Source organism: Chelonoidis abingdonii, chromosome 7, assembly GCF_003597395.2.
Source record: "Chelonoidis abingdonii isolate Lonesome George chromosome 7, CheloAbing_2.0, whole genome shotgun sequence".
NCBI lineage: Eukaryota > Metazoa > Chordata > Testudines > Testudinidae > Chelonoidis > Chelonoidis abingdonii.
Genome location: NC_133775.1, coordinates 86511891 through 86656069, shown reverse-complemented (window position 1 = coordinate 86656069; position 144179 = coordinate 86511891). Strand labels below are relative to the sequence as shown.

At 39.0% G+C, this 144179-nt stretch overlaps 1 protein-coding gene across 2 annotated transcripts; it reads left to right on the top strand.

Moving 5' to 3' along the window:
* Window positions 1–41118: 41118 nt before the first annotated feature.
* GABRG2 (gamma-aminobutyric acid type A receptor subunit gamma2) lies at window positions 41119–135626 on the top strand. Of its 2 annotated transcripts, XM_075068085.1 has the most exons (10): window positions 41119–41897; window positions 72208–72356; window positions 74006–74073; window positions 75720–75940; window positions 77864–77946; window positions 78631–78768; window positions 125135–125287; window positions 129611–129816; window positions 131918–131941; window positions 133430–135626. In XM_075068085.1, the coding sequence occupies exons 1-10, from the start codon at window positions 41800–41802 to the stop codon at window positions 133703–133705; spliced, it is 1416 nt and encodes a 471-aa protein (XP_074924186.1). In that variant the 5' UTR covers window positions 41119–41799; the 3' UTR covers window positions 133706–135626. The 2 variants fall into 2 exon arrangements, with proteins under 2 accessions (XP_074924186.1, XP_074924187.1); XM_075068086.1 differs by lacking the exon at window positions 131918–131941.
* The last annotated feature ends 8553 nt before the right edge of the window (window positions 135627–144179 follow it).

Here is a 144179-nt window from a genome sequence, read left to right as displayed (position 1 = left end):
GAAAGTCTCACCTTGACTACGTGTCTTCCCTATGCTATGGGTCACCACAATTTACAGTTCTCCTCACTCTCTGGTTTGGATTCAGCCCAAGATTCCAAACCAGTTGACTTTGGAGTCAATGGGTGAATTCCTGGCCCAGTTGAAGTTAATGGCAAAACTCCCATTAATGAGAATGGCACTAAGATTTCACCACCCAGTGGTTGAATCCAAATACGCTTGACCCAAAAATTCACGCGCTGGGGTTTTAAATGATGGTTTTGGTTTTGGTCAACCTCTGACTGTGTCTGAAGTACCTTTGGACACAAGACATTTTTTCATAGTTTTTTTTTCTTTTTACATATGGTTTTTCCTTTTAACAATCTAGTTAAAGAGGGGATTAAATTGAAAAAAAAACAAAACAAAAAACCTAAAAAGAAACATACAGAACCTTCTGATCCTAAAGAGCTTATTTAAACACTCAAAAATAAGGATATTTATATTTAAAATGTTATCTTCAACCTTATCTACAGATATGGTAATGCTGTGGACTGAGAAACTCAGAAAGGACCTCAAATAAACTGATGCACTAACCAGGCTTAGCAAATAATGAGTTAAGTTACAACCCTAATGTTGAATTTATTTGCATTAGTTGGTTTATAGCAAATCTTTAATGGTACTTTAATACAAGTTTTTGTGGCTTAATGTCCATAAATAACCATATTGTTAATGACATGCTGATAGTCCACTGGTTTTAAAGACTCCAAATATAGTGGGTAGACATGATAAATTATAAATGTAATCCATCTTAATGTGATCATCATTTCTTGCATGACACGTTATGAAGAATGTGGATTGCCTACATGATATTTTTGTCTGCTAAATCCAGGGTAATTTTATGCCTGATAATATTTTTCATTGTCACCCTTTTCATTAATTAAATTAATGTTTCACAAAGGCTATTCTAATGAGAGATCATATCTTGTGAGACAAGTTAAAAGAATAGCGAACTCATTTCTGTAATCAGGACTATTTCTCTGAAAAGCCTTACCGTGCAATATAGTGTAATGTCATTGTAAAACACTAAGTGCCATGGAAGTAAGAATGCCCAGTTACTGGGGCATTCAAACAATTGTATTTACCTCTTTGATGTATCAAAGTATAATAAATGTCTGATAAATACTCTCAGCCCAAAGTGGACAGGAGACTGGTGTGCTTGTTCTTAGGGATAAACAAGCAGTTTGGCTACAGGATGATGAAAGACATATTCAGTAGAAGAAACCAAGTGCTATGAAAAAAAAAACAGTTTAGTAGACAATTAGAAGTGGTTAGGCCACTTAGCAGATAGCATGAAACGAACAATCATTAATAATCCTGCAGGTCATGGTGATACAAGTAGAAGTGAAGCTATATAAGCCTTTCAGAGTTTCATTCAAACCAGATTTGTATATTTCTATATCAGAACTGGGCTTCAGAAGTTCATAGGTCCCAAGGTTTGAAAAGCTTTGGAGTGTGTCTCTGAAGAGACTTCCATGGCCCATGCCAGGATGTTAAAGAGAATTGGTGACTGTGCAAGTTGTTTTCTGTCATAAGCCTATTGAGGTAGTATTGGTTATAAATCATAGTAAGACTTAGGGATGCCACTAGTGCCATAGTGCCTTTGCTGCCACATAACACTAAAATAAGGAACAACTCCATCTAGAAAATACAGAACTCCCAGAGACTTGGCAACTCATGAAGGGCACTCGTCTACCATGGCCTTCAAAATGAGCATTCTTGTGTTTAAATTTAGTTTCACTGAAGTCCCTGGGTAACATTTTTAAAAGCACCTAAATGACATAGAAGTCTAAGTAATGAGACTTAGAATCCTAAATGTCTGTCACTTGATTACAGACCTAAAAGTTGCAATATTACAACATAAAAAACTTCAAAAACAGACTCCAACAAGAGACTGCTGAATTGGAATTAATTTGCAAAATGGACACCGTTAAATTACACTTGAATAAAGACTGTGAGTGACTTTTGCGGATACAGATAACCAGGTGCTACTCTGAAACCTTTTCTACCCTGTGGGAACTATGCAGAGTTCTTGATAATGGCTCTCCCCTAATTGCTCTGTAACATACTGGCTACTTGATGTATTGCCAATACTTAATAGATGGATGTTGGGTCTGCTCAGTGCATGTTGTCATGTCATTAGTGGTCGGAGGGCTGCCCTAATTACTTACAATTACCCAGAGATTCTCTTTTAACTCACGATAGGAAATGGATGCATTTTTGCAGCAGAAGACCTTGAGTCCATCCTTGCTGTTCCCCTTGAAGGCTATGGCAGCCACAGAATCATTACAGCTGTAATGCAATTGGGGGAAGAGCTGCTCTTGCACCTTGGCTGAATTTTCAGTGGTAGCTTCAAACATGCTTAACAACTTGCAGGACACTTTCTCTTTAAAAACGGGTCCCTTCTCTTCCTCTACCGTTGTGGGAAATACAATTCTTCTGTGTGACTGACAACTTCAAATATACATGGCTCCATCAGCGCCATTTAAAAGAACTCTCCTGGCTATCAGGGAAATATCTACCCTCCACTAAGATGTGAGTCCAGCTGTAAATTCAAAGTCATCCTCTCATCATGTACTACCAATGTGGCACGTTGCAGAAGAAAAGAGGAGGTAGATTTAGGTGATACATTAGGGCCCCAAACCAGAATTCAAAGTCACAAAGGGATATTCCGTTGGAATAGGCAAGTTGGTTGCCTGTTCTGCAGACTTTGAGAGGACTCATTGAGGCCTTTACAGCTGAGTTGCCGTGGAGGTACTTTTCAGTTAAATTAGGAGCTCTTTTAGGGTACTATGTGTGTGAGAGAGAAATCAACAGTATTGATGAACATTGGTACTCATAGTAATATGACCAAATATATTTGACAATCCATGCACAAAAGGTAAGCAAGCATGTTTTATAGACAAGCATATAGGATCTACATTCAATATTTCAGCCCTTGTAGGGGCTGAAATATTGCTGTTTCTGTGTTTCAAAAAGAGAGTATGTGCATCACACTTTAGTGAGGGTAAATTCTCCTTTTTCTACACTGACACTCTACAGCATTGCACATTCCTTCTGACAAGCTGTTGAATTTATTTCTGCACTGCAAGTTTATTTCCTCCTCTTTTAAGACTATTAAAGTTACGACAAAGAGGCTATTATGGATTTTTCAACAATTAGCTAAGTACAGTTTAGTCAGGGGGTTGAATCTAAAATTATTATTAAAAATAGGCCACTTTAATTACGTGAATACATAAAAGCCTAAAATTTAGTAAATCAGATCTTCCTAAAGCTGTTTATAATTGGAATACTCTTATTCTAACCCTTTACAAATACCACTCCAATAGATATAGTAATAAAATTAGTTGAGTCTGTTTCTTCAAATTCACATTGCAAAGAGCACTTCAAAACCATTTCAGGAAAGTATTTCCTTCACTTTGATTCTACTTTATCATTAATGGCCTCCATCCAGACCTTAATTTTCTAACCTGTTTTAGCGTGCAGTTGTATCATGTTTTAACCCTTCTGTTGATGCTAGCCTTCCCACTGTAATAATGACACTGAGCACTTATAGCACTTTTCATGGGAGGCTGTTCATGTGCTTTCTAATTTACTCTGCCTCACATCGCCCCTGTGATAGAGATCTCTAAAGTGGCCAGAATAACAACTAAACTGAAGCACAGAATAGTTAAATAACTGTGCCAGAATGACCATGTGTCAGTGCCAGAACTGGAATAGAACCCAGGAGTCCTGTCTCCAGCCCCTGCACTACAACTGACAGTTACAACTCCAGGAAACATGCTGCTGTAATGAAACTTAACATATCTTATACGGATATTAGACAAATTTGAAATAGTTACATAGATTTACTTTAAAAGTGCAACTGTAAAAAGCTGGGTGCAGTGAAAGAGTTAAACAATTCAACACATCTTGGTGAGATACATGCTCTCAATTAAGTTACACTGGACAGTGCACACATAAATGGAAAGAGGAGTAGAAAAGGTATTGATTTCAAAGGAAGGATTTTTAGTTTCATCCACATGGCTTTACATTTAGAGTGACAGCCAAATTATTGAATGACTTTGATGTTCATACATTTAGATAGCTTCAAGTTAGCCAGTTATAACAGCAATATCTCTAGTGTATGACAGTTTGTATTAAGATGCTGTATGACTAAACTTCCTAAATCAATGGCCGATCTAGATTTGTAATTAACTTTTTATTGATTTTTCCAAACTAATTAAATTAGAGGATTTACTAAATGCCTAAAAAAGTGGAGAAAGAATGATAAAACCATAAATAAAGGGGTCTACGCTCAGAAGATGAAAATATTTCACAAAACTAAGGTATTCAAAGCTGCCTAAGGGACTTAGGTGCAGCTTTCCTAGTCATTTCAATGGAAACAGTGCTTCTAAATCTTCTATGCCGTCTTGAAAGTCTCAGCTAACATGTTATGTATATTTTCACATTTTTTATCAGCATTTCCTTCAGAGGAAAATGGTCTGATCAGCTTTATTCTCACAATAATGATTTGATTCATTATCTTTCCAATTCTGAGGTTAATTCTGTTTGATAATGCTGAGATTTGGAGATTGTCTTCTTTTACCGACCCTGCAGACCTCAAAGTAGGGAGATAATTATTTAAAGGGAATTAAAGAGGCTCTGATTCAGAAAAACACAAACATTTGCTTCAATGCTTTATTGAATAAAGATGGACTGAAACAGGCTTACATATTTTTGTTGAATCAAGGCCTTTGTTTATGAAAACAAAAAGGCAGGCAAAATTTGGAAAGTGCAAAGTGCTGCATCTTCTTATTAATCATAAATCCATATTTAAAAAAAATCTTTTCTGCAGTTTGTTGGTTCTTCCCTAAACAAATGTTCTAGTCCGCTGACACTTTTATACAGAAAAAGCATCTTTGTATGGGTGGATTTGAGCGGCCCCACTTTCCCTTTTGCTTCTCTTTATTATAATTGTATATATTTCTCATATGGCCTACTTTATTTATCTGGAACATCTGTGGTGCTTCATCCCCAAGAGAGGGCTGGATTATCTTCTGCTCCTCCATCATGACCATATTATTTTAGTAAAAACTTCCAATCCTGTTCACATCTGCACAGGTCATACTCAGTAATGCCTTGTCTTTACAATATAGACTGTGAGTAGATATAACAGCAGAGGGGCAGGCTAGGAAATATGTAACTCAGCCACTGCATTGCTTTGATACTCCACTTTTATTTGTTCCTTTTAATCTTGTGGCTGTGTGCAAAGTGATTATCTAGTGATTAACCTAGTGTGACTGAGATAGGCAGTATATGTAACTCTGCCCCTGTTTGCCTTGTACTGAAAGTATACCCTCACAATATTGTTCATCATCTCTGAGAGAAGCAGGGGGGTTAGGCATCAGGATCAGGGCCAACACTTCTGTGTGATTGCTATTAAAAATCCAGATTCCCATATTCTATGTACATAGTGTATAGTCCAGTGCCAAGGCTAATCTCCAGCACTTTCCTCTTCCCCATTATCAAAAGAATGTGACTCTGTACACTCTGTGAAATATGTCTCTCCAAGATGGTCTATTTCCGCCCAAGAGCAGTGGGAAGAAACTTTTTTGCGCTGTCTCATGGTGCAATGTAAAACAAAAAGTACTAATGGTCTCAAATTGAAGTCTAGGGAGTATGAAATCCCAAGATGTAGACTGGAGATACTTTTCTTGAGGAATTTCCGGGGCAGATGGGAAGGAGTTTCCAAGTTTCACATAGCTCTAATAGGCATATCAAAACTATTATAGATTTCATATTAGGTTAGGCTTCACCATACAAATCCATAAATGGTTTCCACATATAATAATGGCAAGTATCAGTGTGGAATTTTCTAAGTGTATCTAATCAAATACACTGATTTATTTCTCAGTTTTAGAAAGCACTTGTGATTTCCATTTAATCAACTTTATTTGCTCATACTTGCTCCTAGGAATTAATTTTGCCATAATTTAATATTGTGAATGTGTTTCCCAATTAAAAAATCAAACTTCTATTTTCACTTATTTCTGGGATTCAGGGCTAAAGTTTTTTCTAATACCTCCTGCCACAAGGGTTAAATTTTAGTCTCAGAGCAAATGCACTTGAGATTATTTTGCACAACTGCGTTCAAATGTTTTATATCATTTAAAAGAGGCTGGCAGCAGACATGTTCATGCCATATTTAAATAGTAATACTTAGACATGTTGCCTATAGAAGTCTTCTAAAAGTTTGTATGTGAAAAGCCTTCATGAGCAAAAAAGTTACTCAGATCTGTAAGATTAATATGGCATGATGAATTCTTGTGTTTGAAGGGTTGCGCTCTGCTGATAGAACCTGTTTTAGACAAGTATGGGAGGGCATCTAGGGGTAATAGGTAGATCCCAGCTATATGCATTAGTGTTCCTGATTCTCAATTTTCTGTATTTTAAAAATAAACTAACACTGAACTTCAAAAACAGGAACCCTAAACTTAAGTTTCTCTTAACCAAAGGTATCCTATGAAGAACTGCCAAGTAAGAGCTTATAGCATACTGCTTCTTTACAGAAACAAAAAGGAAGAAATACATGGATTGCACAGAACAGAAAAACACAAGACTTAAAGATGGCAGAAAAAAAACAACACCTTTTTAGGGAAGTCAGCTAGGAGAGTGGCAGCTAGGCCAGGATCTGAAAGTCAAACAAAAGACCTGCTGACAGCAGAACAGTTAAAGCCTCCATATGATTTTAAAATTAAGTCCCTTTACTCTAAACTCTTACTGCTTCTTTTTTAAGGCTAGCTTTTCTATGACTCCTACTACTACTAATGAAGGCTGGATGGTGAGGTAAATTAAAAGCTGAATTTTTTCCTTCTTCTTTACTTAACACTTCTAAGCAAACCCCAAGAAACTACTAACTACCTTAACCCCAAACAACCAAAAGCTGAGGTCTGCTGCTAAGCAACCATTGGCTAACCATTTGCCTCTGCAGCCAGATCTTTATAGCTCTTGGAGATTTGCTACCATTCCTGCACCTGAACACACTCTACCCCACCACTGGGGGATACAGTCAATCAGTTGCAAATGGTATCCTGCTCAGAGTCTTGATTACTTTCTTTTGCCCTTTCCTGCAAATGTTTCTACAAACTCTTCAGACATTAGTTTCCTTGAAAGGGAATCAGGCCCAATTTTCAAAGGTACTACGGTACCTAAAAATGCAGATAAGCACCTATTGGGATTTTTAAAAGTGCCTAAATGGGTTAGGTGCTTAACTCCCATTAAAATCTCTGCACCACTACTTCTTTATCAAAGTCATCAGACAGATTAGGCATGATTGGTGAACAGTCTGACTCCAGATGAGTGATGCTGATTACAGATGAGCCCTGCTCAGGTGTATCTCTAACTGTGATCAAAGAAGGAAAAAGAGCACATCTTGATTCCAGGCTGAGCTTTTGTTGTAGGCAGGAAGAAAAACCATTTTTTGAGCTGAGCAAATGATAAGAGAGAATGTTGAGAGAAAACTAGGAGCTAAAGTAAGGCAAAGTGGAATCACACTCAAGAGAGCTAAGAAATGCTCCTATGCATGTAAGTAATCATCAGCACAGATGCATTTGTCACTGTATCCACACAAACAGCCTCTTTGCCCCCAAACTTCAAATCAGCAACACAGAACAACATGAGTAATGTTGGAGTAAGTTACCAATTGATTTAATGAGTAATAGGCTGAAGGCCAGCCCTGATGCAAATTAGAGCAACTAATGACCTATACTAAATTGCACCTCTGTTCTAGAGCCTTAAATGAAACTTGAGACTGTATAGTTTTGATTTGTCAGTCCTACATCACACCCTTCCTACTCCTGACACTCTCTCCTCACTTAAAAATGACACAGCAGGCTTCAGACACAGGTCCGAGCTCCAGCATGCTTATATCCAGGAGGAGTCCCCACAAACAAGGTAATTCTCTTGTAGGCATTTGTGGCCAGATCATGGCTCATTTGTGCCACTCAATTGGCTCAACAGCATGTAGAGAATCTCTCCCATAATGCTCACGGCCAGAAATGAACATGTTTGGAAACTACTGGTATCAAGTTAATCCTCAACACAAAGTGTTCTACTGCCACAATTTTAACTGACTCATATTATTTTAAGTTGGCTTTTTAAAAAAATCCTATATATATCTGCCTAGGTGCTGGAAGTAGGGGTGCTGCTACACCGCCTGGCTTGAAATGGATTCCATCATATCCAGATTTGCAGTTTAGTTCAATGGCTCTCAGTATCCCCACTACAAAAATTGTTCCAGCATTTCTGTATATCTCTACATTTCTCCAAGGACTTAACCCTCCTGAACTTTTGTCTCATGTTTTATTTGAACCACTTGGGCCATATTGAGTTAGCAACTTTACTATATATAGAAAGCTCAGGTTCCAGTTATCTATTACACCCCAAAATTTAAGGAATTTTCAATTATTGAGGTGAGATTTATATTCATCATGGCAGGCTAAAGATATTTTGTTTTCCCAAGTCTTTTAATTGAGCTCAATGAACTGTTTTCTCTAATGTGTCTTAGAATAATTCTCACGTAGGTTAATCTATAAATAAGTATAGTTTTGTTGTTAATAATAACAACTCTTCATATAATTTTTCTATGTAACTGAAACAAAAATAGAAAAGAGAGAAAAAAATCCAGTATACATACTGTGTGTAGATGAAAATCAGATGTCTTTTTGGACTCCATAGTGATAAGTTTCAAAGGCAACCAAACCCCAATTTAAAAGTTTAAGTAAAGTGGATTAAAATTCAAAGAATTTCTCAGTGCCCAGATGTCTTTCATAGAATCTCAGGGTTGGAAAGGACTGCAGGAGGTCATCTAATCCAACCCCCTGCTCAAAGCAGGACCAATCCCCAACCAAATCAAATCCTTTCATCCATTCAACCACGTTTTGCAATTGGAATGAACAAATCAGCAGAGGTAGAAATCAAAATAATCTTCTGGATATCTGTTATTTAATATTGTTGAGTGTTCTGTCATCAAGGTCACCTACGTGGTATATATGGTTGCTGAAGGGGAACCTTGATTAAAATCACTGATGATGATTATTGCATCTGTAGACACTAATAAATCAACCAAATGCTTGTTTGAGTTTCCAGAAGTCAATCACAGTTATAAATTAAATATCATACTAAACAGCAGAATTTGGTAGTAAGTACTTTATTGAGACCAGTCGCAGAAAACAAATATGGCAGTAGGGTAAATTAATACACGATTAGGACTAGGCATTTCCAGATTCTCTTCTCCCCCGCCCCCCATTTCCTTCCAAAAGGGCTTTAATACCTTTTTCCTCTTCTGCACTAATTCCACCAGCCAGTCAGAAGTTTCTCATTAATCATATGCCTAATGAATGTTACCTCCCTGTTATCCTTAGGCACAGTATTGGAACATATGTTATCATATTGCTATCAAATATTGTACAGTTTTCCATTATGTCCTGTGTCCTTTAATTTTGAAATTACCCATTTTTCTCTTACGCCTACTCTATTTTCATTGAAGTCTGGAACACTGCAAGTTTTTTACATTACTTATTTTTTTTGCAAAGATATGACACACATTAGTTCATTATAATTCCTCCACTTCTTTCCCTTCAGTTCTGTAATCTATTAGGTAGAGAACAGGGCTCAATTTACCACAGTGTGTACAAATACAACCAAAATACAAGCTACATAGGCATGCCCTCAAGTAGGGGGTGATAGTGCTGCTGCTGTTGGTTAGAAGAGACCACCCCTCCATCTCCTCTCCCCCCTCAAAAAAAACCCAAGCAGATCTGGACAAGGCTAAGATTAAAACATTGCATCTGTACCCATAAGTAAGTAGCAGGCAGCAGTTTTCTTTCATGTTAGCATAATACCTCCCTCTATGGTGACAATGATGTTGCTAAGACTTTAAGGGAAAAGAATTGTGGTCCAATGGTTAGGACACTAGCTCAGAACTTGAGACACCTGGGTTCTACTTCCTGCTCTGCCACTGACTTCTTGTGTGACTTTAGGCAAGTCATTTAGAATCTTTATACCTCAGTTTCCCATCTGTAAAATGTGGGTAATAGTTGTTCACAGCAGGACTTTGGAGCAGAGCCCAGAGCTGGAGCATGGAGCAGCTCCGGAGCAGTGGAACAGCAGGTTTTTGCCTGAAGCTGGAGTGGAGTCGGAGCACAGCTCCAAAGCCCTGGTTCACAGAGATATTATGGAGTGTTGTGTACATTAAAAACTGATTATGAATTGCTCAGATACTACTGTAATGGGGGCCATATAAGTACCATGGACTCCCTTACTTATCAAAGTGCTACATCATAAAAGTAGAATGGAGGATCTTACATGTTCATCTTTCTAATGGCCTGAAGTTAGTAAAAACAAAGATTCCTCAATGTTTTGGAAGTTTGGATCTGGATCCAAATTTTCAGCTTAAGTTTATTTCTGTAACTCCACCAATGTGCTTATAGCTCCTGGTATGGACAGTGCTACTCCCAGCTCTTTAGAGGGTTATCATGCAGAAGTGAGAGGAAATGAGTTCCTAGCTCTTAAAGAGGCAGAGCTTGAGGGAAAGAAAAGAATGAAAAATGTCTGAATGCTGCACAGTAAGAGAAATGGAGAGATAGAGATTCAGATTTTAGGAGGGACCTACTTTGGTGTGACAAAGGGCTCAGGAATGCAAACGGAGGGCCAGGTTGATTCCAGACAAAACATGCCTTTCTGTGTGTAATAATCGCCTCTTTTGCATAGTCAATAAAGATCTCTGTCTTACAACTCTGCCTCTCTTATTGCTAATAACTTAGGGAGAATATTTTTTATTTTTCTCGGATGGACCATCTAATGCCTGTTTAAAAGATCCTCCCTTCTCCCCCTACCCTTCCCACCACTTATGTCTATCTTATTACTACAATCTTCCTTTCAATCAAAAAAAAAAAGCCAGCCATCTGGTTCTCCCTACAGAGTCAACTGACAATGCTTCTACATTGATTGGCAAGGACTTGAGATAGTAATGCAAGAGATTATGCCACTTCTTGCCTAGCCTCAGCAAACTCAGGAAGAACCTGAAAACAAAACATTAGTCCTGAGTACTTTGCACATCACACGGATCAGTAACCACAGGGCAGTTCCAAGAATAATTATTTGCTACTGGAGGATTGTCTGAAAGGAAGATTTTTCCCCCCCACTATGAGAGTGAGAATAAGAATAAACTTACACAGAGGCTACAACTCTATCTTTCAAAAAAAAAAAAGGAATAGTGATGCACACTTGATCAAAAGAACATAAAGGCAGAAATTTTTAATTACATATGGGTGTACAATTCCCAGTTGCATATACAAGTCAGTATTGCATATGTCTATAACTTGCTCACACATAAATCCACAAACTTATTTGTTGGGGTACGCTGTGCTCTCTGTATTCTTGGGGCCAAACTGGGGCAGGTGTAATTTACAGAAGCCTTCAGACTGCTCTCATATAGTCTGGGGGCCATATCAGCCCACAGATGGCCCCATGATCAGAGGCCACAAAGGTGGCTTAGGCTTCCTTTGCTTTACTTCCTGTCCTGTGATTTGCACTGCTTGATTGGACCAGAGACGCTTACCCAATGATATTTCTTGCATTTGTGCATATGTTCCATCTTGACTCAAGCAATTCTTCTAACCATTTCACTATTGTGAAATTCAGCAGAAAATCAGATCGGTGAGGCAAAGCTAAATTCCTGTCACTTATATGCACACAGATCTTCTAGTGAGTTACTCAAAAGGTTATTGTGCAAGTAAGATGCTTCTTGCCATGAACTAGGAGTTCCAGCTAATCACACAAGGACATGACATCCGCATCTGCTCATTTATTCAATCATTGTTGAGGAAAAAAAAGACAGAAGGATTCCTGAGTTGGAATATGATAGAAATAACTTAATTTGCAATAAATGATCTAATCCCTCAGTTAAGTCATTTGCCAAGTGCCAGACAGCCATATAACAACTCATTCAAATATTATGGAGAAGCTGTGGACTGAAAAGTATCAATTCTTTTATCTTTTTTCCTCCTCTACTGACTCAGAAGTCTGCATAGCTTATACATTCTACAACAACACATGTAATGACTCCTTTCCCTCCCCTCACCTGCTTCAGATCAGAATAATTTAATAAAATAGTGGGTCTTTTTTTTTTTTTTTTTTTTTGCCAATCCACACTGATATACTGTAGGTGGGATAATATCTTAGAATAACTTTTACACACCTTTGGTATTCATGCAACTTTTGAAATAGAAGACTGTAGGAGGGAATGCCCTTTTGCAGATCACAGACACTTTATTTACAGGCCATGCTGCATATCCCTCTGTTTAATTGCAAAATGACAACAATAACAGTGCTAAAATTAGGGATAACATTTTTGGGGACAAATCCACATAAGAAGTTTGGCAGTTTCTGCTTTTCAGCATGACAAGTATTTGACAGCTTGTCTCAAGAATACACCAGATTGTTATAAACATAATCTAAAAATTGAATTTGAGCTACAAAAAGAATAATGATGGACAATATGTGGAAATTTGAACAAAAATATTATGTTTCCAGTTAATGTAGCAGAATTCTTTAAAATTGTATTACTACTGTTTTAGGACTGGTGAAATAAGAAATTATGAGGTGTATTCTACAGTCATAAATTGGGCAGAACATCCATTGAAGTCAATGGTAGTTTTGTTTGAACTGTACCACAGAATCTGGCTATGATGAAAAAAACTTTGCTATGAGTTTTTCAACAATTTTTATTCTGAAATATTATTATTAAATATTCCAGTAAGGGAAACAATAGTCCTGAGACAAGAAAACAAAACAAGAAATTAATAAACAATAGAAATACAAAAAAAATCCAAAGAAAATGAAGTATTTACAGATGAAGTTTTGAGTTTGGTTCTCTGCCCTCAAACTTTCTTCCTCTGGCTCCCTACCACCTCTGATTAGTCTCCGCTGTTATACAAATAAATATCTACCAGTGTAGCAACTAAAGTTCTCTGTTCAGCGTACACACACAAATAGTTGGTCACACCACTCATTGGTCAAAAATTAAACAAAATACACCCACCCCTGAAGGTTCTAGCTATGCTAAGTTGTAGCCAGATCATTTTCATTTGGATCCTTATATAGTTACGAGAATAATGATAATAATTAATAAATTATAAATAATCTGAGTTTGATAAAATAGAGTCATATGGTTGAAATCAGGAGTATATTGATGAAGCTGAAACACTAAGTGACTCTTATTCTTCCCTTGTAGCTTCCAATACATATCGAACAGAAAGTGTCATGGGATGGAACTACTTCTCCTTGGAGATGATGGGTAGTTACCCAGCTTTATCCACCGGGGCCCATCTGAGGCATGAACACATGTTCTTGCAGGCAAGTCTAAGAATCTTTGGTATCAAATGTTTAGTCAACACTATTAAAATGTACTGAGAAGCCTAATAGAATCTGCATGGACGCTTTCCCCTTTCCCATTTCTATTAGGGATCACTAGCTGCCAATATCAGGATTTTCTCAGCTTCCAGGGATTAGAATGGGAAAGAGACCTAAGAGTTAGATACACAGGCAAAGGAAAAGAGAGTACAAAGGAAGGAGGCATTTAAGAAAAGAGTGAAAAAGAGAAAGACCTCTTTCCTGATTATTGATTTTCTGACACCTGGTCCAGATAAGTACCAAACTTCTGTTACTTTAGCTTGATTTTTGTACTCTGGGGAAGACAGAAAATAATGTACTTGAGAAGTACAGCTAATTTAATCATCAAGATTGCTTGTAAGTGTCAGTTAATAATGCTATCAATTTGGTAGAGGAAATGATGATTTGATTATAAGTAGCATATCTGCTTACAACAACTCTTATCATGATGTCATAAACTTATTAAGTGAATCCAACTTGATTTTGATCTAAATATAGCTATACCTGCTGTGATCCTATACACTGTGCGCTGAGGAAAGGATTGATTGATAGGTTCAAATTTCTTCAACATCCAAAATCATCTTTTGGTCTGAATTATGAATATTAATTATTTAGTTTATTGGCATTACATAGTGGCTAGAAGCCCCAGCTGAGATCAGAGCCCTGTAGTTACTGTAAAAACAAGCAGTAAGAGATGATCCCTTCCTTGGAGAATTTATAATATAAATAGATAACAAAGACAAATAAATAATTATTATCCCCATTTTACAAATGGGAAATTGAGACATATAAAATTAAGTGACATGCCAAGGTCACACAAGAAGCCTGTGGGATAAGACTTAAACCCAAACTTTTGAATCCCAGTCAGGGGCCTTAAACACAAGACTAACCTTCTCTAATTGCATTCAGAATACACTTGCTTAGCATATGTTCATGCTATTTGTAGCCTCTAACTCAGTGGTGGGCAACCTGTGGCTTGTCAAGGTAATTGGCTGGCAGGCCACCAGATGGCTTACATTTTCACAGGCCGCTGCTTCCCTCAGCTCCCATTGGCAGGGAATGGCAAACCGCAGCCACTGGGAGCTGCGGGGAGCCATGCAAATGTAAACAAATGGTCTGGTGGCCTGCCAGCAGATTACTTTGACAGGCCGCGTGCAGCCCACAGAGCAGTGGTGGTCAACCTGCAGCCTAACTGATGTGATATCTTCTGGACCAAGCAGTGAAAACCCTTCCTTCCATTTGATTTCCTTCTTGCAGAAAAATGTGGTTAAATACAATGAGTAATTATTTTCAAAAGAATAATATGCCTTCAACAGTATCTTACATTTATACTGTCTTCCATCCAGACAGACCTCAAAGTGCTTTACAAACTTAAATCAATACACTAATTATACACAAAAGATCACTTTATTCATCACTGAAATCATGTTTGCTCTGGAGTGAAACCCAAAAATAGTTTAAAAGGCAGAGCTATGCTATTAGGCAGGAAATGGAGAAAGTTCAAGCTGCTTAATAAGTTATAACTGAAAGGAAAAGGTTGCTGGTCAGAGGAGCTGAAGAACTATTTGCAATGAACCACTAATTTGAACGATTTAGCTATCTCTGTTCACATATTATTTATGAACAGACTTTGACTTACAACTATATTCATTGTTCAGTGAATGTTTTATGCAACCATGGATCTATCAAGGTGATTAGCTGGCTATACTGAAAGAAGGACAGGAGACACTTGATATGATTTTAATCAGGCCACAACTATATTATTAGATGTCTTGGATTACCTGGCATATAAATGTACAGGGCAGAAAACTCCATGTTTATTCAATTTCTCCCTGGGGAGCTTCCTCCATCCCCCCTCTTCTTCCATCCAGGTTCCCAGGGCAGCCCATTGCTGGGACCTTACCATCTTCCCCCCAAGTGAAGGCTGAAGTGGGCTATAAAAGAAAAGAGGATTGGCTCTCTGCCGTACTAGTCATAGGAGCTCCAAACACCCACCAAGTTCTGCTTCTTTACTCCTTTTTAAGTAATTTATAAAGCCATTTATCTGGTAATTGTAACCCTTCCCTACAGAGTACCTACCCTGGACATCTGCCCCTCACGTTTTTAATGATTCTGTGATACCACAGCCTAACTCCCTTCCCTACTCACTATAATAACACTCTCCCTGAATCTGCTGTGGAGAAGGCAACCACACACCACCTAGGCCAATCTGGTGTTAAGGAAAAAATTCCTTCCCAGCCCCCTTAGAAAGGAGCGATGTCTATAGCAGGTCCTCACCAAACCTGGTATTTTGCCACCCCAAGGAAAGGGAGAGTGGATGGGTGCTACTCAGCTTGATTCAGGGAAAAGGGCTTCTCCCACCAGGCTTGCCCTTCTTCAATTCCCCAGCCGTTCTGTTCCCTGGGGATGAGTCAGCGATGTCACACTGACCTACTCCCCATTTTGCAGCAGCTTTTGAGCCTCTCTCCTACTTCCCACTCGGAAAGTGCTATTCCCCCTCCCCTGGCAAACCAGACAACCCCCCCCACCAACCCACTTAAAGTGAAGTCCAGTCATTCACAAAAGAATTTAATATGACTATCGATTCAAGTAACCACTATTCATAATTTTCTTTTTGTGCTGAATAATTGGCCACTTAAGCTACATTACACTATTTCTGCTCCTGGGCTGGATGACTTCCAAACCCACACAGATCCTTTAAGATGGCCACCATATACTTCAGGAATTAATAAAGATTCACAGCTCTCTCTCTCTCTCTTTCTGGTCTTCTGTAAACAAAAATCTTTGTACAGATGTTCACAGAATAAAATGAGTTACAATGCCATCACAGCAAATTTGTGGATGCTATTAAAATAGACTTTGTGAATGACTTTTTGCGCTGCTACCTGGTAACAGTTCCAGGAATGTAATTGGCCAACTTGGAATTTGGACAGCACATAATGGGCAACACAACTGCCCTGTGTAAGATACCATGGATCTTTAGTGGAGATACATGCTTTATACTTTGGGTATTACCCCAGCCCAACCTCCTAATGTTATGAGAGGGGACATAATGAGTTTAGTACTGATACAGCAGGCAATGTATGGGGTCAGTAGGTTTGGAGGATGCAGTTTCTAACACTTGAGAACATGCAAGTTAGATGATTTTAAAAGTGCATGCAAGTGCTAGAATTTTAGCAGATATCAGCACCTTCAAATTTCAGATCCTAGCCTATGAACATGCAATTATGTGCACTGTAACAGGGTGCTGCCCTAAGAGGCACTGAACCAGCCCCTGTTAGCTCAGAACCTGCCAGTGCAGCTCCCATCAAGAGGAACTGATTGGAGCTGGCAGAGTGTGGCTCATTAAAGGAGCCTAAGAGCAATCACCTGTGAGCCTGCTGAGGAGAAGGCCTATAAAGCTGGTAGGAAGGAACAACTGGTCCTAGCTAGCAATAGGAACTACTGTCCCACAAGTGGCTACCTAACTCCTATTGAATTGTACAGAGTTGTATATAGATGGTGGTGGGAATGAACACAGGGAAATAAAAGGACACTGGGTTTTTGCAAAGTAATAGGTCTCTGGCTGATTTGTACCATGAGCGATGAAGGGCTCGTCTACATGCACACAGAATACAAGTAGAGTCTTGCTTGGAATGACCCACTTGGGGTTTAAACAATTTTAGTGTTATAAAGCAGTTATAAAAAATTACTTTCCCTTCATATTTATGACAAAAAAGGACAAGATAGTAACACAACATAAACCAAATATTAACCTTCCTCCTGCTGTGTAACAGATACAGGTCTTTGAAAAAGAGAAGAGGAAAACATTTATTTAATGTGCCTCCGGAAACTCACAGAGTCTGATTCTCAGGTCTGCTCCAGCTGCTTTTCATCGTTCTCTGGAGCCAAAGCTTGCTTCTCAGCCCCTGTTCAACCCAAACTTGGCTCCTCGGGCCTCTGACCAGAGCTGTGTGAATAACTGATTGTACAGTTCACTGGCAATTGTCAACATATGAGAAAAAATTGTTTGGGTTGGCCTGAAAATGAAATATTTGAAAATGTTCAGCAAACTGAAAAGTTAAAAAAGCCAAAACCAATACAAAACAAAAAACAACCTTCATTCAACTCATAACAATCTGTTTAATTTAGATTGACCCTTTTCCAATTTAAAACAAAATTGAGTAAATTTTGAAACAAAAAGTCATTTCCAATCAAACACTAAAACCACTTTCTTGTGAATATGTCAAAATGAAACATTTAGATTTGTTAAGAATTCCCCCCCCCGCACACACACCAAAATTCATCACAAATTTGTTAAATGTTTCAGTCAACCTGACGCTGTAACGTTCACCCAGAAAAAGCATTGGCAGAAAATGTTTACAAGCTCTACTCCTGACAAAATAGGCTAGTCAGCCTCCAAACCTGGTAAGGGACAAACCAACTGCTAAGGCTCAGATGGGCTTAAGTGAGGTCCCAAAGGAGTTGCCTCAGAACTGGGAGGAATAAAGGGGACCTCTGAAGATTCTCAGAAGAGTGGTGGAGGGAGTTTTGCTGAATCTCCTCCTCCAAACACTCTGCTTTCAGGAGTATTTCACCACTAAGGCATGTAGCCTCTGGTAGCCCTAACACAGAGGAAGCACAAACTTGGCATAAAGCCACCTTTTGTCTCACTCCCTTACTCTCTGTGCTGAGGTCAGCATTGGCACAGTGATGAATTCTGCTCTGTAATATGCTTCAGAAGGGCCAGTGCATGAACTTTCTGTTCACATCCTCTTCCCTGGTTTCTGAACAGAAGAATGGACCCCGACCCATCCCATAATTGTACGACCACTTACCAGATGGCAATTTGTGGCACGGATATTACTAAGAGGAAACTATTTACTGAATCCCATTAAACAGGGTATTTTAACCAGCTACAAAGTCACTCAGCTTTCACAGCGATAGAGTCTGATCAAGGACAAGATCTGACTTCAAACTTTAGACCATTTTATGACTTGACACTATTAGATAGCGATATAATCCCATTAAGAAGTGATTTTTTGAGCTAGGGACTATACTCTCTACATTCAGGCAAATTCTAACTTAATCCACAAGGATTATAAAATCTAGAAATCCTTTCCTGCTTTTGAAGCCCTTCAGTCAGGTTTGTTTACATGTGCATGCAGTTTTGCACATCCTAGATTTAGAAAGGATTTTGTGTTCCAGTTTCATGATTTGTGAATTTTCCCTCCACCATATACCACAGGCTATGTTCAATTGTTACCAATAGATTCATGCTTTGAATTGTAAATATCAGAAGTAAGCAATAAAACCATTTGGTGAATTTTGCCTCCCTCCCTCTGTTCCTGAATAGGTTATAAAATTCTCAGATGTATCTGAAATTCAAAACTGTTTATGAATTTATGTAGGGAACAGGTCTTGTTTTGCAGATAATGATTGAACAGTTAAATTTAAAATATTCACTATCTGAAAATTTTGTATTGGTCAGTTGCCTATAAGTGATGTGAAATTTGATGATTCGTGTAATGAAGGAATACAGCAAAAAAATGCCAGTGGGGAACTGTGTTCCCTGGTTGAATTCAAACATATTCGGTATGAGAATGTTAATGGAATTCTGTATTCTGAGAATCCAACCAGTGGGATTCCTACATGTGTCCATCTTAGTGGTGGGCAAAAGCAGGAAGGAGTCAGGACAAGGGCACCAAGAGTATCCAGCTGGTGGGCAGTCCCTTGGGGACCACTGCCACATGGTGTAGATTAAATCAGTTGTTAGGCTGTTCTACACTGTGCTGAGACAAGAGCCAGAGCCAGGGACAGTACAGATTAGTCAAAAGGATCAGGGATTCATAACAGGCTATCTGGTGGACTCCGTCCCTCTTCTGCATCAGAGAAAAAATCTAGTTCTTTATTAACTTTGTCTTCATATATATGCTTATTTTTTTAAAATGGCCACATATTTTTGATTCAGTATGGATATCACTGAATTACACTACCTGCTAAAATATATATATTGTTCCTACCTAACATATCAGTTTGTTTTTGTCAAACCCAGATACCCTGCTTTTAAAAGCGGTGCTTTCACAATGGTATCAAATCATCAGGTATTGGCTGACAATGTGTTGAAATTCCCAGATTCTTGCCATTTCTACAGCATCATTGTAATGTTTGTGATATTTCACCCCAGAGATGGCTGCATTTTGTTGGTTGGCAGGGACAGCTTTCTCTAATGTTAATAGCTTGAAAATGCTTTGAAGTTTGCAAAAGGAGGTTACATACTGAGAAAATGAATTAATAACAAAGAAAAACAAAAATTCTCACAAGGCAGTAGTCACAAGCCAGCCTGAGGAATAACAAATGTTAAAATAGGTACAAAAGGCATGTGGGTAGCCAATATTTTAATTCTATCACCTATTCTGTGCATAGCAGAGATTCTGGCAGTCAAAAATGAGCCTAAAGAAGCTAAATGTGATGTGATGGAGATTCTCACACCTGAGCCATCCTTTTATGTAACATATCAGAGGAACTGTCCCAGACTAACATGGCAATAGACGAGATTTTGGAACAAACTGACAAATTGAACAGTAAAAGGTCAACTGGACCAGATGGTATTCACCCAAGAGTTCTGGAGGAACTCAAATACAAAATTGCAGAACTACTAACTGGGGTATGTAATCTACTACTTAAATCAGCCTCTGTATATGATGACTGTCAGATAGCTAATGTAACACTGATTTTTTAAAAAGGCTCCAGAGGTGATCCTGGCAATTACAGACCGATTAACCTAACTTCAGTGCCACGCAAATTGGTTGAAACTATGGTAAATAACAGAATTATCAGACACATAGATTATTGCGATAAATTGGGGAAGAATCAACATGGCTATTTAAAAAGGGAAATCATGCCTAACCAATCTATTAGAGTTCTTTGAGGGTGTCAACAAACGTGTACAAGGGTGATCCAGTGGATATAGTGTACTTTCTGAAAGTCTTAGTCCCTCACCAAAGGCTCTTAAGCAAAGTAGGCAGTTTTGAGATAAGAAGGAAGGTGCTCTCATGGATCAGTAACTGGTTAAAAGATAGGAGCCGAAGGGTAGGAATAAATGGTCAGTTTTCACTGGGGAGAGGGGAAATTAGAGGATCTGTAGTGAAACCGGTGCTATTCCACATATTAATGAATTATCTGAAAAAAGGGGCATACTGAGGCAAAGTTTGTAGATGATAAAAAGATTACTCAAGATAGTTTTAAGTCCAAAGCTGACTGTGAAGAGTTACAAAGGGATTTCATAAAACTGGGTGACTAGAGAACAAAATGGCAGATGAAATTCAGTGTTGATAAATGCAAAGTAATGCACATTGGAAAACAACCCCAACTTTGCATACAAAATGATGAGGTCCAAATTAGCTGTTACCACTTAAGAAAGATCTTGGTGTCATCATGGATAGTTCTCTGAAAACATCTGCTCAGTATGCAGCCACAGTCAAAAAAGCTAATAGAATGTTAGGAACCATTAGGAAAGGGAAAGATGGGACAGAAAATCTAATGTCACTGTATAAATCCGTAGTACACCCACATCTTGAATACTGTGTGCACTTCTGGTCACCCCATCTCAAAAAAAAGATGTATTGGAAAAAATGTAGAGAGAGGCAACAAAATGATTAGTGATATGGAATAGCTTCCATAAGAGGAGATTTGAAAGATTGGGACTGTTCAGTTTAAAAAAAGAGATGACTAAAGGTAGAGGTCAATAAAATCATTAGTGGCATGGAAAAAGTGAGTAAGGAAGTGTTATTTACCCCTTCACATAACACGAGACCCAGGAGTAACCCAATGAAAATGAATAGCAGGTTTAAAACAAACATAGGGAAATATTACACACAGTCATTGCAAGGAATATGGAACTCATTGCAAGACCCTGACTGCCAGAACCTGGGACTGGAAAACAGGAGATATATCACTTGATAAATTGCACTGTTCTGTTCATTCACTCTGGCACCAGCCACAGTAGGAAGACAGGATCCTGGACTACATGGAAAAAATTATCTGACTCCGTGTCACCATTCTTATCTTCTTAAAATACTATGCAAAAAATTCTGATTGTTTCATAGAATATTGATATAATGATATAAAAATAATATCACACTGCAGCATTCTCTCCTTCACCAACAGGGCACAAAAATAATCTCCTCAGTAATTTAGATAGCTATCTGAAAGGTTTATCTAACATTACCAATTACAAACCCCATTTCCTCCCTTTTCCCAGTCTAATCAGTATGATCTGTACCTTACCATCAGTTGGCTCTACTCAAAAGAGAATAATGTGTTCCTACATCGAAATTTATTTTCTGTAAATATTGAAGCTAGTCTAGAACTATTGAGTTATGTTACCATGGTCTTCTAGTAGGTGGTGACAAATACATAAAAGAATAATTAATTATTGTATAGATTAGTTCCTTTGTCTTAAATTTGTTAGCTTTGCCCTTGTAGTGATATAAAGAATGAAATAAAAATGATATAAATATTAATGTCAGGTCAAACCTTTTAACAAGAATAACTAAGTCACACCCGAGTGAAACAAGGACGGTTCCCTGATAGACTGAAGCAAAATTTGAAGACAATTGCCAATTTGTGGTATATTCCTTGGCCTTAGAATTAGTCCTGGCCTTTTGGGACTAAAATTATATAAATAAGTACACCATATGGAAGAATTACTGCACCACCTCCTGAGGAATTAATCTGGCACATGACATCACTGCTGAAGACCAGATGTTGTAGTGCTAAGGCATACAGTATAATCAGGAGACGGCTTTACAAAGGCCAAATATAGAAGCTTTTCCACAAAAGAAAGGGAGTGGAATAAGCCTTTGATTATATCTAGAAAGTCAGGTTTGTGCTTTCTCTCTACACACTGCAGTCTTTCTTACTATTACTCCCTTGATGTGGCATAAGTCCAAACAAAACAAATGGTCTGACTACATGAAGGCTCCCATTTTTTACAAACACATTTTAAATTCTCATTTGACTTCAAAGCAATAAAATCTCCATAGCAAGATTTAGGATGAACCTTAGAATTTATTTCAGGAATAGAATCTCATGGAGGAAAGATACATCTTTAAATAGTTATGAATTTGAATGCATGGTTCTTACATTCAAAGTGCCAGCAGATCTATCAGTGCTCAGCCAACTAGCCCAATGAAAGGTCTAATGTGGAATCTGTGACAAATGTCATAAAACATCCTTAAATTCCCCAGATGTCCAGTATTACTATCTCTTAAGGCCTGTGAACAATATAACTGCAACTGTGTTAGGGGATCTGGTTCCAATCTAGTTGTCCCCTGAGCTGGGTACAATATGGTTTTATGTTGTAGTATACTGTGTTAACTGTGTATCCTAATGCATTTATTAAATGAGTCAGACAAGGAGCTAACTACCCTTTATTCAGCTCTTAAATCCTATACTTGTAGGATATCTCAGAATCATGCTTCTATCAATATTTGTTTATCTTAGGAATCAGATGGTGCTAGTACTAAAGGAACTGACTCAGTGTAAGTAGCAAGAGGAAATGTTTGCAAAATATTCCTAGTGTAGACAAAAGTTACCAGTAAGGGCAAGTTTTTTAATGTAGACAACAAATTTAATTCTAAACTTCATTTCACTTTAGCCTCTTTAAAATGATCTGAGTCGATGAAAAGGAGGAGAATAATAATTTAATAGTTCAGTTGCTAGAAAGATGGTGATAAATTGTAGAGGACTAAGAGAAGAGCCATGAGAATGATTAAAGGATTACAAAACCTGCCTTGTAGTGATAGACTCAGAGAGCTCAATCTATTTAGTTTACAAAGAAAAGATTAAAGGGCGACTTGATTACAGTCTATAAGTATCTACATAGGGAAAAAATATTTAATAATGGGCTCTTTAATCTAGCAGAGAAAGGTGTAATGTGATCTAATGGCTGGAAATTGAAACTAGACAAATTCAGACTGGAAATAAGGCCAAAATTTTTAATACTGAGTAATTAACCACTGGAACAATTTACCAAGGGTCATGGTGGATTCGCCATCACTGACAATTTTTAAATCAAGATTGGATTTTTTTTTCTAAAATACATGCTCTAAGAATTATTTGGGAGAAGTTCTATGGCCTTGGAATCTACAAATCTCATATTTCAAAAGCAAACAAGAAATGACAAAGTATAAAAAAATACTCTCATAATCATCTGAGCTGCCCAGTTGCACCTGATACTTCATAGCTGCCTGCAGGAGAATTTTCCTTCACATATAGTCACTTTCCTAAAGGTTCTTTAGACTTTAATACAAAAAAATCACTTCTTTGTTAGAATTTTTAAATTATGCATTTAAAGATATGGAAAGGAAAAGAGGAATAAGTGTACATAACAAAGAGGTTCTACCAGTTATGATACTCTCAGTTAAGATAATAAAGCCACTTGATTTTCCATCAGAGATAGGCTATCCATAAAAAGGCTGATGGATATCTTATGAACAAGTGCACAGAAGATCTTCTCATCTAATTGGAAAGAGTCAGTACAACTAACCTGCTTACATTTAACACACATGTGAAAGAGTTGCTTCGGATAGAGATAAAATGATAGAAACTTTAGATTTGACAATGCAGAGCAAGATCCTCAGCTAACATAAATTACCATAGCTGAACTGAAGTCAGAGCTATGCTGATTTACAGCAGCTGAGATCTAGCTCATATAGTGTTCTCAGATGTCATTGGATTCATGATAATGTTACAGACTTTGATGGATGGATGTAACTTTTCTAAATCATTTCCTCTTCCCTCTTTCTCACCCTTTTCTCTTACTTCATTTTATTTCTTATAGCCTTGATCCAGCAAAACGCTTAAACCCATACTTGACTTTAATTCCATGAGTAGTTTCATTGATTTCAGTTGCCTTCAAAGGATCTACTCACATGTTTAAGGGCTTTGCTGGATAGGGGACCATTATAATTAGTTTGTTTCATAAAAACATTATTATATTATGCTGTTGCATTAATACTTTATCTGGCTACTACAGTAAATATATAGGATGGGCTATAGCAACGGGAGCCTTTGAGGGACTTTGGTTCCCCCCCAAAAAATAGTGGCTCCATTTAGGGATTGCAATAATAAATAATGTGATTTCATTTTAGCACCTTGAAAATATATGCCTTGATTTTGTGCTCCACTCAGTCACTACTGAGGCAGAAAAGCATAGGATTGCAGATTTAAAAACCACAAAATACTCTCTGGCAAATTGAAATATATAGCTGACCTGTTGGCTTTATATAGTCACTGTATTCTTTATCAAACACTCTAAATGTGGTAGAGGGATGAAAAGGAACATCCTACAGTTGAACTGTTGTTTACACTGGAAAACAATTTATATTTTTCTTACATAACCACCTGGGTTCCTCTCTCACTGAGATACTCTGGCAAAGAAAAGACTATAAATAAAGTGTCAGTTGAAGGCTTCTTGATCCCTCAGCATGATGGGACAGGGGTCAGAGGCTGCAAACGGACAGCAAAAGTATCATGGGCCCCACGATGTCTGACCGCTCCCCTCCTTTTGTGAAAAGAACACCTGGAGTGTGGGCAAGGTGGAGGGAAGAAAAGGAGGAAAGCCAATCCAGAGGTTCTGGGAGTCAGCCCCAGAAGAAATCTTTGTGAGAGAATGAGGGAAAGCCATCCTAGTTGCAGAAATAGTGGGAGAAGCACAGAGAGATGAGCCTCATCCTGGCACACACAGTTCCCCTTCACAAGAAGAGAGACCCTGTTTGCTGAGCCATTTCTCAGCCAGGAAATAAAGGAGCCAGAACCTGCTGTAGGAGGGATCTTCAACCCAGCCCTCTAAATTAAGATTGGACTGATAGACCTATCAAGTAAAGCCCATCTTACTAAATGTTTGTTCAGTATTGGTATAGATAGTTTTCTATCTGAGGGAACATGTCAGAGGTGGAAGGTAAGCCAAAGAGAGATAGGAAGGGAGTCCGGGACATTTTGGGGAACAGGAGTTACAAAAAATTGAGTCCAGAAAAATCTAGAGACCATACTTATTTTAATCCCTTTACTAGCTCCCCTTCTTTATTGCATATACACAAGCTGCTTGTATTATTTTTCAAGGGCCTTCATAGTCAAACCCCATCCTTCTTATTGTCTCTTGTTTGCTATTGAGCTGACTGTGCTCACCTCCAATGAACCCATGATGCTGGCACTTCCTCTTATAAAATTTTCAAATAAGCACCTTTGTACTTTCTCCCAAGGTGCCCCATATGCTTTAGAAGCATTACCTGTGGCCATCTAAAATGCTACCTTATTATCCATCTTCAAACCCCTCCTCAAATCTGTCCTATGCTGTAACGCTACATAAAACTTGACAACAGCAAGGCTGCTAGTGTGCAGAGACCAGTGTCTATCATGCTGACCAATATTGTTTCATTGTCTGACTATCCATCTGTTGTATCTTCTCTTACATGTGAATTGCGAGCCACTTCGGGCAGGTACACCTGTTTTGTTTTGTATTTGTATAGTGCCTAGCACTGGTCATGATTAGGGCTTGTAATAATACCATAATTGCCAGGCTTTAGCAATAATGTAAGTCATGCCCAAAGTCACTCTAGTTTGGGTAAATGGATTATATTGAAATTACCTGCACACGTTCATTTTGAACCGAGTTGACTGTAATTGCAGAATAAACCAGCAAATATCATAGAAAGGGGAAGAAACACTGAAATAGTTAGTTCCAGCTGTAGTCCAGTTACGCACAATAATTTGTATGTGTCCAAAAGAGAATATTGATGATTACCTATCACTCTATCAATGCCCCTCTGCTATGTACATCGGCCAAACTGGACAGTGCTTACGGAAAAGGATAAATGGACACAAATCAGATATTAGGAATGGCAATATACAAAAACATGTAGGAGAACAGTTCAACCTCCCGGGACACACAATAGCAGATTTAAAGGTAGCCAACCTGCAGCAAAAAAACTTCAGGACCAGACATCAAAGAGAAACTGCTGAGCTTCAGTTATTGCAAATTGACACGCATCACTCAGGTAACAAAGCTGTGATGGCTAGCCACTAAATCAGTTTCTCCTCCCTTGGTTTTCACACCTCAACTGCTAGAAAAGGGCCTCATCCTCCCTGATTGAACTAAACTCGTTATCTCTAGCCTGCTTCTTGCTTGCATATATATACACCTGCCCCTGGATATTTCCACTACATGCATTCAACAAAGTGGATATTCACCCACGAAAGCTCATGCTCCAATATGTCTGTTAGTCTATAAGGTGCCACAGGACTCTTTGCTGCTTTTACAGATCCAGACTAACATGGCTACCCCTCTGATACTATCACTCTAAACTCACTCACAATTTATTGGTACAAATCTGCTTCCTCTAGGGTTTGAACATCAAATTTCACATATCTGGTTAGGAATTCAGGTCTGCTGCTCAAAAACAGGAAAGATTTGGTAGGGGAAGCAAAAGTGGATGGGAACCTGGGAGGCAGTGACCATGAGATGGTCGAGTTCAGGATCCTGACACAAGGAAGAAAGGAGAGCAGCAGAATATGGACCCTGGACTTCAGAAAAGCAGACTTTGACTCCCTCAGGGAACTGATGGGCAGGATCCCCTGAGAGAATAGCATGAAGAGGAAAGGAGTCAAGGAAAGCTGGCTGTATTTTAAAGAATCCTTATTGAGGTTGCAGGAACAAACCATCCCGACGTGTAGAAAGAATAGTAAATATGGCAGGCGACCAGATTGGCTGAACAGTGAAATCCTTGCTGATCTTAAATACAAAAAAAATGCTTACAAGAAGTGGAAGATTGGACAAATGACCAAGGAGGAATATCAAAATATTGCTCAGGCATGCAGGAGAGAAAGCAGGAATGCCAAATCACACTTGGAGTTGCAGCTAGCAAGGGATGTTAAGAGCAATAAGAAGGTTTTCTTCAGATATGTTAGCAACAAGAAGAAGGTCAAGGAAAGTATTTGCCCTTTACTGAGCGAGGAAGGCAACCTAGTGACAGAGGATGTGGAAAAAGCTAATGTACTCAATGCTTTTTTTGCCTCTGTCTTCACGAACAAGGTCAGCTCCCAGGCTACTGCACTGGGCACCACAGTATGGGAAGGAGGTGACCAGCCTTCTGTGGAGCAAGAAGTGGTTCAGGCTATTTAGAAAAGCTAGGTGAGCACATGTCCATGGGGCCGGATGTGCTGCACCTGAGGGTGCTAAAGGAGTTAGCAGATGTGATTTCACAGCCATTGACCATTATCTTTGAAAACTCATGGCGACTGGGGGAGGTCCCAGATGACTGGAAAAAGGCTAATGTGGTGCCCATCTTTAAAAAAGGGAAGAAGGAGGATCAGGGGAACTACAGGCCAGGCAGACTCACCTCAGTCCCTGGAAAAATCATGGAGCAGGTCCTCAAGGAATCAATTCTGAAGCACTTAGAGGAGACGAAAGTGGTCAGGAACAATCAGCATAGATTCACTAAGGGTAAGTCATGTCTGACTAACCTAATTGTTTTTTATGATGTGATAACTAGCTCATGGATGAGGGGAAAGCAGTGTATATGTTATTCCTTGACTTTAGCAAAGTTAAAGAAGTATGGGCTGAATGGACTATAAGGTGGATAGAAAGCTGGCTAGATCATCAGGCTCAATGGATAGTAATCAATGGCCCCATGTCTAATTGGAGCACATGACTTACGAGGAGAAGCTAAGGAAACTCCAGTCCCCCAAAATGTCCCGAATCCCCTTGCTGTCTCTCTTTGGCTTACCTTCCTCCTCAATATAGTAAGAATTGTTACCTGTATCCAACATATAGATCTGTGACCATACTGCAGAAGTCAGTGTAATAACAGTGCTCCTAAATCAGAGCAAGAGACATGACAGTGAGAGTTTACAGACAAAAATCATAGTAGGTGCTTTTTGTCTGGAAAGCCCCCTTGGTGATGATGGATGTTATTGTGACTGTATCAGACTCATAATTTGCAAATTAAGAGCAAGGTGCCCTATGTGAAATAATTAGGGTGTCATTAAATTCTCTCTCAAATGAATTCAAACAAAAGGTGAAATGGTCTAAAGACTCACAATGAATAGAAATGCATAATTACTGCTAGTGTCCCTGTGAATTAGATCTTAAGCTTAAATACCTGTTTAATATTGAAAGCACTTTATTTAGTAGTAAGACTTTCAGTTTTTATGTATCAGGACAGAGAATAACTACTGCATATTAAGGCTACAGAGCATACCTATTTGCTTCCACACTATAACTGAGCTTTGGTTATCAGAGCATCTGCTGAATAGTTCTATTACTTAAGATGTAAATAGCAACTTTGTTTTAAAAAACTGCCTCCTACCATCTTATGTAATATAATCTCTAAAGATACTAACTTGTGCCATCTGCTCTTATTCCTATTTCCAGCCTGCATTTTTTTTCTAAGAATAATGTTGCATTTCCTCAGTTTTCACTCAGAGACTAAGGAAATGTAAAACAATGTTTGTTATCAGACATTTTAACAGACCAATCAAGCAATGAGTGAGGAAGCTCTGGAAATGTTGAGACTTACTTAAAAGCTATCCTGAGCAGTGACACTGAGCTCATGAGCAGTAACCAGATACTACATACTGTGGACACATTTCTATGAAAGGCTATGTCCAGATCAGAAAACAGAATGTTAATAATAGGATTTAATATTACTAGAAAACAAAACAGTCCAGGAAGCTCTGGGGTGAGGAAATGCACTTGAGAAACAAGGGAGAATATTCATAGGTGCAGGGCTGGTGCAAGGATGTTTTGCGTCCTAGGTGAAACTTCCATTTTGCGCCCTCCCCCATCCCTGAGCCCCCTCCCTGATGGAACTTCCCCCCCTCTATCCTGAGGCGCCCCCCCTGCGGCAGCTCCCCATCCCCCACCTTCCTCCCTGAGGCACCCCCCCACTCCAGTTCACCCCTGCCCTGCCTTCTCCCCAAGTGGCTCCTTCACTTCTCCCGCCTCCCAGGCTTGCGGCGCCAGTTAGCTTATGTGCCGCAAGCCTGGGACACAGGATAAGTGAAGTAGCCATGACATGCTCAGGGAGGAGGCGGGGCAGGGGTGAGCTGGGGCAGGGAGTTCCCCTGCGTGTTGCCCCCCTCTTACTTGCTGCAGGCGGCCCTCCCCGCACTCCCCTGCTCCAGCTCCCTCCACCTAAATGCTGGCGGCAAACAGGGTGGCCGAAGATCCGGCCCCTGCGGTTGCTGCCGAAGAAAATGCTGCCCCTCAAATCCTAGTGCCGTCGCCTAAATGGTTGCACCGGCCGTATATAGGTGGTTTCCTATTTTCTGTTTCCCCAATCATAGATAGCGAGTGGGTCTGGTCAGATCCTGGAACAGAATAAAGCAGCCCTAGCACTTGTGTCAGCTTTGTAACAGCCTAGCATATAGCATATAGTGGATGCCAGTCTAATATTTTTATTCTGCTGCCCTGTTTACAACCATCCCATCAGCAGAGGGATGCAAATTACTATAAACCATAGCCAAGGTTTTCACACTTGGTTGCCTGAATTTAAGCATTGCACAATTCTATGAGTGCTTAATACCTCTGAAAACCTCGCTACTTTTTAGCAGCTTCAATAGGGAATTACCTTTATTCCTAGCTGAATCCTGACATCATTGTTTAATACAGGTGGCTGGGAAACCAAATTTTAGTTCTGCCCAAATTTGTAAGTTTTCAGAAATATTTTTGATCCTGAACCAGGATCAAAAGTCCTAACTTGAAAACTTATGGCAATATTTTGTTTTGGAAACACTGAAAAATGGTGCCATAGATCTCCAGCTGTAGACATAGTAAAGTGCTGTGGGGCTGGGAACCCTGGATGCCCTGACAGCTGCTGATTGAAACTGACAGGATTCTTGTTGTTTCACTGATGCCCACTACAAAACAGTAGTTGTGTAAGTGACCAGGTGCTTGTTGTTAACAAGTCATATTACTCATATTATGCACTACTACTACTCCTGACATGTCATAAAATAATATAAAATAAACGGAGAAATATAAAAATTAAAATGAAATTTCAATATTGTGAAACAAAATTTCTAAATTTTCAAACAATAAAAAGTTTCCAAAATGATTTTTTTTTATTTCAAAATATTTTTCTTTCTGCAGGAAAATCTAAGTGATTTCATGAAATCAATCTGTGTAATCAAAAAAAATGATTCTAGAAAAATTCTGACCAGCTCCCATAATGACACTTCTGACAAAAATGAAAATGCTCAATATATTAGTGTCTTGGCTTGTTTTTCTTAACCATTGAGAAAATAAAACCAATATCTGCCAAATGAAAAAGGTAAAAAAATGTCAGGAAAAGTGGCATTTTTTAAGAGAAAAAAAGGATAGGAAAAATAATAATTAAAAAGTACGTGATCATCTTTTTTAAAGATGTCTTGTAGTATCAGTTTATTAGCTGATATATATTCATCGGGGGACAACATTCTTCTCTTTCAAGTAGATGGATTTAATGAATTAATTAAAGTCTTTGCCATTTTTCACTCTTATGATCTTCTGTCAAAGAGAGTAAAACCATTTTCATTGGAGTTGTAGCCCTTTTGGTCCCAGGATACAAGGGAGGTGAGAGATAAGGAAGGCATTATATTTTATTGGACAAATTTCTGTTGGTGTAAAGAGACAAGCTTTCAAGCTCCAGAGAGCTCTTCTTCAGCTTGGGAAAGTAATCCGAGTGTCACAGCTACTACAAGATGGCACAGATTGTTAAGCGTAAGGAATTGACTACATGTTGTAAGAAACCATTCAAAATGAAGTGGGTAATAGACAACTCTGCAGTCATAGGACAAAGGAGAATTAGTGGGCTACTGATTGTTGTAATGAGACATTAAACCAGTTTCTCTATTGACTCCATGATTTTTCATGTCTAAAGCAGTTATGAGGTTAAGCTCCCAGGCTCATCTTTTGAAAGTGTTGTATAGGTTTACTTTGAGAATGAGGATTGAAAGGTCAGATATGGAATGGTTGTTGTGAGAAAAGTGTTTATACATTGGCGATAGGATATTTTTGTCATTTATCACTTATCTGTGTCGAGAGTGTAGTGATTGTCTAGTTTCACCCACAAAGTTATTGGTGGGGCATTTGATATTTTGAATGAGGCACACCACAAATTGGGATAGGCATGCATCTTGAACGGTGTGTGGTGTGGGGTAATGGTCATCATAGCAGTAGACATATGGCTTCAGGTTTTGCATCTGTTGTTATAGCAAGGGCTGGTGCCACTTAGAGTTCATGTGTGGAGCTTCCTTCTGGTGATGAGCTTTGCCAGGTAAGGGGTTGTTTGAAGCCCAGAAGAAGGGATACTTTCAGGATGTGGTTCCCCAGTAAGTATGAGTTTTAATTGTTTGATGGGTTCCAGTGTAAGGTGGTAGGTGACAACTAGGAGTGTGGAGTCAGTGGTATTTTCCTCTGTATTGCAGTAGGTTCCTTGGGGAATTAGGATGGTCCATTCCATCATGTGATCTACTTCTCTAATGGAGTGGTTTTTTTTTATGTATGTTAAGGAATGTATCCTGGACTTATTGTGGATGAGAAATACCTGACATAATTGGAACAAATAATGTTGTTTGGAAGATCTGCTTTGTATTTCATTATTTTATGGTCCACATGAACTTGTTATACTCATTCAGAGGCATAAAGGTGGATTGGAACTGAGGAAGATGCTTCTGTTGTTTAAAATAGAAAATAAAAGAAAAAGGAATAGGAATAGAAACATAAAAAGCTTTACAGGACTGTGAATCCTTCAATGTTGTCTATTTGAAGAGATTCCAAAAAACAGCCACAGGTCTGAAGCATATTTCATGTGGTACAAGACCAAAAATTATGAAATATAACAAGATGTAGGTTTATGTTTGGAACATTTTGCAAAAAATAGTTTAACTATGGACTTTAAAGCTTGAAAACTGAAAGAGACCTTCAGAGATACAGCTGAAAAGAAGTCGTAGACTTTTCATAAGGTCCTTGGTAATCACTTCTTTCTGTCCATTTTCTTTTGATCTGTTAAGCAATACTCCTAATGTCCCTTTGCCTCTAATATTTGCTTCTCATCCCATTATTTTTTCCCCTAAGATGGTCTAAAAAATTTAATCAGGCCTCTGAGTGTTTTTTAAGCAAATGTCTAAATTGTCATCAATTGTTTTCACTACCCTTTAATTTACTAAATGAGTGGGTATAAATTTTTGTCAGTCCTTTGAGATAACTAAAACAGGAATGAGAAGGTTTTTCTTAATGTTATTCCAAAAATTGTTTGATCATTATTTCATGTTATCCCAATATTGAAAGCAAGGTCTTAACTACTGCATACTAGAACACTTCATAATGACCAGGATTTCAGACACTTTATCACTGATCTCAGCTCTGTTTACATGCCTTACAGAGAATATGATCCTGTAAAATGCTGGAGGTTCTTTTTTGAGGTGTTGAACATCACAACTGTCATTGAAGAGGAAGTGTGGTTCAGTAATTGGGACTGGAATTTTGGACTATATCTCTGGCTTTATCACTTATCTGCTTTTTGTTTCGAAATGTAAACAGATTTTACTAAATAAATTAAAAATATGAAAAAAGTTATTTTTTAAATTATCAAATTGAAATATTTTCATTAACCTGAATCTATTAGAATTTTTTATCTTTTGTCCCAATATGAGACAGGATTTTTTTTTTGAAAATCCTGAACATTTTCCTGGAAAAAACAATTCAGCTCTATGAATTACCAACAAATAACCCAATTCTGCACTTTCTTGCATATCCCACTACTAGAAGCAGAAATGCCTGACAAACTCTTATTGCAGCCTACACATCCCATTACACACTATTTTAATTCGAACAGGTTGAGGGTTTTTTTGCATTTCAGTGAGGATTTTTGTCAACATTTCAAATTTCATTGAAACTTGCAATACGTTTTTACAAAATTATCATGAAATTCTATTCATCCTCTTCAACTGCTCTAATTTGGAATTAGCTTAATATCTTAAGATTTGCAAAAGATATTAAGCATTATAAATGATTGATTTCAATTAACAATAATGAACTTCTATTTATTTTTAATTTGATAGAGTTACAAGTAATTGCTCATTTAATTTTAATTGTATTTTATGCAGAAATTCATTATCTTTGTAAATTTTTATTTAAGTTGAGTTAAAAAGAACATATCTGGAGGCAACTTGTTCTCAGACAAATGTAAAACAAGAAATGTGAATCTGAGTGGTTATCCCTACAGTATTACGCTCTTAGGCACTAGAGGACAGATTCTCCGACAGTGTAAATTGTCAGAGCTCCATTAATGGCCCCAGGCCCCAAGCCTGTAAACACACGTGCTTCATTTTACTACTATTCATAGTCCTACTAATAGCAAAAGTAAAGCACATGTTTTCAGGATCAGAGTGCAATTTGTTTAGCTCTGGAATATAACATTATATGGGAAAGAGATGGAAAAAGAGTTGTCGTCAATACAGGAAATAATTCTTGCATTAGAAAATGTCCTGCTAAATAGGAAAGATTTTTCACAGTGAACCTCTTTTAATTCATTTCTGTTGTAAACATTTTTTTATTTATACAACAGAGACAGGGAGACAACTAAAATGTGCACATATCATGTAGAGGATAGAAGTGTACAAATGTATTGAATAAAAATTAATACAATTCAAATATCTTATTAAAATATTTCATAAAGAAGAAAAATGAACAGAAATAAACAAAGCCTACAGTTTCATGAGTGAATATGAGTGTAGCCAAAAGGCTCTGGATGATCATCCTTCAAATAACAGAACAAGTAAGATTTATCAAATTAATTCATAATGACCTTCCTTTCAAAAGTATTGAATTTTGCTGACTGAGTCCTGGGAATACAGATGAAAGGGACCCTGGAATTTATCTCCTTGGGGTTGAAAATATATGCAGACCTGATAATTGTCATCCTTTTTGTTTGTTTCAAGGCAGTATTCAAATAAGGTGACTAAAGTATGCTACTGCCTGTAAATCCATTGGGTTTTCAGAGCAACTTACTAAAAAGCTAATGAGAAACAAGCAATGAATGTATACAGTACGAATGTTCTATGTATCAAGATGGACCAGTGTTACAGAGTAATTATCTGTACAAACTTCAGTTAGGATTAGTATCAGCAGATTCTAATCTGTTATGTTTTGTATATTGTTACTGGCTCACTTGAAAGGTGGTAGATGCTCATAGCTGCAAATGTTCGCCACACATTTGTCCCACCCTGGCTCTGTCCTGCCCCAATCCTGCAAGTCTACCCCAAATAGGGCACCCACAGAGCAGAGTTCCATGGTGCATAGTAGGCACAGATCCTTGACATTTTAATCCTTCCTTCTAACTCAAAAAGTTAAATCATATTTAGTTTTCCTGGTGCAAGTGCTGGAGGAACCAACTAGGGACCATATTGCTCTTGACCAGCTACTCACAAGCAAGAAAGTATTGGTAGGGAAAGTAGAAGTGGGTGGCAACCTGGAAAGCAGTGACCATGAGATGGTAGAGTTCAGGATCCTGACAAAAGGAAGAAAGTAAAGCAGCAGAATACAGATCGTCGGGCTCAATGGCTAGTGATCAACGGCTCCATGTCTAGTTGGCAGCCAGTATCAAGTAGAGTGCCCCAGGGGTTGGTCCTGGAGCTGGTTTTGTTCAACATCTTCATTAATGATCCGGATGATGGGATGGATTACACCCTTAGCAAGTTCGTGGATGACACTAAGCGGGGGCAGGGCGGGGGGAAGATAGATACATTGGAGGGTAGGGAAAGGGTCCAGAGTGACCTAGGCAAATTGGAGGATTGGGCCAAAAGAAATCTGAGATTCAACAAAGACAAGTGAAGAGTCTTGCACTTAGGATGGAAGAATTCCATGCACTGCTATAGGCTGGGAACTGACTGGAGAAAAGGATCTGGGGATTACAGTGGATGAGAACCTGGATATGAGTCAACAGTGTTCCCTTGTTGCCAAGAAGGCTAACAGATTATCACTACAAAAGTTTTTTCTCATAATTAATTTGCTTCTTAGAGTTGGCAAGGGCAACTCCCACCTTTTCATGTTCTCTGTATGTGTATATATATCTCCTTATTATATGTTCCATTCTATGCAGCCGATGCAGTGGGCTGTAGCCATGAAAGCTTATGCTCAAATAAATTTGTTAGGCTCTAAGGTGCCACAAGTATTCTTGTTCTTTAAATGTAAGGGTGTACCTAAATGCTTTCCTGAACTGGAGTCTAAATTGGGAAATAACAAATTCTATTCTAGCTGGAAAGAAACAATGTTGTCTTTAAAGATGGTGAAAAGGTGATAAAATAATGCATTCTTCCTGAATTAAATAACAGCTTTCAGGATATTTGAGGCCATAATGTTTTTCTTGCATTTCTGCAGAAACTAAATATCTCATGATGCTGCTTTGCTTACTGTATGATAGACTAGAGAAGCAGAATAGAGATGCTAGTGACTAGAAAGTTTTCTTGGTTAATGTGAACTTGAATTTTTACTCTTCAATTGGGAATAAGACTAATATTACAGATATGTAGAATGGGCAGATTTTAGCATCCTCAAAAGGCCCCTTCCTCTAATAGTAAGCCATAAAAGTCCTTAAATATTTAATTTTCCAAAAGCATAAAAAGATTAAACACCACAATTCTACAAAGTAAATGAAAAGAATGAACTGAAAAAATAATGCATGAGTCTGTCCTCCACTTCCTAGCCAGCCTGACCTTTAATGTACGCTACAGAAAAAGTGAGTGGACTTAATACAGTAACAAACTTACCATTAGCTGGGTTAAGTAACTGACTGGAAAGATTGCATTCTTATATATATGGTGCTTTAAAACATTACTAAATCGTTTGAAGGCCAAATTGCCAGTGCTCACTTTGAGTAGAATATGTTGGCAGAGGTATCGCACCATAAGGAAGTGCTGATTCCTAAGTTACTTCAAGAATGATTAAATAATTTATTGGGGGTCATTGTAATGATCAAATACCATAAAATAATTTATTTAAAACAGTATTTCAAAGACGAAAACTTTCCATGGAAAGCTCTAAGAATTCAAGTTTTTTCATTCATTTTTAATTTCCTGAATTTGTTACTTTACACAATATTGTATTTCCCCGTTATTAACAATGTGCAACTTAGTTCAGGATGAGCTAAACTGTGATAAAATCATGCGTGGGTGTTCAAGGTTGAGATATTAGGGAGTGTGCATGGACCCTCAACCAGGGGCTTGCTCTCAGTGCAATTGCTGAACTACTCTAGTTCAAGTAAAGACACTAGCTACTCCAGATAAGACAGGGAAGAGCTGGAACTACTCCATCAGCCAGCAGAACCTTCCAGGTATAGAGATGAATGTACATTGCACTCTGTTAAAGGGTGGAATCATAATGTTGTTGCTAGTAGTGTCTAATATGTAGACATCATGCCTTTTAGAGCTCCCCCTGAGGTGTGGCAAATCATATTGATACACTTGCAGTCCTTAGCAGTAGGTGAAATTGGTTTAGAAATCACTCCATTATTTTTAGGCTGGAGCTGGCTGTTCCTGGTAGGGCATTCTGTGTGATGACCGCACCACTTTAGAATGTGCTTCTTCCTTTAGTCCCATAGAACCCAACCTTCCAGATATGTTGCAAAGCCCATCTTTTCTTCCAGGTGTTAGGAGCGTCTCTCAAGAGTCTTTATCCAGAGCCTTTTGGAATGGGAAGATGCTAGATGTTAATGGTAAAATCAGCAATTGTTGATAAGAGTATGTTTTTGTTAGGAGATTGTGAAGTTAATTCCTCTATCATCCTTGGAGTGCTCAAGTATTTTAGTCAACAATTAACATTTTTTATAATTTTACATCAAAATCAAAGTAAATGAATGCAATATTTTGTGGTTTTGTTTCAGTGTTCACTTACTTTATATATAAAATGCAATAATTTGCAATACATGACCCAGCAATCGGTATGAATGTAAATTTATAAATCCTGACAGTTGCAGTGGTCTTCAGGAAGAATTGACCTAGAGAGCTTTTTGCAAGATCTAGAAATCTTGTCCATTCAGAAGTGGATAATCATCTCAGAACTGAGATTTTAATGTCGCTCTACTGCGTATATTTTCTATTCAGTTCACATGTGTACTATAGCTCCTTTGAAAGCTAATCAGTGTTTTGAATATGGACTGAAAAGAGACTAGACCCATACATCTAATTGTGGGTTCCACTTTCCAGTCTCTTATTCTGACAAGTCCAATTCTGAAGTTTCTTCATGGGCAAACTCATCACAGCACACACACACACATATAATATATACACACAAACAGCCGTCTATCTATATTTTGTGTTTAAAAAAAGCCCTCTCTTCATTGCTTTGAATTTGTTTTTATAAAATATCATGTGATTTTAAGATGAGTTAGTTTAATTTCAATTATGTTGTTTCTGTATTTTGATATTAGTTTATCCCACTCATGAGCAGTGAATTTTACAGTTATCTAGGGAGAAACAAAAGTCGTGGATTCTATTCCCAATTTGGACACTGAGAAATGCTCTGTGTCATTTGGAAAATCATTTAACCCCTTTATGCCATTTTTCCCTATATAAAATAAGGTAATTATATCTTGCCCAACTGTTTCATTTGCTTTGAGATTCTTAGAGGAAAGTAATAAAATAATAATAATTAAACTTTCTTGGAAAATATCTGCAATTACCAGATATTCGTATAGGTTTACAAAATCTGGAAGGATTCTGACCGATTGGGAGTTAGGCACCTAACCTGCATGAGCACTTTGGAAAATGGAATTTAGGTTCGTAGGTCACTAAGGCACTTTCCAAAATTCTGTTTCTTGTCTAAGTCTGAATGAACAATTTTTTTAGCATAATTACCTACCTGTATAATTATTACATCTACATTTTCAGAAAGGCATGGTTATACATAAATGCAGTAATAAAAATTGTGCAGTCGTCATATGTTCAATTGAAAAGTTCAATGGCATGTTCATATGGGGGGCCGTTAATTTTCTCATACATACTACAAAAAAAACTCACACACAAAATTAGACTAAATCTCAGCCTGGCTGTGAATTTGGTCCTTCATGTTAATTTAATAAGATCTTATTAAAACTTCACAGTCTAATTCCAGCATATCTGCCAGCAAAACTAGAAGGCCACATTTCCTTTAGCAATATGTATATAAATGGCCAATAGCCTACTAGATTTAGCTAGCAGCAGATGTTACATGGAACAAATAAACAACCTGTTCGCAGCAAAAGTTGTCTATATAACCATAAACTAGAGCACTAAAAACACATGAAAGGCCAGGTACTCAATAGCTAGCGTCTCCATAACTGCAGGAACAGTGTTTCAATCATAACCATGTGCAGCCACATTTCCTACTGCTTTGATATCCAAATATTGATTAATGGTTGTGGTCAAGTATTTTCATGTCTGAGTGACCTCAGCTGAGGACTCCAGGAATGGGGAAGAGGGGGGAATTTGCTGCTAATTAGTTGTGGTTTCATGGACGCACGGGCACAAAACCAGGTGAACTTGGGCTAAAAAATTGTCACTAAAATCACTCAAAGTATATAGACACCCCAAAATTACAAATTTCTTTTACAGACTAGACTTGATGTATTTTAATGCATGTTATGCTGTTAGAGCCATCAAAGGTATTGTAATATTGTGCCATATGGGTGAAATGTAAAACTAATGTAATAGCCATTGGGGTAATAGCCATTGAAGGGTAAATTTCATTCAAGCAGTAGATGTTTGCTTGGTCAGGATAGAAGGTGGGGGAAGTGTCAGGGATACAGTTATACTTCCCTGATTATAAGGGCCAGTCCTGTCTCTGACCAAGACCGAGCTGCTGCCAGGCTGCTCTAAATTGTGCCACTTACACAGAGTCCTTAATGGACTGTAAGCCAGTGGAGGATTAGTGTAGCGCCCCTCCTAAATTGCCCAACATGACCTCTCTTCTGGAAAGGTGAGGCAGAGGTGCAGCAGGTCTTTTACACCAGCTGGGGTTTTGTTCTCCAACAGGGAAATTCTCTGCTGGCCTCACTATTTCCCATTGAACAGTCTGTTAATTGACACTGTGAGAAAAAGGTGATGGGTTCCTTATAAATATGATGGGCCACATTCATAGGTCTGGCTGCGATCTATTCAGCCTAGCACCCAATGGGTAGGACAATGGTGGCTGAACACCACCTTTATATCCCCTGGGTTCCTAAGCCAATCAGAGGCCAATGTGGCTCTCAGCCTAACAGCTGTTCTCAACTAATCTCGAAGACAAGAACTCCCAAAAGGCTGTTCTGAAAACTGAATAGATGGAATGCAGCTATGTTCTGGCCATGGCATACCAGAGATCCATTACAGCAGTTTAACAGCAGTCTGGGAATGCTTTAATGCTAGGAGTATTCCCCATGGGCCAGATCTGGCCAGTTTACAATCTTTTATTCTACCAGACAGGAATGAGAGCAATATGAATTGGGCCCCAAATATAAATATGTGTAAGTATTGAGATACTGACAGATTTGATAGCATTTCATCTCAGAACTGTCCACATGCCACTGGTGGGTGAAGTGATTCTTATATGTGTAGGGCCAAACATGATCTCACTTATTTTAGTATAAATAAGGAGTATTTCCACTGAAGTCCATCAAGTTACAGTGATTTTAGGAATCATGACCATAATTTGTAAATCAACGATAAACATAGGATCTAGGTGTTAGATATAAGTTTTTTGAGGCATCATAGCATGAGGCTACATCAGGGTCAGGATATTTTTAGGCACTCAGAGTGGCTAAGCTTACTCTCTTTTTAAGTGAGGGAATTAAAAGGAAAATTGGCTTCCAGGGGTTGGATCTGGGTTTTTGAGGCTTTGTTGCACCAAAATGTGTCAATGTCTGTAATTTTAGATACACTTGGATTAGCTAGATTTATTCTCTTTTTAGCAGTGGGATTTAGGGCGATGGGGCTAGAAATTGACATTTTCCAGCAGGATCCAGATGCCAAATCTAAGTATTTTGGCTAGTACTAAGATCCAGAAGATTTTGCTTAATGAGGAACATCTCAACTTGTTCTCCATTTAAGAAATGGAATTATCTTGATTTTTGTTGCTGTTGTGCATCCAATATGGGCATCTAGACTTGTTCTCTATTTAGGCAGTGGAATTTGGGGCCAAAACTTGGTAGGATCTGGCAGAATCCAGGTGCTAGATTGGGATTTGTATGGCATTTTTGCACTGGGATATGTTTTGGTCTCAATTTGTGTATATGTGTGTATGCATGTGGCAAAAAGCATCTACATTTATTGTCTCTTTGGGCAGTGGAATTTGGGAGGCTGGGGACACAAATTGGTAGGATCTGACAAGGTCAAGCTTTTACACACACTCATTGTTCTTCACCCTATCCATTTAGTCTTATTTTAGGGCATTTCCTGCATCTCTCTAGTCTGATTTTATTAGGGGGAGGGGAGATCAGATCCCTGCAAATTCTCCCTAATCCTATCACACACTAAACCACCTCATTCATAGCAACTCCACCAATGCTGCCTTCTCCATTTCCTGAGTTACTTAGCAACAACCATCCCTCCCCTCTTTCACTCCCCCCACTGTCCATCCTTTCTATTTTTTACCCTTTGCAATAACGACTTCCAGGCTGTTAAAAGCAATGAGGATGCTCTGCATTGTAGGAGAAGCTTTTTCTTTCAACCTTCCTTTCTGTACTTGCCAGATCCTTCTTGCCTCCAAAATGAAAACCTGGGCTGCCTGCATACGTGTAATCAAAGGTTAAAAAGCACCTCGGCTGACACCACGCATGTGTTAATCTGTGCTGCAGCAGTGTGCATCATTTCAACTTTGACCTCAGAGTTAATCTGCATTCAAGCAGAAGCTCCGTTGCTTTATTCTTTTCCCCTCTCTTTTTACCCTCCCTCTCCTTTCCCTTTCTCCTGTGCTGATGGATTGTGTTGTCTGTGTACTGGTGTCTGTGTGAGTATGTGCTTATGTGTGAGTGTGTTTCTCCTTACCTTGCCTGCTTTTCTTGTGTGTGTCCTCCCTCTCTCCCACCCTTTTCCTCCCAGTTATATTATTTATCTAGATTTGGAAGCTGCTGCCTAAGCTGACTTTTTTTTTTATTGTAGTTGCAAAAGGCTTGGGCAGATCTAATATCTGCCCCCTCTGAATATTAATTCCTGCAACTGGGTGCAATGTATCATCCCACTGACGGGACCTCGTAGGGGGGTGGGGTGGGAACCACCAACAAAATAAAAATAAAGAAGGAAAGGGACGGATCCATCTGCAACCAAGAGGAAAAGGGAGAGGGGGGGAGAAAAAGCGAGATGAGTCCTCCAAATCCAACAAGCCTGGGGAGCTCGAATCCTGCATTTTCTCTCAAAATGATGGTGTGGGCACTTGTGCTTCTCTCCCTCATCCAGTGGTAAGATGTGCTTTTCTGCTTGTTTGCTGGGGGGTGGGGGGGAACTAAGATACCGTTTGCAAATGCACAGAGCTGTTGTGAGAATGCTGAAGGTTTAGAGAGTAGCATTGCCTTCATCGATCTCTTTGCTGCTGGGATCTTGCTATGTTTTATTGGCTTTATAATTATTGCATTGAGAGGAATGGGGAAGCAAAGTGAAGGGTGGTACATGCGTGACTTTTGTGTGGAATTTGATCTCATGTTAAGAAAGCCTTTTCTCTCTGGTTTAAGGTTTGCTACAGTGCATGGAGTTATAATATAGCCGTGTTTTGTGGGCATATTTTCACTGTATTCATCCTTGCTTCCTCCTAAGCAGTCACATCATGGCTGTGCTTGGGCTTGTTTGTCTCCAAGACCCTGTATTTACAATTCTCAGTACCAGGATAACAAAACTAGTGCAAGGAATCAGGACCAAGGACAGAGATCCACTTTCGTATGCAAACCTCACTGGCTTGAGGAAGCCCGGACAGATCTGCATGTCTGTTATTGATGGTATTTGGAACAGAGGCAGTCAGCATTGGGATATAGTATCAGGATGTATAATAGCCATATAGTCACTCATGTTTGGCAAATGTTTACACTGGCATGATAAGCGGTGTATTCCTCACACATAGATAATGACGTGTACAGTACGGAAAACCTATGCTTGCTGTGTGTGTCTGTTGCATATATAAATAAAAAAAGAGGGATTGTGTGTATAGGGGGGATGTAAAGGGGTGAAGGTCAGTACTGCTGCATTGCAAAACATTATGCTGAACCAGGCATTCTTGTAAAAACTGTGGACTGTGCATTTAACAGGTTAGGTGACAAAGTATCATTGCATTGCAAAGTATCTAGCCATTCATGGCCTGAGAGAATATTAGCCACAGTCACACAAGGGTGCCTTTCTTTCATGTGTTATTACAAGTAGTATCCCTTCCTCTTTATATTTTTAATAATATTGAAAAACAGATGGGCTCCTGTTTCACATGTACTTTCTTTTTTCACTCCCCCTGCTCATGTGTACTGCCATATTGAAAGCAGGCTCTCATGATTTTAAATAGAAATCAGAATGAGCAGGTCCACTGGTTGGATTTTTCTTTCCCAGGAAGAAAAGCCATTGGTTTTCTCTGTGTAGGGAAACAACAAACATAATGTTATTCACTGTAAGAATGAGCTTCACACAATCCCAGGTGGAAAGTAAAATAACTAGAAATAGAGCAAAGGTGTAATAGTGATGTGAAGTGTGATGAGCCCATGAGGAAACACATTTTGTTTATTTGTAGGAAGGATGTGTAACATCTCTTTGATTTCTTAAATAGTGTTTTACTATTACTATGAATAAAGCAATGGAAAATGAACTTTTACAGCAATTAAAATTAAGAAACACCCTAAATAAATGTTGAGGCCTTCTTTTGAGGTGACCATATCTTTATTTATATCCTTCTATGTGTGTCTTTCTTTTTCTTTACTGGAAAATGTGCACAGTTTACATACACACAGGGTGCCAGACTATGTTGTCATCTTTCTTCAAGTAAAATAAAACCAGTCATTTTTTAACTCTCTTTTACCCATTCCTTTGCTCTTGCTGGTGGATTTTCTGAACACGTTATTGGAGATGAATTTCCTGATGAACTTTTAAAAGACTAAATAAAACTCTTTGAAATGTGAATTCATGATTTTAAATTACATCTGAAGACCCACCAAAAAGTGCTATGTTTTGCTGATAACCAGTTGGTATTCAAAATGGTCCTGTCCTCTCATTGAACTCATATTCTAGAGAGTAAATAACAGAGACATCTTAACTTTGATATTTTAGTACATTAGTATTTGAAAAATAAAGGTGATAATCACTTCATTAAAATCTGTCAGCATAAAAGAGTAACTTTAATTCTAAATGTAATTTAAGAAATTTCTTTACTTCTATTGTGGAGACAATGTTCCTATTAAAACATTAGTCTTGAAACACGTGGAGACATAGTCCTGAGTAGCAGTTATTCATAATAAGATGTGTGTAAGTATTTGTCTGGCATTCTAGTGACATTAACAACTCACCAGACATATTTATGTAGCTTTTGTTTTGAAACACTGAACCATTTGGAGATTATATCTCAGTTCAGATAAGAATTGAAATAAGTTCTGAATGTAAAGCACATGAACAGGCTTATTGACTTCAGTGGAACTGTAAAGTTAAATACGTGTAAGTATTTGCAGGATCTGCCCAAAATAATTAAGCACACAGAAAATATAGCAAAAAAAATTCTCATGAGGATATTTCTCACTACGAAGGCAAATAGCTGCACAGAACAACTTGTGTGAATTGAAATTTCATTTGTTGCACTTTGTGGGCATTTAAAAGCTTTAAGAGAGACTTTTAGAATAATAAAGTAAGTTAAAGTCACTGGGTGAAATTCCAGCCCCATTGACTTCAATGGGACCAGGAGTTCATTCATTGTCTCAAAACAAATGTGATACAACACAGGACTGCTTTACCACTGCAGTTTCACAACATCTATTAGTTTAGAATTTATTTTTTTTTGCACTGCCACAAAGCACATTCTTATGACCCTGCACACTAACGTGTTAAGATATGCTTGTATACAGTTTCATGATGTTCATAATTGTATTGCATATACAGTTTGCCCCCTCACATACACCTGTTCCACAGGAGTGGAACATCATTGACTTAAGTAGAGTTACTTTCCAGTAGTGAAAGCAAGACAAGAATCAGGCTCAGTGTTCATATTTCATATCATATTTGTGCATTAAAATATTTGTTTTTGTAAAAAATTTTAAAATGCTGATAGTTGATGTCAAATAGAACGGCTGTGGTTAACTGCACTGTAGCTCTGGAAAGTTAAATGGATTAACACTTATGACTTATTTGATGTTCCTACGATAATTACATATTTGTTCCAGAGGGACACTATACTGATGAGCACAAATGTTCAATTAAACTCCTTGCACATGCAACTACAAGCCAATGTACATCTAATTACTGCAGCTATTGTCTGTGAATAAGTTCGCTCACTAATTTAGGCCCTTATTCTGTTTGCATATTGTTCATAAGCAGCTTTTGAATTCTTTCAGTATTCTTAGTTGTTGTAGGAATTGTTCATCTGAACAAATCTTATAGTATTGGTCATTTGTGAAATGCTGGACTTTGACTATTCACTTTTTTTTATTTGTGGTGTCAGATCACTCACCTCATTACATGGTAATATTTCTGCTCTGTAACTGGTTAAAGCAGGAACATAACATGCTTCGTAGCAAATAATGAACAATGAACAACAAATATTCATCATGTGTTAGCACGGAAATACTCTTGTTCGCATGTGAATATGGATATTTATTTGAACATGTTTCTCAAACATTCATATAAACAAAGACACATGAAATGTGAGTATATAGCAAGTAAAAATGGGTGTGACTATTGTGGAACTGAACAGTCATTCAGAAACTGAGTAAATATTGCTGAACTTTGGTTTCACAGTATTCACAGAGCTCTTCTTATTATGTGTTAGATTCTGATACTCTCACAAATACCAGCTAGCACTTTATTAATTAAAGGTCCTACTGAAGTCAATGGGACCATTCATGGAATAAGGTGCTACTCAGCAAGAGCAGGATATCAAGCTATGGCCCTATGACAAGGCACAGGCTGAATCTTACTAACATAGAAAACTGCAGTGTAAGAAATGTCATGTTGTAAATGGCTACAGGAAAATGGAATTGATTTTTTTGTTAATAGCTTTTTAGTATTATAATTTTTTAGATTATTGTGAAGCTTGGGGTTCTGACTGTCTTGGATACTGAAGTGTTAGTGCCAACATAATTGGTACAGCACAGGGAGAGTAAGTGTGTGCTTCCCCGCCCAACAAGTATTCCAGAGTTCGGGGACCGTGGCATACCTGAATTAAAGTGTTGTTTAGCTCTTCATACCCATTCTTTCTTGGCCCTTCTGCTGAGACTTCTGGCAAGGGTTCTAGTTTGTATCAATTATGGTGTTAGTTTGTGATGTGGTTACGAGACCAATAGGAACTGGAACTAGGAACAGCCTGTATTTATCAAACTTAGACCACCAAACAGCCTGACATGAGCTGGATTTGACACATTAATAGGGAGGTGAACGTCCCACCAGGATGCCATTATCAATAACTTCATATATCTTAAAAGATAATAGATGACCCACGGAAAGACTCTAGCCTCCTGCTGGCAAGTGTATAAGGGATTTGAGAAACAACATAAGCCCTTTTAGTAACTTCCACTTTAGCAACTACATTACTTATCCATAACTTTCAAGCTAAATTGCTTTTAGTGTACTCCAAATTACATTGGTGAAAATGTAAAGCGATGCTGGAAAGTCTTTCACAGAGAGACTTTATCTCTCAACTCTGAGAGGGAAGAAATGTTTAATAAAAAAAGAAAAGTTTGAGCTTTGCTGTTTACACAGCAACAAATGGCATTTCCAGGATATTAGAATATAAACAAAACTACTCTTTTTATTGTTCTTATTAGGTGATGTTTCTTATATGGCTCATATTACATCTGTGCTCCACAGACTCCACAACCTTCCAGCTGTTGATTCTGGTGTAGAGGTACCTGTGTTACTTTGGTCCCTTTTCTGCTTTTATTCCACCCCAGCAGTTAAGACATACAGAGATATTCTTCTCACAATTCTCAGACTTGAATTCAGTGCTCAGAAGAGGGTTCTCAATGAAGTGGATAGAGGTAAGAATTCACATACTTCTGGGCAGAGAAAGCTCAACTCAAGTGTGTGAGTCCCACAGCAATTAAATCCTAGACAAGCCCCAGCTTATGCCTCTGTGTCCATCAAACAAGGGCTGGTGGCCTCCAGAGCTGATACAGCTTAAGCTAAAGATAGGGCTGTAACAAACTCATATCCTCCGCAGATTGGGCACAGAAGAGAACATGCAACACACCATCTACTGTAATATGTATGCACTCCTTGGGCTTTATTTATTTGCTTTTGTTTCATATTGCTACCATTTCATATCCCTACCTATGTGAACAGGTACTATGGTGATGAGAGTCATGAGTTCTTAGATAGACAGTGTATTGTGGTCCGTATTAAAGCAACAAGAGTTTGTATTTAACAGTCCAATTATTCCTTTAGTAAATATTATTTAACACAGTAACTAGAGTCTGCTGCAGTCTGAATTTCTCTGCTCTCTACCTGTAGTAAGAACCACTGTCTCACACAATAGAGAACTATCATAGGTCTCTGGAGATGCACCCAGGATTCTTACACAACAGCGGCTCCAAACAGACAGACAGACAGATAGGCAGGCCATGGTTAAAAGTGAGAGTGGTAGTAGAGAATGCCTGAGTAGCTATTCCTAGCAGGATGGGAGATGAGGGAGTGTGGAGTTGCGATTTGAAAATAAATACCGGATATAAAATCAATTGTTCACCTAGGCACTATTTAAGATCATTCAACTTTCATATCAGGTTGACTAGACAGTACAGCATATTTTATGGACATTTATAACATTACCAGTTCCTTTGAACATAGATAGTAGGAATTGATTGCCCAGTTCCCATTAATTTCTAATGAGAACTGGACATTCTTGTCCACTAGGTGACTGAAAATCTGCAATGGATACTATGGACCCAGTTCTCTCCTCACACTGGTGTTATACCCATTGAAGTCAGTGGGATCTCACAAGTATAACTGAGAGGAGAATTTGGACAATATAGTACAATTTCTTATAGATAAAGATGTTTTCATAAATAGGAACTTGGAAATAACATTAAGATACACTATAGATGGATGAAAATATGGAATCATAATACATTACATTGGACAAAGCATTTTCCTCAACCTTTTTTTTTTTTAAAAAAAAAACACTTATACTTAAATCTTTCTTTCTTTCTTTCTTTCACTCATTGTAGAAAGCTCTCGGTTTCTAGGCCAGAGAAATGATTTGTCAGATACAGGGCCTTCTTCTATAGTGAAATTCACTCTTGGACAGAGGGCCAGTCTAATGTCTATCATCTACTTAAATTCCACTTTTGCTAACAAAGCTGGTCTTAAATGGGACTTAAGTGATATATACATCTTGTTTTGCCCTCTGGAGATGAGAGTTTCTCCACTTAAGTGCAGAACTTGCATTCTCTGAGTGAAAGTTGCAAACATGGACTGTGAACAATGTGTGGTGTTAATAAAGAAAGAGTCGCATGCTTATTTCAAAACAAAATATTCAAACAACAGGTCCAGTCTTGCCCCCAAAGAAATTAGTGGGAAACCTCCCAGTGACTTTCCAGGGAACAGGATTTGTGCTCATTGACTCAGATTCAGAAGTGATTTGTAAAGTAGTATAAAATTGCTCCCTTAAACTTATTTATATTTACTTAGATCTAAATACATCCATTTGCTGAGGAGAGGAGGTTATAAGAGAGTCCAAGTTCTTGTAATTTGTATGCTGAAGACCCAGAAGAATGCACAAGAACTTGTAAGATAAAAATACTTCCAGCAACACTCTGTGACTTGCTTTTCTTACTATGCTCCTTTGTTTTGGCCCTTGGCACATGAGTTACAGCATGTCAGATTCACTGCGACAAATTCAGATGTGATAGAAGGTGTGAACTGGAGGAATAAGTTACAAGTCGTGCATGTGAATCTAAATGTAACTAAGAACCTGGTTCAGCAAAGCACTGGAACTCAGGGAACCTGGATTATGTTCCTAGTTCTGCCACTGACCTGTAAAATGAGGATAATGATACTGACCTCCTTCATAAAACTCTTTGCATATTACTATTTATTATTGCTATTATTTATTATATTCTTAATTATAAGTCAATGAGACTTTAAGTTAAGTGTATGTTTCCATGCTATACTGGATCAGTCCTTAGACACATTTAGAATCACACACACAATTTTAAAGTTAATGGGACAGATTCTGAAGTCAATGGGATTAATTACATGCTTAATGTGAGTGCGAGATTCCATTTTTTTGCTGTATCATGATACAAGTAACAAATTAAATATAAGAGAGTTTAAGTAACTCCAGAGGGGGAGTCTAAATTGGGGGTAACATGTACATTGGTGGTGTTAGAAGGTGTAAGTTACACCAATTTTAAATCCCTCTAAACTTAATTACTCATTTAGGTGAACTTCTGGCTCCACTGAAGTGAATAGGAGCTTTGCCAGTAGGTCCAAGATTTCACCAATGATGTCCAAAAGTAACTTGCCTCAGATTTATTGCTCAAATCAAAATATAATTAGCCAGAAGATGGAAGCTCCGTCTTCTTTGAAAATGAGAAAAGAATATTGTTGACTTTTCTGAACACTAGAGAAAGCAGTAAGATATTAAATCAGTAAGTGCAATCTTTTCCTTTGAAGGGGGAGTGATTATCTATATCTATCTATATAAAGCTTACCATGTTTTTGGCCAATTCTGAAAATATAGAAATATAAGTAATGCAGCATTTGAGGCCATTTGGGGCCATTTTTAAAAATCTCTGCACAAACACACAAGCATGTTCTAACTGGCGGAGAAAGTAAACAAAGAAAACAGGTGGTGTTGGTAGATTGTAAACCATTTGTCACTTGAGTCTATAACTTGGGAGTGTGGTAAAAATAGATGGATCATCATGTATCAGTGATCATTTATTTATTTGTTTGGTTTTTTAGAAAGCATAAGAAAAGAACATTTGGGCACCCTTGACTACCTTTTAAAAATGTACCAAATAAATAAACAGACTTGTCAATTTTCCAAGATTAAATCAAGTAAGACAGTGATAGGATAAGCATAATAGAAATTAACCAACCTCACAAAAACAGAGGTGATTAGCACACTTACCTGAGGTTTCACAGGAGTCTCTGTTGGAATTGCTTCTATTATGTGATGCGTATTTTCAAAGAGATGGCAAAGATGATTAGAACTTGAGATAGGCACCTTTTTATATCAAAATAATAAGTAAATTATGTATATGAGTAAATAGACAATGCATGTATGTGCAAATTTGATATTTCCATATGTACATAGCCACTTAGTTGTTTTAAAGGCATATATATATAGTGGCTATTTGGACATAAGTTAGGCATGTCCAAATGAAAATACATGCCTAACTGTGAAAATCTGGCCTTTATCTAAGAAAAGTAAATATTACTTTTAAATAAGGCATTATAATCTATTTTATATATGGACAATGTAAAACTAAGGACTCTATTTATACACATGGAAGGGAGGGGAAACCCCTAAGAATGACAAGGAGAACTGGGAACATTTGAAATGAATATTGGAGGGGGAAGATATAATTTTTACATTTGACTTAGGCCTGTTCATATTAAATTGCTAATCTTGTATGAAGTTGTGATTTTTTTATTGGACCTCTTCTTGGAATTCAGCGCAAATCCTTGAGTTGAAAGGCTGGTTATCTTCTTAACCTTTTATGAACTTTCCATGCTTTACAGAAGAAATATCTATGGTACTGTAAACCTATGTAGAGAAACACATTTTAAAGGGCATCTCATTTACCCTAAATAACCCCTCAGAAATAGTACAGTGTTTCTTAGGAATTAGTAGAAAATCAGAACATTAATGTTTTTTCTCAATAATGATTCAATGTTATATTTTTATAACATCAATAGCATGTTCTGGTCATATGAGGCTTTTGTTAATCTGCATCAGGATATCTTCAGAAATAAACGGATATCTGTGCACCCTGGCAGATTGAGGATTAACCACTAAATTGCATTTCCAGTTGACTGATCCTTTCACAAAATGTTCCTTATAAAATCTTGCAAACAATGAGAGAGAGACAGAACATAATTAATGGAGGGTTTTATATATATAAGAAAACCTCATTAAGACATAAGCAGCATTTTATAATAAACATGTACTGTTGTGCTTCTAGGGCCCTGATTCACTGTGCTGCATATCTGACAAAAAGATGTGTCAAAGTAAGTGTGTAAGTCAAAGTAAACATAAGTTATTTCCATTTTTATACTTCTGTGGGTTCCCATCATGAAAAAAAAAGAGAGGTAATTCATTTTTGAGAGCTCTTTAGAAAAAGAGGTGCTATCTTCCAAAAAGAAACAAATGATAAAGGCCCAAATCTCTTCCTGTGCATGGTAACTTGCAGAAGCAGTGCAACAAAACAGAGCGATAAGAGTATCTGGGTCAGGAGGAGATGTTGGTGCTGGTCGGAAGCAATTGTTCATTCTCTTCTCACCTTCCTTTTCCTCTAATCTTCTCCCCCTTTTCACTTCTCTCCTTAGCTCTCACTCTCCCTTTGCCACACTTATTACATCTCTCTATTAAATATACTCATAGTTTTCTCTCTCCACCTTGTTCTTTTTTGTCCCTCTCCAACTCTGACACAAACCAGTGTTCCCCTGTTCTACAAAAGAGGTGAGAATAAGCATGGCCATCAGCTGGTAGTCTAGGTCAGTAGCCACCTGCATATCATGGTGTTGCAGGGCTACAGCTTGTAGGCTCAGAACTTGCAGCAATGCCCAGTTGGATCTGATTCTATGTGGAGGGAAAGGCTGGTTAGAATGAGAAGAGGTTTCTTGAAGGGCAGGGTGGCAGCACTATTGTAAGATAACTCTGGGGTTGGGTGGGGGACTTAGATGCACATGTCACCAAGCTGAGTGTCAAGGTCAACACTCAATTTACCAGTGGAGCTTTCCAATGGCCACTGCTATTATTATTATTATTTATGTATTATTTTATTTATACAATGTGCTTTCTAAACAGTTAAGAAGGATAGTCCCCGCTTTAAGGAGCTCACAATCTAAAGACTAACAAGTAGACAGAGGTCAGGGGAAGGAGAATTACAACAGACAGTGTATATACAAGTCAACTTGCAGACAGTAGTAACAAGTCTTTAAGAGGGACTTAAATGTATACAAAGTAAGGCCTTGTGTATGAACCTGGGGATTCTGTGCCATGCATAGAGGGCTGCAAGGAAGAAGGAATGGAGGTGATCTGAGAAGGGAAGCATCATGTAGAGCTTTGTATTTGGTGACAAGAAGCCTACATTTGATACTTTATTGAATAAGAAGCCAATGAATGGATTCAGAGGGGGGAGTTATATGATCAGACCCGTGGGCAAGGAACACGAGGTTAGCAACAGCATTTTGTATGGATGGAAATGTGTGTGTGTGTTAGGCCAAAGAGCAGGACATTGCAGCAATCAAGGAGGATTATAACAATGCTTCAAATGAGAGATCTGTCTATGGGGATGGAGACAAAAGGATGCATCTTGGAGATGTTGAGGAGGAAGAAGTGGCAAGTTTAGAAATGACCTGGATCTCTGGGACTATGGAGAGGGAGGAATCAAAAATAAAATCCTAAGTGGGTCTGAGTGATGGGGAGGATGGTGATGTTTTAAGAGTGACAGAAGAGGAGGGAAGAAAAGAATGTTTGGGATGGAAGATAAGGCTTCTATGCTGGGTCTATGAAAAATAGAACAAAGCTGATTTCTGTTTAAAAATCCACACATGAACAGGCTGAGAATACATGACTACCATATTAATGTCTCTCTAAACATCAAAACCATGATTTTCATTCTGATTGACTGGAAGCATTGTGGACCAGAATCAGGGTGGGGTTGTGGGTTTTGTTTGTTTTTTTGTTTTTACTTTTTTTGTGAGGGATGGAACAGAAATCACTATTTTTTGGAGGAGATGGAGTTGTAGGAAGAAGGAAGGTTGTCAGCAGTAAAATGTTTTGCAGTCCTGGTGGGTGAAATATAATAAGGCTGCATTGGGTAGTGCCAAAAGTGGCTACGCTCAGCATGAAAACCCCATTGTGCTTTGTGCTGGACCAACACAGAGTTATGGTTCCTGCCTCAAAAAGCTGACAATGAACATTACCTTAACACAGATTTTTTTTCTTTTTCATTTCCCTTCTTTTTCAAGAAAAGGCTAAAATTCCTGACTATGCTGCTGTAAGGATTTTAGGCATTACTTGTGCCTAAAATGCCTTAAGGTCCACCTTAATAAATAAACCTTCCTTTGTAAGTCATTACTGCAGCACATCAGATTAAATCACTTTAAATCCTTAGGGACAAATATTCCTGCTCCACGCAAATCAAAACTAAATAGGCTCTATGCAGAGTATCAAAAAAAGGTTGATGGGGCAGAGGGAAATCCTCCTAACACCCTGATGGTTTGGCACAGAGCAGCTGTTCAGCCACAGTAGGACTTTCCAATCATAGAACCACCAAAGTGCCTCATTTCTCACTTGGGGACTATCATTATAGGAGAAGTCAGTGTAAAAATCTGATCAATCAATTGCTAAAATCGTTGGAAAGACTTCCACTGACTTCAGAGACAATTGAATCAAGACCCTAATGCCCATTCATTCCTTGGCCTCCCTGATGAGACTGTAAATGTGTCTGCCAGTTAATGAAGAATATGGCATTTTGTTATTTTGAATGGGAAAGCTTATGTTGAACTAATTCAAGATAGGCTAGTAGTATCAGCTGCTAACAACTCTTCATCACTACCTAGTCTAGATTTGAATCTATGACCATCCATGATTCATTTTTGTGGTAGCCATTTGTGGTGCCTAAAATGGGGGCTCTCCATGAGTTCTGTCATTAGCTGTATAACAGGGCCAGTCCCTCTGTGGCTGTCTAGGCAACCTGCCTTTTTCATGGTCACTGTGGATGATAAGTGAACATTTGTTCTGTATCTGAAGAAGGGAATTAACAATAAAATTATGTCTGACTGAGCTAGTATTAGGTTTGCATTCTTCTCTTCAATAATGAAGTGAGATCATTAGGAAAGTCTCCTTCATGGCTGTACTGTCATTAGGCCAAGGAGGGCAGTGTGAGGTCTTGCAAGCACTGCTTTCCACTCTACTTCTCGATCCTTCCTTCCCTTGCCACATTTCCCAATGGGAAAGACAGTTCAGCAGTGACTCAGATATCATGTTAGGTAGAACTACTGCACGCTTTAAAGGAGAACATCCAAATAGAACATTATTTGAAAATGTCGAAAAAATCCAAAAATATTTATAACAAATTTGACTTGGTATTCTATTTATTGTTTAACACTGCAATTAAAACTGTGATTAATTGTGACTATTTTTTAATCTAGTTAATTTGTTTGTATTCATTGCTTGAATTAATTGAGATTAGTTGAGAGTCCTACAGGAAAATCAATTCAACTTCCTTGCTGATTGGCTTGTAGAAAGGGTTTGTTAATATCAACCGGGGAGGGGGGGGAGGTATATTGAAGCTTAATTAATGAATGTTTGTGGACATGCTTTGATATCTCTATTGCAAGGTGCTCTACAAGTAGGAAGGCCTACTAAATAATATTTGTAAAGTTCAGTGACTAATTTTAAATGGGTCCACTGTATACTTTACTTGAAAAATGTAGTTCAACTGACCAAATACACAGGAAGTGGCACTGTAGATCTGTACCACCCTGAGGGGAACACTTGTATTTTGGAGGTAGAATGAGCATCTTGGAGCTCCCTCATTGCCCTGGTTTGTACAAGGGAGCACAGTCTGCTATACCACTTTGAGTCAAGCAGCTTTTTCTCAGCATGAAGATCTGCTCTCAGAAAGGGTTAAGCCATTGCTCTGCCTAGTCTCAGCCACTACCACTCTCCTTTGGGCAAGTTGCTCTCAATGCAGAGCATCCCAGTAGTAGATCTTGAGTTTCCCACTTGCAGGCTGACCCTTATGTATGCCAGGCAGGGGAAATGGGAAGGAAAGATGACTCCTTCCTTGCGTAGCCTTTCAAACTACTTGCAGAATAAGGTGCTACTTTGTGGGAATATAAGTGAGAGAATTGGGCCCTGAGTAACCATATCTGCATTTATGTAAAGTGCACTGATGGTCCTTATCCAGATGCCATAAAGGGCTTACTGCCCACACAGTCACAGCTCAGTGACTGACATCCTTTTCTATTAGGTCATCATGGATACCAAGCAACCAAGTACATCAGAGATCCATGATAACCACAACACAGGCAATGTTATTAGAGTAAACAAGAAACAAGTGTCTACACATGCCAATATTTGTAAAGCATATTTTCCCACTCATCAACACAAAGTCACTTAAATACCATTTGTCTTCTTAAAGTATCACACATCATCATTGTGATCAGGACTAAACTCCACATCCACCTCTGCACATTCTGTTTCCTCAAGCATGAGTGCAAACAGGGCTGTGCTGCACATGATATAAATTGGTTTATAGGTGCACGAGTTACTATATACTGTGCATTCAAAATATTGTGAAATCAAATGTATTTTAGAAAAGAATTCAAATAGCTCAGGCTTTGTTCATTTTAACTTCTGTGAACGATTTAACATCATTTAGATCCCTCCTCAAGACATCCTTCTGAGAAGTATTTCAATCAAAATCCTCCCATGAACTGAAAGGAACAAGAAATGAGACTAACATAAACAAACAAGTCCCCTCTGCACTGCTTTTTTTAATCATACCTCAAGATCCTTGCGTATCTGGAGCTTACTTGAACTTTTAGGCTCAGCCTTCAGTATGAGATGTTATATAGGAGCAACACTCAAGGAGGAGTTCTGGGATGGAATTGTGATTCATACTTGCAGACAATTATTCCTGTGCTCTGAAGTAAGTTACTTCTTCCCTTTTAAAGGTACTTCCCTCCTTGTACCTGGCCAGCTACACTGTCCGGTGTATAAGGAGGCTGTAGTCTTGGTTCCAACCCCACCAGTCCACTTTCCCATGGAGGCAGTGTTGGGTGTGCAGCCCCTGCTGTCCTCCTGTGGCACCCAAGCCACAGTTGGAACACCCAAATGCAACCATGTAAGGAGATGAGGAGACCTTGTCTCTTCTGACTCCTATGTGTTCTTTGTGTAGGGCTACAGAAAATCTAGTCCCTGGTTCCTATGTCTGCATTATATTATCATTCCAGTTTGGACTGTATGTTGCCTGGTGCAGTCAACTATCATGAGATCACCCAAGAAATATAAATAATCCTCAGTTTATAAGATTTTTAAAAAAACATTAATTTACACAGAATATGCAGAAAGTCTATTTTCCTCTGATGGAAAACTGTTTTTTGTTAACCTGCCAATACCTGAACCTCTTTCCACAGGGTTCTTGTCAAGGTTCTTAGCTGATCAGGGCCTTGCTAAACAGCTGATTGGAGGCACCGCCAAATCGCAGATTGGATGTACTGACAAACAGCTGTTTGGCAGCTGGGGAAGGTGCTTGGAGGAAGGCAGGAGCCTCAGGGAGGGGATGGAGCAGGGGCGGGAATAGGTGGAGTGTGAGTGGGGCCTCAGAAGAGGGGGTGGAGTGGGGGAGGGGCCTCAGAGCACAGCTGGGTTGCAACACCCTTGGTGAAAAGAAAAACTCAGCATCTATGTATTTGGCTAATCAATTGGGTAACTAATCCATTGTGAAGTCAGCAGCAGGAAGATTTTTCCTTCTCAGCTCTCCTTTCAATAATTTATAATATTTATCTCAGTGCTTCTCATCCACGGATTACAAAGCATTATAATACAGCAAACAAATGTAAGAGCCAGGGTAAGCACCCAGGTCTCCTGAGTCCCATTCCAGTACCCTATACTCTGGTCACTATTGCCAGCCGGTGAGGCATGGAAGATGAGCATGTATGAAATTCACACACAGAAGACATTTACATTTTAATATTTAGATTATTTTTTTAGTTTTACTCATTTTTAACATCACATTTACAGCTCCAAATGAGATTCTAAACATGAAAAACTGTTTGATTAGAGTCTATGCAACAAGTAGTGAATATCCCAGGAAGGGTCATAGTCCAGGCCTTGGAATGAGGCATGTTTGAGTATATCTATGCTGCAATAAAAAAACCCAGGCCACTGAGTGTCCCAGCCTGGGTTAACTGATTAGGGCTCATGGAACTCGGGCTGTAGGGCCAAAAAGTCCAATGTAGGCATTTGGGCTTGAGCTGGAGTCTGGGCTTTGAGATCCCCATGCCCTGGTCAGATTTCCAAGCCTGGACTCCAGACGAGCTCACATGTGTGCACTGCAATTTTAGCTCTGCTGGATCCCCCAATGGTTGGGGATCCACTGGGAAATTATTCAAAGGCAATAGGTATTTTATATTAGAAAGGGGATTTTATCTAATATGGAAATGTAAAACCTGAGGTTTTGTCATAGAGTGACCAGATGTCCCAATTTTATAGGACAGTCCTAATATTTGGGACTTTGTCTTATATAGGCGCCTATTACCCCCTACCCCATCCTGATTTTTCACAATTGCTATCTGGTCACCCTATTTCATTATTATATTTATTTTCTGGGTAACTTGTATATGCTGGCTTTCCCTTACTAGTTCATATTTGAATCTGATTTTTCTATTAAATAATATTATTTTTACACCAAGCAGGTCTCTTTTGTGCAAACTGTGTGGAGTATAGGGGACAGAGTAAGCTGGTATTTGGGTGACTGGTTTCACAACTTTTGGGGTGATGAACCAGAGGAGAAAAGTCCAAGTGTCTGGCAGGAAAGAACCCAAGAAGGCCAGATTTGGGGAGACTCAGGACCAGAAGAGCTGTTGGTGTTACCCTGCAAGGAATAACTAGGTTGGTGGAAGCCAGGGTGAGACCTTGTGCTTGTGGATAGGCTGGGTGTCAGGGATCTGAGCTATAGAAGCACTGTGTTAAGGCACCCCAAGGTTACAGGAAAGGTGGTGACAGAACCCATTCCTGTTCTGGATGATCTCCAAAATGTCACACCATGAAAGCTCAGCAATAGGAGCTATGACAGTCAGGCTGAAGGTATCACCAATTTGGCACACAGATTTAGGGGCATTCAAAATTAAACATCACTTCTGAAAGTTTTGATCTCAAAAACTGCAAATACCCATTTGAGGATCATAATTTTACTAGGGCCATGACTGTACTTAGCTATAGGCAAACAATTTGGAATAAAGTCAGAATTTAAAGTGAAAAGGTTACCCTCACTTATTTCTCCTCTTATGCATTTCCGTACATACATACATTCCATACATACCTCTATTTGGTTGTTGGGTTTAGTGTGCAGGTGAAGGTTGATAGCAGTGGCCTGTCATATCCAGGAGCTCAGACTTGATCAGGTATCGGCAACCTTTGGCACGTGGCCATCCGAGAAAGTCACTGGCAGTCCGGGACAGTTTGTTTACCTGCAGCATCCACAGGTTCGGGCGAGTGCAGCTCCCACTGCCTGCGATTCGCCTTTCCAAGCCAACAGGGGCTGTGGGAAGCGGCGCGGGCTGGGCCACCTTTTCCCGTGGGAGCTGCGATCAACCAAACCTGCAGACACCACAAGTAAACAAACCGTCCCAGCCCAACATTGGATTTCCCTGATGGGCCACTTGCCAAAGGTTACCAATTCCTGGACTAGATGATTTAGTGGTCTCTTCGGGCTTTAAACTCTATGACTCTATTCTTCCTTTTTTCTGGCCAAATGGGAATCAAACCTGGTGACATATTGCAAAAAAGGCTGCTTTTGTGTTTTTGCCACTTAAATAAGCACATTAGAAAAACAAAACAAAAAACCTGAGGAAAGTGGGTAAATTATGTAATTTCCAGGAAATAGAATATGAGAGAACTTTCTTACAAAATGTTCAGTTCAGTTTGAATCCTATGATAAATTGAAATAATCATCTGATATTGTGGGTGCTTGTATGAATCACTTGTTCACTTTTACGAATCCATTAGATTCTGTAAAGGTACAAATGTTGTTTTTGCAGTTTATTGAATATTTAAACCTCTCCTCACAGGTACCCTATTCCTTACTTGCTGTATGCATTTCTCACTGCTAGCATAGCTTTTATTGAAGCATCTCTGTCAGGGAGTCCTGCATAGCAAGATAATTCAACATTGGCTACATGTATAAGTTCATCTTGACAGAACTGGAGACTGAAAGCCCTTTATTTATCACAGTCCTCAGCATCAACTCCCTCAACCAGTGCACCTCAGCTTTTTACTGGTGCTACCTCTTTTGGGTGGGATGCTGCATTTCATGGTACATTCCCATTAACCTTTGACCTCTCTGCTGAGATTGCTGACAATGGTGTCCATTCCAGTAATTTGGCAACAATTGAGGAACTGGCAGAAGCCACAAGCCCATTTTACTATCAGTCATTACTTTCAGTCACTACCAGTCTGGACTAGATTTGAACCAATGGCATAGATATGAAAGACACCAAAGCCTAGTGCAGTCCTTTGAGCCATTCAGCTCTCTTTATGTATCCTTTCCATCTCAATGAATACACAACAAATCACAATAAAATGCAATATGCAAACACAGCACTTTTTACATGTATTCCCAAGGGAATTTATAAAAAGTAATCCCAGAACTATTTTAGAAAGCAAACAAAACTTTGAATTCTGCATTTTGAACCTCAGTTGAATCCACATATGTGGAGCATAGCTGGTTAAATCCCAGCTACTTAGGGACTTACATTTATCATGTGGTTAACAAGAAGTTGCTTATCTGAGAGAATGTCTTGGGGGTAGACACAGAAAGACTGAAAGATAAACCAGTCCTTGGTGAGTAACAGCTTTATAGTTACTAATAAAGTCTTGAATGTCATGCAGTATTTTAGCAGGAGTCACTGAAGAGATTTAACAACAGCCTGATTATGCTAAAGATGGCTGATTTCTGCCAGTGAGGCTGAATGACTGTCAGAAGACATGTAGAACCCAAAGCATGGTCTATGTTCATAGGCCGTGAGTTGACAAACATTGCCATATTCAGGAGAAATCCATAGGGATATTCACTGTAACCAAGTGAAGCTGCAAGTTTCAATATGTAAGTTGTGTCTTACAGTCCTCAACCATGTGTCTTAACCATGATTCTGTTATATTTGAAATCCAGGACCCATCTCTGAAGAGGCTTTCAGGCTCCTTCCTTGATTTAAGAGTCTTCTACTGTGACTAGCCCTCTGGGTTCTTCTAACTCTTGTTAATTTCAGGAAGATTATTCAGTGATTTTTGTGGGTTTGAACCCCATTTAATTGCAAATAATGTTCCTGTTCTCAGACTGTAAATAAGATGTAATTTTTTAACAGCAAGAGTAATTAACTATTGGAACAATTTACTAAGGGTGGTGGTGGATTCTCCATCACTGATCATTTTTAAATCAAGATAGGATTTTTTTAAAAAGATATTCTATAGGAATTATTTAGGGGAAGTTCTATGTCCTGTGTTGCACAGGAGGTCAGACCAGATGATCACAATGGCCCCTTCTGGCCTTAGAATCTATGTATCTATTATTAAATTGTGAGTCTTGCAATATTTGTTGTTTTCTATTTGAAGCTCCAGTGCCTCAAGCCATAGGATGACATAAATCATGAGTCATAAGTGAGTTTATAATCTTCATGGTAATGAAAAGTTATAATCTCCATGGTAGAGAAAAGCTTGAAAATGTGTGCCTCAAAAGCTTGGAAATCTCATGCATTTTAAGTCAATCTTGTGAGCTTTTGAGGGCATACTTTATCATTTTTGAACACTTTGGGTTGTCAATACTGTCTTAATCCGCCCCAGAAGAGTCACATTATTTATTAATATTAGTTCAATGATTTGACTAAAAGCTCCTTTGTCTTTTAACATAAGGAGAGAAATCATATTTAGGAGCCAAATAAAATCCATATCTAACAGAACAACCCTAGTTACTCAACTCTGAAGTTTAATTTCTCTTACTCTTGAACATGATTTTCTTAAAAGTATGAATTTATTAATTCAGATGAGGACAATGTAATACCAAGGACATACAATGTGGCTGCTTTAAGATCCCTGCAGACTATGGTAAAATTGCTATGTTAAATGTACTAAATCTTGCAGCAGTCAACATAATTAAATCAACTATTGCTTCATACGCTATAATCCTATAAATGTTAAATAAATGAAGTGAAACATTTTGATGCTTGTTGTGGATATCCAAATCTGAAGAAAGAGCAATGACAGGACCAACTAACAGCTCAGACACAACACTGATGAGCACAATTTAACAGACAGACAGACAAGATATATAGACAGACAGATAAGACAGAAATTCCCATCATTTTTGTTTCCCTTAGCATTTTTTTTCTAACAATTGTTCATAGTTCTTTGTATTGAACTACAATTGGGGGCATCTAGTAATTTATCTTTTGTCTGTTTCAACAGCATTTACTACTGTTAGACATCTTGAGTTTCAATCTGATTATTTAACTATAAATCTGAAAAGTTCAATAATATTTGTGTTGATTATCTAAATGATTTGAATGGTTCAGGCTATGACACTTTGCTCACTGGGTGTCATATCCCTGGAAAATATACCACAGAGAACAGTTGTACTTTGGGAGAGATGTTGAACTATATGCACCATCTTTTCCCTCTTTAATTTTTATGATTTTAGGATTCTATGAATCGATTTGCTCATCACCCTTTTATTTCGGCAGCAGTAAAGGAACATACATTAATTTCTTTCCCAATAATTACTTGCTAGATTTACAAGATTTGTGTTAATATTTTTTCCCCTCTGAGACAATAATGACTTGTTTGTTTTAAGTTCATATCCTGCTTTTCCTAGAAGAAACAATGCGGGTGACATATGTGTGTGTGTGTGTGTTACCTTGGAAATTAGCTTGTTGCTTCTGGAAAGATTCTGTGCTAGTGTGACTGATTGGTTGTTGGTTATAAATTCGTGGAATAAAGAAATTATTAGCTGTGTGTAGTGTAATGTGTTGTAATTGCAGGATGTCACATGCTTATGTGAGGAATGTGATCACAGCCCAAGCAATAATGAAAAAAAAAGCTATTCACAGATTCGTAGAGTTATTCTTCTAAAGTGGGGAAAATTAGAACAAATATATTTACTGTGTTTTGGGGGTCCAATTTTTATTTCAATGAAATTATACCACAGTAAAGCTAGAGTACTTGAGTAGTAAATCAGATCAGCTACTTCGATATACCCTTCCATGTTGCTGTCTAGATAAGTCTCATTTGCAGATAGACTATGATACCTTTACTGACAATCATTAGTACCTAAATCCTATATAGCTTTGCCAGCAAACTCTTCTAATATGGACACAGCTTGTACCAGAATAAAATGTGCTTCTGCTAGTATAGCTCATACCAGTTCCCTGAATAAAACAAGTTATGCTGGCGAAAGAACTTTTTTGCAGGTTTAACTGCTTCTACCTTGTGGCTTTTGCCAGAATAAAAATGCTGTAAAAAAAATCACACCCAAGACTAACATTACTACACCTTCAAAAGTTTTGAGCATTTGTCTGTTTGTATCCTGCAAGTAGTTCCATTGATTTCAGTGGAGCTACATACTGAGTTAGCTCTTTGGGACAGGGTCCATCCTTTAGTTACATGACTGTATAGTTCCAAATAACAACTGGGTTGGAATGTCAAGACACAACTGCAGAAATAGTGTTGGTATTAATAATAAAGAATTAAGGGTAGTGCAGGAAACATTGTCCAGTGGTTAAAGCACAAGCCTAGGACTTAAAGATTGTGGGAGACTCAGTGTGGAAGTGGTGGCTATCTATGTACCTAAAAGAGAAAGATAGAATTTTTTGACCCATAATTTTATGTAACCATATATTTCATTTTAATTGAGTTAGATTTACATAGAATATGATCTGCAATCAACCAGAAATTATATGACTGTGACTATATCTCCAGAGATACTGTAAACTCCTGCAAAAACTCCAGTCTCCACAGTGTCTCATGCCTTACTGTATCCGCAACGGGAACTTGGAAAACATCCTTCCCTCTGAATGAGCACATTATCATTATGAATAATGGATGACAGACAGATTGGGATAATTTTTTTTTTTTTATGTATCAGAGAATGAGTTTAGCTTGACTGTGTTTACTTAAATTAAATAGCATTACAAAGGAAGAGAGCAATCCTTCAGTGTGAGGGAGAAAACAGCAGTGCTTTTAGTGGAAGATTTACCGTATGCGTGAATAGTTTAACTGACTGCTGCAGGTTCTATGGCTTTTATGGCCTTTTTGGTATAAAAGATTGGATTGTGAACAAACAACCACCACCAGCAACCAAACAAAACATATTCTAGTAGATTTGAGCTTATTAGTCAATGACTGTCCAGGACTGTTGCAGGTTTTTTGTTCAGGCACAACATGACCACTCAGATTTCTTTTTGCAAGAATTAATGTATGTATCTGGCAGTTTCCTCAAGTGGAGATCAACTCCTGTTTGAAATTTATTTTAATGGGAAGCTTTGACATGGCCAAAGAATCAAGGGACAGAGCTACAGCTGGTCTAAATCAGTATATCTCAGCTGAAGACACTGAAGTTATGCAGATTTACACCAGCTGGGTATCTGGCCCCAGGTCTGAATGTTGAGGCTATGTGGGGGTCATTACAGCTGGAGAGAAGTGAGTGGCATTCTGTTCTACCTCCTGAAACACCAACCAAATTGTTTGCTAAATGCCAGATTGTGAACCTTTTACTCCCATCAGCGAACAGTTGTTTGCATAACTTCAGTGGGATTACCTGCATGATTAATTGATCACTAGTAGAAGTATGTGGTTAACAATCTGGCTCTAGATTTAGATTTCAAAAATACTATTGTTGATCATGATAATATAGAAATCAGAAAGAGTGCAGCTTGATTTTCATGTTAGGTGTAGCTGGCCAAGAAATTGTGAGTCTGATTCACCTCTCAATTACACTAAATTGTCTCTGATTTGGATAATTTTGACTTGATTAGAGTTACTCCAAATAAACTTCAAACTGGAGTTGATCTCCCCTTGAGGAAACTGCCAGCTACATGCATTACGCTTTGCAAACAGAAACCTGAATGGTCATGGATTAAATGAGGGTTAGCAAAAAAGCAATCCAAAAGCGTAATGATGGGCATTGTATAAGAAACTAAATAAATCATGATAGTATAGAAATAGATAATTAGGCCTGTTATGTTGAATTGTGAACCAAACAAACTCAACTCCAAAATCTCTAAGGAAGAATATATTTAAGACACTGAAATTTCATTTTTTGAGGTCACTTCTTGTACCTTAACCTCATTTAAAGTAGTGGCAAAATATTAGGAGCAGGAGCAGATACACAATGAAGATGCGCATTTCCATTCTTTGCATTTATTTAAAGAGTAGCATATGAGCACACTGGCCATGTCAATTAGTACTGGGTTGCACTACGGGTGTCTCCCTAGACAGCCCAGAGAAGAGGAGGAGGAAAGTATCCCCTCCCAAGAGCTGAGGAGCTGCTCTTCACAGGCTGCATCAGCCCACTGACTGAATAAAGTAACTCCTCATAGCACCAACACAACTCCACCATGGGAGCAGGATACTTGGGAAGGGATAATCCTTTAACCCTGCCATCCTCCACTCTTGTGCACTGAGGAAGAGCACATGTCAATGGAACTGGGCTTTGTGCTAGTTAAGGGCTGCAAACCTCATCTGCTAGCACAAGAGAACCATCTATACCGTCAAAGGGCTTCCATAACTAGGGATATAGAGACTACATTTGCCATCCTGAGAATAGTGATCACCAGAAGTGTGAACAGTTGGTATTGCAATAAATATAAAGGACTGGATCCTCAGCTGACATTACAAGCAGAATGCATAGGCGCAGGATCTAGGGGTGCGGGGAGTGCTGCAGCACCCCAGGTTTTATGTGTTGCTGCCAGCCCCGTGTCCAGGCCTCCACTCCCTAGCCCAGTGCTTGGGTCCCGGCCACCAGACCTGATCCCCAGCTGCTGGCCCTGTGACTGGGGCTCCTTGCCGGGGCCCCCCTCCTGGGACCCTGTGCCCAGGACTCTGGTCTCCGACCCTGCACCCAGGCTCGGGTCTGGCTTCCCAGTCGCTGGACCTGCGCCCAGGGACTCACTCTCAGGGCTCTGTTCCCAGGGTCCTGGCCGCTGGCCCTGCATCCGGGGCTCTGCTGCTGGCACTGCACACAGGGTCCTGGCTACGTGGCTCCACTTCTGGCCCCATGCCTGCCCCCAGACTTTGCCCTATTATCCCTGTCCAGCCCCAACTTTCAGCACCCCCAATATTAAAAGGGTTCCAGTGTCACTGGCAGGATGTCATAATATATGAAGAAAATTATGACTTAACTGTCATTACAGAGACTTAGTGAGACAATTCACCTGATTGGAGTACCAACATGGAGGAATACAGTTTGTTCCAGAAGGATAGATATGGGGAAAAAAGGAGGAAGTGTTGCGCTGTAAGTCAAGAATGTATACACTTGCTCTGCAGTCCAAGAGGAAGTGAGCAACGGACCTACAGAGTCTCTGGGTGAGGATAAAAAGGGAAAAGAGTAGTAGTGATGTTATGGTGGGAGTCTCTTGTAGATCATCAAATCAGGAAGAGGAAGTGGATAAGTCATTCTACAAGCAGGTAACAAGATTAGCTAACACATGAGGTAATATACCTACATAATATACCTGGACTTCAGCAAGGATTTTGACACAGTCCCGCATGACATTCTGATAAGTAACCTGGAGAAATGCAGGCTTGGAGGAAGTACCATTAAGTGGATATATAACTGGTTAAACAACCACAAAGAATAATTAATAATGGAATGAAGTCAGATTGGAGAGAGGTCTCAAGTGGGGCTCCACAGGGATCTGTTTTTGGTCCAATGTTGTTTAACTTCTATTATGCCGAACCTGATGTAGAAATAGAGAGTATACTGATCAAATTTGCAGATGGCACAAAGCTGGGGGGAGAGGGTTGCCGACACTTTGGAGGATACAAATAACATTCAAAGGGACCCTGATAAACTGGAGAAATGGGCTATAGAAACCAAAATGAAATTCAGCAAAGACAAATGTAAGATGCTACATTTAGGGAAGAAAAACCAAATGCACAAATACAAAATGAGGGCAAACTGGCTTGGCAGCAGCACTGCTGAGAAAGATCTGGGAGTTTGGGTAGGTCACAATCTCAACATGAGTCAGCAATGCAAAAGAGGGAAATGCAATTTTAGGTTGCATTAATAGAGGCATAACATGCAAGTCATAGGAGGTAATAGTACCATGATATTCAACACTGGTTAGGGCTCAGCTGGAGTACTGCATCCATTTTTGGTCAATGCATGTAGAGAAACTGGAAAGGATCCAGAGGCAAGTGACAAAGATAATCAAAGGGATGGAATGCAAGCCACATGGGAAAAGTCTGAAGGAAATGGGTATATTTAAGTTTGGAAAAGAGGAGATTAAGAGGGGGAAATGTTAGCGGTCTTCATATACTTGAAAAGCTGCCATAAAAAAGATGGAGAAAAGTTGTTCTCTTACAACAGAGGGCAGGACAAGAGGCAATGGATTCAAACTACATCATAGCAGATTTAAATTAAATCTCAGGAACTTCCTAATTGTAAGAGCAGTAGGACAATGGACCAGACTGTCTAGGGAGGTTGTGGTAGCTCCTTTACTGGAGATTTTGAAAAGGAGGTGGGATAGCCATCTGTCTTGGATGGTTAGCCACAACAAATCCTGCATCTTGGTAGGGGTTTAGATTAGATGACCCTTGCAGTCTCTTCTAACCCTGTGATTCTATGAAATCAGCATAGGACCTAAAGATCTGGCCCATAATAGTTAATAACTTGAATAAGACTTGCACTTCTATAATGCCACCCATCTGAAGAGTTTAATGAACATTACAAATTAAATGCTAAGTCCATTCTACAATAGGGCTGGTATTGCCATCCACATTTTAGAGTTGGGAAAGCTGAAACAAAAAAGGCTACATTACCCAAAGTCCATAATCTTTAACACTACTGGGAATTGACTCTTGGTTTTGTATGCATTTGTGAACTGATCCATGTGTGCCTTGAGCTTTAGACAGACACATTTAAATACACATACATTAAATACAATTAAAATCTCCTGATTCCCAGTCTTGTGATGTCACCACCAGATGAGGTGTCTTTGGATCTAAATTTACACATTCTCTGATTTAATTTAATAAATAATGATTAGTGTTTAGCAACTTTCATCTTCAACGTTTCATCTTGCAAACATGTACGTCAGTAGCTTGAGTCAAGTGAGGAGTTCCACTGAAATGCAAACAGAATCATGCAAACATGCACATAAGTAACTCTTCAAGCATGGCAGGTTATATAGGAACATAAGTGTTTTCAGGATCCGTATCTAAGGGCCTGATTATGACTCCTTTAGTCACACTAAATAGTACTTTACTGAAGAAGTAATCCCATTGAAATTGAAGTTCTATTAAATATTAAGGTAGGAGATCAGAGTCTAACCTATGATGGTATTACTATTATTTGATTTCTCAGATGGGAAAACGGAGGTAGAGACATTAAGTGACTTGTCCAAAACTAGAGAAAGAGTTGGCTTATAGCAGGGATTAGAACTCAGGAAGTTCTACCTCAAAACAGTAGACCAAACACCTCTAATAAAATGACTTGAATTCATATATTTTATTTTTCCAGGCTGTCAATAGGATAGCAGGGCATATCATTGTGTCAAAATTGCTAAAACAAATTAACTTCTTAAAAAATATGCTTTAATGCACATTAGCAGGATAAGAATGTACATTTGCTTACTTGTTTTGAGTATTCCATCTGAAGTTCTCTAGTATTCATAAGGAAAAAAGATAATTCCTGAAGTGTTTCCAAATAATCTTGATAGGAGAGTTTTACCAGTTTAGTTTCATGATGCTGAAAACACTTGGAAGATAGACCAGTCTGTTTCTGATAATATAGGCTCAGAGGGTCTTAAGAATATGAATGGGGCTGTAAGAACATAACTTTTATTAGGTATCAGACTGACTGTCCCTTCATTAATCACTCCTGAAGCCTTTGACTTCCTTTTAGGTTTGGGATTTCAAAATGCCAGAAGTGGCAACTGATGAAGGTTTAGTAGACATCACCACCCTGGAAAGCAAACAGATCACTGTCCCACTCCTGCAATTCATCATCAGGGATGAGATGGAGTCTTTAGCACTAGTGGGCTGCAAATCAACAAAGTTGTCTGTAGACTTCTCAAAAAAAAATCTGAAAAGTCCTAAACTCTCCCATCCTTAAATACTATTAGGCCTGATCCTGCCAGGTGCTGAATACTTGCAAGTCCCCATGAAGTCAATGAGAGCTATGGGTGCTCATCACCACTCAGGAACTGTCAATTGGGAATAGAAAACATTGGTATCATGAGGAGATGTTCTCAACTTAAATATTTTTTAAAAGAGCATATCATAATACTTAATAATATAGTTGTATTATATTACCACCTGGCGGCTCCAAGCAAAATTGGGCCATTGTGTGAGACTCTGTACAAACACAGACCAGAAGAGCTTCCAGCCTAATTAGATAACTATGCATGATATTTCAAGAAGTCTTATTGGTCCCTTAGCATTCTAGCTCCTATTGTATCATCTACTGTGATCCATTTCTTCACTTTTGAAAGTTTTTATTTTCCATATACATTCGGCTCTGCACTATATTTTCTTTTTCTATCAATGTAATAGACATGGTCTTCTAAAATGCTGTATATGTCCTTCATATCTAAATATAATTGAGAGATTAGCAGTATTGGGCATACTTTAATCTTAAAAAGATTAAAGAATTCAAACTAATAGATTGTAAGTATATAAAACACACAAGGAAAAAGAGTTTTAAATATTTTTTTTCATGTACTGCCAAAGGGAACATTTACAAATTTGTAAATTCTACTCAACATTGCTTAAACAAGAGACAGCTGTTAAAATTGTTCTTTTTCCCCCTAAAATGCTCTTTAGAGCTAGAAGTTGGAAGTCATACATTATTTAAATAAGACAGAAACACAATGAAGCAAACTCATTTTAGAGATCTAGGAGAGAATTTCTTCTTGGTATGTACTTTAGATCTCTGAAATAAATACTGATATGATTGTGGAAATATTGTTGTATGAGAATTTATTCAATTTAAAGCTAGGTTCTATTCTGAATAGTCGCTCTAAAAATAGTATCATGGAGTTCCCAGGTTCATTGTTCTCTGTAGGATTTTTATACCACATTTGCTTAGTTTACAAGTAAAAAGATGGAACTCTTTTCTACATATTAGTCCTTAAAATGTATCTTGAGGCCTGAAACACTAATTTTTGGCTTGTAAATCATCACCAGTAATAACATTTGGTGGGCCAAACTGTATTATATCCCTGAAATGGCATGGTTTTGATTAATGTTTCTTCATTAGATGCATTATACCTCACTATCTTATAACTGTGGACTCTGCAAAAATTAATGCTTACTGTCTAAGATAGCAAAAACTTGATTTTTGTCTCTCAGTGACACAAGGTGCAGCTCTGTTGTGTGAGGAGATGCCGTTTTCACATAGCAAGTTTTCTGATCATAAAACTAAGTTCTACAGCGGGGGCCATTTTTGTCCCTGATTTGCCTCCAGCATTGATCAGAGCATGACCAGGCTCCTCCATCAGGGTCATGATTTACAATTTAATAGTTGCTTTCTTATGTACCCAGAGCATGCCCATTATTAAAACTTCATCACTGTTTGTCTAGTAAATGCATTTTTTAAAAAATCTGCTGTTAAATCACAGGCAACATTTACCAGGTTATATTTGTATTTGTGTAAACCAGCTTTTATGTGGAAATTTTAAAATGTATCTATATTCACTTAGTCAAAAATATAAATTATAAAATGTAAAAGAAGGGCACCAAGCAGTAACATTAAAAATAAACAAGTTTAAACAAAATCTCCTACTTGGTCTAATCTTCTGCTTAGGTTTACTCATAAAAGACTGACTATTAATTCAGATAAGAATACAGTTCCTGAAGATTCATTGTCCACTGACTCCTGAAGCCAGATTCACCATCTCGCTCTGGCTGCCTTGCACTGCTCTGATGATGCAACACAGCTGTAATAAACTTGGCTTCACTGGTCAGTTAACTTGGGTTTATGACAATTTTGTGTCACCAAAGCAGTACGAAGCAGACAACATAAAACTCTGAATCCAGACTGTAAAGTCTTTTGTGGACTATGTCTTCTGTATTATTCTTTTAGGCCAAATAAGAATACTATTTTCTCTGTCATTCTAGCCATTGTAATAAGCAGCTCAAGTTTTAAACCTTGTTCACCTCCCTCGTATTCAGGAATGTGTTCTGTGAGTGAAGAAATGTTTTATTTAGAGTTTCTTTTTCACATAGGAAAATAGAAAATTCTGCTTCAGAAGGAACTCTGAAAAAGCTTTTAATTGATTACATCAAAGACACATGACTTTGATAAATTACTTTGGGTTTTCTATGCATTTCATACAGATTAAAAAACATATAATCCAATCCCGTGTTTGGAATATAGATTATATGGCTTCTTGCGCCATACAGGAGGGTGTATGTTGCCTGAGATTTGTTCCTTTGAAATGCAATTAAATATTTGAAACTCCAGACAGTTGAATAAACCAGATTTTCTCACCAATTTAATTATTCGTGCCTGGTTTGTCTCTACGTAGCGGAGAGTTGTGCAGCACAGTACCAATTAAAAATTGTCCTCTTGATCGCCAATAAACATTAAAGGCTCAATTATGTGCATCTCTCTTTGGCTGGGTGGAGGAGGATTATGTAGTATCTGAACAGTGATGGCTGGTGGCACATGATGCCTAAGCAGTACAGATGGATGCCTGGGGGAGTGCACACAACAACGGTATTGCTAAACATGTTTAAAGAGTATAGCATGCACTACCTCCAGTATCAGCTTCTAAGTGCTAGCTGTGTACAGGGAAGGCAGTGCTGACCTTGTCCCAGCCTTATCTCCTCTGGAATGTGGTTCTGATGGCATCACCAGATAGCCCTGTCTTCCACTCTGGAGTCCAGTCCTGCATTGCTTCCTGAGAGATGCCAAATGCTTTTAAATCCCATGGACTTCAAGGGCAGGGCATTCGGCTCCTTTCAGAGACATTAAGAACCTTGCATGATCACGGCCAGGGAAAGCAAGCTGCTTCATTAAGGCTTCTTCCCATGATATTGTAATGGGAAGATCAGAAACTGATCCAGATCTTCAGCCCTCGTTAAATCTCATCTGTGCTGCTGGAATCCCATGGTGGCATAGAGTAAGCATAGTTGGCTTTGTGCCACCCAGCCTTTCTTCCCTCTACAGAAGGGTTTTCCAGAATGGGCCAGAGGCAAAGAGATGGTGATCTAAGGATGAAAGTTTGGGCTCTTAGCTCACTGCAGTACTGGGCAAGTACAGTGGTCGCTGAGGATCCCATGGCTGCACTTTTTTGCACTAAGGTTGCCTCCTTTCAAGCATGAGTTCAGCACAGCTGATGATCCAGCAGATAGAGTTCCTGTACACCTCCCCCACTAGTGCTTCTTACAGGTGTGGCTATAATTTGCACATTATGGATGTGAGACTGTGTTCTCAAGCAAAGATGAGTGTGACGACCTCCTTTTAGTTCCTATTTGTGAACTCCCCATATAATTTAGCATGTTTTCAGCACCAATAACAGTCTCAAATCAAGAACGATCTGAAGGCTGGAATAGGAAGAATCTTGCAGCAGCTCAGGATAGAGGAGCATCGGCAGAGCTGTGTGAAAGAGCTTGCACAGTATCTGCTAACACTGTGCCAGAGAAATATCACTTTCCCTGGTATTAGAACCAGGCATTTTGAAGAAAACGCAAGCTGTAATTTACAATTCTCAGCATCTGACTTGCCCTTTCTATAGTATGAGAGTTGGATTACTGGATTTCCTGTGAGTCCTAGTCTGATGACAGAAAAAAAAATTGCAAATCGGCTATTTTATTTTTGGTTGGCCTCTGGTGAGCAAAAGTGAAAGTGAAAACCAAGTCCAAAACTATTTGTGTTGAACTTTCCAGTTGTGCAACAAACTCAGGCTCGTCATAGAGCAGTGAGGCTACATGACAGTTTGTCTGAATTCATCTAATTATTGGTCCTGTCATTAATGGGATATGTCAAGTTATCATGTCAAAGGGAAATAATGCAAGTACATGGTGTCCATATAAAGTAATATTCTACTGGAGTTTTGCATAAACTAAGTGACAACGAGAGATTTTTTATAATAGGTCCCAGCTGAGTCAAGAGGAGAAGAAACAGATGTCTCAAAGGACAGAAACATTGATGTACCATAGAATACACAGGAAATGATCTCTGTTATACCAAAGGAAAGTTCACTAAAGTGAGCTTTAACCTTAGGTAATAAGTGACATCCTGTCTACAATATTTCTGTTGTCAAATGGGCAACACTGTGTAATGCCCTGTGAAGTACTGCAGTGCTATTAGAACAGGATTATTCATTTAGCACGTTTTCCAAAGGGTCTGTGTATGGATGTAATTCCAACATTCAGATTTGTCAAGACTTTCTTGTTCTTCAATTTTCTTTCCTTCACAGTTCTAGCCAAAAGGGGGATGATGACTATGAAGATTATACATCCAACAAAACATGGGTTTTGACTCCCAAAGTCCATGAGAGTGATGTTACCCTGATTTTAAATGGCTTGCTGGAGGGATATGACAACAAACTGAGACCTGACATAGGAGGTGTGTTTTCTAACCTATTTTTAATTGAAATGGGGGCTGAAGGAAGAGAATTCTCACATTCCAATATATGTATTGGAAGCATAACCCACACAAAGAAGGTATGAAAACATAATATAACACAATATAACTTCATTTTTTAAAATATCTATCATGAACTCTCTGGCCACTATGTGTAAGTCAGACTTGTGTATAAGGGTGTATAAGGATAGACTGATAAATCCATCTCAAGACACCTAAGTGGCCTGATTTGCAATAGTTCTGAGCACCCACAAATTCTGTTGAAATTGCTGAAGCTGCAGAAATTCAACTACTTTGAAAATCAGGCCACTTCTATTTTGTGCCTAAACATGAAGTTAGGCGTTTAACTTTAAGCATTCAGAATTGTAAATGTTGGTGAGAATCACTAAGTGGTCTAAACAGTTAAATTATACAGTCACAGAGTTACAAATAATACATAGCAGTAGATGGAGAGGATAGAAAGGAGTATAGAAAAAGGGAGACACTATGGTTTAATATCCATTTTCATCAGCTGAGGCTCTCACTCCTAAGGGTTTTCATATGAGCTTAGAAAAGCAATGGACTAGTTAAAGAAGTGAAGCAACATATGAAGCCTGTCCCATATCATAAAAAGCTACAGAAGTGAAGGGTCTCATATAATAATAATAATGAGATTGTGGAAAGGAGCAAAGAAGTCATGGACTAGAGAAACAAAGGGAAGTAGAGGGCAGCAAGCTCCATGAAATAGGTTAGCTCAAGCAAGTTTGTGAAGAAGTTCAAAACCAAGGATAACAATTTTTACCTACTCCACAAAGAAAGTTAACTTGAGTGTTTATGTGGATAACATCCAATGATAATATTTACTTACACATTGTAAAAATAGCAAAGGAATTCCCAATGAAACACATATAACCAGAAATGTTGTATGGCTTGTTCTCCCAATCCCAGTATTTAGGGAATAAAAGTAGTGGAGCATCCATAAAAATAATCTGGGAAGATTGATTTTGTTTTAGTTAAGAGTGTCTGGAATTAATATGGTCAAAGTGGGGAAACAATATTTCAAACTAAATTAGTCTAACAATTGTTTTCTGTTCCTGTTTTGCAAGCCCCAAATGTTGTTTTGGGCTCATGAAGTGATTGTTTATCTGCAGACATCACTTCAGGCTATGCCAGTCACATTGCATTGAGTCCCATCATGTGAAATGAGTGATGAAACACTGTGTAAGAGGACTGTGAAAAAGTGTTTGTTTTCTCAAGAAGTAGCATTTGATAAAATATGTTTTTGAGAAACAAAGTCCCCTACACAGACAACATCACATGGGCATAGCATCATTCTGATCTCACTCACACCAGTGTATTGCCTTTGAGTCCAATAATTATTCCTCATTTACACCACTATAAGTGCAATCAGAATCCGGCTCTGAAGTGTCTATTGAGGAACTAGAATTATTGCTGTAAAATTTATTTTGTACTATATTTGCTGTTTGGAAATCTGTGTTTCTCTCTTACACACACACACACACACATTCCTACTTCCCACTTCCCAACCACACACAAAATAGACACTCCAAAATAATAACCCTATGTGTGGTTTTTATGTTGTGGATTTTAACCATCATTTGTATTAGCAATTCTTATTGTTTTACTTGCAGTGAAACCAACAGTAATTCACACTGACATGTATGTAAATAGCATCGGTCCAGTGAATGCTATCAATATGGTAGGTAACTGTTTTTAACACTTCGCTACACTTTTAATGATTGGTATATTCAGTTTGATGCATGCAATAATTCCTTTATAGTTGCAGTGCAATTATGTTTCCATTATTTTTGACACTTGCACTGAATGTATTTTATTTTAGAAGTCTAATTATATCAATCTCATGGAGAAGAGTAGGGCATGGTTGTAAGGGGAAGTGGAAACAGAGGTTTTCTTTATATCAGAAAAAGGTGTGAGTGTGTTTAACATTATTACATGGTTTCTAGCTCACAATTGTGCAACCATGTTGTCGTCCCTTATTTAATCATGCAAGAGCTTGCAAGATCCAGTCCAGAACATGTTGATAATTTGGGTGAGGAGGGGCCAACTCTTTAGTATTCGTGTCATCATCTCACAGCCAGAAACAGCCTGTGTAATACGTACGTCATAACACTTGTGTTAGAGGCAACGTTTGATATAGAAATACAGATATTGATCATGACATACAGTAGAATTAAGCAGAGATGGAGGGATGGATCTGCAATTTAATTAACTTTTAATTTTTGGAGGGTGATAGACCTTCCACAGGAAATACCTGACATTTACTTTGATCCAGTGTGGTTTTAAATGCCCTGATGTCAAATATCCCATAGTTAGGGGTGGCCCCCTTCTGCCTGATCCCTAGGATTCAGTACACCTCTGAATCCTCTCCCCCCCTCTCCATGAGGTGGAATGAAGCTGTACATGAAAGGTTAGATAGGTAAGACTTAAGGTCTGCACACTGATAGGATCCACCAGCTTTCTACTGGGTCTCTCATGTTTACCGTTCGTAGTTGGCCCCTTTGATCTTCTCAGTGACGGCAAATTGCAACAAAATTACAAATGTCTCTTATTAACATAAAGCTTTTAAATTTCTCTCTTAACTAACCTAGAATTGGACCTCCAGGATGCTGCAAGGAAGGAGAAAAAAACCCTGATCAGACACCTTGCCAATCTTCCCATATGAAACAAATATTTTCCTCATGCCCGAAACTAGTGACTGGCCAGACCCACAGCCTCTTGGAAACACAGTTCAAACTACGCCTCTTAAGATCTGCAGAATGGCTGCAGCAAGGGGACAAGCATAAGGGACAATCAAGTCTTCCTTCCTTACCACAGACTAGCCAATGGGAGGACATAAAGAGGCAGAGAATTCTCTCCCTTCCACTGACCCCACTCCCTGATCAGGCATGACCTCCATGTGCATTCTGGGTGCCAGGGCAGGGAAAGAGAAAGGGGAGGTTCCAGCTCAGCTAAGCCTTCCCCTTCCTTCCAAGCCTCCTCACAGGACCCTAGGGATTGTGTATCCCCTACCTAACTGATCAAACACACCTCTCTGAACTAAGACTGGTTGGACGGTGGAAGGGACACACTGACTTGAAAAAAGATACAACCAGCAGCTATCAGTTATAACTGGGTGAATAATGGGGGGGAGGGAGCATCAAACCTTATTTTTGAAAATAAAAATCATGGCATTTATCAAATAAGTTTTTCAACCATCTTTAGCATCAATCCCTCTTGTAGTGACTGAAAATACTTTTTCAGGTTTTTCAGAGAAATGCTTTTAAAAATGCACCTCTGATACTGCCATGCACAATGTTTTCACTACTATTTCTGGTTAATGAACAGGAATACACAATCGATATATTTTTCGCCCAAACCTGGTATGACAGACGTCTGAAATTCAACAGCACAATAAAAGTGCTCCGACTGAACAGTAATATGGTTGGGAAGATCTGGATACCAGATACATTTTTCCGAAACTCCAAGAAGGCTGATGCTCATTGGATAACAACACCCAATAGGATGCTCAGGATCTGGAATGATGGCAGGGTGCTATATACACTAAGGTATTTACACCTGAGTTTAAATTTGGTTCCTCAAGGAAAAGCCAAAGTAGTACATTTTCTGCCATTGCAACGTGAATAGGAAATACCTTATAAATTAATTTCTAATCATAGGAGAGGTTTAAACATAACTGGAATGCATAACTTAGAACATAACTAGTCTGATTGTATTTTTTAAATGTCCTGGTAAATGTGAAATGCTTAGATCATTTGTACTTTGTCTATTTAGAAGGCTGGATATTGCCATAGTTTAAGGGTCTCATTTCCATCCAGATTTTACTATCCTATTCCTCAAGGAATCTCACTAAAGTAAATAGAACTACATGAGGCGTAAGGAACTATTCAGTATAAGGATATCACAATCTTGTCCCTGATTTGTGTTTACAATTTATCACTTACCAGGTTTTTTTTTTTGCCTCTCTTATCATTTTCTCTTTTAGCTATTAAATTAGAGGATTTTAAAATCATTGATTGAATTAATCAGTATTTATGACCCAATTTGCATCAGAGTTTCCTGTTCTCATTCAAGTCCATTTCATGCTCCTTTTGACTTCAGTGGAGCTGGATAAAGCTCCCAGGTGAAAAATGTTTAATTTGTGAAAATCCTGGTGGAAATAAAGACAAATGGGTGAGGTAATATTAGTCATTTAAGGTCTGATCCAAAGCCTATTGAGTTCATATTCATCAAAGTTTTATTAGGACACTGTATGTATCTATCAGTTCATGTATTTCTCTTTTGGTTTCTTAGAGGTTAGTAAAAAATTTCTTCATTCTACATTGGTTAAGAATTTTTTTTTTTGAAGTTGGAAGAAATGTCTGAATTACAAGGGTTTTATTTTGCAGTTATTTTACATTCAGTATGCATCACGTTTTGAGGAAAAGATAGGAAAATGATTGGAATTTAAATCCAGAGTGAATCAAAGTCAGTCTGATAAATCACATCCAACGTCTGCTTTTGACATGTTAAATAGGTCTTAATATCTCAAGTCATGCTCTCTTCTCTCTTAAGACCTCACTACTTTTCTCCTCAAAACACTCAGTTTCTGTCTTTAGTGATCTGACATTAACATGTAATCAGTAGTTCTATTAAATATCATGATTAGTGCCAGTAACATTCAAATTCTGATAATAAATCTTGGCTTGAATCAAGATCCCATATTACAAGAGTATTGGAAGTGATGAAATATGGTATATTGAACAAAGACTTATGTGTTGAAGCTTATACTGTGCATGCCGGAATTATGCCTGGCTGTAGCCACTGCTGTTGGTCACTCACTTTCATGAGTACTAAATTCCCTAACAAATCTTAAGTGATTTTCTAATGAAAATAGTGAGAATCTTGGCATTTGTATAACTATGTTCTAGCCAACCTTGCCCCTCAAGGTAGAATTACTAACACAGATTTAAGCTTTTTTGCAAGCCTGAAAGATCCAACTGGACTCATGCTAGTGAGTGATATTAAAACATCCCCACAACAGAAAACAAACCCAAACTGTCACTGAATTTATGGAGCATGTGGTAAATTCAAACAGTTTTAAACAAGGACATCAGTGAAAAAATTGTATTTAGAGATCAGAATATCATTATCTGATGAGTAGATTGCTTTGCCTTCTTGCTGTATATCAGGTGATCCTGAAGTTGGATTGATGAGGGATGAAATGAGAAAGGAAGAAAAAGGCAGTAATGTGAGCAAAGAATTACTAGGTGCCCAACCCTGCTCCCATTTCAAACCCATTATCATTTCTTAATTATATCCATTGTATACAGTGCTTATGTGTGTATAGTATTTTGTGTTTTGTATATTTTGTATGCTGGGGGCATGTTGATAAGAATCTTGGTTTGTGTGCCGTACTAGTTTTCAATAGAAATTACAATGGCATGCACTGTATATTCTGATACTAAATCTTTGTCATCTCTTCTCTTTAGGTTGACAATAGATGCTGAGTGCCAGTTGCAGTTGCACAACTTCCCAATGGATGAACATTCCTGTCCACTGGAGTTTTCAAGCTGTAAGTAGTGTGCTAAATTTCCTGTTCCACCTTCATTTCATTGACATACTTAGGGCCAGATTCTTAGCTAGGGTAAATCAGCACAATCTGTTGTCTTCAATTGAATTTGGATCAGGGAGGATCTGGAACTTATTCTGTAAAAGTGTACACATTGTATATGTTCACAGATATAGTATAATAAATAATTATACTTGAGAATGGTATGTGCTTTGAGACACATAGCTTAGATGAGAATACACAGATATTCATAATGCTTAATTATGCTTGCCATGAGAGTTAGCTTTTATTAATAAATGTTGTGATCTGGATCTTTGTCACACTTGTTGCATATGTCTGTCACTCCATTGACTACTGTTGGCATGTGGGTTGACATCTCTGAAATCAAGCTATAAGGTGAAATGAGAGATTTGACAATGACTTCAGAAGGGTCAGATTGTGCCCTAAATGTCAAGTCGGTGAGGTGGGGTGAGGCAAAAAGAGAACGCATCCAAAAATGCGCTTTTGGAAAATAAATAAAATATTAAATTAATTGAAAGGTAACTAACATACCCCCGCGCCCATGACTATGTTGCTCCATATTTTTTCTGGATAAATAGAAAATGAACATGTTTCCCACAATGTAAATTTTTTAATTAAAATTTTTTAAAAAAAGAGTATGAAGCTGTATTTGTAATTTTCTTGAAGATGGCTACCCCAGGGAAGAAATTATTTATCAGTGGAAACGCAGTTCGGTGGAAGTGGGAGACACCAGATCTTGGAGGCTCTACCAGTTTTCTTTTATTGGACTGAGAAATTCTACTGAGGTAGTGAAGACAACCTCAGGTAAGATAAGCTGTTTTTTTCTAATCTGTTTTCATTCAGATTCTTTGTTTTATGTTATATATGGAGCTCAGCACTGGCAATTAATAGAACAAATTGATTTTAACTCCTTATGAGTCACCAGATCTCCATGTATCCTGCAAAATGAAATGCTGTCTCTTGCACAAGCTTGCCCTGCACATTCAGCAGCACAGGAAGGAGAAAGCAGCCTCTCAGAGGCCACAGTCTCCTCTCCAATGGAGGTGGACGGGGAGTGTGTAGCAGAGAATAAGTGGAGCCTTGACTGGATCCCTAAGGACACTGAGCTGTGTAGCTGAGCAGTTGTGCAGAGGGTAATAAGCTACTATTGGACCATACGACATGATACCTGTCCCTCCCCTCTCCCCCAAAGCAAGGGGGTAGCCAGGGAGAGAATTGTGACCCAAAGTTACAAGTCCCTTGTTGCAGCAACATAGCTGCACGCTACCCCTTACTCAGGGCTAGCTCTGAATTATTAAAAGCTACCATGAACTAGATATGATGTGTCTCAGGTAGTTCTGCTCTATATTTCCATCTGTGTTACCCTCCTTCAGTATGTGTAATAGACTTTAAAATGATAAAGTAAGGTCACCATTTTTAATACTATTCCATTAACTAGGCAGGAAAGTGCATGTCACTTAATAAATCAGGTCAGAAACACATACACTCTAGCATTGGTGGTGGAAAGGATTAGCCATTTGGAGACTGGTGGAAGCTATTAAGGGTCCAAAAGGGTATTGCATACTAATATTCTTTCATTTACATTTATTTTGTCATTGATTCTTACTTTCAAAAGGAAAGCTGAAATGAAAGAGGTTTCTTTTGATGATACCAAATTTTATTCCACAAGTTCAAAGAGATCTGTGGGTTTGTGACAATAATTAATGATAATAATTATTAATAAAAGGGTCACATTGCCAGCATAATCCAAAAGGAGGTATGCTAGTGCTGAAAACTGCCTGCTTGTACATAATACGCAGTGAAAACAATGCGGTTCAGGATATGTCGGGTTCCTAGTTCCTGAGAAAGTGGATATTAACCACTGATGACATATTTAGTCTTCTGGGTAGGAAGAAAAGGATTGAAGCTTCTTAGTCTGTGGTCACATTTGTCTCAAAGCACCTTCTGCCATCCTTGCTGTAGAAAATATTTTGTCATCTCATTAAGGAAATGTTTGACCTTTCACCATTTCTGGCAGATGAAAGGTGCAAAGGAGGGCAAGGGGAGAGTGGTGGAACACAGCTACTAATAACTTGCATTGTGTAAGGCATGGTTGAGTCACTCACCCCCAGAGCAAAAATATACAATCAGCATAGCATCTCTCCTCAGTCATGCCCCTAAAACAGGCACATCCACAAAAGACAGCAATGAATAAGCGGATGGTTCTAGGGTCTGGTCTTGCTCCTATTAAAGTCTGCAGCAAATCTCACATTGACTTCACCCAGACGTGACTTGTGTTTCTTTTATTTGCTGTTTCCCTTTCCTTGTTCTTTTTTCCATTCTCTAATGGAGAATATTTGGCTGGAAAAGGAAAGTAATACAATCTGAACACGCTGCAAGCTTCAGTTCCATTGTTCCACTGCTTCCTGCATTTGCGAATCAAGAGCATTTGATGATGTTCCTTGCAATGTTAAGAGAGTGTTCATTGAAAGAAATGATGCATTCTGACAAAATGAAAAGCTCTTCCTGTGGGACCCTTAATCTGGTCTGAGAAACCACGATAGTGCTCTGAGAGAACCAATATAATTTAAAGCTCATATTTGTTATTAGTATGCTGGTGCACATTGCCCTTTTTCATTTACTTAAACAAATAAACTAATCAATATTAATTGTGCATTTGAAGTCAGTAAATACCTACTTTAGTCAACGCTAGATCAGTGACAAGAAATACTTTCCAAAGCAACTTAGTCCTGCCAAGCTTCTCTTAAAGGCCTGCTGGGGCTGCACAGACAACTTGGAAAAACATTGCGTTCATAGGCATCTCCTCCCTGTAGTGTTTATCATATGTTCTCTCTATTTTCTTTTCTCACTATTTTATTGCTAGAGCTATTTGCATGAAAACTGAGTCTAGCCTTGATTCAACCCGGTGCAGGTGTGCAGGGTTGCACGTATAAACAAAATTAGCATGGGGAATCCTGCTCCTACATCAGTATGAGAGCTACTGGAGGCCAGACAGGCCAAAGATAATAGCATATAGCTAAGTGCCTTATGATCAGGCTGAGAATTGCAGTTACAACAAGGTGCATAAGATTCATTTCTACTCAGTGTCCTTACTCTTCAATGCATTCCATTAGTAGCCACGGTTCACATTTACACAATGCAACCAATCTATACTTCCTGCTGTTCTATCCAGGGTCCAAAATTCAATGCCTTTGTTCCCTATGTGTTTATTTCATGCTGCTTATTCCTCATCTGAGTTTAAAAGTCAGACTCTCGAGCATTCATGGATACATTTGCATATAGATAACTTATATGAAGAAATCCCCAATGTGTGTGCACAAGTAAGGCATTTGGACACATGCATGGCCTGTCTGGTCCCTAGAACTCTATCCACCTGCACTAGTGGCAGTCCTAGTGGTGGACCCATGGTAAGGATCAGTGGCACAATAATTGGGAATTTTTTGAAAAAAACTCCCTAAAGTTGACAAGGCTTTACCATAACTGCCAAATTTTGTGTAGCGCCATGTTGACATTTCTCTGTAATGATAAACAGTTACTGATTACTACTTCATGGTCCCCTAGAGCAGTGGCAACTGGGGGCAACTTGGTGTGTTGGAAGAGCCAATAGGGATCAGGTTCTGGCCTGGAGGGAAAGATACTGGGTGGGAGGGACGGGAGGAAAATCTGTTAATTGGATGTGGAGGGGAGAGAGCCTAGAAAGTTTCTGGGTGGCAAGAAGAACTAGCACAGTCTGTAGAAGACACCAAGGGAGTTGTTCTACGGCAGTGGGAGTCTGGAGCAGCTTCCCCAAATCTGCTTTTCTTTCATTTTAGCACATTTCCTACTCTGTCCAACCCTGCCTCTTAGCCAGAACCATGAATGTCTCCTACTTCCCAGCACTCCATGCTGTCCTGGCTCCATCAGTAGGAGCAGACTAAGCAGAAGCAGAAAGATTCCCTAAAACTTGGTGCCACAGCAGCTCCCTGTGACCCAGAGAAGATACTTCTCTTCCTGTCAAACCCAGCTGAATGTGCAAGCTCTTAGCTGGGCTGTGATGAATCACAACACTGCAGATGAATTCATTACGTACAGGGCCGGCTTTAGGCCGATTCAACCGATTCCCCAGAATCGGGCCCTGTGCCTAAGAGGGCCCGGCGTCTTAAGCGCCTTTTAAATTTTTTTTACCTACCCTGGCTGCGGTCTGCACCAGGGTCTTCCATGGCCCCACTCCCCTGACCAAAGCGCCCGTGGGAGCGGGGCTGCCCCACAGCCCGGATCTCCCAGCTGGAGCCCCAGCAGGAGAGCGGCAAGCCCCGCAGCCCCGCTCTCCCCGCTGGAGCCTTGGCTGGAGCGGAACAAGCCGCCCCGCCGCCCCGGCTGGAGCCCCGCCGCCCCGGCTGGAGCCCTGGCCAGAGCGCGGCAAGCCCCGCCGCCCCGTTCTCCTGGCTGGAGCCCCGGCTGGAGCGCGGCAAGCTGCCCCGCAACCCCGCTCTCCCGGACGGAGCCTCGGCTGGAGCGGGGCAAACCACCCCGCTCTCCCGGCTGGAGCCCTGGCCGGAGCGCAAGCCCTACCCTGCAGCCTTGCTCTCCCGGCTGGAGCTTTGGGCCCTTTAAATAGCCCCCAAAGCCCTGGGATATCGGGGGGCTCCGGGGGCTATTTAAAGGGCCAGGGCTCCAGCTGCCTCTGCCACCCCGTCCTTTAAATAGCCACTGGAGCCCCCCCCCCCTCATGTATTCTCCAGCGCTCCTGCAGCTATTTAAAAGGTCTGGGGGTGGGGGTACAAGCAGGGGAGCCCCAGGCCCTTTAAATAACCCCCAGAGCCCTGGGATAGTGGGAGCCTTGGGGGCTATTTAAAGGGCGGGGCTCCTGCTGCACCCCCTGCCCTGCCCGCACCAGCCCTGCCCCCCCTGCCTGCAGCCAGCTCTGCACCCCGTGCCCACAGGCAGCCCCTGCCAACCCCCCTGCCCTATCTCCAGCCAACCCCTGCCACACACCTCTGTGGCCCTGCTCAAAGCCAGCCAGCCCCCCCCACAGCCCTGCCCGCACCAGCCCTGCACACCCTGCCTGCCCTGGCCACACCCAGCCCCGCACCCCCTGCCCTGTCTCCAGCCAATCCCTGCTGCACTCTCCTGCCTGAAGCCAGCCAGTTCTGCACTCCTCCGTCTCCAGCCTCTCAACCCCTGCTGCATCCCCCTGCGGCCCTGCCAGAAGCCAGCCCACCCCACACCCCCGTTTCCAGCCAGCCCTGCACCCCTTGCCCTGCCTGCAGCTAGACCCTACCTCCAGTCAGCCCCTGCCCTGCTTCCAACCAGCCCCATGTCCACTGCTGCCCTGCAGCTCCCAGGGAAGTAGTCCTGCACACCTGCTTCAATGACGGGAGCAGGGAGCAGCTGGGACCCACACATGTGCACTCCTGCAGGGAGTGGCAGGGACCCACACATGTGAAATGGCAGTCATTAATAAGCAATTAACAGCATATATGATGCAATGTACATAATATATAATTGTATTATTTATATAGTGTGATACAGCATGGCCAGAGGGCAGCATGAGAGTGTTAGCAGGGGGCCTTATTCCCTGCCAAGGGAGGAAGGTTTGCTTTAGATTAACTAGAACAGCTGTGGCCAATTAGAGCACCTGACTCCACTTAGAGCACCTGACTCACTTAGAGCACCTGACTCCAGTAGAGCACTGACTCCAGTCACTGGTGGATATAAACCCTGCTTCAGTCAGACAGGGTGTGGTAGTTGAAGGAGAAAGGTTGGATTGGAGCAGAGTGCAGATTGGCAGAAGAGAAGAGTTTGTCCAGTGAGAAATAGAAGGTTTGGAGGAGTGCTGCGGTGGATTGGGAAGCCCAACAGAAACCCTAGGAAGGGGCACCAGGCGTGTATAGAAGAGAGGCGGAAAGCCCTTCACAAGCTGACGGGTATGAGAGGGAAGTAACCCAGGGGAAGAAACCGCTATCAAGTGGTTCACCACAACCCCAGGTGCCCCTGGGTTGGGACCTGAGTAGAGGCGGCCCAGGTCCGCTCCCTCTCCACTCCCCTCCTCCAAGGACACTAGGGGAGTGATTAAGAACTGGTTCAGAGGCAAGCAATATCGCCCTGAACCTACCCCAGAGAAGAGAAAGCGCGAGACCCCGAGAACAGTACTGGCAATTTGCCACAATAGCTACGGAAATAATACATGGAAGAAATAAAAGGCTCTTTTTTTACACTTTTTTTTTTTTAGTCATCCCTGCCAGGGCCCCGCGGAAAATGTTCGAATTGGGCCCCACACTTCCTAAAGCCGGCCCTGATTACGTAGATAATGCAGATGATGCTCTAGGTTCACCCAGGCCAGTAAGCGGTTCAGTCAACACCTGCCTTGCAGCTCTGGTTGCTTTAACTGCTATGCTGTTGTGGCTCACAGCTCTGACATCAACAGCCAGCATACAGGTTCATACACCGGCTTCCACTGCCCAGTTATTCTTTGCAGGGGAACGTCAACAGCTCTTCCAGCCCTGTTTTCTCTCCCAGAAACCTCTTTCTCTGACATGCTAGACCCTTTTCCTGCAGCACAAGGGTCGGCAACCTCTGGCACACGGCTCGCCAGGGTAAGCACCTGGCAGGCTGGGCCAGTTTGTTTATCTGCTGCGTCTGCAGGTTCGGCAGACCGTAGCTCCCACTGGCTGTGAATCACCGTCCCAGGCCAATGGGGGTGGTGGGAAGCGCTGCGGGCTGAGGGATGTGCTGGCCGTGGCTTCCTGCCACCCCCATTGGCCTGGGACAGCGAGCCACGGCCAGTGGGAGCCACGGTCCACCAAATCTGCTGATGCGGCAGATAAACAAACTGGCCCACCAGCGTGCTTACCCTGGCGAGCCACATGCCAGAGGTTGCCGACCCCTGCTGTAGCATCTAGAAAGCCTTAGCATGTTTGCTGCTCCTTTGAAGAGATGGTACACAGCAGCTTATTAACTGGGGTTGACAAATGCTTCACTTCAGTCAACCCCCCATGTTGGTTTATGGTAAAAGTAAAACAAGTTTATTAACAAAAGGTCATAGGTTTCAATGATACCAAGTATAAGCAATAAGGATAGAAATGGTTACAAACAAAGAAAAAGTAAAAATGCGTTTCTAAGACTAAAATTCAACTTAACAAACAAGAGTCTTTTGTTCAAAGAAGTATTTCTCACCATGGATTTTCTTCCAGCATGGCTGGTTAAATCTTTAGCCAGGACGCAACACACAGAGCTCAAAGCACTTGTTTTCCTTGACTCCTTAGGTGAAGGATAACTATGGGGGTCTCTCCCCTTCTTTTTATAGTTCAGCAAACCTTTGAAATGTATTGTTTGAAAAGTAAGCCCAGACAAAGTTTCTCTCTGCTGCTGGGGTATAGACACCATGCTGTCTTCCCCACTGCTTGTTATCTTGATAGCTTTGTTACCCTATGTGTAAGCGTACTTCCATTATCTCTGCCTGAGGACTAGGCTGATCAGATATGCAAATTCACATTCTTTTATCTGTGAGACTGGGCTTATGTATTGTTGCCCAACACATTTTAAGAACATAATTATAACTCTTTGTACCCATGCCATACATACACTCCATGATTTTCAGGACTAGTGAGTTGAGTTTTGATATGATGTCTTACATGACACCTTTTACATACAGATTATGACAACAATGTGTTAGGTGTGGTGAGTGTGTCAGGCCTCACAGGAGCTGCTGACACAGATTAGTGAACAACCAATGGGACCTGGATATCACAATAAGTGACACATAAGATGTGTAAGACCTGACAGCCCTGTCTAAATGACTGCCTGCACATGCAACTCCCTAAAGTGCATACACACAACCAGCATGTTAGACACACACAACTATTAGCACACAATTGGGAAAGCCCAGATTTGGAAATCTGACCCTAGACTATTGCCCTCTACAAAAGAAAAAAAGATGACTAGAATATCACGAGCCAACCTATCATCTCCTTTTAAATGCAGTGAGTCATCCTGAGTTGTGAACCTGTTCCCATAAATAGTGAACTTTTCAAACCATCTCTAATGTACTTGGAAAGTCACATGGAGCCAAAAAATCAAGTGATGACCGAGCAAATGGGCTCTAGCCTTTGATGACATCCAGGATTTCTTTCATGTAAATAAGAAATATTAACTCTAAAGGTGGTAAGCGGCTATTGCTGTTGTCTCTGAATACTCCACTGAAAAGAATGGATTGTTAGACACTCAGTAGCACAGTGACAGTCAGAGACGCAGCCAGTGCATTCCATGTGAATATACCTGGAACATTTGGAAGCTTTTAGGCAGTTAATTCATTTGCCAAATGATTTCACTGTGCAGCAGGAGACAGCTCTTCAGCATCAGATTCCTAAGTGGAAATAATTGCATTCTGCCTGCAAATATTCCCCCGTAGTTTCAGTTGGATGCACTATTTTTTCCCCTACTGAAAAGCTGTTGTGATGCTGGTACAGAATGGCTGCCACCTATAGCACGACAGCAGAGGTAACTGTGTTTTACCCATGGGTAAATTGAGCTGTCTGTGCTGTGAAGTTGAGCAAAGGGGCAGAATGTAATTGAGAATCAAGTTTTCGCTTCCTGAGATCTGTGTTGTTGGAACAGCAGTGATTTAGCTCACATTCTTTACAATCAAATATTTCACATGTCCATAGGCCATTACCACACAGCTGTATGAAACATTCATATTGAACTGAGCTTGGGCATGAGGTTTCATGCAGTCCATGAACCTCAGTCCATGCTCACAAAATCTTGGTCAACCTGTATTGATGTTTTTCACTCAGGTAGGAAACGAACCTTTCTTCCCTTAGCAGCCTTCTTTGCTTGCACAAGTTAATTTGGTCAGAGGCATTGTTCTGTTAAACAGAACACATTTACATGCTCTTATATTTGATCTTGATGCACCATTGTAATGAAGTGAACGGTTGGCAGGCAGTCAATCCTCCTAAATCCTAGAAAGCTCCTAACAGGCACCAGTTTTCTCCCATGTTTCTGCTTTAATCTGAACTATGGTATTGACACATATACTTTGTATGTCATATTTAGATGTCTCTGTAGGAAATGGAGATGCTCATGTAAACTTAGCAAAGCATCACATAGTGTATTCTATACCTTATTATTCACAGAAATATTTCGTATCTGCTTGATAATCTTTTAAATCATATTTACCAGGGAGTAGACTGATGTCCTCCAGCAGACATGAGACTGCAATTGCACAGCAGCTTCATGCAGTGATCAACAATGTTAATTGAGTAGTGGCATATTTAGGGGACAGGGGCACGTCCAATGCCTCGCTATGTGCTGGCTATCCCCAACTGCCATAACAGTTCTTTGCGCCACTAACAGCCAGTGAACATTAGAGCAGCCTTAGTCTGTTCTAACTTATGATGGGAGATGACCATGGGTGGCACAGCCAACCCAGGATCAGGAAAGTACAAAGATGACGTATGTAGCCCAATTCTCACCTGAATTAGGCCAGATTTCTAACTGCTCTTCTGTTTCAAGGCTACTGTAAAACTGGTTTGAGTGGCTGCAGGAGGTTCTCCTCTACATAGCACAATCCTAAGATTGTTCAGAAGCCAGCATAGTACAGGGATAGGGCCCTGAAATGTCCCTGTACCTAGCAATGCCTCAGGCAGACAATGCAAGTTAGTGCAACCCTTAAGTTGCTCTAAATTGAGCTGATGGTCCATCCCAGTGAACAGCAGCCACAGGATTAAGAGTGGTAGGGAGGAGGGGGTTTTATAGCCACTTACACAAGTAATCCCTCCTGAGCAATACCAAGTGTTCCACAGCCAAAACTGAAGAATTTAGTTAGTGAATAGGTGTTATATACTTGTATTCTTTTTTAGCAGTGAGCAGCACTCACCTAAACATCACATTGCACAGGTGCAAGGCAGTGGACAACCAGTGTGTCTGAGATTATCTTTAGGATCTTTATTGGTCCCTTCGTAATGCTTTAGGGGGAGATTTATTTCACAACCTTTGTTTGCTTTTTTTTAAAACAATACTAAATTATGACTTCAGACACAAGAGCCAAAAGAACATTTTCTCTGTAGGACAATGGAACATTTAAAGCAGCAAGCAGAAAAGACAGACTGAAATTCCAAATCTTGATATTCAGCACCCCAATGGTACAGTAACTCTTATGTTTTATGTCAGTTTAAATATTTCTGGCTAAATTATCCTAAAGAATCATAGAAGTGCAGGACTGGAAGGGACCTCAATAGGTCATCTGGTCCAGTCCTCTGCACTTAAGGCGGGACTAAGTAATAACTAGACAAATAGTTCGCAAACTTGTTCCGCCGCTTGTGCAGGGAAAGGGACTGGCAGGCTGGGATGGTTTGTCTACCTGCCTCATTCGTAGGTTTGGCCGATTGCGGCTTCCAGTGACTGCGGTTCGCTGCTTCCAGCAGCTTTCATTGGCTTGGAGCAGTGAACTGCAGCCACTGGGAGCCACGATTGGCCGAACCTGTGGACATGGCAGGTAAACAAATCGGCCAGGCCCACCAGGGGCTTTCCATGCACAAGTGGCAGAACAAGTTTGGGAAACACTGAACTAGACCATTCCTGATAGGGGTTTGTCTAGCCTGTTCTTAAAAAACCCTCCAATGATGGAGATTCCACAACCTCCCTAGGCAATTTGTTCCAGTGCTTAACTATCATGACAGTTAGGAATTTTTTCCTAATGCCCAACCTAAACCTCCTTTGCTGCAATTTAAGCCCATTGCTTTTTGTCCTACCCTCAGAGATTAACAAAAACAATTTTTCACCCTAACTCCTTGTAACAACCTTTTATGTACTTGAAAACTGTTATATCCACCCTATAGTTAGTTTTTTCTTCTCCAAACTAAACAAACTCATTTTTTTCACTCTTTCCTCATAGCTCATGTTTTGTAGACCTTTAATCATTTTTGTTGCTCTCCTCTGGACTGGCTCCAATTTTTCCACATCTTTCCTGAAATGTGGCATCCAGAAATAAACTCAGTACTCCAGAAGATACAGAGAGAATCACCCAGGAGTCTTCCTTGTCTTGCTGCCTATGAAAATAATCTTTAGGGTACAGCCGGTACAGTATAAACAATACTAGTGAATACTTTTGATAACAAAACCTATTTGTTGATGGCATGCAAGACCATCCTTTTATTCATTGATTTGCGAATATTCAAGTGAAAAAGTTTTATTCATAAGAATATCTGCAGAAAGCAAAACTGCCATTAATACAATAATACTTATGAGTGGATCCACACTGGGTCCACTCTTCAGTAAAGATTTTTTTATTATTATTCACACAAAATACTTGTTATTTATTTATTGTTTCACAACAATTATATAGTTCTGGGTAATCTGTGAATATAAAAAGGACTTTTCCTATTTATAAAATTGAGAACCCCCAACTAGGGAATAGAAATAATACCATATAATTTACACAACCAATCCTACAGTAGCAAACAAGATGAGTGAATCTGCTTAGCAACCATTTTCTGAATAGTACACAAGTTCAAATTTAGTTATATAACTATGAATCAATCAATTATGAATAATGAACACATCTGTAGAAATTATAATCTGTTCAGGAACATTTGTTTACTGTGAATAATTTGTACCACTCTCGATGAGAGTCATCTGTTCACAAAATAAAGGTGGAGGTGAAAGCACAAAAATATACCACTGCATGTCCCACCTTTGGCCATCCAAATTGGTTAATTGTGTGACAAATGAATAATTATAAATGTATTTACTCAACTGCATGGATGAACCTATTTACACATGCTTACGTTTTTGCCTGATTTTTTTCTGTCTCCTAATACTATACACACAGATAGGGACATACCCAGCTCAGCTTCACACACACATGCTGAGAGCCTCTGCATGGGAAGGCTCAGTTAAGACACCTCCTCACTGCTAAGATACACCCTCGCCCCCCGGAGTGTAATCCCAAACGTATACTGTCTTGCGTTGCAAAGGGAACTGAACAGCATAAGCTCATAAAATTCCCCCCCCCTCCTCAATGTGGAGAGAGATATGAAATAACTTTCTGCCCCAAGTTATATTTTCCACACACTGGTTTTAGACAAAACAAAAACAAGTTTATTAACAACAAAAGATAGATTTTAAGTGATAGCAAACAGATAAAAGCAAATTACCATAGGAAATAAAACTGCAAACTGAACTTAAAACACTAGATAGGTAGGATATGAATTAGCAAATTCTCACCCTGAGTGATAAACAGGTTGGCAGATTCTTAAGGTACAAACTGCCTTGGCTTTCCCAGATTTACATACACAGACTAAAAATCCCTCTAGCCTGGGACCATCACTTCACACAGTCCTTGTCCTCAGGTATTTCCAGGTGTGTTGTTGTAGAGAGAATGAGGAACCATCATGATGTCAATTTCCCCCTTTTATATCTTCTTCCCTCTTGCTGGAAAGCCCTTTTGCTGTGACCTGGATCAAACAGTTCTCACTGTGTAATGCTATCTCTGAGATGGTTCTATTGTACACAGTTCCTGGGGCAATAGCTGTGTGCATTTCCTCAATAAGCTATTATCATTGTTTGGCCTTTTTTCTGTTGTACCTGACAGGCTGCTTGTAGATGTTTTCAACCTCACAACATGTTTCAGTAACATATATATAGCTGAACTTCATAACTTCACATACGACAATAGCACATACAATCTAATGAGATATTACTGTTTAGCAGAGGCAGGTGAGCAGCACCTCATGACAACAGTGTGAAAAGACCATCCACCAAGCCATTCTGTGCTATAGTCTGAAGTAGTTATAATCACCACGAATCTGATCCCATGGCAAGTGAAGTCAATAACAAAACTTATATTGACTTCAGCCCTTAGGGAACAAGGACTTCTAATACACACATTTGTGAAATCCAACAGGACACAGTCAGGGCATCCAGGAAATACAATTAATTGAGGCCTATTACTTTTGGACACGGAGCAGCAAAGTTTGTGATGCACCCTGCCATGCTGGTTGGAAAAAAATAAATGTCATTCTTTCAGGAACAACAGCTCTCAGTGAGAACTTTTGGGCTAATGTGACCACGATAGTTGCATCAGTGCATGCTATGATTCTGTAATTTTGTTGTCTGCAATGACTATTGGAAAACAGCTCAATGCAAAATGCTGAGAGGGAGCACACAACCAAGAAAGCTGAATTATAAAAGATGCATTAGCCGCATACTGCTGTTGTAACTGAGTTTGAAGGGCTATCAGAGTTTCATTGTTAATGCATAAAAGCATTCAGAACAAAAAGACTTCCTAACTTTGTAACTATGATTTTACAGTGGAAGTTTAGAGTTTGTGGACTAAAGGTCTGAACTGATGGGGAAAATCCTGTGTTCTTATGGAAATAGATATTTTGAACTGCTGTACTTTGAAAGATGTACTTTTCTATTCAAGTTTGCATTGATAAAGATACTGAGAACTTTACACTTCCATTTTCTGCCTCAAGTTTGCTTGTTGCTAACTGTGGCTATATGGAGAGTTGAAAGACTCTTTGATAAAGATTTTCTCCTTTTAGGGAAGGTTAAAGGTTTCAATAATCACATGGGTGTTGACATTTCAGTGACCATAATTCAGCCATCTTATTCCTTGATCAGTCTTGCCTATTCATGGCTGTAATGCTGTCTTGAGTCACCCCAACAAAGTAAAAAGATGACTTCTTCTGGTGGGAATTGTAGCCGAGTCATAAAAGGGCTTTTATCCTCAGATAGTAAGAGTGCTCTATTGAGCAGATGCTCTTTGGGCTCAAGTTTGTCTTTCTATGTATCTGCCCTGCAAGCATGGTTTACTACAGCTTTAGGAAGGACAGGTAAGGGAAAAAGAGATTAATATACAAACAATCAGAGCACGGAGGAGCTGCCAGATTTTATAAACATCTCAGTTGCTTCTCATGCAGTACTAATTAGAAAAGCACCTATGCTGAATGCAATAATTGGTTTTGTAATAAATATAAATATAGGACTGTTTCTGATATGAGAGAACAGTGACTTCAAGGGAAAAACATTACTCATCTATTTAAAATAGTAGGACAAATAATATTGAACATATAAAGTATGAAATTTAAACTTGTAAAAAAGAAAGAAAGAAAAAAAGGTCTCTTGACTGTTTTTCTTTCTAAGGATAAAAACAGCAAATCCATGCTTTGATCACATGTTCAGAAGCATTTTCCACAAAGCAAACAACTTATAGACATCACAAAAACAATCGTTCCTTAGCACAGTTGTGAATATAGCTTTGTAAGTACTGATGAGTTTTTGAGGCACATTATGTGTATAAAATAAAAACTTCCCCTACACAGCTCAGTTCTTTTTTTTCCTTTTTCTTCTTCTTTTTCCCCCCTTCCTGTTTGGAGTAAAATCATAATATTGGTATGAATGATTGATTGTCTGGGAAACTGTTGTAGTAGCACAAGAGAAAATCACTGTAATTTTATTGTTTGCAGTTGGAGATGGATCTAATTAAAATGAATTGTGATGGGAAATCATTAGTTCAAAAAGATTATACACAATGGCTTAATGGCTAAAGAAAATGTAGATTCATAATTACTTTTGAGCTACTCTGAGTCTGTATATTAAGTCCTATTTTAGAAGATTTTTCTGTATAATAGAAGGGCATATTAAAAATTATATAGGAATAAGTGCTATATTCTGGTGAGTTGCCTAAAATGCTATTTAGAATTTTCAGCACCTAGTAACTTTCACGTCTAAACTTGATACATTAAACAATTCTGCAATGGAAGTAGGATGTTAATCTACTTTAATAACCTGTACTCTTCAAACTGAGGCTATTATGCAGTTATGGAGTCATGAAGTAGGCTAGGTAAATGGTACGCTGATCCGCATTGCACTGATTTTTGAATTTCTTCCCTACTCGTGCTTTATTTCTGGAAACTCCATGCGTCCAAACATAACAACTGACTCACTGTACAATTATTTTAGCCATGATTATCTCTCTCTTTTTTCCTCCCTCCACTTCTTCCTTCCTCAGCTCCTTCCTGTTCTTCTTGCTGTGGGAGTAATATATTTGAATCAGGCTTTAACAAACCTAAATTGCTTGTTTAAAAATTAATATTAGAAGGAATGTGTGAAGGCAGTGATAGCTTGACGCGGATGCTGTGCATCACGGAGGGATTGCTCATTTGAAATAAATTTGGATTTGCCTCTGGTGTATATGTGTCCTAAATAATAAACACACATGCCTCCAAGGTTGTTCTTGCCCAATTAAATTCCTTCACTCTGTAAGTGCAATTGCTAGCTTCTCAGCTTCATGTCATTACACAGCATTTTTGGTAACCTACTTAGCTAAGATGCTGTGGGTTTTCCATCACTGTATCTGAGTGGATATAATTGAAGAGACTGATTAAATACACGGCAGTGCAACAGACTTGACTTGTCAGAGTCACACAATGTCAATAGGTGGTACTAACAACCAAATCAACTTAAATATTTCAATATGGAAAAATCATATGAAAAATAAATTTAAGACCATCTGGTTTCTAAGAGACCAGGTGATCAGCTGACATCAATCGGCATAGTTCCATTGGGTCTAGATTTTACTTTTAATTGTGTTAGAAATAAAAAGAAAATAGGAATAGGAGGTTAAATGGAAACAGGCACAGCATGTGCAGGCTTTTAGTAGAATTCCCTATAATATAGCTACCCTGTAGGTAAATACTGCACATGCTGTTATATTACATTTATTGGTAGATATACTCTGCAGTTCCACACATGAGATAATTTTGCTTTGCTCACATTTTTAGTATACTTCTTAGGATCAGTAGCCTAGGAAGGGAAACACAAGAGTGAAACATTAAATACAGTAATCTCTCCTTCTGAATGGGAAACAATATTTTATCCTTATGAAATCAAGTTTAATAAATTAATATGAACTGACCTATTTCTGCTGGTGAGATGAATTCTTTATTGCAAATACCATATTTCTTTATTTCCTTTTAAATAAGGCATAATTTCCTCATTTAGAGATATATATATATATATATCAGCTATATATATGCCACTTATCTAAAAAGAAAATACAGTCCGTTAAAATTGTTCCCTGCTGCCACTGAGCAGAGTGTACAATTATTAGATTAATATAATAAATAAAATATAACATATGCTACTAAAGAGGTGCAGGATACAGTTAATGTAATAATGCTTTCCTCTTCTATTATGCCCTACATGAAGGAATCTCAGAACACTTTACAGGCTAATGAATGATGCCTCACAACACCAGTTTTTAAGTGGACAAGTCTTACTGTGACACGAAGAACAAACTCCTTGGTTTGTGAGGGCTGAGGGTGAGGGTTGTGGTACTAGTCAGAAAATATCTGTTTGTTAGAAGTCAATAATACGGATGGCTGCAAAAATGCTTATTTTCCAGATTACTTAGGTTGTAGCTCATCCAACAATTTTTCCTCTCTCTGAGTTTAGAGCACCTTGACAATGCTAGTTTGAACTATTGCTGATTTGTCATATAACGTGTCATAACTGGTCATATGCTATTTTTGGTATTTCCTGACTAAATAAGTGAAAAACCAATATAAATGAGAGCAGAAGCCTTTATATTTTGAATAAATAATTATTTGTGATCATATAGTATACACATAAAATTATGCAAAAATTAAAGTTAGTAAAAACTGGGGGGATTTTCTTGGGTATATAATCTGCTGTTATCCACTCAAATTCTTGTAAGATAAAAACTGAATCCTTCCAAGCCTCCCTCATTGGAAGTCCATTTCTCAGCTCACTGCAGTAGACAGCTTTGTTCCAGACTAGTAATCAAGAATAATGAGAGAGGTAAAATCACAAAAGAAAGTTAATGTCTCGGACACTACAATGGCTCTTACTCCCACTGCCTGTGCAGGTTCAGTAGCAGTAACCAAAGGTAATTTATTAGACCATCTTCCACTCCTGCTGCCTCTGCCACTGTTCTACAGCCAGGGTCCTTTTTATCATGTTTTCCTGAAAAACAACTTAGTAGCAGTGTTAAGTTGCCATCCAGAGAAAACCAAAGATATTACTGACTAACATACAAGGACCCAGTTACTTTTTCCCCACCATCTCTATCATTAAAAAACCCAATACCTCTATTAACAGGCATGTTATAAAAATAGAAAGAACTAACAAACTTTCAACTATGCATGGAAGCAAGTGGTTTATTGGCACCTGTGGCTGCCCCTCAGTTCCCAGTGAAGACAACATCTCATTGAGTTGAGCAGAAGAGATGAGAACTTGATAGTGAGAAAGACACTGCTAATGAATGATACAAACATTAAGGATCCAAATATGGATTCTAAAAGCCTGAGCTGTACTGGAGATGGGAAGGAGATGCAGTGTCTGAGAATGGATACGTAGAACCATTAACTCTTCAAAAGGCATAATACTATCTGGGCACTGAGGGAAGCCTGCTTGGGAAACAGTTCAAGTTACACCTTTGCAAAGTGTTCTACACGTCTCCCTTGGTGTATTTGTACACACAAAGGAGAGGGGTAATGCCTTTATTTTTCACCCACCCAACATAAGACTTCACTAGACAATTAACTCATATTAAAACATGTTCTTGAGAGTCATGGTAATATTATGTTAAACACTCAGTGCAGACAAGGACTGTCACTGTTTAATGTCATGCCAGCTGGCTAAGCTAAGGTAAATCCAGTTGATATTATGTAAACCTGTCTATGCTGAATGTTAAGTCATGATTAATATTGTGTTAGTTACCACAACTCCTCAAGATTGTAATGCTAAAACACCCTAACGATGACAAGCAGGAATTTCCCCTCTGGAGCTCTCAGCACACCTCACTAGTTTCAACCCATCCAACAGACATAAGCATGCTCCCAGGTAAGGTAGGTGAAAAGGGCTCCCTACCCTGTATTCCTCTATGTAGTGTGTTCACATTTGTCCATATGTATGCAAGTTGATCAGAGGATTTGTGTTTCCCTGAGTGATAAGAGGATTCCCTGTAAGAACAAGTTTAGATTTTTTAAAAAAGGAATACGTGACTCAGAATTTCAACCAACGCTCCAAACAGAGCCATTTCTGAGAAAGTTAAGTTCATTTTTGTTTTTAATTAATTTTCTCAAGCCTTTCCAACTTCAAATTCCAGATGGGATGCAAACTGGAAGAGCCAAAAATAGCTGAAGTATGTTCCCATGACATTTTTTGGATATACACTGAAAACATGAAACATAGAACCCTTCTGCAATTTTCACCCTAAATTTTCAGTTCTAAGAGATGCATGTAATTGGATATGGTTCAGACAAGCATCCAGGATTTTGCGTACCTAGTGAGCTCTGCATGCAAAATTAGGCAAAATATGTTGTTTATCTAATAATCATCGACCAGTTCCAATCCGGATGGCGGTATATTAACAGAGCTGAGACAAAAGCCTTCACAACAAATTGTCCCATATCTATGCCTATCTCCTGCCTGTGCTGATTTCCCTCACTTTTAGAAGTGCTAAAATTCATTTGCAGAGCCCAGTTTTCAGACTTGACTAGTTGAACTAGAGCTCCCTGCAGTTACTCAAGTCAGCACTGGAACTCAAAAGGTGAATTTAGAGACTGTCAGTATGAACATCCGAATGCAAAATTGGTGGTACTAATGGTGGTCCCAAGTTTGAAAACTGGTTGTACAGTGTTTAACTAAAAATAAATATAAAGGAAAGACTCAGTAATGATCCAGAATGAAGAAAAATCACAAGGAATAGAAATTGACTTTCTGAATTATAACATTACAAAGTTTCAGTGATAATTTACTTAAATTGTAAACTCTTTGGGGGCAGGAACTGGCCTTTTGTTCTCTGTATAGCATCTAGCACGAGTCCTGCTCCAGGACTGGGGATCCTTAATTCTACAGCAATACATATAAATAGTAGCAATAGAGGTGAAAAAAAGAACCAGATCTTGGAACCCTTGCTCAGGATTGTGAGAACTTGCTCATGCAAGCAGTCCCATTGGCTCCAATAGGATTATTTAAGGAGTAAGTGCTTCTGAAGGGGTATAAGGACCCCAAAATCTGGCCCACAAAGCTGAGCAAACACAAAGGTTTTCTTTTGAATAGAGATATTTGTATACTAAAACTAGATGTAAGATTTAAGATTCATTGGCATCCCTTTGGGAAGCAATTTAATAACACCATTACTGTTGTTTATGCAGTTAAAGCCCGTGGTCATTGTGAATTGTTTACTCATCTGTTTCGCTTTACTGCAGTGCTTTACATGAACTGCTGACTCTCTTGGCTCCTACTTCACTTTCCTGTATGCAGCATGTGTGAATTAATGGTAAATGCTTCTTATGGAATGGTGCCACTGGAGGCTAAAAAGAAACATGCTGCTGGACAGACAGCTTGTTGAAGGAAGATTGCTTCCTCTGTCCTTATAGGAATGTCAACTTGTCTAAAGAAACTGGCAACAGTAAGAAAGAAGCATTTTCACATCCCTGCCAGGAAATTCCTGGGCTCCTGCTAAACAAATACCTCCATGTAGTATCATGAGCTATCAGTAGGGTTTTTATCGCTTTGTTTTTTATGTACCCTGCTCAGCTATAACAGCTGACTCAACATCATGACTGATTTTGCCTCACTTACAGGCTATAAGTAATGGACTCCAGCTGCAAATGAATAGCCAGTGTATTATTCCTACATCCGGCCAATCATCTCAACTTCAGGTCTATTATGATAGTGTCTTCCACAGAAAGATCAACATGAACAAGCTTGGGTGACTGTTTTATGCATCCTAATCTATTTAGTCATATTGACAGCTTCATCTGTAGAAAACAAATAACATGAACAGAGTGGCAGTCTTAGCTCAATGCAACCTATGTGACCATACAGGACCCTGCACTTCCATAGATTCTGTATTACAATGCACATATCCAACCTGCCAGGACAAGCATCATCCCTTATTCCCTCTCTGTGTTTCTGCCTTACTCTACTGCTGCAAATTACAGCAAAAAATGAATTTTGCAAGAATGCGGTGTGGTGCCAGCTCTATCTCCTAGCTTCCCTGTCCATTTGGGGGTCACTACGAGATGTTGAATCACCATACAAGAAATGTTTATAGCAGGAAGGAGGAGACAGGCTGAGTTTCATAGGTGTGTTGAACGCGAAGGGATGATGAGACCCATTTGCCTCATATAGGGCCCTGCAAAACATAGGTTCATCCCTGCTTGGAATTGGTAATGTATCTGCATAATCAGCATTGGGAAGTCAACATCTGGGGTACAGGTTTCCAAAATTCAAATTGTCTCTTATTCCCAATACCCCTCCCATTTTGTTCAGCAAACAAGATAGAAATGTTAACTCAGACGTGAAATAGCACCAGCTATTCTGTTTGCTCTGCAAGCCATCAACCATGACCAGTATGAATAACAGGAACCAAAGGAGACCACAGGCCTTAACCAGAATTTTACAGAACCTCAAACAGGCTTTATAAGCACTGTTTTAAGAAATGGGGTTCAGAAGTTTCAACTGAACATTTTTAACCAGTCCAGTTGATGTAACTAGTTTTTAACAGAAAACAACGTCTATTGTGGTACTGGTTCTAGGGACTTACGGCTTCTGAAGATACTGACACTCCTGTTGAAACCGAAAGAGGCCTCATGGAGGTTATTGGAATTTCCATTAGATTTGGCTAAGCTCATATTTTATCAAAATCAACTTTTTCTGCCCTTGCTGCTGAATCAGTAAGTTTAGGAGAGCCAGCTAATACTGCATTATGGTGTTCGCATACAGCTGATGAATGAAACCATTTTCCAAGATAATCTTCTCTATTATCCTTCATACAAATATCAGTCTCCATTTATGTGCTTATATGTCCCTCATCACGATAGTATCTGAGCTTTGGGAATAGGAAATGTCTTTGTTGTCTATCCTTAATGGTGCTTAAGAGATAATGCAAGGCCTTGGAGACCTGAGGAAGACCTTATAAAATTATGTTTATCAGCTCCTGTACTATTTGTGAGGAAAGGAAAATACTCATCCTAAAATCCATAAGGACTTTACAGCAGAAAATACCATTAAATTCAATAGGTTAGAGACATGTGAAAGTTGATTTTCGTAGTTTGGAATTAATGGATAAAATAAAAGATGCTAGAGCTGACTGGATAATTTCAATCTTTTTTGGCAGGAAAAAGGACAATATTTTGTGAAAAATGTCATGAAAAATGAGTCCCTTTTTTGCCCATCTCCAAAAGTTTCTGCTATAGAATTCTTCAATGACAGGCAGACCTGCCCTCTGCCCTCTTACTAAGGGCTAGATTGTCACAGGATGTACTTAGGATAATAATGGTAGGGTTCTCTCTTATTTCCCTGCACTGCTCTGCTCAGGTAGTGACTCTGGTTGAACTGAGAACATCAGGGGCTATTCACCTGACAGACTCTACTTGGAGGAAGTGGGTGTGGAACAGCCAGAGAAGTCAAGAAGTGTGTGGAGCTCTGGCTCTGTCCTCTCTTCTTATTGGCTAAAATAACTGGCTGGCTGCACAGCAAAGAGTAGACTTTTCCAACAAAGGAGTGGATTAATTTCCTGCTCATCCAGAAAAAAGTGAGCAGCAGGAGAGGCTGTGTGTCTCTCTCTGAGTCTTAATTCCTTCTCTGGTGATCCTACTGCAGCGCAGCCCCTTTACTCAAGGCAGATTGTAACATTATCACCTAAACCCTAACTGAGAGGACTAGTACAGGAGTGTAAAATGGACAGAACATTGAGTAAAATGAACAGGTTTGTACAACAGCAGGGGATGATGAAGCTCCTGAACAAACCCCATATGCTAATTTGGCATTCAGGTCCACAAAGAGAAGGAGGAAAGAAGGATAGGGGAATGAAAACAGAGACAAAGTAACTGATGCTGAACAAAAAATTTTGTAATTGGCTATGAAACCCTGAACCAGATGAAATTCACCTCAGCCCCAATCTGAATCTATGTGGGTTAACTCCTGTGCCAATAGTTAGCCTCACAGAAGACCCAAAGAGAAGAGCACTGCACGTATCATTTTTGGCTAAGCTTACCTGTTTTGCATGGTTTTTGCTCAATTTTGTTTTAATAATATAAAATGAAGTTAAAACATACACTTTGAAGTTCATGTGAACCCATAACTCACAGTGAAACTTGGGCACCAGAAATCATAGGCACTGAACTCCCTAGTAAGGTCTGAAAGGGCCCTAGTGAACTGAAATAGTGAAAAAGGGATTGCACAGCCCTCGCATTTATAAGCAGAGGAGATTCACTGGATTTTCTGAATGTCATCTCAACCCATAGTGTTGCTGTGAAGATACTCAGCAGGAAGGGAGAAAGAAGAGAGTGAGCAGGCACTTCCAATCCAGTTCAGCAAACAGGAGACCATAAGAGTTACTCTGTAGCAGGGTTTTCAGATCTTGCTGTCCTGGAGTAAGGCTGCTGGATTGGCAAAAGTGCATTATGTTTATTTAGGAGATGGCAGCTAGCCCCATCTCATTGGAACAGACCCTCTTAGAAACAAAACAGCTGAGAATCCTATTTAAAAGTCAAAGTGTATTTGACTGACAGTGATTACAGTGCTGTTTCATTCAATAGGGAGTACTGAGACATACACGAAGCTTCTCTCCACCATCCCAGATAAGAGCATCCACATCTTATGGCTCAGCCCGCCTCCTCTTGAGGGCAACATTAGTCCTTCCACTCATTCAAAGAGGATTTGGGTCAGGCTCAGTGCAGATCTCTTCAACACACTATACGATGCAGATAGCACCTTGCTCTTCATTATACTCTGTGATTGTAACATCAATGTGATTGTGTTTATGTTAGTAATGGAATGAAGAGAGAGAATTTACTTCTTAAAACCATTAGTAGTCTAGAAGGAAATATGTATTGATTTTAAACAGTCCCCCTTATCCACACACTTTCAGTGTCTCCTCTTTTTATACTTTAAATGGTACAGAAATTATCACTTCACTGTAGGAAGAGTTTTTAATTTGGGTTATGACAGCATAACAATACCCCTATTTTTTTCTCCCCCACAAAAATATTGACATCTTGGAATAAAACACTGCAATTTAGATGTTCTAGTGACTTCATCTTTACATCATACTATCTTTTCCACTGAATTTTAGGCCATTAATTTTAGCTCCAATGCTGACCTATGTTTGGTAGCTGAATAGTTGGTATCTGTATTGGAGCACAAACAACTGCATTCACAATTTTGTGCCCACATATACCAGAGGTTGTAAAATTGTACCTCAAGTGTTGCATTTTATGGGCTTTTTTGCTGGTCGGTTGTTTGATGTTTTAACTTATATCTTAATGCATAACCTCTTGGCTAAGAAATACATTGGACCTGATTCTCCACTGCCATATACCTTTTGTTGCCATACAGAGCTGTGCAAAGTGTCTGTAAAACACTACCAAGTCAGGACTGAACTCAGTATGACTACTTGGGGAAGTAAAAGTCTGATCCAAAGCTTAATGAAGCAAGTGAGAATCTTGCAGCAGTTCTGTGAGCTCAGCTACCACTAGCTCTAGGATCAATAGACCAAAACTGTGGTATGGCCTACATGACATGGCGGGGAAGCATAATGTTTGGGTTATCTGGCTGGACTTGGATTATATGACGCAGCATGATCGTGGCACTGACTATAATGCTTGTGCTGATAGTTGTACTTATCACTTTATCTTCTATTTGTCACGTTTGGGGTTTATGTTGGATTTCCCTTCTGCCTCTCACTTCATCTGTTCTTATTCCGTAAGGAAAATCTCAACAATTTCTCAATGACTAAAGGGAGTTTTCCTCTGTTTCCTCTTATTTTTAAGGCTTTCCAAGGTAGAACATTTTTAAAGCTGTTTTTTATTCCACTCAGGATTCGTATTCACAATGGAATATTTCTTTTTAGGATATGCCGATGATTTTGGGTGCCCAAGTTTCACTGTGAGTTTTGAGTTCATATGACCCTCAAAATGTATGTTTCTTTTAGGATACAATTTGAGTCCTGAAAACAAATCCAGTGCCATCATTTTCGCATTGTAATGTAAGCTATAAGTTCCTGCATGTCCACACTTTGCATGACTCTGAACATTTCCCTGGGTATGTTTATTTTGATGAGTGAATGCCTGTATTTGTTTGGAAGAGCTTTATTTTCTAATATAAAGCTGAATACTCTAACACAGTAAGTCAAAGATGGTGTCTGTAGTCTCATGGGCACTTTTCACATCCTAAACTGATCTATTAGGACTTAAATGATGATAATGAATACAAAATATTGATGTTTCTTCAGCTGGATATTTTGAGATATTATCCCTGAGCAAAACACACTCTTGCTCCATTCTTTCCTTAGGATTTGCTGCTTCAAGGTCTCAAGGCTGTCCTCTTCCTTTATTCTAGAGCCAGTATGATTCTAGAATATCATATCACTGCCATGCATCCGACGAAGTGGGTATTCATCCACAAAAGCTTATGCTCCAATACGTCTGTTAGTCTATAAGGTGCCACAGGACTCTTTGTCGTTTTTTACATATCACTGTCTCTGACTCAATCTGTCTCTATTACTTTATACTTTCTATACCCTGATCATACTTCCTTCCTTCCCCGAACCATCTCTTTCTGACTGTGTCCTTGCTATGTGCAATCATCTCCTCTAGTTCTCCCATAATAGGGGCCATTCTTCTTGCTCTATTTCTTTTCCCACATCCATAAGCTTTATTTTTTGATCTAAAATTTGTAGGGGTCCTGGGTTTGACATGTCCTCTCTCTCTCCCTTTCTTTCCTTCACACTCTCTACCTAGCATTTCTCTCCCTTTCTCTTTCTTCCAAAGCTGCTCACTCTCTACCTGGCAACAACATCCTTCTAAAAAGCTCAAGAAGGCTAAAAAATACCCAAACACATTTGTCATCTCCTTTCCCAGCACATAAATAACTGTTCTGTTAAAGCTAAACTTGACAGTTTCCTCTATTCAGTTTCCTCACCAATCATATGGTGGGCTGTTCTGCAGCACCTCCTTTTGGCAGTGTTTGCTTGTGCTGTTAAATGTTGGTTGTGATTGTGAGCAAGATTAATTTGCACATTGCTGAAGGTTTGCACCTGGCTCTGCAAGACAAAATGCTCAACAAACCATGATTACTTTGGAATCTACAGATGGAGGAGGCATCATCCTTAGGCAGACTGATGGGAGAATGAGAATGAGTAATGGCATTTATCTATGTCTCAGTTGGAGTCTGCAGTGGTATTTTTGAAGGAGAATCCGTCCTAGTGAGACATTTCACTTTAAAATACAAGTGTTTTAGGTTTTTTCTTTATTTGTAAACATGCCTAAATAATGATAAAAGGTCAGAACTATGAGTCCAAGTATTATATTTTTAAGAGTGATAGAAGTCTGAAAACACTAAATTCCAAGATCCCTGGAAGTCTGCTCTAGCACCTTAATGTGCTTTGAGATCTACAGATGAAAAAGCATTACATAAACACCAGTTAGTTACCGCCCTCAGTTTACAAATACAATCTATAATGGTCAAGTGACTATCCTGTGAACCAGTAGTTCCCAAACTTGGGACGCCGCTTGTGTAGGGAAAGCCCCTGGCTGGCCGGGTCAGTTTGTTTACCTGTCCCGTCCGCAGGTCCGGCCAATTGCAGCTCCCATTGGCGATGGTTCATCACTCCAGGTCCATGGGAGCTGCTGGAAGCGGTGGTCAGTGTGTCCCTCAGGAAACATATACTCCCTTTATTTTACAACATACAATACACCAATCTTCCTAAAATCTTAGTCAGGTTTTGAAGTCTTTGCAGATTTAGTGTAAGCTAATTTTTTCACAGCATCCCCAACTTTTGAAGCTGTTTTTTAATGATCAGAAACAAAAAGCAAAGTCTCATCTTCAGTTGCACCTCAATGTTCTAAAGCTTATATTTAACAAATAACCTAACAATATCCTACTGCCAATGTGTTTTACAAAAATCAGGGCTCGGTGGGCTTGATGGGCACAATCTTGTTTTAAGGCAAAAAGTCTCCCAAATCAACTTGATGCATGGGATGGCATGCACATTATTGTACCCTTTCAAGGGTGCAACCTGCTCTTCCTATGTAGCTAACTAGCACCATAGAGTCATCTAATCTTGGCCCATCCATGTCCCATTTGGGCCCATGTACCCTCCGCTCCTCAGATGTGCAGAATGCAATATTTCCTAGTTTGAACATCAGTGGTCTAACTGCTGTGGAGTTGGTTGTGCAAAATTTCTAATTAGAACTTATGTAACATATGTAAATAAGCACACCATGATAGGATGGCCTGCCCTTTTAAGGCTGGAGTCCTAGAGAAGGCCAGCCCCCTCCAATTAGCTCTTCTTGCCATGCCTGGGATGAGGTGTGGGGTTAATTAGTAGAACTAGCTGGGCATGGTGGAGCTTCTATGAAAAGCAGCAGGAGGCTGTAAAGAGTAAGCAAGGCTCCTGCAGGGGAGACCGTGAGGCCGCTCAGAAGATAGCCAACCCAATGGCAAGTGACTCATAATGGCCAAAGTTTGTTCTGCAGTGGCCTGCCTTGGCTTCTTACCTTTCAAGAGGCTTTTTAAATAAACTCCACAAAGGCTTTCATGACAACAGCCCTCCTTAGGAGCTACTGTATTAATTTAAAGTTCAAAACTAGCAAAACAGTCTTCCTCCCAACGTTAAGCCGGACACAGCCAAACTCTTCTGTTGTCTCTAGGTACTTCCTACCCTAGCAGGCTGCACCTAGCTCTGCCTTATTGTAGCAACTTCCCTGGTCCCACTGTCATCGCTACAAGTATCTCTCCCTCTTGCTGCAGCTTCCTAGCATTGGCATTTGCACACCCTTCTCTTCAGGTTTCTGCTGTTCTTTACAGAAGACTCAGCCCCTCTATACCCAGCTGTTCTACTAATTAATCCCAGACCTTATTCCAGGTGTGGCAGGCAGAGCTAACTGGATGGGACTGTCATCTCCAGGCCTCTGACCACACACACACACTGAACACATTTCACACTTTTCAGAATATTTCACCTCTGAGCAGAGACTAAACAGGGGACATTTCATCCCCAAATGGTTTTATTTGAAAGAGTTAAGAGTAACTGAAAAATGGAATTATAATGGAAGTTGAATTTCAGCTTTAACTGTAGGTAATCAGATACTGGAGTGATGGGAATGTTGCAAGTACACATTTAAGCACTTTACATAGCTTAGATGGACCAAAGAGACAGAGCAGAAGCTACCACCACTACTATTACTCGTAAGGCCTTTAGGAGGGGACTGTCTTTTTTTGTTTTTTGTTTGAAAAGTGCCTAGAAGAACCAGGACTGGCACTCTTAGGCACTAATAATTATATTACTGCTGAAATGAACAGCAATATAATCTCATACATAGTTAAAATGTATTAAAATGTTTAATGAATAAAATAGTATACAATAGTAATAGTATATGGACATATTTGTGCATGGCTGCATGCAATCCAATTAAGAAATAAGAACTAGCAAATTCTTTAAAAATGTTCATATGCTATTTCTTCCTCTTTTCCCTCTCTTCTTGTCTGTGTTCAGCAAATAATTAAGGCTGGAAAGGCAAGATCTTCAGATGAAGACAATGCATCTTGAGATTGTTGGGGCTTTCATTTTCTGAGCAAGAAAGACACACATATCTGGAGGCCTATTTTTGCCCAGTTATTTTTTATTTCTAAAGTTTATATTTATATCCTAGCTTTTTGATACAGTTGTGTGTGTGGGGGGGGGAGAAATATACTTTCTGACACAGTCCAGCTTCTGAAAGGTTTGCTACATGACAATCAGCATAGAGGTCCAGAATCTCCAGCCCAGTTTTGGCCACTTTGTGCCACTCAGATGACATACAGGGGTCATAATCCACGGACGAGTCACCAGGAAAGAATTTCCCGCCATGTAGGAAAACTCCCTGCTGGCACATCTGTCTTGTTAATTGATCCTACACTTCTGTCAAATTTCTCTTCCAGTGTAGTGGGTGTGTTGGGGAGCAGCAATGATGGATTACCACTACACCTATTCTTTACTGGCATAAGATTCATAAGCCATGGCAGGCTCTCAGAATCAGGAACTGTGCAAGCATCTAAGCAGAGTTCTGATACAGGATAGAATCTGTCCCCATTGTCTGTATATATCTTGGTACTCTTTACTAAGGTTGTATGCATCTCCTTTAGGTAAGTGGTACATTTTAGAATTGGTGTTTGAAAATATTGTTTTAAAATTTATCCCAATCAAAATGGTTCCAATCAATTTTTGACATGCCTATTCTTTGATTTTTGCTTATTATCTTTTTCACTGATTTTTCAAACTTTCAAGAGATTATAGTACAGTTTACTGTGTGAAACATGCAATATCCTTAGCCAATGCCTGCAATGGTTGTACACCAGAGGAGGATTTGGCCTGATAGCTATATTCGAGATGGGCAAGTAGCTCAATATTTATATTCAGTTGATATTTATATATAGAGGTTCTATTATTCAGGAAATATTTAGAAATATTACAATAATAAAAAATGTATAAAACTTGTATATCATTTTTTGCCCATATATCCCAAAGCACTTTACACAATGTGGGTGGGAATCATTATCCCCATTTTAGAGATTAAATAACTTGATCAAATTCACACTGTGACCTGGGAGTAGAGCCCTTGCCTCCCAAATGCCAAGTCCCTGCCCAGCCACTGAGCCACATTAGCTCCTCACCAGTATGCAAGACTGCATGTCAGTGTCACTTTGCTGTGGTGGATTTGGGGTTCCGGTATAAAATGTTGCATAATTTTGCACTAGGATGGGCATCAGAGGCAGACAAGCAGAATATCAGCAATTTGTTTTCCTAGCTCACTGCGGAAGCATTCTCATGGGGTCCATGGCTCCTTATACAGCCAGTGTCAGTTGGAAACAGAAGCCATGCACTGTTTCCTGATCGTCATTCTCGAGCAGCATCCATCTTTTGAAAATATTAAACATTCCTTCCTTCTCTAGCAAAAGAGAGATAGTGACACTGTCCAGAAATAAGTAGTAGCAGCACTGAGAATCTTGGACAGAAGCTGCGTTTGGTCAGTAGTGCATGTAAGGTGGTAGTCTCCAGTACGCAGTACCGGCAAGAGTTTTTTAGGGGGTATGGGATACCGGAAAGACTTGGGGCTGTGTTCTGCTCCTTAAATGATCAGAGCATGGTTAGGGAGGGCATTCATTCTTTAACAGCATAATGCATATGATAACAAACTTAAATAAAGGTTTTGTTTAAGTTTCTTAGCGTGTGTATTGTGTTATTAAATTGGTCAGGCGTCCTCATGAGGAGAGTGGTGGGACGGGGGGACAGAAGGTGTTTAAACAGTGTTTTTGTTTGTGTTTCTCCCCATTGATCTGAATTATCCATGATATTCATACTGCATCACATCAAGTCCAAATCAGTAGAGGCAGGCCTCTGCTTGCACTGACCAGAGGGTGTGTGGATTCTGATATTAGCCCGGTTCTGCAGCCTGACAGCTATCAGGTGTTGTCTGGAGTGTATATAGAATTCTTCTTTGCAGCCAAACTAGTCTAACGAACTCCAGGAACTCTTACTATTTGCATGTCTGTGGACCACTTTTGTGGTAAGAGTTTCAGGAGTCTATTCTGTCACTATAAAGGAAGTTGAATCTCCCATTGAAATGCAGTGTTTGGGTACAATACAATAATGCAATTTAGGATACAGTTCTACTTAAAATTTGTCTTTTAATAAGTCATACATATGCTGAAATGGCTCCTCAGCGAACTCCCATATTCCTTATAAACAGACTGAAATACTGCATATTTGCGGGGGAGAGGAAGTGAGTAGTTAAGCATGTACAAACACCCATTTCATCACTTTACTGGAAAATATAGCTGAACTTAAATTTCTATAGAATTTGAAGAAATTTTAACAGCCCCAATTGTTTTCTGTGTTAATCAGTGTGAACCTGAAAAAATTACATGCCTTCTAAGAGAAAAGAATCAGTCCACGCTTACTGGAAAAAAATTCCTTCCAACTGGTATTCAGATGAGTGCTACAAGACACATACATAACCTCATGAGCATAGGGCAGAGAGGAGACCCTCCCACGTTATGACCAGCAATAATAATAATAATAATAATTAATACATTCTCAAAGAGGCAGAGGTTCACAGATTTGCAAACTAAAAACCTGTGTTATGCTTTAAGCCACCTCAGCACATACCAGGTTTATGAACATTAAAAAGTTAACTGCAAAGGAACACTGAAGCCCATTAACCTGAATGTGTGCCAGCCAAGACGCCCTCATGGACTAAAGGTGCCGTCACACCTGAATAGCTAAAAATTAACTTTGCCCTTTTAAGCTAAATGGAGTCATGTCACTGGCTCCATCTCTGTTGTTACATAACAGATAAGTTATGTAACAACATAACTTGCCCTTCCTTGTGTCCCTCCCATGAGTGCAGTACCAGTAAGAAATTATTTCTACTTTCACCGCTGCATTTGGCTAGACTGCAGGAAGGGGACAGTGTGGAATTCAGTGATACATATTATACAGACTGCACTTGGCTGCATATTGGGAGTGAGAGTAAGAGCAGAGAACACCAGGATTGATGATATTATTACATGAACACTGACAAATGCATATTGATAAAAAAGACATTGTTTCCTTCTTCTCCCAACTCCAGCACATGCGTGCGCGCGCACACACACACACACACACAAAACTTGCAGTCATATGCCAAGATAATGGACAGAGTGGAGCTCATAGACCGATACAGTGAACTGCTCAGGTGTGACCAACTCATGCCGATAGTCACAAACAGCTACAACCTGCTACAGCAGGATGGTATTGAGTCACAGTGCAACAGTAACACAGACGTGAGCAGAGAGACATAGAGTATAACTGAGATTCGTTGGGGATTGGAGGAGGACATATTCTGAAAAGTTGTTTAAGGTGGTGTAAATTAGACACAGCCCCCAGCAAGGAGTCATGCATAAGCTCCATCAGCCCAGAAATAGCCTCGAGAGATAGTGTGTCTCAGAGATCCCCATGTCAAGTACAGTCCCTGCTTCCCCCTGGCTATACAGAGGTCATTCATGTTTAGCTGTCTTTGACAGCTCACTGGAGTGGTTGATCGCTCAGGGGGGCTCCTACCAGCTCTCCTGTTGTTCTTTACCCACCATTAAGTTCTCTGCTCAGTGACACCACCAGAACCCAGGCACCATCCTGATTAATTTTGCCTGATTTTTATAAACGGTGGTTGGGTTTTTTTTAATGCTACGTCTGACTTTTGAATTACATTGTTTGCAGTGCTGGATTTTGTTTCCCATTGTTATCTCTAATAGAATATTTAACAGGATCTTGGACATAATGAATACCTTTGGATCATTCATTTGGGCCTGGACCAATTTTTAGGGTCATCTTTGATAAAGATCATACCAGCTCTGTCTGACTCCCACCTGCGGAAGTGAAGGCAGTGGCATCATAAGTAGCTTGTGCTTTCTTTCCCTGACCTCAAGTGAATGTTCCTACTTGGAATTTTATAGGAGATGCCTGGTCAGATCATGTAAATTCCTGCGGCAATCTGTTTAGTGCACCTTCCTTGGCAAGTAGATCAGTTTTATCATTGCCTAGAGTCACAGCGCCAGAAATGTTGTAGCGATAGTGCTCTTAAATGCCCAAGAGGTAAAGGTGTTTATAAACCCTTTCTCTATGTAACTTTCAATGCATGTGTTCCCAATCAGTAATTTACAAAAGGAAAAGGAAAACCAAACTGAATTCTTTAAGGGTCTAGCCTCCAGGGCAGTTACAGATAATTTAATTAATTGGAGGACTATGAATGACTCAATGAATTATACATTTTTTAAAAAACCCTTTATTATAAAATAGTTAGTGCAGTCTATGGTTACATTGTGATGCTCATTTGCTTAACTTGTACTTGCATGATAAAATGAAATGATTATTGGGGGGTAATCAATAACTATCAATATAGATAGGTAAATTGTTAATGTTTAGAAAAATGCAAAAACATTTGTAAAAACCACTTAGTACCAGAATGTGTTTACAGCATGACCTGGGGTTACATCCTAACTTATCTCTAACTTGCCTCTGAGCTTTCCCATTTTACTGAATTAATTTTACCAGGCCCCATTTAACTATTGTCAAGCCTATTTTTAGGAAATCAATTTTTGATCCTACTTACATTTCAACACATTTCTATATAAACATAAGCAAGCACTATCTCTATGGGTTGCACCGTCCAACATTAAATCGTGATAGGGTTATGTTTATTTATTTATTTTACAGAGACCTTGGATTTACTTGGTTATTTGGCCAACATACAAAAACATTCATTTAAGTGGACCACAAGCTAAATATGAGTCAACAGTGTGATGCTGTTGCAAAAAAAGCAAACGTGATTCTGGGATGCATTAACAGGTGTGCTGTGAGCAAGACACGAGAAGTCATTCTGCCACTCTACTCTTTGCAACTTGGTTAGTGTCCTCATACTGGATGTATGTGTTCCCATGTTCTGGGCGAACCCATTTCAAGTAAAAGATGTGGAGAAATTGGAGCGGGTCCAGTAGATATGCAGCAACAAAATATTAATATGTCTTGAGGAGACACCGATCCTTGAAGGAAGGTATGAATAAGGAATTTGGGTTGTTGATTTTAGTTGGAATATGAGTAAAGACGTGAGATGGGTGTACACTAATTAGTATATTTATGTATTCTTAAAAAGGGTTCATACTTAGGAAGTATTGAGAAAAACTTGGTTTCCATCCTTAGCCCTTTTAAGGAAGAAACAAGAGGCAAGTGGTCTTTAAACTGCAGCAAGAGAAGTTTAAGTTGAACATAGAAAAAAGCCTCCCGAAATCAGCATGGTGTTGGTAAACACGGCATACAAAATGTCTTAGGGAAATGGGTTTGTTGGAATCCTCATTCTGAATATTTTAAGAGTAGGTAGATTAAATGTTTATCAGGTGATGGTCTTAGACAGTATTTGGTCCTGCCATGAGGGCACGAGACTGGACTCGATGACCTCTCAAGGTCTCTTCCAGTCCTGGAGTCTATGAATCTATAAGTTGAAAGTTGATTGATTAAACACACAAAACGTCCCCCCAGGAAATGAAAACCAGCATTTATATTGAAACTGTGGTTGGGTGATTATGCAACACATACCTTATTTGCACCCAATTGAAGTTTTTATCTTTTTTTAATTAAAATATTAAAGTTTCTTATTTTCATTAATAACTTTTCTTTGATTAAAAGGAATGTGTTAATTTTACTCTCAGTCCTGATGTGTGGAGGGCATTCATTTATCCTTTTTTAAGAGACAGAAAGACAAAAGGTGGAGGAGAGGCAGGATAAAAAAGATGGGTGAAATACAGCTTTTGCTGATGTTTTTGGAACATTGGACTACTAGTTGGTTACGTGTGGATGTTTTGGCTGGAAAGTTTACTATGACACCTACTGATTGGGCCTTGGTTCACATTCTGGTAAAGGACATCATTTGGTTTGATCTTTTTTCTTTAAACATGGCAGACCTGGATTTCAGGATTTGATGAAAAGCCAAGGGAATGAGAGAGAGAATTAGTAGAAAAGATGAAAAGAGGCAGAAAACAATAAAATATGAGAAGGGAGAACAATACTGGATCTTATGTGTCTCTGCAGTGTGGGTAACTAAATATCCCCAGTGATGCGCTGAGAACTAGATGTGATGACATTCACCACTCACAGCTGAAAACAAAGTCCTTAAACAAGAACAAGGCAAGCTGGCCTTCCTCTTGGAAAAAAAATCCCTTAGCCTGATCTGATCCTTCTGACCTGAAGTCAAGGAATCTGAGACGAGTCTACATGAGTTGTAATGCCGTAAGTTTGGGGAATGACATGGGGGAAAGAAGATGATTTTTTTTTAAAGTCTCTTTTTAAGGAGTAAAAGTGGGTGGCATATTTTATCTTCATTATTTTGTCCACCAAGTAAATCCATTTCCATAAAGCCAAACTTGGTATAGGTAACTTCATTCCCACATTTTATTGCTTACTAAGAATGCTCTCACAATAGTCCTTGACTTATATCCATAGGGCATTTTCGTTTGGATTAATTCCATTTTTCTCTCTAGTTTTCTTGCACCCGTTCACAACATTTATTTATTGACAATAACTTGACCTATTCTCCAAGGTTAATTCTCAGGCAGACAAAAAGATTATTGTGACATGTTATGAACTTTCATATACTTTCACAGTTGTTAAGGGTAAAATATTTGGTCAAAAAATCACAACATGATCACCTTGTAGAAGTCTACATTCCCCGGTACATATTGGACAACCTTCTGAATGTGGTTAGAATATGGAAAGTTTAGGCTATTATCCTTGCCTCTAACAATGGGCCCAATAGCTGAAGTTACTTAATGTGTCACAACTGGGATGCGGGTGGTCATATGTAGTGGTCACAGCGGAAGTCAGGCCCATCCGGTACCAGGAGATCACAGTGTGAGACAGGCAAGAGAGCAAACTAAGGATCAGGCCTCAGGAGGCAGGCAGGATCAGGTTACCAATAGATCACAGTCAGGTGCCAGGTTACAGACAGCAGTCAAATATTGAAGTTGAGGACAAACCAGGGTCAAAAGCCAAACCTAGGGTCTATCACAAGCATGGTCTGGAGCAGAGACAGGCAGGAAGTCTGTGGTGTTCCTCAGACAGCTCTGCTTCATGGCTTACTGGTTTAAATACTGGTATCGGCCAATCAGTAGGCTGTGAGAGGCTGCCACTTGGGTCCTGTTTGGTGCTACTTCCTGCTGAGCCCAGCAGAGAGCCTAGCCTAATACTCCCTATGGTGATGCAGAGGTGTCAGTGGCCCCAAACCTCCCAGGTTCCAGCTCTGTAGTTCTTACATAATTGTTCTGAAGGCCACTATATTATCAATTGCTTTGCTCACTCCTTCAGTCTCATGGTCTCTGATATTACCCAGAAAACCACTAAATCATTAAGAGTGAAGTAGAAGTATTATCATTCCTTTCTCTCTGACCCTTCTATCATGTCTTTCTGTTACAAAGACATGCAATGTCCAGGAGATGAGGATCCACAAAAATCACTGTGGCCAACTTCTTTTTAGAGACTGCACCTTTATCATGCTTATCTAACCCCTTTATTCCGCATGCTCAAGTGAAACTCTGGACAAAAATGCAAACATGGGTTAATTAAAATACCTGGTTTTGGCTGGAACAGGGAAAAGATTGTTGTATCTGATATTTAAGCTTGCCTCTGTGCCTTAGTTGTTAGACATAACTGGCCTGAGGAAGGTTCTGACAGAAGAAACTACCAGCCTTTAAGCTGTTTAGACTGTGATTTCTTATCTTTCTTTCCCTCATGGGAGCTTATTTCTATGTCTAATGAAGACTAATGTACACACTTAAAGGATGTTCTAGTGGGTGCTTCACAGTTCTTCAGCATATACCAATAACAGATGTAATTCACTAATGAATAGTTCCCTAGAATGCTGACACAAAAGCAAATGCAGAAAGTACAGACAGCCCTTGCCCTTAGTCCTGGCAGCCAGGAAACCAATCTCCTCCTCACAAGAGCTCGGCAAAAATTTTTAGCTGAAACATTTTTCAGTAAAAAATACCATGTAATTTAGGGCACTGATCTGCCAGGCACTGCACAAGCACATAATGAGAGATAGTCCTTCCTCCAAAGTACTTATACTATGAAGTACTTTGGAGGAAGGATAGCAATAATTATTGTTGCGGATGTAGAATAGGCTCGAGTATCTACAAGGCCAGTAAAGGAACAGAGAGATGAAGTGACTTGCTCAACATCACAGAGTTGGTCAGTGGCAGAGATGAGATTAGAACTCAGCACTCTTAAACACTGGTCCAGAGACCTATTCATTAGTCCACACTGTCTCCTTGTAGTAGTTTTCTCCCAAGAAACCAATCCACTTTTCACTTTCTGTAGCTTTGTTTGGCTCCTGTACTTATGCTGAAATTCATCTCCTTTTATCACTGAGCTGCCCTGGTTCTCTGAGGTGCCTGACAGTTGGGAGCTGATCATGCTGAGCTTTGGAGAAAGTTGGTTTTGATCTGAAATACTTTTGCTCCTTGATGTTTTGCCCTCCAGAATCTCATACCCAGGTGAGTTTTAGTCATTTCTTGGTAGTTTAGATTGGTTTCCTGGGGGTTTAAAACAAAAATTCCAGTGAAACACTGATGCAATCTTTTAAAATATTTAAAGGAAGCCAAAAATAAATGAAATTGAGGTTGTTGTGTTTTTTTTTTAAATGCAAGCAAACAAGCAATAAAGCATCTTATGTTCCTCCTGGCATCCCAGAATCTTCCTGGCTCTTTGTTTATAAGACCAACATTAGAGTGATTTCTGTGTGCATTCTGTGGAAGCATGATGCTGATGTTCTAGTGGTACTTCCTGCTAGGGGTTCAGACAGAATGAATCTGTACAGTCTGTACCCTCTCTACAGAACTTGACTTCCCTGTATTTCATATACTCCACCCTGTTGAGGGAAAAACAGAAAAAAAAATCTGGTTTTATTACAGCAGTGGAGGTTATATAATGCTGTTCCTTGGCTCTGAAAATAACTAGAAATATAAAGATGAAAAATTAATGCTCAGTACCCTTGAATTTCTTTCCTCTCCCAGAATGAAAGGCTTTCAGAGGAATTTCAAACTGACCTTTCCCATATCACAGACAATCCACAAAGACTTTAAAAAGAATTCATAAGGCAACATTCTATGAACTATACCACTCATCAGTGGTGACATCAGTGCCTATGGCATGCCCAAAATTCTGCTCATTCAACAGTAATGCTGTTTTTTGGGAGCTTTGCTGACACTAGATGCAAGTGGTTTGTTAGCTGGAACAGAAGCTTTAGCTAATTTGATTTCTCCTGTTATGGAGACCAGCATTATATTTATTTTACAGCACCTTCTCCGGAAGTTTTGGGCAAGAATGTGGAAAGATGTGCCTGGGAAAATTTATGTTTAAGAGGCTTCCCCATTTGCCATTCTCAGATGCAAGAACTAGATACAACTGGACCCCTACCAAGTTTTCTCCTGCTCTGTTTGTTCCACTCCTACCTCCATGCCTTCTTCCAAGCATCCTGCTGTACTCAGAATAATCTCTATATCCCCAGTGCAGTGGACTCCCTCCCTCTTGTCATTCAAATATTTATTGAAAATACATTCTTGTCTAGGAAGTCCATAAATGCAAAACCTCCCCCATAATATGGTCTCTTAATAATTTGTCTTCATCCACCACCCTCCCAACCAATTTTTAAAAAATCCTCCATTTTAGGTTATTTCTTTCCTTGTCACTATCTATCCAAAGGAAAGGTTATGTATTTATTATGACTAAATTAATAGTATCTTTACAAATTCCATCCCATGCAGTTCCATAATTCCAGCATAGTATCTAACCTAAACCACCAATGACAGATAAATACATTCATAAGCATTGAAACATCCATACACGACCACAACAATAATCCATCCAGCCACATCGCCTCCCTGTAACAGCAGCAAGGTTGGAGCTCCACCTCAAAGTTTCTAACTATGCAAGATTATATCATCGGACCATATTTTTTCCTTATGCAAATTCACAATCACGTTATTTCTTGGAGCTTTCACATTTATAATGATAACTCTTTTGGTCAAAAGGTTGAAAATAAATCAAGGCCAGTTCAGCACTCACTCTCAGGGCCAGGTTTACAGAGAACAGCTTTCATTTGGGCATTTAAATAAGGGCCAGTTTTTCAAAAGTGTTGAGGACCCAACGTGACATATCTGGCCAGATTTGCAAAAGAACTCCACCCTTTACGTGCTGAGTTGTTTTGAAAATCTGGTCATATTATTTTTATTCTAGCTGCTGTAACTGCAGATGTTAGTCATATACATGTGCTTTTATTTTATTTTGCTAAGTTATTTTCTTCGTTTTTATATTTATCACTCTGTGTCCCAGAAGTTAATGAGAAAAGAAATACTCTAACCAATTTAAACAGCTCAGAGGTGAAACTGAGAGATCTCATCCTACCTTGAAGTGTAGTGGGAAGGGGAAAGGGAGACCAAGCAGAAGGTTCTTTAATTTGCAGATTATTTACACAGAACGGTTCCTTGAGAGCGGTTACAATCTATTACATCTATGCCACTGCCACACATGCCCATTAATCCCGCACATGAAAAATCCTCCTGTTTTTGCTGGAAAGTGCTTGCTAATGCCAGCGCAGTTGCTTTGCTGCTTTTCAAAATAAAAGAGTTAGTTTGTTTTTAATTACATCCCAAACGGGGAAAGGAGGACTGACAGAACTGCATTTGAAAATAGTTTGGACAATGCAAAGCCACCCACATTCAAGATTTCTTCAAATTTTTAGTGTTCAGATATGGACTATTTAAAACACACCACAGTGAGACCCCCTAACGAGCCAAAATTTTCAGGCCACAGTGAATTCTTATGGTTGAGTTTTGTTCCCATAGATTCAAAAGGGAGAAAGGAGAGTTCCACTAATGAAACCTGTGGACATTTAGCTACTGTCTGGCATCATTACAGTGGTCAATCCTATAATTAGAAACTAAATGATATTGGAACACCATCTGTGAAATGAAATGAGATATCAAAATCCAAGTTGAAATAAGTGGCTACGGACTGAACAAAACTCCATGAATTGTCAGGCTGGTAGCCAGCAGTAAAGTTATTTCATTTCTTTGGATAGCCATATGATTCTTCTAATTTTGCAGTAGTTTCATCTGCTGGGGTTGTCATTACAAACACAAGCACAAACCAGTTTTTTTTCTCCATGATCAGAATGTGTTTGTTGTCACACACACACACAATTTGTTTAAAAACAAAGCACCACCCCCCAACCCCTCTCTCTCTCTCTCTCTTCATGTTGTAGAAGGTAATTAGGATTCATTCATCTTTTGGAATGTAAATTGAAAACCAGGCTTGTGGATAGCTGAATCCCAAAGATAATATTCTATTAATCAACTACAGTGCAAACCTTAATGTTGTTTTACTTCATTACATAATCAAACTATAATCATGGTTTTGAAATGGACAGGAATGGAACTCACTCAGTACAGAAGCCTTACAGCATCAATGATAATCATGGGTTGCCTTGTCCCTTATATAACAGACAGACACACCAAATACTGAACATTCGGTTTTAGGATTTCAGAGGTACTGAGGGCTTTTGTTTTGTTTTAAACAGCTATCTACAGTACTGCAGCAGATTTCCCCACTCCCCATCCCCAAGATATTAATGTTAACTGTATTTTCTCCAAAACCAGAAATCTGTTTGGTCTTTTATTGAAGTTTGGCAGCTTAACAACTGCAAGGAAAGGGACTGTTATTATTATTTGTTCTTGTTGTTGTTGCAGCAGATAAATGTTTTAATTCTTTTTTAAACTGTTTAGTCCTTGTGTGATTGGAAAATGAATGAATGAATGAAAAAATACAATGAAGCATGGAAATAATAAGAAAAATAGCCATTTTTGACTGAGGGGCAGAATTAAAATCACTGTGAGGGACAGAAACAAAATTAAGGGTAGGATGGGGCTGTAGGGTTGATGGTAGGGTCTGCCACTTGGTGGCGGGGTGTGGATGGAACAGCTGGTGGGCTCTTTTTCCTGGGCTCTTTAAATCCTGACAGTGGTCCTGGTTAAATGCATTATATATCACTTTCATTGTAGCTTCATGTTATAAACAGATGGTTAAGGGTTAATGTCTCTTTTACCTGTAAAGGGTAAAGAAGCTCAGTGAATCTGGCTGACACCTGACCAGAGGACCAATGGGGGGACAAGATACTTTCTTTTCTCTGTGGAGGGAAGTTTTTGTTTGTGCTGTTTGTTTTGTTCGTTATTCGCTCTTGGGGCTAAGAGGGGCGAGACGTGCAACCAGGTCTTTCCCCAATCTTTCTGAAACAGTCTCTCATGTTCAAAATAGTAAGTACTAGCTAGAAAAGGCGGATTAGTCTTATGTTTGTTTTCTTAACTTGTGAATGTGTATGTTGCTGGAAGGAGTTTTACTTCTGTTTGCTGTAAACTTGAATTTCAGGCTGGAGGGGTGATCCCTCTAGTCTATTTGAACAGGAATACCCTGTAAAACTATTTACTCCTAAATTTTACAGAGATAATTTTTACTTTTTCTTTCTTAATTAAAAGCTTTCTTTTTAAGAACCTTGATGATTTTTTTCCCTGTTTAGACCCAAGGGCGATTGGGTTCTGACTGGCACAGATTGTGGGGAAAGGAGGAAGGGAAGTTTAACTTCCCTCTGTTAGTCCAAAGGCATTGGACAGTGTGATCTCTCAGAGGTAATCTCTCCTGGTTTTGCAGACCCAAGGGTTTGGGTCTTGGTTCCCCCAGGAAGGTATTTGGGGGAACAGAAAGTCTCAAACCTATATTTTGGCTGGTGGCAGTGCTATCAGATCTAAGCTAGGAATTAAGCTTAGAAGGGTACATACAGGTCCCCACTTTTTGGACGCTAAAGTTCAAAATGGGAAGAATACCTTGACACTTCACGGTTCCATTTATATTAAAATCCATCCATCATCATGTGCATTTATCATCAAATGCTTTGGCAGAAATGAAAGGAGTTATAGTGAAAAATGCAAACAAAAGCATGCTGTGTTAGATAAGATACTATCAATATCTCTTCACATGGTAAATTTGACACTTCATTTCTTTAAAGATATTAAACTAGCAGGACCCTAAGAACTTAATAAAACTTATAAAAATCAGAAATGGGTCATTTTGAACAGCTTCTAAACTTTAACTTATTCAGTGGAATCATTTACATTTTTCACAGATATTAAATCTGCATCCCTTTTGTAAATTGTGTGAGTTTGAAAATAGCAATTTTGTTTTTCTTGCAAAACCACCATAGGGTAAGATGTCTCTCTAACTGCATTTTTCAGTAGTACCTTAGTTATGGAATTCCCACCAGCTTCCCCATAAATATAGCAAATTCCTGCAGAAAACCATATATAGGTGTTGGGAAATAAGTAAGAGAGGGACTTTTGTAGCCACTTAACACTTGTTTCTTTACCTTGGCTAAAAGTTTTATTCAGAGTGATGCCTAGGATTGCTTTCATTAAGATAGTATAACTATCACTTCTAATTGAAAGGCTGTATTCATGAAAGCCAACCCTTTATGTAGTGAAGATATTTTCATACAGTATATCTTAAAAATAACAAAATATGCCTTTTCCATTAAAACCGAGTATTTTTCCTAATCAGTTAATTCTTTAAACCCTGTATGAAATGGAATCTTTCTATGCTGGAGGTAGATTCTTTTGGTGGTGTTAACAATAAAAGAGATCAAGAACGTATCTATTAAGATTATAAGAATGGCCATACTGGTCAGATTGATTGTTCATCTAGCCCAAAATCCTGTCATCTGACAGTGGCCAATGCCAGATACTTCAGAGGGAATGAACAGAACAGAGCAATTTTGAGTGATCAGTTCCCTGTCCTCTTGCTTCTGGCAGTTGTATAGGAATAACTTAAGCATGGGATGTCTCTGATCATCTTGGCTAATGACTATTGATGGACCTATTGCCCATTAATTTAGTTATTTATGGGGAAAACGAAGGTAAGGTCTGCCACCACAGGACAACAATTTTCCTATTAACAATTTACATGGCGTTTATATTCAATTACTGAAATTATGATGGCACCATTACTTTAGTAACATTTCTATCACATAGGATTTGGGTTGTCTTAAAGTAGTAGCACATTGTTTTGGAGGAGCATCCTTGTCAATATATTTACAGAATGCATCATGCCATTGCTATATTTATGCAAATCATTTTAAGGAGCAGTCGTTGATATCTTTAAGATTCTGTTTTCCATTGACAGACTTAAGGTCTTTGCCTGGTTCCTTTCTGAGGCGACAGTGCCCTCTTGTGGTCAAAACTACATATTCTTAGAGAAATATTTCCTAGTGAATAGCTTTTAGCATTTATAGTCTATGCTAATTGAAAAAGATGGGATTCTCCACACGTTCTAAATCATACATTCTTTTGTTCTTTTTAATTTGAAATAAAAAATGTTATTCCTATCTATGTCTCCATGTTTCCATACTTTTAAATCATGTTTATTTTTTCTTTTGGCTTCAGTTGCAAGTAAAAGGGGTGTGGGGAGAGAAACGTTGGAAATCTGGATAGCTGGAATATCTGCAAGTTGTGCAATTATTTTTCATATCATACACCTGTGCTGAGAGAGGATCTTCCAGGTGTGCTTTGGAAATTTAAAAATAAAGTCAAACATATACTTGATGGAAAATGAGACAATTGTCAAAGGGAAGTTTACAGGTAGAATTTGAAGAATTTCTTCTGAAATGGAGATACAATGTATAGCTAGCAGTGAGGAAGGCTAATTAATAGCCCTTATAGTGTCACAATAATATAGTACTCTGAAAGAAGCTGCATAGAAAGAATATTTTATTGTTACCTTTGACTACACTTTCAACGCAGATATGTAATTAGCCTGCACTTTGGATCGAGGGTTAAACAAAAGGCAAGCATAATTTTATTGCCTGAAATCTGAGAGCTACTTATTAAAATAATTGAAGTGAATTAGCATTTGGTATGTTTGTAAGATATGTTGTCGAATGTTCATAGATGGGTGCAAATATGGTTGTATTAGCAATATCCCAAATGACTGCATCCCGGCTTTTAACAACTGCCAATAAATATCCATCAAGAAACTGCTTATAAATATAGTTAGCATAAGATAGGCTATCTTCTTTCATAGTCTGAAAGTGAACAGTTATTTTCTTTTTCATGCTATGGGACCAATTATTCCAGAGTTTTCACTGAGAAATATTTTAGTTGCAATGTATATGTTTGCACAGTTTGGGCTCTCTTTATCAGTATGTACAATGTCACTACTTGTTCAAGAAAAATTAGGCAAATATATATTTAATTTATGGAATTATATATGGAATATAATGGGTAGAACACTGGGCTGGGAGTCAGGTGGGATTTTTGATGAAGTGTTGAAATTATTTTGATCGCTATGATACTTTGCATGGTCTTCCTCTCACACTTTTACACATGTGGAAATAAAGAATAACTCCAGAGTCAATAGAGTGATATATTAGTGTGAAAATGGTGTGAGAGGCACAACAAGCCTATCATCTCAGACAGAGCACTTTCCCAGTGTGGGGTCACAGTGTCTGCTATTACAAGTGATCCTTGATACTACTGATATCTTTACAGTGTAAAGAACACTTCATTGTCTGTATGTCACAAAGCTTGTTTCTGTATAAATATACAGCAGAGGGTCTCCCTAACTAGCTACTTCTATAAACCATCGCCACTAACTGTAGTGTGTGATCATTAATGGATTTCATCTTCACAACACCACTGTGAGTTAGGGAAGTATTATCCTCATTTTACAAATAGGCAACAGAGGCAATATAGATTAGAGTAAGTGGGTTTCACTTAAAAGGGTGGAATCCTGGTCCTATTGAAGCCAATGGCAAAACTCACCTTGACTTCAACAGGGCCAGCATTTTCTACAAGAAATCTGTAGCTGAGCCAGGAATTGAACCCAGCTTTTCTGAATGCTAATCTAGTGCCCTGAGTGGTAGACAGTCCTTCATCATCAACTCCCCACAAGCACTGCAAAGCAGCTGCACAGATATAAACACTCTTTACCACTGGAGATGTAGTCTGGTAGCACTTCTTCAGCAGAATTCCCATTGACTTTAGCTCGCATTTTACCCTTATGAGTGCAGCTGCTTCAGTCCCCAAGGACCTTTCCCCCCAACCTCGCCCAGACCTTGGCAGTGAGACCTGGGAACTATGCAGATGTTGCCACAAGCTGATGCATTCAGAGGCACTAACCAAGTTCCTTAGGCAGGTCTTAAGTGCAGGAAAGAACAAAAGGTGTTTGTGAAGGAGGAACAAAATCTAAAAGCTTAGATCAGTGTCTGATTCAAGGGAACATGTTTACCGAAATGTGTCATTTACCAACATTTCCAATTCAGGAATCCAGCAGCAGGAAAAGGACTAAAAACTCTTGATAAATTAAATAGAAAACATTAGCACCTGGAGCAGTGGTGGCCAGCCTGAGCCTGAGAAGGAGCCAGAATTTACCAATGTACATTGCCAAAGAGCCACAGTAATACGTCAGCAGCCCCCCATCAGCTCCCCCACCTCCCAGCGCCTCCCACCCACCGGCAGCCACACCGATCAATGCCTCATCATCCCTCCCCGCACCTCCTGATCAGCTGTTTCATGGCATTCAGGAGGCTCGGGGGGTGAGGGGGAGACGGCACAGCAGGTTCAGAGGAGGGTATGGGAAGGGGTGAGTGGGGGCAGGGCCTGTGGCTGAGCCATGGGTTGAGCAGTGAGCATCCCCCGCACACTGAAGAGTTGGCACCCATAGCTCCAGCCCCGGAGTCAGTGCCTATACAAAGAGCCTCATATTAACTTCTAAAGAGCTGCATATGTCTCCGGAGCCACAGGCTGGCCACCCCTGCTCTGGAGTGTCCCTAGTATGTATAGCAAGTGCCAGATGAAAGGGAACTCACATTTCCATGGAAATAAATTGTTCATAAAGAAGAGCTGTTGACATCAGAGTGAGAATCCAAGGTATGTTTAAATGGTGCTAAGTGGGTCAAGACCTTAACTAGTTTATTAACTTCTTGAGAGTTTCCTTATATACTTTTTTGAGGGGTAGGGGAGAAGAGGATGGAGGAATGACATAATTTTATTAATTTTTTAATTAAATAAGAAAATGTGTCCATTAAATGTACCATATAATAAAATAATAATAATAATACTTAATAATACTTAATACTTTATATTTGCCTTAAGGAACAAACAAAGCCCCTGCCTCATAGCTCCCAGACAGTAGTACCACAATCAAAGACTGGATGTGGATGGCTGTATAGGGGTCTCACACAGAGCAGGACCTGGACAAGGTGGGGAAATATAGATAACAGTACATTCTCCTGTCAGGATAGCTCAGTGGTTTGAGCCTTGGTCTGCTAAACTCAGGGTTGTGAGTTTAATCCTTGAGGGGGCCACTTAGGGATCTGGGGTAAAAATTAGTACTTGGTCCTGCTAGTGAAGGCAGGGGGCTGGACTCCATGACCTTTCAAGTTCTAAGAGGTAGGTATGTATATCTCCATTTATTCTTTTTTTCCCCACCCTGTAAGCTGAGGCAAGCTGTGGGAGTCGGGGGCATGTTGCAAAAAAGTCCTATTGAATATGCTTTTCACAGGGACTTCACAGAAGTTCTGCTACCTGGGTAGGTGAAGTTAATCTGCCCATCCTGTCAGGGTGGATTCTGAGGTCTGGATTTTGTCCTAGAAGGCCTACAAAAAACAACAACAACAACAAAAACAGTATTGGAATGAGTTAGCCATGCCATTTCCTATTCTTATGAGTAAAAAGTGCTTGGAGCTGAGAGTGCTACAGGTTCTGGAGCTCTGGGCCAAAAGAGATCAGTCCTAAACTAGGATAAAATGTGGGGTTAACAATTAGTTACATACCAGTCCATCCATTCCAACATACTGGCTCAAGACCAGCAATTTCAGAGAAAGGAGCAAGAAACCCTGCAGTGGACTGTTGTAATTTTATATAATATAAATACAGTTTTTAACATTCATAGAGTCTACAATCTATGTATGTCCTTGGCTGTGACTTTGGATTCTAATATTCTGATGAGTTATCTAGGCACATTGAAAACCTGTTTTCTGTTAGTTCTACCATGAACCAGTGTTTTGTATCCGTTCCTGGTCAGACTTTTTGGTCTTTGTTTTACCTCTTGTTCCTCTGCTGATTTTAGCCTCATTTTAAAAAAACAGAACAACAACAACAACAACAACAAAAACTCTTTAAACATGAAAAGAGCTTCCTCTTAAAGGATGTTTCCTTTGAAATACAGCAGCTAATACATAGTGTAATCTCTACCATAGCATGGCAGAGAGATAACCCATTTTAAATATGCCAGGGCTGTTAACAGCAGACGTTAAAGTGAATCAATACAGAAATTCAAATTGACAAAAAAAACTATCTTTCACAAAGTGGCCAATTAGAATCACAGGAGATAAGAATCATTGATATTGCAATTGTATGGGTTTTGATTTTATAGCTCTCTTTAACCATGTATGTTTTAAATATTTAACTTTACCTGTCCATGAAATGATATGAGAATTAGGGTAAAGTAATAAAAACAGACCCTTAGCATTTAGCTCAGACTCCTCAGTATATACCAGATATCTATTATATTAGTTTGTCAGTATTCTAATGGTGGTAAGGAGGTTTCTTTTGCTTTAGTTGATAAAGACTATAATAACAGTAATAGTCAATATGGTTAGTATGGACAGTGAGGAATGGCTAGGGTGGAGACATTTCTGTTGGAAAAAGCACTGGTCCTGGAAAGGCTACTTCTAAACTCTTTCATCTTTAGAGTTTATTAGGGATTATTCCAGTGAAGATTAAGTACGGGTTTTTAATTTTAATATGCCTGTAAATTTTGTATTCAAAATGAAGAACTAACTATGCTGACTTGAGCAAGAGTAAGTTTTGGTCAACCCTCCCTCCTACAGCTCTGCAAATGTACCTCAACATAGATTTACAATCCTTCCTGCTATTCTAGTCTGGGGCTTCTCTTTAACAGAGACTTCCGCAAATTGGAATGGAGCCTTTGGTGGGCTTGAGGCCATCTTCTCCCACCAACTCTTTTGGACCAAGGATTTCCCAGTATAGGTGTGAAAAGCACTCTGAAGCACAACTGAGAGCTTGAACACTTTGATCAGCAGACTACAGTGTTGGAGACATGCTGTACCACTAGTGAGACAGGTGCTAGGATACATGGAGCACTATGCTAAGGATTTGCAAATTGGTCAATAAATCCAGCTGAAAGGAGAGCAGGTTGAGGGGAATAAGACAGTGGGGGAGGGAGCACCTTGTGCTGTGTAAACAGTTGTTCCTCTTGAAGGTTGGAGTACATCATACATGTGGGGCCATGGGGGATGTTTCCTTTCCTAACATGGAAGTAAGCAGGGTTCATTTAATAAAGAACAGCAGGAAATCAAACTCAGCCAAGTTTACACAGCTCTACAGAATATATGTGTGTGCCTGTGCCTATCCAAACATGCTGATCACAACTCAGTATGTATATACCTAGGTAACAGATGGTAAATCTAAAAGGTTTTTTAAATGCAATTCTATGTATATCTTTGTTTTACAGGGGACTACGTAGTCATGTCAGTTTACTTTGACCTGAGCAGAAGAATGGGTTATTTCACTATTCAGACCTACATTCCCTGCACACTCATTGTAGTGCTGTCCTGGGTCTCTTTCTGGATTAACAAGGATGCAGTTCCCGCCAGAACATCTCTGGGTGAGTTGCCATGTCTTCCAGCATGTATGTTATGATCTATGTATCTACGAGAGCCCCAGTATAGAGGAGCATCTGGCTGCAGGTCTAGTATAGTTCCCTGTGTATCACATGCAAAAGAGTTCCATTTGTCACTTAGATGGCAACTGGAATTTATGTTACTTGTCAAGGTATAACATGAGTCAAGCAATATTTGCATCTCTTTCCCATCCTCCTTTTACTATATTGAGTCCTGCAATGGGATTGCATACTTCAAGTAATTGCAGTGGAAACCTGCACTGCAGTGAGTTTCAGGAGCACCTGATTCCGTTATATACTCAAGACCTTGCATTTTTTGAAGAGCTAGTTGGAAATTCATCCTTTTTTTGCCATAAAGATGTTGGGGAACACTTTTCTGATATTTGAGCAGCTTGGCATTTACACAAAAACATCCAATGCTATGCATGTAGTCAATGCCAAGGAAGAGTTAATCTGGCCAGTTACCCATGAAATACCATGAACAAAGGTGAACAAAGGTACGTGCATGGCACAGGGATATGTATCATGTGTGAAGTCCTAAGCTTTCTCTACTGTGGTGTCTCTAAGGGTGCTGCAAGATCTCCCGTCACATCTGTACTAGCCATCATAGTGCCTGTATATTCATGAAGAAAATAGATATTTACCCTCCTTTGCCTGCTTAATAAGAATATCCTTAAAAAAAACAGTTATAAGTGTGTTGGGCAGCATGTCATGTAGTTTAACATTTTACAAGTCTGTGTATCCCACTATTATTTTTTTTTAAATGGTAGCAGAAACAATGGATTATTGGAAAAAGATGTGATGTTCACACTAGAAAAATTGATTCCATCCTTTTTCTTTTGATAGCTGCACAATAGACTAATTCCCAGTTTCCCTGTGTGAACATCTGGTTCAGTAAAGGACTTCCATGCATGAGAGAAATTTATTTCCCTAAAGGATAAAACCTATTTTTATTATCTTGCTATCTGGACAATCTTTCTTTTTACCAAATCTCATACGTATGTCTCAAAAGCACCAACAATCAGCTGTTCTTTTACCTCTGTTAAGAAGTGGTGGTGTTTAGTTATAAGATTTGTTTTCATCTGTATCTAAAGAGTTATTGTTCACCATGTTTTGGTATCTCAGTTGTTTGTATTTTAATTCCATACTTACTTCTGTATGATTGTGTTTTAATACATGACTGTTTACTGTGTGACCTCTCCTGGTCCCCTGCTCCCACAAAAAATATCCAGCTGTTGTCAAAGTTATTGTCTCTGAACATCACCCATCTTCAGGAAGCCTTGCGCAGATGGCACACACAAGGCCTATACACCACATAAGACTTATTTGAAGATCTTAAGTTAGACTTTAAGGCTCTGATCCTGCAATTTACAATGCACAGCCAGCCTGCTCCATTGATTTCAGCAGCATTCTGTGCCCTTGCAGTGGTCTGTCTATGCTTTGTAAGTTTCCCTGAAGGATGAACTTCATCCATGGGGTTTACTTCACCTACAGAATGGGACACTGAAGGTAGACATGTGAATATGTGCATTTCTGAAATGTAACTGGAATATTTCATGGCAGTTTTTATCACATGACTTTACACTAGTGATGGACAAACTTCAAAAGGCCCAAGTCTGGGTTTCTTTCAAGTAAACACCCCCAAAATTCAAACCATCCTTCTAAGAATCTCCAAACCTTTGGGTCTGGCAAAAGTTAGGAGGGAAACTTCACAGGAACAGAGTCCTCTCAACTATAAATCAAATGAATTTTGAGATGTTGTCAGAGTTCCTATCATATGTTGTCCCAAAAGTCTCACATGCAATTAGTTACAATTAGCAATTTCTACATGAATTGGTCGATTGACAAACTAAGAGTAGGACAAATATAACTTGTTTCTGAGAAACAGTTGATGGCACTAAAAATGCAAAGTAGAATTGTGTGTCTAGATGATAAAATTAAGGCCACCCAATTTTCACTTTCAGAGACCTGGATTTGAGTCCTGATAAGTAAAAATGTCTTTAGATTTGCCAGCCTAATTTTCAGTTCTGCACAAAAACACAATACAAGTTAGCCAACACTATTGTAAAGCTCTTTCCAATGGAGACTCAGAACTGGATTATCAAGGACTTGCAGGACAGAGCATTTTAAAATAATGTTATATGTGTACAAGATCAGTAAGTGAATTCAATTATTTTTGAGATGTACAGCATGGACCGGATTCTCTCTTGAAATCTGGCCTGTTTGCACCCCTCAGGAGGCTTAAAGGGACTCGAAATTGACCACAAATTGGCAGCAGAGAATTCCTATGTTGGAAGGAAACTCCCTGTTGCAAATGTGCTGGATCTTGGCTTTGTGCCAGTCATTCCCTACCAAAGGGTGTGATGGGGTTCAAGGGTGGGAGTGGGACAACCCAGACCAGTGAGGGATTGTGTCACTACTTGCCTTGCAGCCCTAGGTGCTTTACAATGCTTTGTGCTTAGCCAACCTACCAACATGCAGATCATGCCCCTAATGTCCATATGCTATATAGGCCTGGTTCAACAGCTCTGACTACAGCAGCCTGTCTGCAGCCCCAATCTGACTTCTACCCACTTTGGTTACAACCAGCACACTCCCAGTCCCAGATTTTCCCAGAACTATGTTCTCTGCAATGTCCGGCCCTCACTGGGACAGTTCAGAGAAATAATAAGGTTAATTTTTTCCTCTAATGATCCAAAAGCACATCACAACTTATTAACTTACCTGTAGTAAGTACACCCTTCCAATTAAACACAGCACAGAGTTGTGTTTTGATTTGTTTTTACAAAACAAAACAAATATATCAAAAATTGGACATAAATCTGTTTAACTCCCCCTGACCTTCCAGGATTACACACTTTAGTCATAATTCTAGCATACCTACATCCAGAACTCTTAATACCCCCACAAACATACATCACAGAAGAATATTAATGATCTGTGAGTTCTTAGTTTTCTTATGATACCTTACAAGACATATTTTGTACAAAGATTATTTCAGTCGTGTGAAGGGTGTGAATACCGATGTTTTTAGTGTCATACAAGGGTCAGCAGAGTTTCTGTCATTTTGTATGTGGGTTTTGGGACTATTTTAACTGTGGGAAACCATCAGTGATGTTCACCTTCAACATTATACAGGAGAAGTCACTTCACATACATACAAGTTCAGTCTCTATTTGGTAATCAGTGTTGGCTTTCAATTCCTGTGTGTGGATGAGCAGTTTTCTGTACTCAAAAGTATATAGGTATTCATAATGTAAACTCAAAATATAAGAATGTAGGCAGGTGTGAAAGCTCAAGCTGACATTTATTATTATTATAATTAGGGGTTTTGTAATTAGGGAAAAATGGTAATTTCTCCATTTTTTTTTCAATCCTTAAAAGCACACATTGGGATTAAATTGTGGGGTTTTTTCTGTTAAATCTTTATGGGCTTGATCCAAAGCCCATTATAGTCTCTGGGAGTCTCTGGATTAGGCCCTATAGAAATTCTGATTTTTGCATCCAAAACTTTAAAATAATAGGATAGTCCCACAAACAGTGGATTAGTTACAATTAAGGTGAATTGTCAGAATTATAGTGTGGATAGTGAGGTGCAAGTTTCCCCACATATTTGACTGCTATGAAGAACAGAGGAAAATCCCAATGAAATCAGCAGGGAGTTTTTCCACTATCAATGGGCTTTGGATTGCATCCTTAATCCTTTATTTAATGAACATCAAACTCATTCATATGAGATATTCATATGAGATGTTAAATATAGGTCTTGGCTTTTTGTTGACATTTAAGATTCTAGCTCTCTTTTTTTTGCCCACTTTTTTTTTTCATAATACTTCCTTGAGAGATTTTAGGCATTTCCACCTCTTGTCACAGCTGCAAATACTTTTCCTTGGGTATTTCAGCACTGCCCAGAAACTGAAAATGAAGGAAACTTATTTCAACAATAAAGAACCTTCAAAAAGTTCAGTTCTAAGGAAGGACAAAGTTATTGAGGTTGATCTTTTTTTCCCAGCTGAGTTTGTATACCTCTGCTGAAAAGTTATCTTTTTTCCTAATATTCTTCAGGTGCTACAGCATGGGAGTCCCATTGGAAACAATGCGTGGTAATTTGTATTTCCTTTGACTGCCTGGAGTCTCTCACTGAATACACCGGTCCCTCAGTGCTTAGCATGCTCCTTTTTAACACTCTTGCTGTATGTCAGGACTCCAGGGCATCCTTCAAAACCAGTCAGCATGTGGCAAGTGACAGAATTACTTTGTCACCTTAAATAGTAACATTTCTTTTGTTCAATTCTGTCTCCTTACCAGGTATTACAACTGTCCTGACAATGACCACCCTCAGTACAATTGCTCGTAAATCTCTTCCCAAGGTCTCTTATGTGACAGCAATGGATCTTTTTGTGTCAGTTTGTTTTATTTTTGTTTTTTCTGCACTGGTGGAGTATGGGACCCTGCACTACTTTGTCAGCAACAGAAAGCCAAGCAAGGATAAAGACAAAAAGAAGAAAAACCCAGTATGTATCGTTTTACTATCAAGACTGAAAACTTCCCTATGTAAATCTCAATTATGTTTTCTGAGAGAGCATTTAAATCCTACTTTGTGTTGGTCTTTTCGTTATACTGTGCTATAGCTGTAAACCGTTCACAGACGTAAATGGGAATGCAAACTCAGTCAACCATGGGCAATGAATAGCTGATATATTACAGTTGTCTGGGAGCCTAGAGATTGATTTCTTAGTGGCAGGCTTCATCTAACCAAAGTGTTCTGAAAGATACAACCATTACCAAAACCATGCCTTTGTGTTATGGTAAATAGAGTCACTGATATGAGAATCACCTTCTCTGTCTTAGCTCTGCCTGTATCTTGTGACCCTATATGATGACATCCTGTTTGTACGCTGAAATGATTCTCTTTTCTTTACTGCACATGACAGATTTAAAAATTCAGCTATTCTACTTTTTATTGCTGTCCCCATCTTCTTGCATGATTATCAAAACTTCTGGTCACAATGGGAATTTTCTCCATTAGATTGATTCATGTAGGGAAAAAATACCTGTTTATGTGCCATTATTTCTTGGGGAATGACAAAGGCAAAGCGAAGAATACAGAGCACTTGAGTGTTTAATTTTTATTTTCAAAGCACAAAATGTATTTCTTGCAAATCCCTGTCTCTCTATCCTTTCCATTCTTTCCTTGTTTTATTTTCTTTACTGTACCTTCTCTCCTGAATCTCTTTTTTTATTTTTTACCCCAGAATGTGATTCTATTAACACTTGTAGCATTACCTGCTAGCAGTAACAAGTATATGATAACAGTCTTTATAACAGCTGCAGTGAAGGCTATTAGAAATCGCCTGTTGTCAGTGAAGTATTTGCAGACTATTTGGTTTCAGTGAGGTTAGCATCTTACCCTTCTATGCTGAAGCAAAACTCTGTTCTTCTAGAGCAACAGAATCTAAGTGTGTGGAGGAGGGAGGGAACCAAAAGAGACAAAATATAAAAAGAAAGAAAATGCATTTGAAGTTTCTCCTCTGCCTTCCCTCTACACACACTCACAGTACATGGAGTACACCAGTGGAGATTTTCAAATGTACCTAAGGGACACTTTCAAATGTATCTAAGTCAATTGGACTTGAGTGCCTAAATCCTTTAGAAAAAAGAACAGGAGTACTTGTGGCACCTTAGAGACTAACAAATTTATTTGAGCATAAGCTTTCATGGGCTACAGCCCACTTCGTTGGACGTATGGAGCCCACGAAAGCTTATGCTCAAATAAATTCGTTAGTCTCTAAGGTGCTACAAGTACTCCTGTTCTTTTTGTGGATACAGACTAACACGCTGCTACTCTAAATCCTTTAGGCGCTTATAGTGCATAGGAGAGCAAATACACAGGAGAGCAAATAAAGTTTAACATATTTTGTCACTGAAATGCACAGTTTTATCTTATTCTAAATAATTTTGTTATCACTTCATTCCTTAAAAGCTTGTCGATGATCTGCTGATTTACCAAAAAGAACAAAACAAAATGTGAATTTGTTTGTACTGGATATTTAACCAAATGAAGAAGTCATGTAAACAGTAAAGGTTTGTGGGCACCTGGGGACATTTACAACTGTTTTCTACAATCCAATAGAAGATTAGATTTTCTTTCCTCAGATCAGAAGAAGGGATGGGCCTGATGTTAAATCAAGGCTCAAAGAAACCCTGAACATTAGGGCGGAGAGTTGAAGGGCCAATTTCCAGTAGCAGAGACTTTGGCCCCAAATATAAATCCAAACTTTGCAGTTAGCCTCTGATTTTAAAATGGGATGACCCAAATGACAGCTCTTAATTCCTCTGAACAATGGAAAGATTGAAACCAGGTTCCCTATTTTGTGGCTTTGTCCACTTTAATTACACATTACTGAGACGAGAGAAATATTTTCTTATCTGTATTATAACAGAGTTTCTTATTTAAAAGGCTGTCCCCCTTTCCTGTTTATAATTTACTTATTTTTTTACTTACTACATTTTTAAAAAGTATTTTTAATTTATATTATTTTTGTCTCTTTCTTCCTCTTGTTTCTTTCTTTATTTTAAAAATTCTGATTCTTTTTTCTGTCTACAAAACAAAAGCTTCTTCGGATGTTTTCCTTCAAGGTATAAAGTTTTTGGAATGGAAATTTACTGCATGCGACTGCTGAATTTAACTATTAGAGCTTAAATGAAATTATTGCTTTTTAATTAGATATTTGAGCATTCTACTCAGCGCAACATCCTAAATAAGTAGAATGGCTACAGATTTCCAAACAAATTTGTAGAGTTGATTCAGCAGCCTGAACCCTGACTCACTTATGGTTTTGAACTTGAAGTTCAAGAAAGCCCAGCATTTTTGGATCACATGAGTTAAGAGAGCCTCATGTGTTTAAAGCATCTGTATTGCTCTCTTTATCAATTACCCATGGGATCCAATACCACCAGCCACACTGAGCACCAGTAATGCACCCTTTTAGAATTCAACTCTGACCACTTTTAACATTTGTGATCTAATTCAAATAAACAAAACCAAAATCTCTTCTAATGATGAGCTGTTCAAAATTCACTGCCATCATTAATTACCCCATGGTGTTCTTATGCCTAATGTCAGAGTTTTGAAAGGGTTTTAAATGCATACATTTTCTAATACTGTCACTGGATCCACATGCTGTTGTTATCCAAAATAGCAAATATAGATAGCTGTATACTACATCTGACTCTGATCTTCATTCAGAAATGCAGAGATTAAGTTCCAGGGGAAATAATTAAGGTCTAAACGGAAGCGAATAGAATTGACATATTCTGTGGAAATTGATCTGTGATAATTTTCTAGAATCATAAAAAAAATTGGCCAGGTGTCAGCCAAAAGTTTGGGTGGCATGCATTATGCAATGCTATGTTCACCAATTGCTCAAAATAGTTGGAAATGCCTAATTAATTCAAGTTATAGCAAATGTACATACATGTACAACTACTGTATATAGTGTTGGACATGTAGAGGCTTCTAGATGGTGAACAATGGTAGAAGCTGAGCTGTATGGATTAATAAAAGCAAACTTTTGGAGACTGTTCAAACCTCTTGATTCAGAAGAACGAGTTAACATTCTCTTTGCTCTTTTCAGCAAATTACAGATATTTGCCAGTGCCTAAGCATGGACTTACTTTTATTAAAGAAAATCCTGCATTTCCAGTTGATTACTGCAGTTCCGTTCATGTGCAACACCAATAATTGTCTTCATATATCATGGAACTACTTAAAATATAAAAGGCAAAAGCAATCCAAATGGCCATTAACTTGCATTCCTGAATGTTTCCTTTAACCTCTAAAGTTTAATTTATTTGGCACTAAACCTACCTACTCATATTTATTAGTCTGTAATATTAATCTGCGTTGTGTATCTCAGAATTTAAGCTATATATATGCAAATGTTCTTTTAATAATTTAAAATTAAGGATTTAGTATTAGAGCTCCTTGTTCTTTAGCAAGTCCCTGTTTATCCCTATTTACTCCTATTTGTATAGACTGACCATTAGTCTAAATCAAGTTTTGTTATGAAGATTGTAACAATCTCTTTCTTCCTGCTCCCATATTTTGTCCCTCATTCATCACAGGCACCTACAATTGATATCCGTCCAAGATCAGCTACTATTCAAATGAACAATGCCACCCACCTCCAAGAAAGGGATGAAGAGTATGGATATGAGTGTCTCGATGGCAAAGACTGTGCCAGCTTTTTCTGCTGCTTTGAGGATTGCCGAACAGGGGCATGGCGACATGGAAGAATACACATCCGCGTTGCCAAAATGGACTCCTATGCCCGCATCTTCTTTCCAACTGCCTTCTGTTTGTTTAACCTGGTGTACTGGGTATCCTACCTTTACCTTTAAAATCAGAAAGGAAATAGGTGATATGAGCCTTACTCACTGAATTTCTTATAGAGATGGTTTCCTTTTGAAGTCCACTTAAGGTATTTATGACACGCTTTATAGTGGTCTGAATTCTCTAGTGCCATAACCCAGTAAATATCAACCATATCATATTGTTCATCTAAAACTATCATATAATTATTGTGATTTAAAGGATTCCGTTCAATATGTTTAAGTGATTTGAAACAAAAAATAAAACAGGTAACATGCAGCTCTACCAGCTGGAATAGAAACAAACAGAGCAGTGTTGGGGAAAAGGGAGGGAAACATGCCAACTTTCAGTAATGATTGGATATTGTCATTTCAATCATGAGTGACTGAGGCTAGAATTTCAAGGTAAAGTATTGTACAGTTTGTTAGCATCTACTATAAATATGCTATATCTTGGTCCTCTGTGGGCTTTTCTTTTTGGAAGAGTCATCTTTCACCTTTCACTTTAAATAAATGTTACTAGGCTAGCAAAGTAACTTTCCCTCTCAAATAAAAATAGACATTTCACTATGCCATCCTTTTAAGAACACATGTACAATGCTGTAAATATTTCAATACCTTGTAGTACTTAAAGTCTCTAGTGCATGCATCTCTTTTGGCCAAAATAAATGAAGCAAAGGAACCATAACGTATTGTCTTTTATTTTGTGTCTCTGGCTGTGCTACTGTAACTGAAATGTGGATATTTTTTTTTTTCCTTCTGGAAGATTTGCCCCTCTCCCTCATGCACGGAAGATTCAAGCAGACAACAAAACTTTCATGTAAGACTTTAGGGAAGCCTTAAGGACTGAAACAACTAACATGTAGACAGAACAATCTGTATGACCAATCGAATACTTAGTTTATAAAGTAACTGTATGTGTTTGCTGCTGTTTTAGCCCTCATTTTCCAATGATAAAATTGTTACATCTCAGCTGAATTTACAATTATTATACATTGCAAGATCATCTGTGGTCTTTTAATTTTTAGTGAATCTTTTCCCATATTGAGCCTGTACTTCGATTCTTTTTCTCACATAGGGTATTTTGGGGAGATAGATTGTAAGCCTCTTGGAGCAAAAACCATCTTTTTGTTGTGTGTTTGCACAGCACCTAACACACTAGAGTCCTGGCCCATGAGTAGAGCATCTAAGTGCTACAGTAATATAAATACACTAATAAATAAATAATATTAATAATACACAATCAATTTGAATTAATCAGAAGGATTAGAAACAGCTTTGATTCTTAGCAACCACAACAAATATTTATTTTTTAGGCAAAGTTCAGGTTCATTTTGGTTCATTATACTTTGCACTATGTGCACACCTATCATTCACCACCCATTCATGTTTTTGAACAGCAGTATTAGTCAGTGCTGCTTTTTGCTCTGTGCGTACCTTTCCAAAAATACAGACTCTAACCCTGGCTAGCACACACTTTACAGGTAACCTTGAAACAATGAAAGGAAATGAAGAGTGTCTTTGTTAATAAATCATATGTGCATAGCTTATGTGTATTAAAACCTATTTAGCCCACCTGGGTGAATCTTGAAACTCATTTAGCCAGTGGTTTTCAGAACCTGTATGATGCTCAATTATGCAATGTTAAGCATATGTATATATTACTGACATTTTTTTTTATTGTCAAAGATGTAAAATGTCAGCTCTAGAAAAATGGGTTTGGAGTTTGCAATGAGAGATGTATATGTATGTTATTACACAATTACTAATAGACTGTATGGAGACATAAGGACAGTTTTCCACTGTTTGTATAGTTTTGGAAATAAACATTTATAGAAAGGTATAACTAATTCTTGATCATCAATTGTTCCTTGTCCAATGTATTTGACAACCTTTTAATAAAGGAACTGCACACACTAGTGGACTTTTTCAATAAAATTGCTGCACTCCACTCTACAGTATCCTTGTGGTTACTTTGTTAAAAGTAGTTTAAAGCATATTAGAACAGTATTACAGTTTGCTCTTGAAACAGCTTTATTTTTAAGTTGGCTAGATTGTGACAAAATGATTTAGCCCCCAATCCGGAAAGCATTTATACATGTGCTTAACTTTAAGCATGTGAATAGGCTCTTTGACTTCAAAATGAGAAAATGAGCTTTTGAAGAAGTGTTTGCAGGATCAAGGCCTTCAAGTAGATCACCACTTTAGGTTCATCCCACTCTTGAAAACCAATGGAATGGATGTATTGGTCTGAAAAAGGATACTAGTTAGAGTCTCCATCTGAAAGTATGACTACACAAGGTGCACGGCAGGAGCAAATCAGGCCAAATATTGACCAAAATAAAACTATTATGATTTACTATACCAGAACAGATCACTCACTATTATCAAGTCTGGCATCCTTTTTCCAGTAGGAGACAATAAATATTTTAAATAAAGGCTAATACATTCCCATTTCAATAATGCATCAAGCCTTCAAGGGTGTACAGTGATACAAGTGAAGAAAATACCCTTTCAGGACTTTGTGGTAACCACCTTAAATCTGAAGCATGAGATTTGAGTATCTTTATCTCAGCATGTATAGTTACAGGAAGGAAAGAAAACAACCTTCTCAAACGCCGCCTAACTGCCAGGATCCTGCTAGCCTTAAATGGGCTGAGTATGAACTTACTCCTCAAGAAACCTGATTAGTTTCACTAGGACTATTCATAGACTAAATAAGGCAATAGTAAGGGAAACAGAATCTGGCTCAGAGTGAGCAGGAATAGACATGTTCCTCTGAACATGTGCTCCACTGCTTATTCAATACAGGCTCAAAGGTCACCTTTGTATTGTAATGTTAGGCTACCAAAGCAAACATGAAGCAACAAGCAAAGTGACATTTCAATGGACTCAGTGAGGGTTTTTCTGCTCTCCACAGAGATCTGCTGCAACAGAAAATAGCCAGCTATATTCCAAGGAAGCGCTTTGCCTGTTAACTCAATACACTTGCTAAATACATTCAAGCCCAATATGGCACAGGCTGCCACAATTGCATTGGGACACCCTTGAGGAATGTCCATATGGTAGGTAAGAGCACGGCCAAGAATTATTATTTCTTTGTTGTTTGTATTCTGACAGCGCCTAGTGCCCCCAGCCAAGATAAGGCCCTATTGTGCTAGTTGCTTACAGATGAATAGCAAGGGAACTTGTCTGAAAAAACTTGAAACTTCAGGAGAAAAGGCAGACAAAAGGAGCATTATTCTTATCCCATTTTACAGATGGGAAGCTGACCACAGACAGAGTGACTGAACTTATGTTTTTACCATTATTAATGATAAATGAAAATTCAGTTCAAAATTGTCCTTGCTTTGGCCTCACTCATCCCACCTGCCTCTCCGATCTCATTACCCACCATCTTTACCACTCAGTCACATTAATTCTCCCTCAGCAGCATCCTGAATAGGAACAAGGTAGCAATAGTTGACACGAACGTGGAGGTGGTAGTAATTAAGATAAGAAATGATGAAAGCGTGGGCAAGGATTTAGGCTATGTGGCCATGGAAGAAAGGCCAGATTTTAGAAGCAATATGTAAAAAAAATCAGCAACGTTTATAAGTGGCCTGAATATGCGGGTCCAGTAATAGGACCAAATGAAAAATGAAACCAACTCCCAGGCCTGTGTAACTGGGTGAATGGCGGTGTCATCCATGGTAAATAAATGACGATTTTACTTACCATTCAGTGAAGAATCCTCACACAGAGAGGGCAGAATTCAACTATGTAGATGCATTTGTAATGAGAATAAAGCATCTGGAGGAAGCATAAACCAAACCAGTCCTAACTAAAGCCTAGGAGAAATAATAATATTTTAAAATGTCTGTATTATCCTTAATACTAAATTTCAAACTGCTTTTCAAATAATGATTAATTAAATCTCATGGAAGCCTTTACAGGTTAATAAGTATCATTATGTCAGTTATTGGCCTAATTCTCCTCCCATAAAAGTCAAAAGCAATGTTTCCAATGATACCCACTTTTGATACTCATATTCAGCATATACAGAGAATTCCATGACTGAAAAGCTCTGAGTTCCCAGCTGACACATCACTGAGGGGTTTTTTTGTTTTTGTTTTTTTAATTGCAGTGTTTTTTGGTATACAGTGAAAAATGTAGAGGAGACAGTATGTAAGCTTTCAGGCATCTTGAGCACTAGAGTGTGAACAGTGTGCTATAGTTCTGCTTACAAGTTAACACCTTTTTGAATAATAACCGATGAAGTAGGTTTTAGCCCACGAAAGCTTATGCTCAAATAAATGTTAGTCTCTAAGGTGCCACAAGGACTCCTCATTGTTTTCACTCCCAAGTGTGAATTTCTTCAGAAAAGTAAATAAGATTGCTTCTTTTACCGAAAAAAAATCTGAGGACAGCAAGAGTGCAAAAGCATCTCCCATTTTGCCTTATTTAAAATTAATATCTATCAAAACAAGAAAGAAAGAAAGAATTAATAAAGATTTAATTCACTCAGTAGCAAAGCACATTAAAAGAATTGATCTTCATATCAGGCACACGCTTTGTGCTACTAGCATAATGAAATCTATATCTGATAAGACCTAGTTTTATACTACTAACACTCTATTTTTCTTTACAGTTTAGAGATCAGATGAGATCTATAAGATGAATGATCAATGCCATCTTTTTCTTTGGAGAATGAGGCAGAGCTTCAGAAAACAAATCACTTCAATCGATTCATAGGGAAAAATGCTGATCCTTTGTCATTTCATTCTTAACATTCATATGATGAACATACATAAAATAATCCATCCGTCTGGTTACTGGTTACCCATAACAATATTAACTTAGATGGGCTATAAACTGGCTTCTTGGAATGCAGAGAGGTTTGTTCGATAAGGGCTCCTTTACAGTGTAAAAGAAGTCTTGCAGTTTACTGGGTCCACTCCTCTTTCCCTTCCCCAACAGTCACATGCAACCAATACAACTCCAGTGGCAACTCTTGTTGTTCCTTACAGATATAATGAATCTTCTGCACTTAACAACAATAATAATAACTTAATTTTATCCCTTGAAATAAGTTTTGAGAAATAATAGGTGAACTTATAGGAGCTAGTGGACTAGATCCTAGGGCAGTGATGAGGAACCTGCCGTCCGCGGGCCACATGTGGCCTCTCAGGGCAAGCCGCTGGCAGGCCCCCAAACTATTTGTTTACATTTGCACGGCCACCTGCAGCTCCCATTGGCCAGGAATGGTGAACCACAGCCACTGGGAGCTGTGCATAGTCATGAAAATGTAAACAAATGGTCTGGGGGCCCACCAGCGCTTGACCTAATAAGCTGCATGCAGCCCGTGGGCTGCAGGTTGCCCACCATTGTCCTAGGGTATGATTGATGGAGCTATAGCATAGGTCAGGGGCACATATGCGTAAGAGTGGCTTTGTACTCTTTTGATCCATCTTTATTTATGGTTACACCTTCTTTTCCCTGCTACTGTAGTGATCCTCACTGGGTTTGTAGCCTGAAATTTTCTTTCCATGAATACTCATATCATCTGAATGTTTGCAGAAACCAAAATACAAAAGGGTTTGAGTGTGGTCACAGTGAATGTATTTTAAACTTTATGAGCCAATCTGTGGATATTTTTCCCCTCCATATTCTCTAGTTTCAATAATTTTTCAGTTTCTCATGAAGTTTCAACTATTCTTTATGGAAATAAACACATAAGCAGAATGTATCCTGGAGGGTTCTTAAGGGGCTTCAGAGTGTCAAGGAATCTTGGATGCACACTAGCTAGGCACAAGCTTACCTTACAAATGATAGAAATATAGGATCTTGACAACTGGTAACGAGGAGTATACTAATAATTTTGTTAAAAATGTATGGGACAGTAGCACAACATTATTCCCACACTCTGATTATATTAATGGAAGAAGTTGGAAGGATGAGATCTGACAGTCCCTTCAGGGTATTAAAGAAATATCAGCCCTGCAGTTATTTCTAAGTATGCAGAACAATATAACCCAGATATCTACTTAGGAAATGGTTATGGGCAATAAAAAGTTGGTCCCCCACCCTCATTCCCGATAGATAATTGTGAATGCACATGCTTGCATAAATTTGGTCCCTGAATTCCTCTTAAACAAAGGAAAATATCAAATATACCCTGAATCCTGTATAAAGAAACAAACACAAAGCCAAAACATTGATCCAGCAATATAATTGGATGAAGACCCAGAACAACTTTCTAATACTGAAAATCACTACATGGCACCATCACAGGTAGTTTTTTACAAGTTCTTTTTAACTGACTATGCAGGCATTTAGATCCTGGAGAAATGCTTATTGTTGACTGTGATACAATTCTTTTTAGAAGCCATGCTCATCACCAGAAGGACCTGTTCACTGTCTTACTGAATCATTTCTTAGGTTCTACACATACTGACCTACTAGCACCCGAGCTAGCTAAGAAACTCAGATCCAATGGTGGTAAGTGCAGTATAAGAGGCTGAACAGTACAGAACAATATGCATAAGCAAATAAATAAATAATGTCCAAACATTCTAGAGCTGGAGAAAATTAATTGAATTATTTATTGCAAACAAATTCTCCAAAAAATTTTAGTATTTTTTTTTAGTATTTTTTGTGGATCATTTATGAAATGATCCTGGTTTCTAAGAATATTTCCAATACGCATAAATATTTGCTGAATACTCTGGATCAATGTTCAGCCTGTGGCTTGCTTGCAGACTGTTGATTTCAAGTATTTGCTCTTGGAGTTGGTCTATCCTTTGCACTGGCAGTAGCTGCCTTGGCCAGGAACTCTTGCCCCAGTACAGCTGGGGCCCAGGTTCACATTACCCGTCACAGATTTTATGGTGGGTAGTGCTTACAGCATGAAAATATATAGTGATGGCACAACAGAAATTGATCCTGGTTCTACCAAATCTCTCTCATAGTAATATGTGTAGGAAGGGACATGTAAGGGCGAGGGTTTAGGAGCAGGCACAGTAGTAAAAAACAACAGAGGCACAGCCATTGTCTTATGTGAGGGAGGAGTCCCAAGAAACAACATTTGAATAGCTCTGCCCAAACATTTCAGGAGTTGAGAGTCTCATGGTTTATATTCTTGCATTATCTCATGCAGCAGGGAGATTATGGGGTATGTGACAGAGCAATTTCCTGTAATGTCCTTGAAAAGCCTTATTAAATTAAGTTAAAGTAGCTTTGGAGTCCATTGTATTAAAAATACAAAACGTATATATCACTGTAGGATTGTATGGAACTTCTCTAATGGGGAGATGTGACCAGTGTAAATCCTGAGAAGTGTTAGGAACTTGAAAAGGCTATTTGAAACAATGTGCCAGACAAGAACGACCTTTAACAAACAAAGTTAAGTGGATTTTCTAGGAAATACCTGGGGAAAGGTGAATACAAAATTCCACCTCAGTAATTCAAATATCCAACCTTTTGAAGCTATGCCCTGAAGACAGAACCATTGTCTGCTAACTAGCTAGTCCCAGACTCTGAAGATCAAACACCAAGACTTATAAAGGTGAGGTTGATATATTCATGGCTGTGATTGTTCTGAGAAAAAGCTTTTATGAACTTGTAACCACAGAAGAACTCCTTGGTGGGGGTTCTTCTGAAGTTGGTGGGAGCAGGGGTGATCTCTGATAGATTATTAGCATGCGTGTAGTTTCTTTTATTGTTTTTAATAAGTTTTCTCTGTAATACTTTCACTTTAAGAGTACATGTGCTTGCTTAGAAATGGCAGTGTGGTAACTTATAACTGTGGGTAATTACTCTGTTTATAGCCTCTGAGGAGAAAACAAAGCACAAAGATGCTGGCCAGTCTAGGCAGTCTGGCTTGCTGGGATTACACAGTGGAGGCAGAGAAATTTGCAGCCTGGAGAAATCTCAGTTAGAAAGAGAGCTATGCAGGTGTCTGCCCAAAAGACATGTTGGCTGGGGAGCCAAGACCCTAAAAGTGGGTGTCCTTGCAGGACCACAAGGGAGGATACAGGTGCAGTTGCCCTTCTGAAAGTTCTCAAAATTCACCCCAACCCTACGAGGTGCATATTTGGGAGCTCCTGTGATGGAGCTCTCTGAGGAGGGAACACAAAGGAGTAATGAGCTAGAAGTAATGAAGTTCTCACTTACTATGTGACCTTGGGCTTAACCTTTCCCATATATTCATTTTCCTATCTTTAAAAGTGGGAATAACAATAATATATATTTACCTCACAAGGCTGTTGTAGGGATTAAATAGTTAAAATATACCTGGGTGTCATCTACATAAAGCACACTGATGTCCTAATTCTATGACTATTAGAGTCAATGGCAAAACTGTCTATAAGGATTTGGCTCTATATATTCTGAGTAATATTATTTAGTTAAGGGATTGTCTCTCCTATAGAAAGGATGTATTCAGGCTTTAGTAGTTTGAAATTCATGGAAGATTCCTCTTGTCACTTCATCAGGAAGAATATAATGTGATATGCTTAATTTTTCACAGATACCTACATTTTATCCAGTGTTAAAATATCAGAAAAAATGACTACACATACTACTAAGAAGCAGTATGTTTGAAATTATTAAAAAAAGAATTTAAATTAAATAGGTAATCAAAACTGCTATTTCAGACACAGACTATCTAAAAGCCTTGTTCTTAAATACCTTTCACCAACTCAGAGGTCCTTGAAAAAGAAAAGTTTCCTACATCTTTTCTGGTGGTAGTACAATTAAGTAATTCTACCACGTGTGAATTATTTATTATAGTTCCATTGAATAGGCTGATACAGTCATGTTGCCCAGCAAATATTTATGTTCCCTGAACACTTCAAAAAATAAAAATGGACTGAATTGATTCTCTAGTTACATCAATAAAAAACTTGTTAACATTTATAGGGCTATTTAATCCATATGTAAATGAGACAATACCACTAACCACTCAAAAGCCATCCAATTTATAACATAAAAAGAGAATTCATACATAATATATTTTGTTATAGGTACAATAGGGACCAGTTTTCTAGACATATTCAGTAATTTTTCAAAATATACTTTAAAACAAATAGAAACCTTCTTTCTTGTTATTCCAACCCTGTATCCCTGAGGAAAATAGTAATTGTGTATTAGATAAGGAAGAGTAATTAGAAGAGCAGGTGAAAGAAACATGTTTATAAGAGATGCAGTCCTAAGGGATAAGTAAAGTAATGGAGTACAAGATTTTACAAAATCTCTAAGCTACTTTTTTAGGGTTAGCAAACTAGTTCCAGTTCCTGAACCTCTTTTTGCTACGATTAGAAAATATTTTTTTTAATCTAAATTAATAGAATCCCATGATATATATTGAAAGATTCCCATGCCTCAGCTCTAGAAGCTAGTTTAATACAAGTGGATAGCTTTTATCTCTAACCTTTATTTGTTCAGTTTTGTCACTGTCAAGGTTCCTTCCCCACTCTGAACATTAGGGTACAAAAGTGGGGACCTGCATGGACACTTCTAAGCTTATTTACTAGCTTAGATCTGGTAACTCTGCCACCATCCAGAAATTTTAGTGTCTGGAGCACTTCTTGTCCCCCCAAAACTCTCCCCTCCCTGGGTGGCCTTGAGGGACTTCACCAATTCCCTGGTGAACTCAGATCCAATCCCCTTGGATCTTAAAACAAGGAAAAATCAATCAGGTTCTTAAAAAGAAAGCTTTTAATTAAAGAAGAAAGGTAAAAATCATCTCTGTAAAATCAGGATGGAAAATACTTTACAGGGTAATCCAATTCGTATAGCCCAGAGGAACCCCCTCTAGCCTTAGGTTCAAAGTTACAGCAAGCAGAGGTAAAATCCTCTCAGCAAAAAAAAGGACATTTACAGGTTGAGAAAACAAAAATAAGACTAATCCACCTTGCCTGGCTATTACTTACAATTCTGAATCATGAGAAACTGATTCAGAAAGATTTGGAGAGCCTGGATGGACATCTGGTCCCTCTTAGTCCCAAGAGCGAGCAACACTCAAAACAAAGAGCACAAACAAAGACTTCCCTCCACCAAGATTTGAAAGTATCTTGTCGCCTTATTGGTCTTTTGGTCAGGTGTCGGCCAGGTTCACTGAGCTTCTTAATCCTTTACAGGTAAAAGAGGCATTAACCCTTAACTGTCTGTTTATGACAAACACACATACACAATCTTTCCAAGGCAGAATGTGAACCAACCCTCAAAATGTTATTGTGAACTTCATAATGTTTGGTCTTTTTTCCCCTAAGTCTCAGCTCTTGTCTTGCAGCCATGTTAGTGCATCAGAATCTCAACATTCATATTCTAAAAATGCAAGTTTCTAGCTGTCTCGATCAGTCTATGATAGGGTGTCTTCTTTAGGGGCTACTTGGGGACTCGTGTGATTCTGATTACCCACACCCTAGCAAGTGCTGCAGGAGGGGGGTGTCTTTCTAGCAGCCCAGCGCTTAGCCCTTTGGCCAAGAAGACTTCTTGGCTATTTCTTGCCCTCTTGTGGCTC

Bases quoted from the DNA above. Each gene is read 5' to 3' on its own strand.
- GABRG2 (XM_075068085.1), top strand. From the start codon at position 41,800: ATGAGTCCTCCAAATCCAACAAGCCTGGGGAGCTCGAATCCTGCATTT. The intron at 74,074-75,719 runs GTAGGTAACTGT...GTTAATGAACAG, and splicing joins CAGTGAATGCTATCAATATG to GAATACACAATCGATATATT. The intron at 131,942-133,429 runs GTATAAAGTTTT...CATTCATCACAG, and splicing joins TTCGGATGTTTTCCTTCAAG to GCACCTACAATTGATATCCG.